Raw genomic sequence first — 115739 nt, 5'->3', positions numbered from 1 at the left:
TGTGTATTCTCAGTATAAATACAGTTGTTCTGAATGCTTGTGACATCATCATGGTGTTGGTATGCTTTTCTTCAGGTTGGACAGGGAAGCTGTTCAGAGTTTATGTGAAGATAAAATGCACCTAAATACAGGGCAAACAAAGAAAACCTGTTTGAAACTACAGAAGCTTTGAGACAGGGCAGAAGGCATCTAGCTGTAACTGAAGTCGAAGATGATTCAAGCCAATATTGACTCAACTACTCCAGCTTCCCCCCACAGTCCAAAAACATGACTGTCAGGTTACTTGGTTTCTCTAAATTCTGCTTAGGTGTGAGTGTGTGTGTGTGTGTGTGGTTGTTTGTCCTGTCTGTCCCTGTGTTGCCCTGCAACAGACTGGTGACCTGTCCAGGGTGTATCCTGCCTCTCGCCCAAAATGTCTCGCTGGAGATAGGCACCAGCACCCCTCCCAACACCACCAGGGACAAGGGTGTAAGAAAATGGATGGACAAATGGAAAACCAGCTATGATTTTCCTTTCACTTCACTATTTTGATCTACTTTGTGTATATTCATCTCATCCAATTCATTACACCTTGTAGGATGAATACCCATCCTGAGGTCTAACTTGTGGTCACATGACTATGTTTCAGAGTTATTATTTTTTCAGAACTACAGAGAAAACAAGAGCCTACAAGCTGAAGAACATTTTACTAAACTATAAGAGGATGTTTTGTATATTTGGTCTCTAGAGACTAATTTATCCACCTTCCTGGAGCTGTTTAGGAGCCACATTAAGTAACTGTCTGGGTTCAGGGGATTTGAAGATGTGCCCAGTCCTCTCCTTTTCTTTGTTCTTAGAGTGCTGATCAGCCTTATTGATTTGGTAAGGCAGCCATTTGGCCTTAGCTTGTTGTCTTAACAATGAGATTCACCCACAACCTCCACATGTAAATGAAGTCGTTTGATTCTGGAGACCGTCAAACAGGAGGGATTGTGTTGTGGCACTGAGGAAAGTTTTGGGTTGTCATTGGACCTTCTGCGTGTGACTCCAGCAATCTTTTGAATACAATCATGCATCAAGCTAATAAATCTTTAGGCTTTTTTGCAGAAAATATGTTAAAACAAGATTAATTTTTTTGGAAAAAAAAATCAAAATATAAAAACAAAAACCGACTTGAACACTTACTTTCTTTTTAATTTAATCTTTTTTTTCATTTCTTATGTGTGATGTTGGTGTTTTTTCCTCTGATGAACAGTTCTCTCATAGATCCATCTACAACATTTATATCTGTAAAGGTCAGTACTTTTACTTGGTCATCTCAAATCGATAACTTTATTCTTAGCAACCTTTTAAAAATGGTTGCTAAAGACTTTTTGAAAGTAGTTTTATTGCTGAAAAATGACACTTTCTTGAATTTAGTTCACAGACAGATGTTCTGACATTTTCTTTTGTCACACAGTAATGCTTTAAATCTGAACCTATTATTTCCATCGGCCATCTTGCTTATGTAATCTTTAGCATTCTGGACAAAGGCAGCTATCCATGGTCACTACGGCCTCTAGTTGCTGTTTTTACTTCTAATATGTTTTTCTTTTTTTACAAGCTATGCTGCTAGGATGACCGTTGTTTGACGACCTCTCCTGGGGAAGGTGACAATGGTCTTAAATGTTTGGAACTTTCAATCACTTTTTGTAACCTTTCCAAACCTGATGATTACCAACATATTTTTACTGAGGTCCTCTGAAAGCTTTACGGCAGCCACAGTAAACTTCCACAAAGCATTATGAAGGTCAGACATTTATAAGTCCCCGTTCTTTAATGTGACCGTCCAGAGTGTATTATCACATTCACCTGGAAACCTTTTACTTTAGTTTCACCTTCAAATGATCCACCAATCCCAACTTTTGCCTTTTTATACTATGCGCAATATAGCTAATAATTTTTCCCCATAAAAAAAAAAACACCAAATGCACTGCTGTTTTTCCCTGTTGTTTTTAATGACTTGTAAAAGCATTTACATCCACTCAGCTTTTCCACAGTTGTTTTAGTGAAAGGCTTGTTATGGATTTCTTTCAACAATGTAAAGAAATCTGCCACAAACTCAAAAGACTTACAGTCCTTTGAACATATTCTTTAAGTGTCTGCTTCTCAAATAAAGTTATGTTTAGGTGGACTTCCTTGTATTAGTAAAAATGTTATGCTACTATATATGTTTTAACAAGCAAATGGAAATGTGTCATCATGTAACTTCTGCACATGAAATCTGATCATGTTTACAGAGAATGGGTGGGTTCTCCATGTTTCTTTAAGCTAAAAGACAGATTTATAGTTCTCTTTCTGTGCCAAAGCTTTTCCTCCTTTTGCTGTTGGTGTTATTCATGAAGGTTACTCTGACGGCTAAACACTTTCTAATGCAGACAGATGAAAGTCTTTAAGTCACAGGTGATTGAACATATTGATTCAGAGGGATGGATAGTCTGTGAAGTTTGCAAATTGGATTCCTGAGGTAAATGTTTGTGTGGGAAGTCTCTGTTATGCCTCGGGACTCGATGTAAGAAGTAAAACTGATCTTGTATTTTTTCCTCTCTTCCATCTTTGTCCAATTGAATTCACTTTTAATGGCAATAACCTTGTAGCTTCATGGATAACCCCAGGGTCATCTCACATTCAGTGAATTTGCAGGCTTTGGGAGGGAGAGAGGTTAAATTACACAATTAGTGGATATAAGACAGTATTTTCATTAAATGTGCTTTACAGGTGTTGAGCCCACTTTTAAAATCCATTGAACCATTCATAAAACTGCAAAATCACTCCAAGTAGGGCTTGTTTTTTAACACAAAAAGGAATTACGAAAAGCCTGTGTTCTAATTTGGAGATTTTTCTAAGACAGGTGCAGTAGCTCACTCAGGTCTTCATAATGAGCAAACCAACTGACTTACAGTACTGACAATGCCTGAAAGCTATGGGAGTTTCTGTTTTATGCTCAACTTGGAGTTTGGGAAACAATGAAAAAAAAAATCTGCAATAAAAAAGAGGAGATATTTAGATTAAGCATTAGAGGAAAAAACAGTGATTGATTACTTTTCCAGGAGACTTCATGCTTGTTAACAATTGTGACAAAACAATGTAATATTTAGCTAGATATAATACTTAGAGTTTTGTTCTTGGCCAAGCTCAAATTATTCTTACCAAATTTGCTTTTACAATAAAGCTTTATTAAAACAGTTATGTTATTTGTGGTAAATTGGCAAGATCAGTTCCAATTGAACAATCCCAACAGTGTGTTTTGGGTATTATTTAAGCCTTCACATCTTTCCTGCTACATATGGTGGCAACAAAATGGACATACATCCTTGTTCAGACCTGTTTCTAACACCATGCAGTTGTTTTAGACCTTTTAATTCTGTGTGTATTAGGAAGGCACGTTTTAGCAAGTACCTATTTCCTTGGGCATTACTCAGCTTACCTTTAAAAAGGCTTGTTCCCATGGTCCCAATAGCTAATGTGCTTTGTCGTGTCCTGTAAAACAAGATTTCATGGGTTCCTGATAAAAGATTCTACATACCATGTAAAAAATGTAAAAAAAAAGATAAAGAAAAGGCACAATAAAAACTACTTTGGCTATATTTATAGGTAAAAATAAAACAAACAAGAAAAACGTATTTTAATTGATTTTTTCTAATCTATTACAAGCTATTCTTTTTAGCCTTCCTGTCATTATATGGTAGGATGGGTAGATAAAATATATTGTGACATTATATATTTTAATGGCATATAAATAGCGTTATTTTTCTTCTTTTTGTTTTTTTTATACAAAAGAAACACATTTCAAAAAAATCCTTTCAGCATTTTAAACTAATATTTTATCGTTTTCCTTTTTGCTTATTCGTTTGGATATAAAACATTTATGGTCAAGGCAACACTTCACATTTTGTTATATCGACTTTCTATCAGCTTCGGCTTTCATGAAAACCCTAAATAAAAAAAATAAAATATAACTCTAAGCATACAGCGTGTTTTTGCTCTTTGCAACTTATCATTTCGTGTGAGCGAAGCAAAAGAATAAACAGACAAGAAAGATAATAAACTGTGGCTGACCACTCTCTGACTGCCATGCTTCCGGGGTTCAATGAACCAATCAAACGTCGGCCCTTCATCCTGCGCATGCTCATTTATGACAGCGGTGGTTCCCCGAACACAACAGGAAGGAACAGCGCAGGATCAAGGAGCAAAGAAGGAGGGACTTTGAAGTGTTTGGACACGCATTTCACTTAACAGCAGACGCAGTAAGTTCATTAAAGTGTTTAATATCCGCTTATATCGTAGTGACATAATAGTTTTGATAAGGTTTTTAGTCCGTTGAACTTCTCATGGACGGCTATGTGGTTGTAAATGCTAACAGTCTCTCGGCAAATTCAACAGTGTAAGCAAATGATTTTTACAGTACGAATCATGTGATCGGTCGCTTGCTATCCAGTCCTAATCACTTTGATTTGAGTTTACACTGGAAATTGTTTTTTTACACATACTCTGGGAGACTATTTTACAATAAATAACCGATAGCTGTAGTCGAACCTTTTTGCCATGAGTGCATGACAGGACAATGTAATGTCTTTAGTTTACCATCAGAGTTTTTCTGCTGACGGAACAAAAGCCAGATCTCCACCACGAGTTTCCTTTAGTTTTCTAATCTTTTGCTTTCACTTCCTCAGTTTGGAGAGAAAAGACATCTCGGCATGGCTGCTGCTCCTGCTGCTCCTCCTCCCTCATCCAAACTCAGCCTGAGGGAGGACCTGACCTGCGCCATTTGCTGCGACCTGTTCCAGGAGCCTGTCATGCTATCCTGCATGCACCACTTTTGCAAGGCGTGCATCTCAAGGTACTGGAGGGGAACACTGGGTCCTGTAACCTGCCCACAATGCCGCAAAGAGTTCAGGTCCAAGCAATTTCAGACCAACTACCTGGTGGCAGCGATGGTGGACAAGGTTCGGTCCTCCTCTTCAGACACCTACATCAGGAATCTGGAGGTGACTTCATCGCTTTTGCTTTCTCCTGCCCTTGTGTGTTTTATCATCTGGCTGCCTCACGTTTATTTTTAGATTGGTGTGTGTTATATCTTATGCAGATAATAAAATGTCCCAAACTAAACCTAGCAATGATCAGACATTTCCATTTGAGTTGTAAAAGTTTAATATAACTGTGTTCCATTTTTCAGTCCACATCTGTGTCTTAATGACATGTTGTGCTTGACTCGATCAGGCCAAAGTCCACTTCCACTCCCTTTAATATCACTTGGTATGGCAGTGATATTAAATAAGGATCATTGTGTAAAACCACACCAAAAACACTACCACTGATGATTTACAAATGTCTCGCCTGGCTTACAGTGACCTTGCAAATAGATTTAACTGCCTGGGTTGAAAAATTTACATTTTTCTTTTCTTCATTTTTATGCAGTATGTTGATTCATGTTGAAATCCCAGTAAAATATATTAAAGTCTATGACTATAACCTGAAAACATGTAAAAAGTTAATTTACAATTGTTTAAACCAAAATCCCTGATTTTTGTTTTCAAACTGCAGCTGTGCGATATTTGTTTATGTTTTTATGTGCACAGCTGGTGCACTCTTATCATCTTGGGAGCTGATAGCAACATTGATTTCTCTTCCAAATCCACAGCACTTGGACTTTGTAGTAGTGTGTACCACTGTTGCATTGGGTTAAGATAAAATACAAGCATATAGCTTCCTCTAAAATGCATAGTCATGCAGCACCAGCAGAAAATATAGCTTTAAAGAAGTTTAATAGGTAGCAATGAGGGTTCTGATTACTCTGGCTTTCCTATCCCACTACATTGTACCGATTTACATTTTATAAATTGGCTTCTCCAGACATTATTTGCATATTGCTTTGCAGAAAAAGCTGAGTGTGGCGTTACAGAGCCATAACTCAAGGAAGGAGGATCTCCTCTGCACCATTCGCAAAGACAAAGACAAGATGGATACCATAAAGGTAGGCTCGACCAAACAGAACCTAATATTTCATTATGCACATTCAGTTGTGTTTTCAGCTGCGTTCATAGTCTCTTGTTGTGTTCCTCGAATGTCTAAGCACAATTCTGCTTCCCACATTTAACGGAATATCAGTTGCGAATAAGATTCAAGTGTTGATAAGCAGATGGGAGCTTGCTGTGTGCTCTGAGTAGATGAAAAGAAAACCATCAGTGCAAACTTCCTGTGGCTGTTTGAGGCATTTCTTAGAATTTCAACCCCTTTTAAACTGCTTTACAACATTTGAACACCTCTTCATCTAAAATATGTTGGAGTGCAACTGCTGGACTGATGTTAAAACCTTGATGCTTTCTTATAAATCATTCTGCAGCAGTCTAACAAGGTCGGACCTCATCAAACACACTTAGTTCAGTGGCACCCAGCTAATTCAGACAGTTGTTCAGACAGCTCATCTGATAAATTACCACGTGTGCTGGTCAAATCTTCATCCATGATTCTGCTGCAAGATCTAGTTGCTGCATTGAGTCTTGTGAATTTGGCATTCCTCTTTGCTCGTAGATTAAGGTTTGTTATAATGTGTAAAATAGGTTTAAATATTGCTTCACTACTTTTTTGCTTGTACCTCTTCAGATGCAAGCAAAGAAAGTGTTCATTCCCCATTAAGCTTAGACACAGATCTCAATGTATTTTATTGGATAAATATGTGGTAGAGCAGCATGAAGTGGTTTTGTTCCACTTCATAACCGTGAAGTGGAACAAAAAGGATATGTGGTTTTCTGATGAGCATAATGTGCATTTGTGTTTAGCTCCCTGTAATGCAAACCCTCCAAATAAAATTCAGCGCAACAAATGGCCTCCAGAAGTCAATAAATTAGTAATTATAATCCACATTAAGGCTGCATGTTTAAAATGCTATGGGGCAAAAAACACCAAACACATGAACGGTGCTTTAGCAGCAACAAGTTAGCTAATCAGAACTTTAACTGCAAGAAGGACGGAGCTAAGTACGTATAGTTCTACCTCTAAACTTGTTTGGTGCTTTAAAAGACTTGGTTTAGAATGGCCTAGTCAAAGTCCCACAATAATTCCAATTGAAAAATGTTTTACATGACTTGGAAAACAAATGTTCATTGAAGTTCTCCAGCCAATCGGACTAAGCCTGACTTATTTTACAAAGAAGAAAAGGAAAAAACATTATCTAGATGTATAAACGTCATTCCCCTAAAGTCGTGCAGCAGAAACTGCAGTGGAAGGAGATTCATTCTGCATTTGCACGGTTCTACAAAGCATTGACCTCGTGGAATTGAATAGAAATCCTTCCACACTTTTCTTTTTAAAGCAGTTATAAAGCCATAGATCACTTTCCTTCAACTTGTCAATCATTTGTGCTTTGTATTGGTCTTTTAATGTGGAATTTAAAATTAAATACTGTAAGGGCACTGGATTTTGACGTATCCATGTCACTTGGCAATGTCAATGTTCCTGACGTACCAGTACTTTCTCACTTCTCCAGAGGGTTGGAGCAGATCTGCAGGGGTGTGTCAAAAGTGAGTTCAGAGCTCTGCATCAGATCCTGCAGGAGGAGGAGAATCATATGTTGGATCAGCTGAAGAGAGAGGAAGCAGAGGAACTGGAGAAGGTCCAACGTCACCTGGAGGCCGCAGAGCTGGCTATTAGGGAGCTGGAAAATAACGTAAAGCTGCTGCAGGAGTCGAACATCACACTGACTGAGGTGGAGCTTTCTCAGTCCAAGTCTATTAATTTTGTAAAGTTTTTCTTTTTTTATATCTAACCATAATTTAAAATATTATGGTGGAATAAAAACTTGAGCTTCATCTAATTTATAACTTTTCTGCCAGTGTGTAACATGCAGTTAATGAGATTTCTTTGGTTTCCTTCCTGACAGTTTCCACAGTTGAGGTAAGCATTTACTGCTGTAGAGCGACACAGTAATTGCTCCAGGCCTTTTAACACCAGTCATGTACATATTAGCATTTGACATCTAATTAATGTTATTTGATCCTAGACACCCTAATAAAATGTGTTTAATCCACAGGCCCTGTGTGGAGGTGAACGTGGCGCCCGATTTTGATATCAGTGCCTTCAGCAGCAAATACTTAGCTCCGTTACAATACATCACATGGAGAAGGATGTTCAAGGCCCTGAAACCAGGTAACTTTCCATCTGATGTGCATCATTAAACACAGACTGTTACTGCAACTTTCAGAGGCACTTTAGAGAAATGACAGTGCAGAAATATTCATGCCTTGTCAACCTTTTCCCATGGTCACATCATGACCATAATTATGTTGTAGAAAGAAATGGCAGATGGGGTTTTTAATGTTTTGAATAACTAAAGGTCAGAAATGTTTGGGGTTCATGTGTCTTTAGACCCATTTACTTTGTTATTACTGAATAAAATCCATTTAAACCAACTCTGTAGATTCCAGCTTTGCTTAAATGAATTAATCTTACATTGCTTTCACACCAGCATCGACTAAAGATGTAACAAATGTTGGAATTTTGGTCCCCAGTCGAACAGAGTCGGACTACCATTCAGACTGTCACCATTAAACACTGCAGAGTGCATCTCAGGCTTTGATTGTAGTATTTTTCTTTCCTCACAATGATGTATGTTGTTGTTTTGGTCTATCACATAAAATCTCCTCATAAATACACTGAATATTGTAGCTGTAATGTGACAAAAACTGAAAAACACAAAGAGGTGTGAATTCATGTCAAATTGTTATTGCACAAACAATATTTGTGCAAACTCCTGATAAATCTTTTCAACCCAAAGGTCCTGCTGCCTTAACGTTTGACGTAGAGACGGCACATCCCAGCATCCACGTATCCCGGGACAAAACCGAGGCTGTCGAGTGCGATGTCATGACACCGCACACGAGCAACAGCAAGCGCTTCGTCCAGTGCGTCAACATCCTGGCTGCGCAGGCCTTCCAGTCAGGGCGACATTACTGGGAAGTTGAAGTGGGCTCCAGCCAAAAATGGGACCTGGGCGTTGCCTCTGAGACCGTGGACAAACACGCCCGGATCAAACTCAGCCCCGAGAACGGCTACTGGACCCTACGGCTGCGGAACGGGAGCGAATACTGGGCCGGGACGCAGCCATGGACGAGGCTGCAGCTCGGGTCGCCTCCGCAGAGGATCGGGGTGTACTTGGACTGCGACGAGAGGAAGGTGGCCTTCTACAACGCCGACGATATGAACCTGCTGTGGTTGTTCAGCAAGGGGCCGAGAGGAAAAGTGTTCCCCTTCTTCAGCCCATGCATCAGTGAAAACGGACAGAAACCTCACGCTATGAAGCTCCTCCACGGGGCTCTGTACGACTAACTGAAGTCGGTCGATACTGCTCAGCATTAAAAACCTGGTCTGTTATTCACCAAAACTTTAAAAGGCACCCCTGCCATTACTTCACTTTTGGATCATTTCTAAGCTGTAATTGTTGCATTATATAGAAGATATAGCATTTTCTCATAAAAAATGATCAGGGTTGTTGTCTTTAGTGTCCTGAGGAAGAGGTTTTCTTTTCTTTTTGTTTTTAATCAGCATGAATGATCTGTGCACTTTCCTTTGAGATGTTATATTTGATTAAATGGCTTCCTCATGTTTTATGCATGAGTTTGAAATAAGTCGGTGCAGTCTGTAAGCTTTCCAGTTTCACAGAATTGAACTGTAAACATTAATTTGTAGTGATTGTATGTACCTAGATTCAAACACAAATGCATGCATTGTGTTTCATTGTATACATGGATGTAAGATGTAAACCTGCTGATATGGACAATAAACCAAGTCAAAATTTCTTTTTAAGCTGACTGTCTTTGATTCTTTTCAGCAGCTGCAACTTTGCACGGATTCGTCACCTCTGAAGGGTTAAAGTCCTCACTACTTGAACCTATGAAGGATGTTATAAGGCATCATCAAAGCAGGCTGCACAATTGCATACTCCGCGGTTGATGGCAGTCCAAAACCATTTAAACCCCGAGACAGTGGAAGCTTGTTGACTCTGCTGCACCTGGACTGGAATTTGTGAACGTGTGAGCCATCTCTGACACTAGAGCAGCAACAACAGGCGGGCTTTTGGTTATCTCCACAAACACACTAGAGCACCGACGTCCTGTTTCCTCCCGTCAGGTGAAAGGTCAGGCAAACAGAGTGACAGTGTGGTTGTTTCTGAGGTTCTGTTTTTTGACAGCCCTCAAGGGCACGAGAAGCAGGATGCTGCTGCCTGCTCCTCTGAACGGAGGAGTGGCACAATGAACCACACCAAACGGGGATTTGTGCTTTTCCTGTGAACTGTTTTGTTAATTGGCAAAAGCGCAAACAAAATTTGAACTTTTATTCTGTGGATCCTGTGAGGCTGAGATGTTGTGCATGTATGCTTCTTTTGAACAAAACTAGCACTCCAGTGTTCCTTAGAGTCTTCTACCAGAATTACTGATCAAATGCAGATTTGTAAATGTGCATTTCAAGTTAGACTTAGTTACAATACAGTATTAAAAATGAAATGACATCATTTGAAAGCAGTTGGGTGATCTGCCTGTACTCGTTTAAAAACTCAAAAACGAGACTTGAGTTCTTATATTCACTAGGTTTGTTGGGGTGGGTTATTTTCCAACTTTTTATGATATGAGCAAAACATTTTACATCCTGTTTAGCTTTACCTGTCACTGACATGCATATTTGCTGTATATTAATCAGATTGCCACTGTTATTAATAAATAGTACAAAACATTGTCACTTCAGCAACTCTGACTACTTGGGAAAAAAAGGATTTTCAAGAAAAACTACAGACCAAAGGATGCCTGGAGTTTACATAGAGACAATGGAAATGCTGCATCAAGGACAACCAAGGCTCTTTTAATATTGTTCATTCCTTACAAAAATAATGTACCCACTGTAAACAAGACAAACCTTTTGTTCCTCTAAAAAAGTAAAAAAAATGTAATGATTGGTTATTCTGTGGAATTAATTTGCTGTTTCTTGTACTGCATGGATTTTTAGTTCAGAATTAAAGTAATCAGTAATCATCTGTATAGTTAAGGCCAAAGTATAACTGAGACTTTTAGCACTCCTCTGACAAACTAAAAATGTGACCCATTGTTGATTTTTTTTAATATTGTCTATTTTAGAGTAATTTATAGCACCTTACAGAAATTAGGAAAAATATGTACTTCCAGTTCAAATATTTAGCCCAATTTCCCTTTATCATCTTTTAATATGTGTGTTTTGCTTATTTATGACCCAGATTTTCACATAAATTAATTAGTGTAAAATTTAGCAGTAGTCTGAAATTAAAATAATGAAAGCCAGCTGTTCAAATGTGACAACAGACAGTAGCTCTACAAAATCTCCCATTAAATAGGAGATTTAATGTTATAGTTTGATGTTAATTTGCTGCCTTTTGTGCTACTATATAGACTTCAGTTAACATTTGTTGAAAGAGTTTAAATATTATATTATGTTGGTAATATTTTGAATTGGGACACTTTGTATGAAAAAGTTTCAGACCTACTTCTCAAGCCATGAGTATGTTTTTAAATCTTGTCAGTAGTTGGGAGGGGATTTAAAACATGCAATGAGGGGTTCAAAACATACATTTCTAAAAGTTTTTTTTTTAAATATTAGGCAACATAAGTCAATTTATGCTATAAATATGTACGATTTACTCTGTATGATTAATTTTATGGCTGCTGATTTTGTGAATGAAAAACTGAGCTCCTGCATTACAAACATGAACGACTATATGGCTGACGTGAAATTTTGGCTGATGTTCTCAAACCAAACCAAAACAAAACATTTACTGAGCGCCGTATACCACTTCAAAGGAGTTCAGCGAAGTGGCGTTTGGCCCAAAGGTATGTGGATGTGAACTTCGCTGAGCTAGAGAGAGCTTTACTTGCTCCACATCCTTCCTATGGTAGTTGCTGTGTGGAGCTGTGGTCTGTTTCCTGACCTGAGGATGGGCCGGATGGAGTGCTGGCACTTCAAGGACGGGGCCTTGAGTTCTTGGATGTCTCTATGGAGCCAGCGAGATTATTTAACTCCAACCTTTTCATCTGACACAGCAGAGACATCCGAGCCATCCTTCATGAGGGGCATTGTTGCCGTTGTCTGGATGTAAGCAGTGTCTTATTAATGAGACCGTTCGAGTCTTCTTACGTCAGCATTATCTGTTTTAAATCCATAATGAGATTTGGCAAGTCCCTGGCCTAAGCTTTGCGCCACTATCAGCACAATTTGGGGTGTTTATTTTCCTCTGAAGCCAACGTCGCTCCAGGGCTGAAGCCAGGGAAAACATTTTAATTACAACCATTCAATCACAACATTGTGTTTTATGAACAGAGGTGGATTGCCTTAAGGGGTCTAGAGGGAAACACATGCCCACAATAACATGCCATGATCCTCTGGCTCTGTTATTCCACACGCTCCATGTTCGTCATAGCTGAGAATGACAACATATTCACATCTCTGAAAATATTTTGTTCTCTTTTGTCTCATTGTCAGCAGCAGTATGATGGATGTACAAGGGCTCCCCTGGCTCTGAGGGCAGAGCTAGCAAAGAATCTGGGGTCAGTGGTGGTTTTATTTTTGTTGTAACAGTCTCCAGTCTTTAAGTGGAGATAGAGCACCTTGTTGATTTGCACCATACCCCTGGCTCTGGATAGTAAAGATGTGTGGGATCGATTACACTGGCCTGAACCTGCATTCTGTTTCTTCTCCACCAGAAGTTGATCGTCCCTCAGAGCTTATGCAAGATCTGGCTGTTAATGAACAAGCTGCACCTGACACTCCATCTCCAAAGTGCACAACCCTACTACCCTTTTTTGTACTCTTGAGTTTACACTGGTTTTCAATTTGCAAAGATCCCTGCCCGTGAAATAAAACAGAGCTGACAGCAGCTAACCACGGGGCCCGTCTGTTGCACTCTCGGTTGAAGATATCCCTTTACACTCTGAAGACTCCCCTGAGGTGATGGATGTATGGGTGGAGTGGGGTTATCGGGATCTGGACGAGCCTGGAAGATCTCCATGCAGTTCATTGGAGACACCTTTATATCTCACTCTCTGAATGAATAACTGCAGGCTCTTAATAAAATAAGACACTCCCAAAACTCAGGAAGAATTTGTGTTCATCTTGTCTGAACATTAAGTAATTGCTAAAATTTGATCTGAACTGATAAGTGATTTTTTTAGAGATGTAATTCACAAAATACCAGGTAACTATGGAAGAACAGCTTCTCATTTTGTACAAGGAAAGCTGTGTTATGCATGTAATTAGTCTTCTCTACAGTGATACACCTAAATAAAACCCAGTGCAGAAACTGTTTAGTATACAGAGTCTACATGTGAGTAGTTTGATGTCTGAATAAAAACATCTGATCTGTGAAGGTCTCAGGTTGGACAGAAAATCAGCATCATTAGGACCAAGGAACTCAAAAGACAGGTCAAAGGGGAAGTTATTTAAAGCAGTTTTTAATAATAAAAAAACATCAAAATGTTTGGGCATCTGGCAAAGCACTGCTCAAATCATGGCTCTAAACTGGAAAAGTATGACATATCTACAAACCAAGACATGTCTACTAAAGTCTCAGGTTAGGCAATGACAGCATTAATCCAAGAAGCCAATGGTAGCTCTGAAAGAGTCTTGAAAGGAGACTTGAAACAATTGTCGTTTTACTCAAACAAATCTGGTCTTTATGGATGGGAGACTGGCAAGGCGAAAGTTATTGCTTGAATAAAAGCCATAAAAAGTCCAAGCACAACAAACATGTGGAAGAAGGCAATTTGGTCAGATGAAACCAAAACTGGACTCTTTAGCTTACAAGCAAAACATTGTGTGTGAAGGAAACCTAGCACTGCACATCACCTTGAACACAACGTCCCAAACTTTGAAAAGTGGTAGTGGCAGCATAATGTAGTGAGGATGATGTTGTCATGAAAGACAAGGAGGCTGGTCGAAGGTAATAGAAAGAAAGATGAAACTAAAGACAAAAACATGCTCTTTAGCAAAATTATGCTTTAATTTAGGTCAAACCTGTATAAAAAAAGAAGTTTATACTATACCTGCCTACGTGCCGAGTAACACTTTAAGTGTTACTTGCCTGACACTTGGAGTGGTGTGTTTTGCTTCCATCTATATTGGGGCATTTGTTGGCACTTCCTGTGGTGACTTTGACTGCAATTCCCACAGCATCAAGATAACCTGCTGAGCTATTCGGGTGCCAGGACTCCTCCACATAACTTAAACCTGAAAATAAAATCTATACCAGCGGTTCTATACAGCTCTCAATGTGCCTTAATGAGACCTTTACTTTCTTCACAGTGCTGCAACCGCTGCAGGTCTTTCACACACAGAGGATGAGACGGATGGGATTTAGCAGGAAGGAAATTTGTCATGGATGTTAGTGTGAACTCCCCTCCGTCCCCTACCCCCAGTCTCTCTTTACACACCTCCTCTCTCCCACACTCCTCCAAATCAGCTTGTTTTATGAACTGAGTGGGTGGGTGCGCTCCAGTCACGAGCAAAGGAAAGGGAAATCATTGTAAATCTCATTCAGTACCTTGTGCATCCTTTTGACAAAAGAGGAAAAGGTTTTTTTCTTTTCTGTTTTTTTTTAAAATAAGTTTTTTCCATGTCCTTTCTTTCCCTCAGCACTTCGGTTTTCCGACACAGAAGCAGTCCGCTTACACGCACTGACTGACCGAGGTTCACCTGAGCGCACCCCGCCTCCCTCCTCTCGCTATTACGGATTTGTAATTTGTCATCCATTAAAATCACTTTCAAACACTTTCTAGCTGCATTAACAGCAAAAAAAGGAGAGAAAATCCTACCAAGCTTGGGACATTCTGGACCGGAGATCTGGAGATGAAGACAGATTTCACGCTTTTCTGCCGGACTTGGATTGGAATAGCATACGCCTCAGGTGAGCAACGCCACCAGAAACACGGAAAGTTTGGAATATTTGAGCTAATAATGTAACTTTTTGGAGCAATACGCAGTAAATCATTATGTTTTGTTTTAATAACCATGGGATGTAAACTTTTCCTTATTTAGTCAGACTGCACTTAAAATAAGGATTTCTTTTTTTGTTTGTTTTTTGGAGGGTGTATTAAATATTAGTCATTAAAATTATGTATTTGATTAAAGGGTACTGTTTTGTAAATTTAATGTTCATGAATTATAAAATTAAATTTGACTATTAAGTAAATCTTTCCGAAACATTCTGAACAGGAAAAGCTAACAGACAACCCTCACGTCATGAATTTGTGCGACGTCTAGAAAAGTACAGCAAGGCTCACATTTATTACTTTTTTTCTTTGTATTTTTTTCTTCTAATTGAGAGTAAGCTGTCAAAATCTGAAATTATGAAGCTTTTGCGTGAGAACAAGAATTCAAGTTTTCACTCAACTTTATCTAGTTTAGCAACAGAGCTAATGCTAAAGTTGAGCTTGCTAGCAAGCTTTAGCTAAACCCGGAGTTTAGCTAAAGTTCTTTTAAAGTTCTGTTCACGGAAACAGTTTACACACCACATTCTTAAAGTAGGTTTAAAAAGTTTAATGCTGTCTCAGTAAAAATAAGTGACAGTGTTCAAAGTCAAATGGAGTTTGTTCACCCTATGGCAGTCCTCGCTAAAAAGCAGGACATTTACAATTTACATGTCACCTTACAACTATTTCATTATTACACCAGCATAAGATTAAAAAAATGTTTCTTTGTAATATGGATGGACAAACCAACTAAGAAAAAAGGATTTGATAATTAGTTACATATGAATTTAACTTAGTAGACAGGTTTTAAAGTGTGGTTGAAATTTATCTGATTTAAAGTGCCTTTTAGCTGTCTAATTTATGGAATTCCTGCTCAGAAATATTTATTATAATCCATCATGTTTGATGGTATATAGATTGTTACAAGGATTTGTCATTAATTAAGCTTGTTTTATCAGTGTAATTTTCAAGCTAGTGCAATTATTTAAATAAAATTATTTGCAATAACAATGAACAATAATCTTTTTCGGGAACCACTAAGACAGGCTTTATAAATTATGTATGGAGTTCCTCTCAGAATGACACTCAATAATCAAATGTCACAAGTCTGCATGAAGATAGACACTAGGGGGAGGTATGCTGTTGTTGTGTTTATTAGAAATGAAGCTGATACTGATGTTACAAAGAAGTCAGAGGGGTATATTATAGCGGGGTTTGTTGTGGGACTTTTAAGAGATTGTGTGTTTCGCAGGGGCCCCGTTTTTAGAGGCACATTTAGTGGGAGGGGAGACCACTGATCTGGACCAGACCCATTTAGGGGAGAGGGAGGTGGGCTGAGGGTTCAGATCTGTTCATATCCTCCAGAAGTAGGAGTTTGATTTGCATTCATGTGGGCATTGTTGTGCTCCAGTGGAAAAGGCATGTAAGGCTGTGTAATGTAAAACACATTCCTTCTCCTTACCCCTTTGACTTGCTTCCCTGCTTTACGTTATGGGTGTCTGCAGTCTTGCTGAATGTCTTTGTTGACTTGTACATTTGTGATTGCTGTTTAGCAGCTGTTCATAACGAACAGGAGAAGGCTCTGTGAGGGGGGGAAGTCAATATATGGCTGTTCAGATCATAACTCCAGCTCCTTTATAATATCTCGGAGCTGCCATGCTGACCGGGATTTATGCAGTCAGAACATGAATAAATGAGCCGAGGCCTTATGTACAGTAGATGCTATGACTCTGATCGTTTTATAATGCAGATTTGTTTTTCAGTATGAGAAACAAAATAAAGATTCATAACATATTCTATTAATAATCACAGCTGACAAGACTATAACTTAGGAATAAAAACATCTAGAAGGAAAGAACATAATGTCTGTCACAGTTACAGTGTGCCACAAAAGTACTACTATTATATTATATATTCCTTGTACCTGCTGAAGAAAAGCATCTCCACAGCATCACACTGCCACCACCATGTTTCACTGTGGGAATGTGCTCACGGTGAGGTGACGTGTTAATTTTTCACCACACATAGAATTTTGCATAAAAGTCAAAAGGTTCAGTTCTGGTCTCTTCTGACTAGAAGACATCATACCACATGTTGACTTTGCGACCTACATAGCACAAATAGGACTTCTTGTGAATTGTGTCTTATTTCTATTCTCTTTGTCACAGTTTCATTATTCCCAGATTTTTGCAGGACATGATAAATAGTTGTCCAGTTTATCATGTTGTCCAGTCAACAATTTCTCCCTCTTGATCTGTGAATCTCTGCAGCCCCTCCAGAGGTACAATGGGCATCTTTGCTGCTTCTCTGATGAATCCCTGATCCCTGATCTTCCCTGCCCATCCTGTCATTTTAGGCAGGCCGCCATGTCTTGATAGTTTAGTTGTTGCGAAATACTCCTTCCATTTTTGGATGAAACAAAGCTCTGAGAGCTGCTTAAAGCATGTTGTTGTTCACTCTTCATGAGCCTGTTTGTTTTTTAATCTTCTCTGAAGGCTTCCCAGAACAGCTGTATTTATACTGAGTTTAAATTACACACAGGTGGGCTCTTTTTACTAATTAGAAGACATATGAAAACAATTATTTGCTCTGGTTTTTACTCAGCGATAATGCAAAGAGGACTGACAGCAGGTACAAAACACACTTTTCAGATTATTAAATCCTTCCAGTTCACAATACTATTGCGCTTTGTGTTGGTTTATCAAATAAAATCCCAATGAATTTCATTGAAGTTTGTGGTTTAATGCAACAAAATGTGGAAGTGTATCCTGGAGGCAAAGCACTCCATGTAACAGAGGAACATTTTTCTAATAAAGCCTCACAGGAAGTCACTGAGGGGAATAAATGGCTCACCAGAGGTTAGAGAAATAGGACATGTTGTTATCTAAATCAGAGGGAAAGACTGAGAGAAAGTATACTGCAGACCTGCCAGATCAGACATCATTATCATGTAAGGTGTAGAGGGGATATCATTTACACAACAGCTACAAAGTTTTGGGCTTCAAGATGCATCTAGAAATATTTTCTACCATCTTCATATCAAACTTAGTCTTTGCTTTAAATTATGTGGGTTTTCGAACTGTTATAGAAATTATGTTTTGATTAAATGATGATGAGATGGAGCAAGCTGTTGCTGGAAATTGGTTCATTAATCTTCTTATAGTTGTTTTACAGCTAAATTGGCCATTTAGAGTTTATGGAGCAGAACACCGCCCCCCCCGCCGCCGCCGCCGCCCTCCCAAAAAAAAAAAACGTACCAAGATGATGAAAATTTCTGACTAAGATGAAGGACCAGATGATGTTTAGCTCAGGCTTTGCTTCCTACTGTTGATTTTTTCTCTTAAAGTAGAGTGTTTTCTGTACGCATACCACTGCTTGATCAGATCATCCCAGAAATCTGACTCTTAACTCTTGGTGTTATTAGAGCTGTCAAGTCATGGAGGTTGAGTTTTTACTGGCCAACATTACCCCCTCCCGATATTCTCAGTGCTGATCTCAGAATTCAACCTCAGGACTCAGAGGAGCCAACTCATGATGTCTGACCTTCAATATTTTCTTCTATCAGCTGGAGAGCAGCTCAGACGAGGCTAGGAATGCTGCTGCTTCACCCTGTGGGAAGGTTTCGGCAGGAAAGCCCAAATAAACAAGGTCTCTGGTGCCTCCATTATCACTGCCAGAGTATTTCGAGGGTCCTTGGGCCTTTGGATGCTTGGTCATCATGTTAAAGCACCAACAACACCAACTATGACTGGAGAAGAGTGATAAGCTCTCTCAGCATTAGGAATTTGCAGGGGAAAGCCAAAAATGTGTCAAAGTAGGTGTTGGACAGTAGATGAAAACCGCCTGTGGTGTTTTTAGCTTCATATTTCTGATTCCTCCTCGATTTCAGTTTAAATTTTTTAAGTCACGTAAATCAGGGCACAGCACAATGAGTAAGTCCAGGTGCTTATGGATGAAAATATGCAATCAGCTGTGTTTCAGCAAATGGAGCAAGCCCCTTTTTACTTATAAATATTAACACCATTAAAAAAGGTTCAGGGAGTTTGAATATTATAAATGGTTGTTTTCAGTGTTAAACATGGCTGAGAAAATTGTGGTAACCAAAAGTATGAAAATGAAGATATTGGGAACCGGGTTTCTCTGAGCAGAACAATCTAAAAGTAAAAGGGAAACAATAACAAAACCATTTAAAGGACATTAACTTGAGACTGATTGGCTTGACAACTCAAGCAAAAATATTATTGTATGTGAGGAGAAGGATTCAAGATGTAATTTTTTTGACATTGAGGGAAAGCAGAAATTTAGAACAAAGTAGATCTGAAAGCCAAAATTCATGACGGAAGAATAGTTACAGAATAAAACATGACAGATCTTTTATACTGAACTCACTATGAATATTAATAAAGAAGTGTTTCTGACATTAATTTTGCTAAAGTGAAACATCTGATACTGGATGAGTTAACAGTTTTGCAGGAGAATCATTTTACTGTTTTCATACATATTACCGACTTTATCGCACATTTTTATTAACATTTTTGTATATTTCTTATTTTATGTCATTTATTTTTGATTCTATCTTTGCTCTTTTCTTTGTATTGTATTTGTACCATTACATCAGGACAATTGCCTAGAGAACTTGTTTACTGGCTGTGGCAGTAAAATTATCATAATGTATAATAATCATAATGTTTTATACATATCTAATTGTATAAAACAATTAGATTTGATTCTCTAAACCAACAATCAACATAAACAACTCCACTGACAGGTGCTTAAAGGATATTTAACTATCGCTTTCTCAAACACTTCTCGACCTAAATAATGATAAAACCAAATGGATTTAGTTTGATGCTTCCAGCACGGTATGCAACGTTTCATCCAGTCTAGGTCTTTTTGGGGGGTAAAACTTGACAAACCAGTCGTTTTGAAAAATAACTTTTTTCAGTTTTGTCTGTTGTCCAAAGTAAAGCCATTCTTTACATGCACCCAGAAAATGCAATCCTTGATTTTGTTATCTCTAGGCCTGATGTCAGTATCAGCCAGTTTACCAACTCCTGTTAGCAGCTCGTACAAAACTCTGCTGCTCACTTATTGACTTAACTCACAAAAACATGAACACATCACTCCTTTTATCTCTGCGGTGGCTCCGGGTTCAGGCTAGGTTAGGATACAGTTTACACTGTTGCTGTTTGTTTTAAAGCACCGGGTGTCCTTGCACCACCCTAAGTTTCTGAAATCTTGAAAACCCACCAGCCCAGAAGAAATTGCTGGTCTGCTGGTCAATATCTGCTGGAGATGTCTGATAGGAGTGGTCTTTTTCTGCAGCTGGCCCAACAGCCCTAAGAGTTATGTGCCATCTCCGACCTGGTTCTGTTCAAAGCCAAACTTAAGACCCATTTATTTATGCTGTTTGACTTTTAGTATTTTTATATTTTCTTTCTTTATTTATTATATGGTTGTATTTTTTAGCTTTTTAATTAGCACTCTGTTTTATTGTATTTTGTATTTCTTGTTTCATTTTGTGAAGCACTTTGGTAAGTTCAAGATGCAATTAGACACAATATAAATTGATATGAGTGAATATGTCAAATTAAGGTCCAACATTTAGCATTGTTATTACCAACAGGGTCTGTATCTTAAATAAATAACTATTTTGTGCTCAGTGGTGGTGCTTTCAAGATCACCACCCTTTGACAAACAGCAATCCTTTTATGAAGTAACTTCATAAAAGTATCAAATTTGGTAGGTAAATTATTATTATTTTTTAATATTAACATGTTATATTTAGCACATTAACAAGGTTTTTTTTTTTTATTAATCACTTACTAGTGCAGAGTAATCCATATTTATCTGCTTATGCAAACAAAACAACCCAAAGAAATAGCCCTTTAGTTTAAGATAACTCTATAAACCAATTTTTGGAGTGCTGCAAGTTCAAAAGGTATGAATACTTTTGAAATGCAATTAATATAAATTATTTTTACTCTCAAATCTCAGAGAGATACCCGTCTTATCTGCTTGCGATACTGATCTGCATATGAATCTTCTCTCAGAATGTGTTTTTCAGTTCCCAGAAAAGCAAAATAATTGGCCAGCTAGTCTCAGTCATTTTAGTTATGTTCTACACAAAATGTGTTTGGTTTCATGCAGTGTAACTGCAGTCGAGCTGTAGATGGTTTTAAGTTGATTATGACCAGTACATTCCGGTGGTTTTTCTATGTATACGGACTGTTTACCTGTATTCAATCAAGCCGCTTTCAACATGATTTGCCATTACAACTTGAATTAGCAACAGACTTCCTGTGCCAGAGAGAAAGCTTCCAGCAGCAGAATAAGCCGAGTTACAGTGTTGCAAACTCGTTAAAGATATGCGTTTGCTCTTAGCAACATGAGAAATGACCTCATGTCGCTTCCTGCTGAATGAATTCACACAAACACATCTCCTGGATACAAAGTGGTTGATGCTGACATTTTGTGTCTTGACTCTAAAACCTGCAGGGGAACTTTTGCACCAAACTTGATAGAGTATTTTGGTGTACAGCAGATAACAGAATTGTTATAAAACTTGAATTTGGGATCCAAAACAAGAGGCTAACTTCTTGCAGTTTCATGATGCAAGGTGTGAAACACAATTCCAAAAAAAATCTGCCCCAAAAACATCACTCTTTTGTTGTAGAAGTTGTCTATTCTCCAATGTGCAGTAAATAAATTACATGGCCAGACTTTTAAGTGTTGATGCATTTTTCACCCCTGCTGCTTGACTTTATACTGCTCCAGGTCTGTCTTCCAATCTGAAGACAAGCCTATTCCCAGGAGCAGGGTTCTGAATCAATGTAGAAAAACTTAGAAAAAAACGTAGAAAAAAAAAAGTTGTAGAAGTTTGTTTCTGTACAATGGTCCAAAGTACTCAGTGCATGAGGAGATCCAGAGCTGGCAGACGAAAGGTGAAATAACAGTCAGACTTCCCAGAAGTGGTCTGTACATTCTGCTTAGCCTTATCATGCGGGTAATTGAAATTCAGAAAGCAATCTAACACGGCAGAGGGAGGGTGACAGAAACAGTTGACGTCTTACACCTGTACTTCTTGTTGTCCATAAAATAATACAAATCAATTGTACAGCTAATAGCTTTGCTGTTCTCTCAGAATCAAACACAGTTCCTTCTCTCTAATTATATCTGTCAGCGTCTGTAACTTATGACGGAGAGAGATTATTTCAAGTTCATTCAGAAACATTTCTGTATTGACAACCTGTGTCCCTCTGTTGCAAACTAAATGTCCTTTATTAGGTCTCAGTTTTGCTTTCTCTTCTTTACCTTCTATAAAGGCACCGCCATTCTCAGAGCAATTACCATGCAGGAAAGGTTTAACTTATTGATTTCTTCCCCTCTTGTGACTCCTGCTCTTTTGGTCCTTTTAAATCCTTCTGGAGTTTCATATTGCAGTGTGCATAAGCATAATGTTTTCAAAGTGTTTTTTATTGCAGGGTTCTTAAAACCTCCCATCAAGGGAAATGATGATGCATTTTATACATAAATCTTTTGTACTCTGGGTCTTAATGAGAAGTACACAAGCTGATTGACTGCATAGACGGCAACTTGAAACTACAAATGTGTTGCGTGAATTGATTTTTCTTTTTTGCATTCTGTTTTTCACCAATATGAGTCAATAATGGGACATTTATCGCAATTAGTGTAGTTAGACTGTTGAGGAACGTTTTACGGAGGACTGATCTCTCTACTCGTGATATGAAACTGAATACAGTCAAGCTGACACTCTAAAGTGACTTTGTTGCTTGGAAACTGGAATCATTTAGAGTATTTATTAATAGACCCAACTTCAAAAACCCTTTAAAATCCAGCTCAGTCTCAGCTGGGTACTTGGTGTATATATTCACTCTCTATGTGTAGCTGGGCTGTTGAGCTTGGTTCAAATGTATGGGAAAAGTTTATTGGCAAAGCCTGAGGAAATTGCCAGCTTTCCTCCCTTTAGGCATTCAGTACTATAATAGCTGACCCTGCACTCCCTAGTTTGCCTTGTTTTCTTCAGCATCTTAAGCTTCCGCAGTGATTTACCTCACCATGAGATCTGGCATGGCAGCAGAGGCTTATTTTATAGCTTCTGAATCGCTGGGAGTTGAGCAACAAACACAATGATTTATCCTCCAAGACAGTAGAGTTAGAAGGGAGGGAGAACCAAGGCTATCTTTCATAGGCTGAGATATAAACAGTATGGTTTATCTTAAAAAAATCACTGAATTAAAAAAACAGAATCTCCTCTCTTTTCCTGTTAATTAGCTTACACAATGGGCTAGCATTAGCTAACTAATGCTGTTCTGCAGCACAGCTTCCTGATTCAGGAATCAAGGAGTAAGTTCAAAAGCTACCCAGCAACAAGGCATGATGTTGAAAACTCTGAAAATTTTGAAGCTGATATGGTTGATATATGCATCTTCAATAGATGCATCTGGAATAACGATGAAGAACTGGAATAACACCTGTGGAGTAGCGGACAGGGAGGCTAGTCTCATCCTTTAAGAAATAGGACCAGACAGCGTTTCCAACAATCAAGTGATCCAACAACTTGAGAGAGTCCCTAGCTGATATGGAGAGCTGTTGTACTTTTAGGAGGAGCATTGTGGCTTTCACCCTGACATAAGGACTATGTCAAAACCCTTGCTGAATTGCCAAGGGAGTAACAGGAGCTTGGTTTTCTGATCCTATTTGTGGCGCTCATGAACGGGATCTTAGGGCTTAGTCGTTGAGAGAGGATGTCTGGTTTGAGAAGCTCAAAGTGTCAGTTTTTGTTTTGGTGGATGATGCGGCTCTGTTGGCATCATGACATTTGGTGTGCACTGGAGTGATTCATTGCCTATTGTAAAGAGACAGTGAAGAGAGTGAGCTGCATCAAGTCTGAGGCCATATTTCTCAACGGAAACAAAGTGGACGGCTTTTTCAGGGTTAGAAGCAGGCATCTTGGTGTCTTGTTTATGAGTGATGGCATATAGACAGACTGGGGATTCGTCTGCTGTAATGTGAGACCTGCTCAAGTCTATCTTGGTAGAAAGAGTTTAGTCAAAAAGCAAAGTTTTGATTTATTAGTCTGTTTATACTGACCAATGGTCAACATATTTTATAATGATTCATGTTTCCTGACCATAGGTGAGGGCTTTGTCTAAAGTAGACTTCCTCTGTTGGGTGGCTGAACTATGCAGTAGAGATAGAGTGAGGAGTTTACACAAATGAGTTTGTATTTCTTAAAGAAAGTCGGAAACCTTTCAATACGGGTTTCGTAGAGATTATTGCTCTTACATTGGATATTTATAGTCCCCAATTTAGGAGCTTCTGATGTAATTCAAGTCAAATGGGTTGTGAGTTTTTGGAAAGCTACAACACTTTCAGATTGTCAAGATGTGCCACAACTTTTTGTGTTGAAGAGGACGAGTTGCCTCCATATACTCTGAGGAATTGAAGTATGAACTTTGGAAGGGGATAGTCAGTCCCCTTCCAAAGTGAAAGCCTGGAAAGGCACTGTTTTTACACATTAGTTGTAAAAAACTATCTCATGTTTAGTTTTTCAAGTGAAATGTCATTACCAGTTCAGACAGGTTGAATTGTTTACCAGAATGTTCAAGGGAAGCAATTTCTCAGTTATGAAAATGATGACAAGCCAAAATGTTCCGGCACAGAGGAAGTGACTGAGCTGTCCTGTGTGCCTGCGAGGAAGATACAGGAAGTTTTGGTCAGGGACAGAGGTTCTAAAACATAGGAAGCTGGCCCAGATGGCTTGTTGCCGCATCCTTAATTTTACACCCCTCCTCTGACAGGATGTTGGAGAAGCCTGTCCCCGTCACTACTGGTGGAGAGGACAGGGACGTGGTGGGTGTCATTCCCCTCTGTTGTAACAATGAAATCAAAGCTGGGCTGCCAGTCAGGCCGTCGCCCGGCTTAGCCTTGGCCTTGTATCTAGATGACAGAGGAAGTGGACTATTTTATTTATTCTTTTTTGAGAAAGCGGGTGTGTTTCAGAGCCTGAGGCAAGATGGCTCCATGTGCAGAGCACTGCATCCCATTTCACTGCAGATGCTCAGAGTTTTTTCAAAAAGTTGCAGCCTTCACCTTTTTCAGATATTGTGTTGCTGAAGTAAACATGTAGGCATGGCTGTGCCCTCCAAATCTGAATTAGTATTATTCAGCCTGTTTTATTTTTAAATTTGATGCAGAGACTTTCATATGTTGAAGATTTATAGCAACAAAACATGCTGTTTTGTCACTATTTTATTTCCTTGTCACATCTACATGCATTTCTGTATGTAGCCTGATATGTTTATTCAAGGTTTCTCTTTTCCTGTCACATGATCTGTCAGAAGCACAAACTACTGATGAGTGATACAAACTCTGATGCCAAATCTTTTTCGCTGAACATGAAAACGGGAAGTGTGGGAGAATCATCACTGTGATAAAGAACACAGGAAATTTGCTCGCTGATTTTCTTTCATACAGGATCTAATGTGCCCCCGTGTTGCATCCACGAAGAAAGGAGCTTTCCGCTTGCCGCCTTACCTTCTGCACTTGCAGCACTCACCCACTTTCAAAATGCTTAGAGAAGCTTTACATTTTGAAATGACTCAAAGGGCTTCATTGGCGCTGACGTTTAATTCTTTCCCCCTTTCTATGTTCCTGATTTATCATATCAGCAGGTGTTCTCCGTAGGTTAGAAAGGCTCCTTTCAAAGCTGTCTGAATGTGAAAGAATGATGAGTGTGAGCCCACATAGGAGAATAATCCGAATGCAAATGCATCAAAATTCAAAAAGGTTTAGATTTCTGATGAAGGTTTTATATTAATCTGGTTCCAACAGATGTTATTTAATTTAAGGGTCCATTCAGACCGGATAGTCTGGTAGACTCGGTTCGATTGGGGATTAAAATTGCAACATTTGTTGCATTTTCAGAACTCCAGTTTACATTCACACTGCACTGTGTCAAACGACTAAAACTAACTGAAAAACCTGTTCCCCCCGTCGCCTGTGGGGGCGCTGCACCAAGAACTACTGAAGGAATCGACGCAAAACCTCTGGAGAAGACCAGCGCAACTTTCTTCGTCACAAAAAGCAAACAAAAACGGAGCAGTGTCATATTTTAGCGGTTGTAGGATTTCTTCATTCACATACATTACTGGTTTGGACATGGCCTGTTAGCCGCTAACGCCGTTACTACTCGGAGAGTCTGTCCACTAAACCAGGCTGTACCAATGCGGGATGAGCAGGAATCACAAAAATTATCGCAGCGCCTTTATTTCTTACCCGATTTCTATAAACATGGTTTAAATTAAAGCTGAGAAAATTGCTAATGTTTGTAAGTATTCTCCCTTGATATAAATCTATAAACAGTTTGGTTTCTACCAAAATGCAAGAGAGGACTAAGCAAATTCCTCCATCCTATTTGATGATTAAATGTTCAAACAAAGGAGGCAATTAGTTCAGTTTTTGTTATGTACTAAAGGTTTAAAAATTACAGCAGCTGCAGAGCGTCACAGCAATGGGACAATAAGCCGATAAAAAGTAGTAGAACAACTTCAGACCATTTATATTCTGCTTTTCCTTGCTTAGTGTTGGCACGCAAACCCGTTGATATGACAGCCGACACAACATCTTTGTTAATCCGCAGAGCAGAGAGTAATATTTTGGCCAGAATGTTCTGCACTGTAGCTAACTTCCTACTTTTGAAACGGTCTCTAGTCAGGTTGCATTCAGACAGGTTTTCTACCGTTTTAGAGTCCACTTCAACTTGACTGAGACCTAGGTTTTTAGGCGGATCAGAGTTCAGTTTTTAAGTCCGTTTTGGAATTCAAATTTGCATTTAGACCTCCCCAAAAACTTTCTAAACAAACGGATTAGAGTCTGATTCAGAAATCTAATCCTGGGTTGGTCTGAATACACCCAAAGTTTATTTGATAGGGACAAACACACTTCGACATAGACAGACTGAACAGAACAGCAGTCCCATGATTGCATCATAGTGCTTTTTAAATTGTACAACTAAACACTTCAAGAAACCTTTTCCTTTTGGATTTCTTGGTAAAGAGTTGAATTCATGTTTATGTGGACTATGGCAAGTATTCCAGCATGAAGCTCTTTTTCTGAAATACTCTGTTTGCTTTATAGCAGATATAACTTGATCCACACCTTCCAAAGAATTTCTGTTTCTTGTGTTCACACAATATTTTCCAAAAAGTCACAAAGTTCATGAAGTCTTTTTTTTTTTCACTAAAGTGAGACAGACCTTTGTGTTCAGTTTGGTCAGCAGACGTTGTCACCCCAGAACTCTTATTTTAGAGATGACTTTCTCAGTTTTGTTCTTATTATTAAATCAATAAAAAAGCTCCTGGCCTGTAGATGGGCCAAGAGCTCTGTATATATTTAGATGTTCTGTTTTTTTGTGTCCTCCTGGAGGAGTTGTCAATGTGCTCTTGGAATAATTTTGGTAGACTCATACCACCTGTGTAAGTTCACTGCTGCGCAATGTTTTCTGTATTTGTGTTTTATGGTGTTTCACTGTGGATCACTGAAGTGCCAAAGCGTCAGTAAGAACTTTGTAACCCTTTTTAGTCAAATAGATGTCTCTGACTTTGCTTCACATTTGTTCTTAAATTTGTTTAGATAATTTTATATTTTTATTATCTTTCATCCTACTTCATGCTTCTTCTGTTTAACTGATTTATTTATCAATAATCAAGCCTGGATGTGAATGGTTAAATTTAATTAAGCTTTCCAAAAAACAACAACAATGTCGTTAACCACAGATAATTTAACATTTAACCACAAGAAGAATACAGTTCTCCCTAAAAATCTGACTGATTTGCAGAGTTTTTCCTCTAACTTTAATTTATTCATAAAATTCATTTGATCTGGAAGATTAAAGTGTGACCAAAATAATTGCTGAACTCAAAGAAACCTGTAAAAAGCAAAAAACATTTTTAGCATCATTGTAAACTAGGAACACATCTACATTATTGTATCTCACAAAATAACGTCTTTTAGTTGTTTTGTGGGTATACCTGTGCTACACATCAGTGTAGATGATTTTAAGTATGAATGCTTGGATGAAATTTGAAAAGTCTAAACATTCGTGGAGCATTCTTATCCATTCCACTTTCATCCTTTTAAGTTTTGAAAATTAAAAAAAAACAGCTGGAATTTAAGGACTCTGTTGAACATCTTATCAAATAGTTCTGAGTAGGAAAAGTTTGGACCAAACATTTACATGTCAGTAGATAAACTCCTTGAAACTCTGCAAGCCCCGTGACGTGGTGCACGCTTTGCAGCAGCTGTGGATGCACCAGTGGGAACGAGGAATTGAAACGTGGATTTAGGGATTCCTGCTGCTATTTAGTAGCCACGGAGAACGTAGATTGGACAGTCTTCCTTTTCATGACTTTTGAGGAATTTATGTATTTGAGGAGACAGCACGAAGCAGGCAGGAGAGGGGAAGACAGAGACGGATAAAATGTCATCCAGCAAAGATTGGGTTTTACAAGGGATACTGGTATTCACCCAGGAATGTTAATCATTCTGTGGTTGTTATTTGAACCAGGAGGATGATAGGAAACCGACACCATCCTGCATCTGCACAGCTGATATATGACATGTTTACACTTTACATAATCATTCTTGCAAAACACTTGGATATGACTTTGCTTTTCATACTTCTTGGTATTCTGACTTATTGAGCAGAAATCATGGAGCAGACTGAATATGTTCCTCTGGAGAACATTTTATACCGGTCGTGCATTTTTTCTCCCTTCCCTGTCAGCCAGGTAAGGGAGGGTTGACACATCAAAGTGCCGCCTGACACACATGCTGAGCGAACAGGCACAATTGTCCTTATAATACAGGCTTCTGGCTCACAGCTCACATTTGGCCCTTCCATCAGCACAGAGGCATGCAGCCCAGCAAAGTGTGTCTAATTCAACCATCTCTGCGCGATCCCGGCCATGTCCTCTGCATGTTTGAGAACACCAAGCAAACTCTTTGCACCGTCTTGTCCTTATCTTTGCAACAATTTTTTTGCTATCAAAGAGCATTTCATTTCCTCTTTCCTTACTAATGCTTCAGGCTAATGTTTTTTATTTCTTCATGTTTGCTTGGCACAGCCAGCTGGACGTAGCGCACGGTCCACACATTCCTCCCCACAGTGAAAGAAGCTTTTCACAACGACAAAGAGAAATCACTTTTCCTGAGAACTGTGTCAGTTTTTTGTTAGATAACAAAGATGTGTTCCGTGACCTGTCGCTCTGATGTGAGAAAGGTTGTCATTGAAGAAGTTTTTGATAATTGTTGATGTCAGAATTTAATCATCTGTGACCCTCCCTGCTGTTCAGTGTCACATTGTGGGAGAGAAGCTTTAATGAAGTCATTGGAGTCATTTAGAGCTCTTAAAAATGCTAATAAATGACATTTTGATACCAGTTACTGTTAATGCAGCATTTCTTCCTCTCAAACCTTAAAAATCAAACTTCTGTAAATAATAATAAAAAAAGACATGGGAGAAATCAGTGTGGAAGTGCATTGTGTTATCTTTGCTGGTTAAAGTGTGCTGATTGTAGTTGGGGGCTAATCTCTCAAAGCTGGGGCTTATCTCTGCACCAACAGCTGGAATGCATGGGAAATGAGGAAAACCAAGCTCAAATGTGTTTTTGGCTCACAGCCATGTATTACATTTGTAAGGTGGTTGCCAGCAATTCAATCATTTGGGAACCAGAGATATATCAGAAGACTTCATAATTTACATTTAACCATACTACAACCACAAACTGCAAAGTTGATTGGGATTTCATGTGAGATAACAAAAAGAGACAGATACATTGCCTTTTTAAAAAAATAAAAACCTGAAAAGCATGGAGCACACATGCAAACATCCCCCTCTTATACAGGAAGAAAAATCAGGTCAGTTTCACTAGAAATTTTCATACTCTTGTCTGGCCAAAACAGACCCAGACGTTTTTAGCAATGGCCAAACATTTTCATTTATGATGTGGAACAGAAACGTGTTTAGCAACCAGCTGCACAGTGTCCATCTGTGTCTCATTACATTTATAACCAGTGGAAACAGGAGCTATTGTACTACAAAGTAAAAGTTTCAGGGCACTCTCATCAAATTAAAAAGTAAAGCTTCAGGTTCAGTTTATGGAAATTGATAGGGGTGCTTGTAATAATAGTGCCTAAGATTAAAAACCATTCCATATTTTTTTTCAGGAAATTCAGCCCTTTATTCATCTTTTTATATGTTAAATATACAATTTAATGTGTATGAAACTTTATATTTTAGATTTCACTTCTGTAATTTATCTTAAAGCTCCTTAAATGTTATTACCAAGGATAATTAGTAATGATAAAAGGGAACACTGTAATTAGAATGGGGACAAAAATCTGAGATGGATAGAAAATTAAGATTTGCTCACTATAGACTGAACTTTTAAAACCTTTAGTAGAGACTCATTAAATCAAGGAGTCTCAAAGCATAAAAATAACAGACATAAAGTACAACACCTGCTCAACTAAAACTGCTGAAAATGTCACTGAACTTGAAGGTCTTGGATAAAACGGCCCAGCAAACAGAAACTGAACATCTTCAGCCTGTTAGATAAAAGTAACTTTTTCCAAGCTCTGACATGGCTGTGCAGGGAGCCATGATTGAAACACCTTTTCTCTTTGTTCTGGTTTTTAGGCTGATGCTATAAAAAAATGTTCTCCCTCAAAATCCTTCAATTTGCTGTGTATAAATGTAATGTCTTTTAGGGGTCAGGCCAGTTTTGCCTCTTCTTTGAACTACTTAGTTCAGAGTGTCTGGCTGAAACTAATTTTCAGAAACAAAACCTCCACAATACCTTGGGCCTGTGAACCTTTCTGAGGTCTTTAGTATAAGTTAACGCAGAGATAGCAGTCCTAACCATCCGCCCTGCCGGAGAAATGTGTTTATTATCCTAATAAGACATGCTATCAGCAGTGAAACTCTGGACATGGATGTGTTTGGTTTTCTTTGGCATTCCTTTCACATTTCTGTATGTTAAACTGTATATTTTAATGAGTCTGACAGAATGCCAACAATTACTAATGGTATCGTCATTATTTTTGTTTTCTCAGACCATTTACAGAGCTGACAGATGGGCAGGCAGCAGTGTCTGGTGTTTCACAGTTTGGAAATATAATGTGTACATAGTGCGGCACTCAGACATCTGTCCCTCAAGCAGCAAAGGGAGAATGTTCTCCGAGCTCTTTAGTAACCATGCTGAAGAGCCGCCTATAAGAAGAAGAAGAATGTTCTTCTCTTCTTTCATCAATCTCAAGTGTCCAAACAATAAAAAGGTGGCTGGACTTTTTCACACCACTCAAGAAGCTATGACTTTATGCAGCTTTCTTCCAGCATTTAAGAGTGGAGGCACTTAATATGGCAAGTAATACAAGCGACACAAAGCCTTGACAAGTGCAGTGGCACATATCATCCTCAAACTAACCCTGGTAGCAGGCCACTTCAGAGGTGCTAAGAGTTCAGAACCGCACATACAAGGAGGTTACCAGTTTGAATGATCCGTGGAAATTTTTCTTCACTTTCTTCCACTCTGTAAAGCCCCCTGTGATAGCCACAGATACTCAACGTCGCAGCACTTCCAGGGGCCAAAGCCAAGACCTCTCGCTTGTCTATTCCCACTTCCAATTCTCTCTAAATGCACCTCCAGCATCTTGACTGTTGATCTCTCAGGGCTCACTACTCACCGTTGACATTTGAAAAGATTTACAATTCGCATCCTGTCTGTCAGAGCGTGATCTCTCAACAGATTGTGAGGGAGACATCCATCACCGGGAGCCAGCTACAATAGGTATTTGGCTTGCAGTTCGTCGCTCACTCTGCACACGCCAAAGGCAGAAATAATGTCGCTGCACATAATTAGGTCCGTCCTTGGGTTATAAACCTGATTTCATGATGTGCAAATTATATTATTAGATGTAATTACAATAATTCAAAAGTCATCTGAGAGTGTTTGTTGCAAAACCGAATAAAATGTCACAGCACATTATGCTGGATCTGGGCAGATGGGGGTGCTTTAGTGTTTTTGGAATCATCATCATCATCACCTTTAGAGAGGATTTGAAGGAAATGGTTCTTGCTGCCAACAGTCATGATTGATAATGTGGAGTTTGACAAAAATGTTATCTAACAAACTTTACAGCGTGATGTTAGTTTTATATTTTGTTGGTTTTTATGGTATACGGAAGTTCAAAGATCAACCTTAAGCTTTAAAGGCTTTAATTGAGAAATATTTCAAATATGTGTAAAGTTTCAATAGGTTATTGATGGAATTAAGATCTGTGTGTTTTAGACCATGAATCCCAAATTTCAATGGTTTGATGCTCTAGTCCCTTGGCTCTTAAAGGATGTTTTGATCTCATTCTTCATCTGAGGGACTCAACCAGCGACCTGGTCTAAAGACACTTCACTATCAGCTTGTGAAAAAATGAAAACATCTGCAGAGGGGAGAAAGGGTGTTGTGAGAAAAAATAACTACATCTCACTTTTCAGCAGATCAATCCTTATACTTCATGCAAAACAACATCTTGTCTTCTCCTGAGTAAAGTTCCTTCTTTGCTGCATTTCCTGACAGTACACCACTGTTCAAAAGTCTCAGTCTCACTGAGCTCTGCACTGGTGGTATCTCTGCAAAAAAACAATCCTCTTAACGAGAGCACTTTATGCTTGCTGGACCTTTTTTTGGCACTCTGGAGCTTTCTTCAAACCAGAAAGCTCTGGAGTCTTTCTATAAAGTTTTTGATGATTTGATAAGCATTTTGGGCCAACATAGGTAATCTAATGCAAATGCAGTTTCCTTGATGGTAACTGTGGGTAAACAAATAATTATAAGATTTTCTCCCTTTTTAAATGTTATTTTATGTGCATCAGAGTGATAACATCCCTGTCCTCCATCACACTTGCCCCTGAGCTAACCATTACAACAATGTAACTATGCTAACAGGTCACCACAGTGGAATTTGGGCTACTGTGATTCTTTCAATTTCCCTTAGTTTTGAAGTCTATTGCATGTCTTCTGATCAGTCTTCATAGGAATAAACCCCTTGATGCCAATTCCCTCCTCAAAAAGATTTTGTGAACTACTTACTGTGTGTTTGCATCAGTTTAATATTTAGTACATGTTTAATAGTTAGTACATTTAGTATATGTTTAGTAATGGATCTTCAACTTTTGAAGATCCATTCTGACCTCTTTTCTGACAATGCAGGCTTTGGTTCTACAGGAACTACATGCACAGGTTAGATGCGTGTTCCATCTATAAAAGCTTTTATCACTAAAACAGTGTGTTTGCCTTGACTTTAAAATTGCAGATTGTTTATACACAGCACACCTTCACTTTCAGCTTCTCAGTCCCTGATGCTGAGTCTGGATACACATACTGCAGCAAATTCCGGCTAAGCAGATTTGTCTCCGTCTAGTCTAGCAAATTGGCAGACTTGCAATGTAAAGCTTTACATTTTTATTACGTTGTAGTTTGGAATTTTCATTAAATAATGAATTGATTCTTCATTAAGGAAAAACATCTCAGGTTCAGGCAAACATTTGCTTTCATATGCGTTTTTACAAATATGAACTCAGGCTGAAAGCAGCAGTTTTCCTTCTGCAACAGATTTCTTCTTAAATTCGCCATAATCACAATGTTGCATCTCAAACCAGTAAACTGCAGTCACCTCCGGAGAGCTTTCAGCTGAGTTCAATGGCCTATTTCAAACACTAATGATCTCTTGTTTAGATCTGACTATTCTTTGATTGTGGAAAATTATCGGCACAAGAGTCAGAGCAATCCTCCAAATCCTCTGAGTTAGGAGGGAGAACTGGCTTTAAGGAGGTATATAACTCAGAATAAAATCAGCAGGTTACCTACAGGAAACCACACAATGAGTTAGCAAAGTTGAAAATCTCCAAGAAGCTTAAAGGCCCTGCAAAGTTATATAATTAGTCTCTACTTGAAGCAGGACTAAAGATTTATTTTGTGTGCTCTTTTATAATATTTGTTTTTTATCAGCCTTTTTGGCCCACTGCGTCTCTCTGTGGGCAACCAAACTAATTTATCCTCCAACTGTGCTTCTGAAGTTCTTTTTATTGATCAGATCATTGAAAGTCACACAAACACAGACTGAGATATTCACTTTGATGTTTGTTGTACCTTGTACGAAAAGAAAGAAAGCTGTGCGATCTTTAGAAGTGAAGGTGCAGGAGGTCTAGAGCTCACTGGTTTGCTGAAGGACATTTGTTTTTCTGAAAATAGTGACAAAAAATGTTTTGATCCTTTGTGCTTTTGAGATGACTCTGTGTAGGTTGACAGCTTTCCGAGGTGTGAAGGAAGAGGGAATAGAGCTGTGTTGAGTTGGATGTGGGTGGAGATGGGACTGAGGGTGGCTGCAGGTTCACATCAGATGTGAGACAATGTGTTGGGGAAACTAATTCTTATTTAAACCCAAGTTAAGAATGTCTGACGCTGCGAGGGAAGGAATGTCCTGCTGGGCACCAAGCAGGGAGCACTCCATGCACTGGCAGCATTTCTTACTTTTACTTTCAAAATGTTTATTTTAGTGAGCAATATGTTTTACCTTATTGTCTGTTTTTGGTGTGCATAAACACTCAGACTGTGAAATAGCTTTTACTTCAGTTGAAAATATACTTCCTGACGTTTTTACTCTTAAAACTCAACTCCAAATATATGTATTTGTTATGAAAAGCGAATCAAGGATGATCATGACCACAAAGACATAAATAAATATAAGCTGAAAGGATTCCAGTTTGCTTTCTGAACAAGAAAATAACTATTTTATTTTCTCGTATCCCAATCTAAGGATATTGTTATTGATTAACATGTACAAGTTAATCAATTACCTATCAAAGCATCAGACAGGAAAATTAAACTCATTAAAGAGTGCTGTGAAAAAGTACTTGATCACTCCTGTTTTGGCTTTTTTGTCATGCTTAAATGTTTCAGGTTGTTACAGCAAATTTTAGTATAACAGATGTGGGATTTTCTGTCAGTTTTTAATGGAAAGAAAAAAATCTAAACCAACCTTCCACAAAATGTGATTTTAGACAGTTTCTTTCTTACTGTTGAATCATGAACATCAACCTTAATGAGGTAAGTGAGGCCTGCAGAGCTTTAGATTCAATTATTTTTAGCTTGATTTGTTTCTTCAGATATTCTGAAACATTTAAGTGTGACTGAAAGCTAAAAGAGTAGAAATTTGTGATTGGAGGAAAATGCTTTCTCATTGCACTGCAATTAAGAAGACACACCAAAACTAAAACAATTGTCACCTTAGTTCTCTACATAATAAAGACTATATAGTCCAGATAAAAATGCGTTATTTAGAATAGTTTGACAGTGGCCAAGGATATTGTTATTGTAGTTTAGTCACTGATTTAGCTTGGAATAATTCATCTCTATTTTTAAATGGTGTTGAGAATCGACAGCCAATGCTTTTACATTCTATTTCATTCACAAGTGAGACACATTTCTCAAAGTGTATGCCTAAATTTGTATTGTTGCTGTAGACTTTGTACTCCATTCGGCGGTGACCTCTCCAAGCCGAGGGGTATTTTTGCGATTTTGTTGACTTGGAAGGACCTCAGGCTGATCAGTCTTCTTCCAGTGGGATCAGTCGTCACTGTAAACATGTTAGGGAAAATATTTGCACAAGAATAACTTTGCTCCATTGTGCTCCCCGACCAGCAGGATGTGTTGGAGGATTTGGGTTTGTGTACAAGATAAGCAGCTATCCAGGTTTTGATTGGCAGTGTGTGATTGCAGAGTGTTGAGAAACCGTCCGTACCCCTTCCTGCTGCCGGTGCCTCGTCCGTCGTCCATGTTGCAGATTTTTCAAGATGAATAACTAAATTGTGCAAAAATGTGCTGATTCTACTATTTGACCTACATGTATAACCTAAGTATTGAGAATTCCTTAGATGTTGGCTTTGAGGTAATGAGGATTCTGCTTCTAGTGTCCTTTTGAAAGTTAAATAAAGCTGGGAAAAGCGCCAATGTGCAGTACATCAGTGTCTGCAACCATTTTCAAATAAACATAGATTCCTTTGTGGGGAGAAATGCCATCATTTACTGTAAAGAAAATCTCCCTCCGCACAACCACAGGACCTCTCAATCTCTGTTATTGCTCTGTGTTTGTTTTCATCTCTAATGATATCCAGGTGGGGCATAAGTCATGGTGACACATTTATACATGATATACTCTAGGTGCAGAGTCTTGCTAAATGCTAATACGACCCTGTAGGGGCTCTGGGATGGTAATGACATTCTTGAAAGCCCACATTAACCAAGCACAAGCCTGAGTAGACGTAACAATAATGAATCAAGGCCAAATAGACTTTTGCGGCTGTTTTAGAGGCTATCCACAGAGCTGAAAGCAGCATTGTTTCATCATGAGTGAGTGGGTCATGATTTCTCTGTCTGAGTGTTATTCAGCATGAGGGACTGAATGACTTGCTGCAAAATCCCTCGCAGCTTGTAAATGTTGAGAACAGCGTGTCTGATTTCAGATTCCCGATGCGTCTCGGAGACTTGGTGGCCCACCAGCAGCAGCAGCTCTCCATCAAAACCCCTCAGTTCAGACTGACCCGTGTAACGTGAATCTAACGCAGCTGCTTTGTTTGTTCCCACAGGTCTGGTGATTGGTTTATCTATGACTCCGCCCACGATTGACAGCTCCAAAGGCGATCGTGTAATTTCTGTCAATGAAACACTTTCTCTTACATGCAGGTACTTTTTGTGAAGGTACACTCAAAACAAATTTTAGAATATAATATGTATAGCTTATAAATCTACATTACTTAGTAGCAATAAAAGTCTAAAAACTCATGAATAATTATGATTTTTTTCAAATCAAGAAGCTGAAAATGATACCATACTGTCTCACATATGGTAAATGAACTGAACTTACATAGTGCTTTTTCCAATAATTTTGACCACTCAAAGCGCTTCACACTACAATCACATTCACACACTGATATGCAGCCTTGTCCACATCAACATGTGGCAGGAGGAAGCTGGTATTGAACCTACAACCTTTTGATCACAGGAAGGCTACTCTACCCACAGAGCCATGCTGAGATAATATTTGGTAAAATGCCCTATAGCAGGGTAATTCTGGCTGCATACTAAACCTGCCTGAAAGAAATTATTGAACTTATTTAAACTGTTTGGTTTCCTGGACAGAAAATTGGCTCTTGAGCATAAACCATACATTTTCTTTTGGATTTAGGCTTGAGCCTTTCCAGAAACTCAGTGCTAGTCTGATTGGTCTATTGCATGTTCTTGCAATAGCCTCACTTAACTCCAAGTATTCATCTTTAAAGTTCCCAAAAGAAAATTTGCATTATGCAAATGACATGTGACACTGCCAGATTAGGGATTTAGTCGTCATTTAATATTGGTATTAATGTAAGTTGAAGTATTTCTACAATTTTTTCTAAAACACAATTTTGAATAACCAAATAAAAAGTAATGACTTTAAAGCTCATTTAGTTACTAAATGTTCCTTGAAAGCATCTTAACTTGGCAGTGATTACTGAAGGTGCTCACTGTTTTTCCAAACCTGCAGTTCTTGTTTTATGAATACGTATATTGTTGTTTTTGTGAAGCTGGTTATATCCTTCTGATGCATGGATTTAAATTCCCTCATGTAAATTTGCTTGTAGCAACAATCATTTATCCTCATAAAATCTCAGATTTGCTTTCTGCAGCCAAGCTGTCACTCCACTAACCATTTTATTCGAATGAAGAAAAGAAATTGCTGTCTTTGGAAAGCTGGTGATACTTTTGGACCTTTCCCAAAGCATGCCTTAAATACTTGTTTATATGTAAACCTCTAATGGCACTACCACTGAGAGTCCTCTAAGGCAGGGTATAGATTTCAATTTTGACCATTTATACTCTGCGGTGTGCAGTTTTCTTGTATTTAGATAGATGGGCGTTATTCGCACAGATCTAGAAAATTACCCTCAGGGTATTTTCACAGAGCTCCATCATTTTCAATGTTTCATCCAGTCATCACATTTTGGCCCTACCCATAGATTTTGGCCATTTGCGTTTGATGTGGGCAGGTGATGAAAGCAGAGCTATCAGTTTTCAGGGAGCCATTATGATCCCATGCAGCCCGGCTCACAATGCCTGCAGGTTAAGATAACAAAATCTATGTGACAGAGAGCAAAGTGAACAGTGGTGTGCAGATGTATGTGAGGATTTCTTTTGGAAAAACAAACAACATGCACTTCACTCACTGGATACTAACTGTGACTATTACAAAAGTTTAATTCTAATCAGTTTGCTCTCATATTAAAACAATGATAATTTGCCCTGTTTGAAAATAGTTATATCCAAAAAGTTATGTTTTGGATGCTCTTTTTCTCAGGGGACAGCGCACTCTGGCCTGGACTTGGCCGGACGAAACGCTGATTGGACAGGAGCTCACAGATCGCCAGCAACAGTTTCAGACCACCAGGTCACTCGGTCAGAGGACGATCTTCATCAGCGAATGTCCCGGGCAGAATGGGCAGCAGTACTGCAAGAGGCTGGTCCTGCATAGCGCGCAGGGCAAAGACACGGGCTACTATCGCTGCCATTACAAAGACATTAATGCCATCATTGATGGCACCACTGCTGTCAGGATTTACACTTTTGTCAGAGGTGAGCCACACTAACCCAGCACAGGTACACAACCTGTGCCTGTGTGTACCTGTGCTGAGGTACACACAGGCACAGAAAGAAAGTTTAAAAACTTCAGAAAGTTTTTAAATGCCTCTCCACAAGGGGTGTAACGAGTCCTGACATGAGGTCTTGCAATATCAAAATGTCCAAATATTTCTCATGAAAGTGAAATCTAGCGGTATCTAGTGGTAATTTAAGTATGACAGGAAGTAATCAAAGAGTCAGAGAGTAAACGTGGTGCTGGCTGTTAACTGGCTGTATTATTAAAGGAATTCCCAACACCTTTACATCTCTTTGTCAGTCAGGATTGTATAACTGGTAGAAAAATTGTTGACAGATACAAAATACATTTTCTGTAAAAAAATAATAATAATAATAATAAAAAAAAAAAATATATATATATATATGTCTTGGTTTCACTGTATCTAGATATATATCTAGGCTATATATCTTTGCACAGTTTGTTATGGTTTGGTTGTAACTTTTTACAATCCAGTATTTCTTCTCTTAAATTCATCTTCCTAAAACCAATCCGTGAATTTATAGCAATGGGTATACAACACACATGCTCCAAGCTTTCTCTGTGGTTAAACCACTGTATATAAACCTAATGCTGATTCCTACTAGATGGTAATAAAAATAAGAATGTGATTTTTGGGTTCAGTGTGTAATACTCATGTTTCTCTCTCATGTAATTCAAAGGTAATTTTATGAGCAAAATGCAAGATAATTATGACAATTACATCTTCTGTTTTGACATCTTATTTCAAGTAATTTTTCTTTTCTATTCAGAAACAATAATCCTTTTTTTTTTAAAGGATGTAATTTTCCCTCCATGATTGAGCAAAACGTCCAACTATTTGCTCCTGTTATCTTTGGGTGGTCCATAGGAAAACTGGGGCTTCATTGAAGCATAATCTCTGTTTGAATATTACTTATATATTACAGTATCAAAGCCCCTTCTGTATTATTAAAACTGGAAGTTGTTGAGTTAGGCTCTGTAACATCCTGGATGCTGGCAGTATTAAAGTTTAGGAAATTAGAGATTTGAAGCCTTTGATAAAAACAATAATAATCCGTCTATTCAGGTTTTTTCCCCCCACAATGAATCAACGTGTCTTATGAATTTCAAAGTAATCAAACCGATAACTGCTCCACATTTTTCTGCCAACAGCTTTTTATTTTTTTTCTGCTGCTTTCACATCGTATCACACAGATGATTCACAGCCAAGATTTTAGACTAGAAGTCCCGCTTTTGGGGCTTATCTCTTTATTTTGCTTTGCTCTGCGTGCTGTGGCAGAGATGTGCGAGGTCCATCAGAAAAACAAAAAAAAAACAACAGATGATTGTTATGTAGGGATGCCCCGCTGTCCAGACCGCTCATGTGAAGCGCCTGTTTATCCCCACCGACAAGGTGCCAAAACAGCTGCCACAGATCTAACGAGCATGCTGATCAGAAACAGATGTAATGGCAGCAATAAATTAAACCCAGCGGGTGATGGGATGAGAGGCAGCACACATGGATTCAATTACACTGGCAGATGTCCACCATACAAGCTGTCTGCACTGTCTACTGTCCACCAAACTCTCACACAATAGCAAACTCAGAAGGAAGCTGATTCCTACCTAACGCAATCATTTTTATGCTTTATAACATTAAACTAACGTTAGAAATTATTTACACTAATCTATGATATTTAATAAGTAAGCTGGTAAATCCTATTGTTCAGATTGTCATAGATAAACTAAATTCAAACGTTTGTTTTGATTTGACATGTTTGAGTTGATTCAACAGTTCTACAGACACCCACAGATGATCTATCGGATTTCACCAAGGTGACATTCTTGGTCAGACCAAAGTTTTAAATGATTCTCCTTTTGAAACTTGTATGTGATTTCAGCTGTGTGCCTTCAAACATTTATGTGCTGAAATATTCATCATCTGCCAAGCTCTAGGTCTGGGAGTGATTTTGTTTAGTGGGTGCTTTTGTATTATATGCAGGCAATTATGGTGTCATCAATAAAATGTAATCTCCCAGTGTGCTTTAACTCATGCGGCTTGTGGAGATGATGGAGTCAGCTTTGACTTGGCCCTCCAAAGCAAGTGCCAAACAAGAGTTTGTTCATAAACAGTGTCTTGTTAGAATTCTCAAACTCCCTGGACATTTTTTTCTCACAAACTTTGATGCATTTTATTGGGATTTGATGTGATAGAGCAAAACATCAGAAAACTATTCCATCCATTTGTAGTCCAGTCACCAGTCCATCACAGAGATCTGTATTCACCACTCTTTAATGTAATGCAACTTTACCTAATGAGTAAGCAGAGTTCACCGGTGTGCGATTCATTTATTAAGAATTTTTGGTGCATATCATATATTGGAAATGTGAAGAGCAAGACGTGGAATGACAAGCAGCTAAGATCCTGAGGTCAGAAGTTGAAACCCAAAGCTGCACCAAGGACCTAATGGCCTCTGTTCATGGGGCTGGTACTCCACTAATATGCCACACTTCCCCAACTGGGGTATAAGAAGATAATCTGTGAGGATGAATGAAAGATGCTCTCCATTCAGTTTGACTGAGCTGATCCACCAGCCAAAAGGTGGTTCATTCAGGTGTTAACACTTAGGAGTTAAATGAAAATCCTCACCACACTTTCCAGATTATTTGTAAAAATTTCACCCACCATGTATAATTTGACTTTCTAATGTGTTTAGAATCCCGATTTTTAAAAAAAATAATACAAGTACATTTCTGTGTATATAACAAGAATCTTATCTTAGTTGCTCCCTTCTGTTAGAGAAAACATACAATGTTAATACATGCCTTCAGGCTTAGGGCCTACAGTATTACTGAGAGCCAGTGATATTGGCTCTCAGTAATACTCTGAGAGCCAATACTTTGATGCTTTAATTTTATCATTTTAAAGTATTTTATACATAAAAACAAGGAATAATCTCACCTAATTTGGACACTGTCAAACAGCCCTGAGTTGTACTGTTTATCTTCAATTTGATGTCTCCAAATATTTAAGTGATCACCGATCAAAGTCATTCAGGTTCTTTTTTTTTTTCGGACCACATTTCTTCCTCTAAAGATGATGGTTCCCACTGCCCAGCTTTAAATAATGCGTTGGGCAGCTCTCAACACAATTTTAGTAGTTTCTGCAACCTCCTTAGATGTTTTCATTGCTTTATATCAATGATTTGAGCCTTAAACAGACTAACATCCTTTCCATGACCACAGAATGTGTCTCTTCTCATGGTTGTTTAATAGGTTAGAGCCACTCATTGCATCAGACAAGGTTAAAAAACTTGTTGCCAAATGGAAGAAAGTTGTCCATGCAGCAAGTATCCAACAGGAAGCTCATACATTTTTCCTCAGTTAAATTCTGGTGACAACATTTTTTGCCTAGGCAGTGTATAAAGTGCTTCTATTGAGAAATAGGTCATTGTAAGGCCCTGATTAATTTTAGGATCACTTGTAGCATACATCCTGATTACATCACCAACTGTGCTGATTGGAGTCTAATTCTGGCTGTTCACTTATCGTCAAGCAGCTTTCGTCTGCTACTGAGAAATCTCACATTTTTCCACTTACTCTGGTAATTTTTTTCCAGCCATTACACAGATGTGAAAAGATTATTCGAAGAGATTAAAAAAATTAGCCTCTTCTGGTGTTTCCACTGTTCTCAGATCGTTTCATAAAAGAGGGTGAACAAGGAAACCACAGGTGTGCTCAGAAATCACTGGCTCTCCAACTCATTTGTTCCCAATTTTTCAGGGTTCGATGTCACAGAAGAAGACACTTGATGTGCTGACTTCGGTAATCCAAAGAATTACTCAGAGGATGTGCAAAATCTGATGCCCAATTTTGTAAAGCTCTGACCTGCACATACAGATGATCATTCCAACCTTTGTTTAAAAGCAACAAATAATATTTTTGAACTACCACAATGGCATAGCATTTACAGCATAATGCAGTGATGATGTCTTATATCTAGTCCAAATCAATCAGATTCCCTCAGGGATATCTGCAAAACTAAACCCTTCTTTTATTTACCAAACAGATTGCAAAACATTACTCTTAACAGCTGAAAAAGTAGATGTGCAGCATATAACCAAATTTTCTTTCATCAAGATCCTTTCAAATTAAATAACAGCTGTGTCTCACTTCCTATTTGTGATGAAAAAGCTCTGATTTGCTTTTGCGACAGGTTGTTAAATGACATACTCATTTATTATACTAAAAAGGTTGAAATGGCATCATTATGTGTGAAAGATTTCTCCAACATCTCAAAACAAAGACAACCTGATTACAAAGTTTATGTTTTAAATTGACTAAATTTGTGAAGCACATGCATACTGACCTTTCAAAGCACTTTGAACTTTAAGCATCTTGTATTTATCAAGATGCACCAATTCATAAAGCAGTACATCAGTAGGCAATTTAGTGTTAGGTTCCTTTCCCAGGGTCACATCATTACATCAACATATGTACGGCAGAAAGCTGAAATTGAACCCAAAGTTTATAGATTATAAGAGAATCACTGTAACGTTACAGCCATTATGATATTTTTGCACTGCCTGTATTTTAGAATTAATGTTAAAATCTCAAGCCTATTTTTTTAAACCCCCATGTATTCTGTTTCTGCTTGTACCTCTGACTTCTTAGAGCTTCATGTCATTTCAAGTAATTTTTGATTATGTGGTTGGATTTATTTATTTATTTATTTTTTGTTATTTTTGGCCAATCTCTCAGCAGTATGAGATTTTGTGTGATGTGAACTGGTGATACGAGGCCTGAGATGTCCTCAAACACTTTCAGCTACATTGAGTGAGGCGGTAAAAAAAAGAGCAAAATGGCAGAGCGATTTTCCTGCAATAGACAGCTTGGGGTGAAACTGTAGCAGGAGGATTAAACCCTTCGGCTGCCTGTCTCTCAGCTGGCTTATAATAGTGGTTTTTAATGCTACGTGCTGGATGGAGACAGACTGAACCTCTGGTAATCATAATGACCTCCATATTCTGCCCGTCCACAGGGTGGGACATTATCAGGCCCGGGGAGATCTGAGTGTTAGTTCGCAAAGTTACCCCAGTAATAGCTGCCATTACCCCTGCTGGTGTCAAGATTACCTTTCAGCAGCTCCATGTTTCTGTTTTCCACCAGACCCTGTGCAGCCCTTCCTCATCAGAGGCGGATCCAGCAGCGAACTGGAGACCATTTACGTCACTCGCTCCGCCACGCACGTCATAGTGCCATGTCTGGTCACAATTCCTGATCTGAACGTCATCCTTAAGTCGGTATGCTTCCACCTTTTGTGTCACCCATTAAACCTGTCAAGTGTTTAGAACATCAGAAATGTCAAGTCTCTTTTTTTGTATGTTTTCATTCACAGTATTCTGGAGCTCTGGAAACCAGGGGTATGAAGTGGGACAACAAGCAAGGCTGGTCCATTCCCAGATACGTCATTGACAGCGCGCCACTGATCATTGTAACATGCATAGCCACACTGGAAGGCCAAGAGTACTCTTCTGACAACTACTTCATTCATACTACTGGTAAAAATACACTACAATTACGCATGGGATAATATGAAATTGTCCTAATGGCAATGTAGTATAAAACATTACCATGGTTTCACTGTATCATCGAATATTTGTAATTTTATCTATATCACAAATATTTGATAAAGCAAAATAGTTTATTCTGTTCAGATAATTTAGATGAAGCATTAAATAAAAATGTAGAAGAAACACCTGCTACATTTTTAGTGGTAATTATATGTTTTTCTTCTGAATCAAATCCCTATTTTCCATTGATTGGTCAGGCTATTTGCTCCAGCCGAACGTGCAATCAGCTGCTAAGCACAGTATTAGTTTTAAAACCTTAAAACATACATTACATTCAACTCAATAAATCAATTTTAAAATAACTTTCTTTTCTGTAGCATTGTCTCTCTTGAAAACAGAAAGTGATTGATTGCCATTTACGGATAATCACTTATCTGAAAACAACGAGGAGAAAAAAATAGTTGCTTCAAAGCTACAACCTTTTAAAAAATGAGTATGAATTAAGACTGGTAACCTATCCATATGTGACTACTATATACATATATATACGTATATACAATGACTCATGTTCATTCTTAATTTTAAACTGAGATTTCACTGTCTGTTTTTGCTGAAAGGGAAATTAGATGAGAAATCAGAGGTGGTGCTAAACTTACTGCTTAGTTGCAGAATAACTGTGTGTGGCAATGAGTCACTCAATTATGTCATAATTCAGAAAATGTCAAGACTTTTATTGAATCATGCCATTTCCTCAAAAGCTACTCCCTTCTCTAAGTGGGACATAAGCCATTACGCCAGCAGAATGTGACAGGAAAAAAAAAGAAGAGAAGTCATGATCACATTTTAGACATCTGACTTGATGAACTTTTTGCTGAAGTTCCCTCTCAATGTGAGTGAACTTTGAGGACCTTGGCCTGAGGCACTTTTCTCTGCAGTGGGAGATCATTCACCTCTTTCTTCAGAGGAGAGGAAAGTCATACCCCGCTGCTGCCAGCCAAACATAATAGCTGCATCAGTCAGAGGAGAAACCAAGTCTTCACTTTGAGCACTAATGGGGTGTTTCAAACAATCAAGCAATCACAGTGTATTGCACAGACATCAGCGTCATTTCCACCCACTGCCAAAAGAGATGGGTTCTATATCAGCTTTCCTGGCCAGTGTCCAAAGCTTTCTCAGTTTCCCCCCACTAGACTTTACTATATTCTACTTTGATTTCTCCCAGAAGCAGCTTGTCACATGAATGGAAATAGTGCAAAGTTGTAACAGGCCGTCCTTTTATAGTAACATGACTTCTTTGGTCCAGAAGAAAGTCATTTCCTCCAGGCCTGTGAGGAGGACAGAAAAAAGCTGCTGACGATGTCACAGTGACCTCTCCTGCTGCCTCACTCCCAATTTTTTCTTTTTTTTCCCCTTTTTCCCGGACAGGAAGTAAGATTTACGAAGTCAAGCTGTTTCCTGAGGAACCGGTAGAGTTGATGGTGGGGGAGGCTCTCACCCTGAACTGCACGGCGACAGTGGAGTTCGACACCGGGGTGGACATCCAGTGGTCTTATCCCGGTAAACAGGTACCCAGCAGATGCTACGGTCAGAAGTTGAATATTTTTAGCTGGTGCCTAATAATACCCACAATGTATTTCTTCTCGACAGACAAACAGCTGGGTGGAGACCAAGCCCCAGCGAGAAGCTCTGTCTCACGCCACAGAGGCGGTTCAGGTCCTGACCATCCACTATGTCAACGTCACAGACACGGGACCATACGTCTGCAATGTTACTAGCATGGAAAGAACAGAAATTCTCCAGACTCAAGTCATTGTTCATGGTGAGCAATGCAGAACACAATTCTACACCAATTTGGTTTATTTTAAAGGCTTCAAAATTCCAAGAAGTTTGGTAATCGTAAAAAATACCTAAAATTAAAACTTGACAAGCATGCTAGCAACTCAGCGAAAGAGTTTAGGACTGTAGAAAGCTGCCTTACCTACCAATGCAAAATGTTGCCTAAACTATAATACTCTGCCTTTCTTTGCAATGATGTGTGAAAATATGTGAAATTAAGCTTTGGCACTGACTTTAGCATGCGAAATTTGATCTCTAGTTCCGTGAAGGTGCCATATACTGTATGTTTTTGTACATACCCAAAAAATTACTTAATTGTTACTGAAATGCTTTACCAATGATCCAATCATTTTGCTACACTATACAGATGCTCCATGTGCATTGATTCACTCACCTTGCCATGCTGAGTGCTTGAGGTGACAGCAGCACAACCTGACATGTCTTGAGATTAAGTTGGTTAATAATTATCTGTTTACATAAAACTTTGAACATTCATCCCAAGGTGGCCATGGGATACATAAATATAAATGTTACAGTAAGTATTACTTGCATCTTCTATGCAAAGTAGCAAATTGTACATTTCTACAGGCTTTTTTAGAATACACATAAAATATACAAAGAGAATGCATCTTAAGCAACACACATACCCCAGAGACATGGCAGGTCTCAATTATTGCAAGAATAAACTTCAGTTCATCACATTTGAATCCATGTGAAAGATTTTTTTTAGATAAAGCATTATATGCTGTAAGAATATGATCTGTAAAATTACATACTTGGCCTGCACGAAATGAGCGGAGCATGCAATTCCAATGTTATTTTTGAATGGCATCAGTAGCAATTAGTCCATATTATTCTCATTCATCAACTTTCCACATGTGTATATCTTACAGCTGGCCTCTGGAGCAGCATACAGCATGGTGTTTAGTTTTGATATGCCACTTGGAGTATAATAAGCTACCATATGTTACGGTCCCAGTCAGTGCAGTATTGAAAGTGTGGATATTGGTAACACAACAATAATTTTGATTAAATATACTGTGGATCCCTCTTCCTTTCATTGTCTGAGCTTTCTACACATCTGCGGATCACTGTTTTGCTTTTCCGTCAATCTCATCCTGTTACTTGGCACTGGATAAAAAACAGAGAATCATAAATAATAAAGCAAATATCAATTCTTAAGTTTAGTCTTTTATTTAAATGCATGTTTCTTTTTTATGTTATTGAGTTGAAGCTTCATGCTTAACTCTTCATTTCATTTCATCATAGTATATCACATATTAAAAGTAAATATTTTACAATAAACAGCAAATCTAAATGTGTTGCAACATTTCACAATTTCTTGTCCACATTACAAACTTGTAATGAAAGATGAGTTCAGGTGAAAAAAAGACGTGTTGGTGTAGAAAAGTGTGAAACCACAGCATGATGTGAGAAGACATCAATAAAAACATTTGAAAAACCGGTCCACCGAGGTGAATGCCAGCCATTCACACATAAAGTTTTTAAGGCCAGAAGTGCTTTATGTAAAAACTGAATGTCCTCAATTCCAGAAGGACCATTTATCAACCTGGACTATACAGATGGGCCTGTGGTGGAGGTAACTGCTGGCCAGAAGTCCTTCAAATTACAACTAAACGTCTCTGCCTTTCCCACACCTGAAACGCAATGGTAAGATAAGCCACTTTGGTGTGTTCACAGTAAAGCAATGGGACATTTTCAGAAGCATAATTAGCCCTGACATGGCTGCAATTTAGAGATTAACTGAGGGTGCAGAGCACCTGAGGAGCAGTGTGTTTTGTGCTGAGGCAGGTGTGTGCGTGTGTGTGTGTGTGTGTGGCTTTTCCAGGTACAAAGATGGCATGCTGATAAACCAACGGGCGGAGTTCAAGAAGAAAAGGATAAGAATGCACTCTAACCACGCTTTGGAGATTAAAGATGTTTGTCAGGAGGATTCTGGTCTGTACACTGTGGTGCTGAAGAACAGTGTCGCTTTGCTAGAGAAGAGGCTAAACATCACTGTTGTTGTCAATGGTATGTACCTGGTATTTCACTTTCTTCAAAAGGATTTGTAGCAGAGGCCGGTCTTCCTGGGATTAAACTTGGATTTCAGTTTGGTTTGAAGTTTATTAGATACTGCAAGGTCACAGAATGACGAAGAGACTGAAAACGTTACAAAAATAGAAGTTAGGAATTTATAAGATCAAAATCATTGAACATCAATTCATCCCAATAAAATATTAATAAAAAACCCCCAAAAATACTGTTTAATGACTTTAATGTGTTTTACCAAAAATATCTTTCAACTTCAGAATGTCATATAATTTGTATTTTGTCATTTCCTAAAACTCTCATCAGCTTAGAACCAATAAGAAAACATTTTTCAGCTTTAAATGTTTAAAGGGACAGTACATAATTTCCAAAGTCAGATTTTGTGGAGACATTTATCAACACCTTTCTAGAAAAACCTGCTTTAGAAAATGTGAAACTATAAATATTTTTGTTTTACAGTTTTGAGCTCTTTGTCTGTCACACTTTAACATGCCACTTTAATGATGCTTCAGATGGCATGTTTTGTTTTATTATTAGATAAACTATTCAAAGTAATCTTACTATAAATAAGCATCAAATGCAAAAGTGATGGTGGTGTGCATAGACAAATCTAGTCCATCAAAATTCAGACAGTCTGTATTTATACAATTGATTCCTGATATTTATGACCACCGACTAAAATTACAACACGTTTTTCCTTAATGTCTGACTGTTACATTTTTTTGGTTTACATTAAGTTATTTTGTATTTTTATACACTCCTTTTATTTGTTATAGTCCTATAAGAAAGAAATTATTCTAAAAATCAGTCAAAACTGAAATCAATAGGAACAACCTCAAAGAAAACTGAAAATTGGTACCAGACAGGAAAAGCCTTGGAGAAATTCAGGCTGACGTTTTCTTGTTTCCTTCCACTGTGATTTTTCCCTGTTGCTGGCCTGTTGGGTTTATAGATCTGCTCTCCTGTTCTTCAGTTCCCCCAGAGATTTATGAGAAAAAAGCAGCTGCTCCTTCCAGTCCTTATCGCATTGGCAGCAGCCAGACGCTGAAATGTACTGCCTACGGACTCCCTGCACCCAACATCAGCTGGCAGTGGAGAGCCTGGGGGCCCTGTGTCGTCAACAACACTGAAAAATGGCTGTAAGAAACACTTTTGTCCTCATTAGATCAATACACATCACAGATATACTGTATATACACTCTTTAAGCAGTTTGAGAGAAGGGGACGTTGGAATTGTATAAAATAAAATTTTATGGGGCACAGATGCAGATAAACCATGCATGTTAGAATAGCACATGAATTACTCTGGTGTGCTTTAGTTTGTCATGGTGATATATAAAACACATGCATTCTTAGAGAAAAAAAACATAAACACACAAAGACTTATCACTAAGCATTGCTCCGGGGTTTGTTTTCTTCCTACCTCTATCTCCACTGAAGGGCACAGCGCGATATAATGGATTTTCCAGACAGACCATATTTACTTTGGTTCCTATTTCTGTAAGCCTCCGTGTTATGCCTACTTCCATTTGACAGTACTTCAGATAGCTATACACCTCCACCATCTTCCCCTCAAGGCTTAATGTCCGAAGCTTTCGCAGCTCTAACCTTTCTATGCGGGTCTGAGCAAACGAGCGATGATGGCAGTACAGATACAGACATATGGAAACATACAAGAGTAATATGTTTTGTTAAAATTAGGCTCAAAATGCCCAGTTCATGTTCTTTGTCATGCATGGTGCATTTAATGCAACATTTCATGGACAGTGACTGATGTATTTACATTTTGACCTTTTGCAGTGCATCCGAATTTTCTTTTAAGTTCTAATGTAAAAGAGAAAAACTGTCTTGTGTCTCTACAGCTGTTGACTACCACACTACGAACACTATGATGATTTTGAAATTAGCGGCTTCTTCTTTATGTACGAACATAAATCAAAAAGTTTAGACTTTTTAATTAATGTTTTGGATACATTAATAGTTTGACCTTTAGTTTCTGAGTAAGACAGAAGATCTTCATCTCTGCGAATGATGAAATTCAAGCTGTACATTATGCAGATGAATTGCTAAGCTTAGCATCAATATTGGATTTGCCCAGTAGGAATTGATTTGCAACCACAAGCTATGAATAAAAGGTGCCAAGCTATTTCCATGTCATTAAATGTTGCTATTTCAGCTTATTCTACTGCTAAGATATTGAACTTTCCGGCATAAAAAAATCAATCAATCAATTAATCTTTTCTATTGACACTGCTAGTTATTGCATAAAAAAGCATAAAAAGGGTTAACTGTCATTATACAAATATTTCACATCTAATTAAAAATAAATTCATTTTTCTACGATAAGATTTTATTTCATGATTGGTCCGATGGCATTTGCTGTAGGAAGCATTATTATTATTATTATTATTTGGATTTAATGGTACACTAGATTTGTTTTGGAAGTGAAAGCTCTGATCTGGCATTAATGCCACATTTGCCAAAATTGCAGGTCAGAAAACCATTGAGATTTTCAAATTGTTTTCAGAACAATACACCTGTTACCATTTCATGCCTTTAAACACAAACATGTTCACACATGGAAGCTGTACAGTGCTAAGTGTGACTTTAGTTTAACAGGCAGAAACTGTTAGAAACGCATCACAGCATTTTACTGCTGTACAAAGCAGCAATAGTGGTTACTGAACTCTGGGCTGGTCAGTGACCTCTGACCTTTGCACTCACAATTCCGACTTCAGGGATCTTGTTGTAATTCCATCTGGAAAGTAGAAAAATCCAACTTTAAACTAGAAGGTGCACCCCACAGGTGTCTGTGTAATGATAAAATGTAGGGGTAAATAATTTAACATCTTCAATTAAAGACAATACTGTAAGTATTTATAAAAATAATTTTAGTTTGATGTAACCACTGTGTTTTAGATGTATTTTTTTTTTTCCATTTTTTTCTCCGAAGAGTTTTTGGGGCGCTAGTGGCTCGGATTTTTTGTACAGTAGGCAGACAGGAAGGAGGGTGAGGAAGACATGCGGTAAGGGTCGTCAGGACCGGGAGTCGAACCCGCGACGTCCGCGTTGAGGACTAAGGCCTCCAAACGTGGGGCGTGCTAACCCCCTGCGCCACCACAGCACGCCCCTTAGATGTATTTGTTATCAGGAGATGGTGAAACTTGTAAAAAGAGAGGATAGAGATTTATCAATAATCACAATGTACACAGCAACCTTTGGAGTTTATTGTCTCAGTCAGAAGTATTTTTTTTTTAAGGAACATGATCATGATTAAGGGTTAGGGTTACATCGCTCACGCTCATCTATGTTATATCAACGTGTGCCTAATCATGAGCACAAATGACTTCTTTGGTGTAAACTTGGTAGGTTATTTTGCATTCTCACTCTTCATATCTGGTCAGCGGGATGGATGTTGACTGCATGTTATATTACTATTATTGCGAAATTTAACACAGTACCTTATGCCTTGAAGTACCTTGAACTGAGTACTGTTCCAGGTACTTCAAGGTACTTTTATACATCCATTGGGGTCTGTATGTAGAAAAGTATGATGGTCTAATTACAGTACGGGATGCTGAGGGTGCCAATATATTGACGATAAGGGCAGTTAATATTATAACTTCCTAATGATAGTACTGATTTCTTAAGTCATTAGAAATGTTTAGGTAGCCTGTGAATTTTTGATGATTATTTATGCAGTAAAGTGAAACTTAATCCCATTACCTTCTTCTAATACATTAACGTTGTCTTTGGGCAAGAAAGCTAAAATATTCCATTTCATGTTTCATTAGCTCTGCTACGACGTTCACACTGTGGATCGCCGCGATACAAATGGTTTTTTCCATTAGTTGCTAGGAGACCTGTGATAATTGACTTGTAGGATAATTTCAAAGTCCAACTTGGGCAAGAAGGGGACAAAAAGTCCTTATTTTAAAGCCCAGGATGTAGATTGATGTTTCTGAATTCTTGCCAACTGGTTACTTTCTGCTGCACATAGGAGGAGATGTCATGAGGTGTGTCTGTGCTTCCCTCCAGAGTGCAGCGAGACAGGAAGAGCGGGAGCGACAGGACCGCAGACTGTCAGAACTGGCAGGACATTTACTCAGAAAACACCATGAATGAAATTGAACCTGTTGACACATCTGTTGAAGTGGTGGATAATCAAGAGAAGGTTCATCACAACTTTTTATATTTGCTTTTTATTGAAATTCCTTAGGAATATAAGACTACTATGTTTCTATACTTAAGAAAAATACATTGCATGTTGAGATTTGATTTGGTTTAAATCCAATCGTTAAATAAGACTAATCCTTTTGCTATTTTACAAAAGTGTCCAGATTTCTGAGCTCCAAAACAGAACAGCTTACCAGTCAAGAGCCATTTCCACTGTAGAAATATTTAGAACAGGCTTCCTTTGCAGACTTCCTTTAGGAGTTGGTTATAAACACATCCAGACTCGTGTGTGAATCGCACACACACACGCCTGCACATTAAAGGAAATGGCCACAATAATGCATGCTCATGCTCACACATATAAACATCCTATTTCTTTCAATCATACCAGTTTAGGTTTGCCAGTTTTTTGGCCAGTCAGTGATAAACCTGATCTAAATACAGATCACATCACATCACAGCATCACATCACTTCCTTTTTAAATTTGCACTCTTCCTCAGCATAAATCCAACTCTTAACTCAGTTTTTCCTCTCCTAATAGATTGTGAGCAGGCTTCAGATACGCAACGCCAGCGTTTCCGTCATCTATAAGTGCTCTGCTGAAAACAAAGTGGGCAAAGATGAGTTCCCTATCTACTTTTATGTGACCAGTGAGTATGCTGGGTTTGGTGTCTCTCACACACAACCACACAATCAGTTGGTTTGATGAAAACCCAAACTATTATTATTATTTTATTACCCTTTCATAACCGTATAACCTGCTTTAAACCAATTTTCTCCAATCCATTTTCCAAATTCTGTATTTTCCTTCTTTGAATCTTTTAGATTCACAAATTATGCAGTACCTTGTGGTGGGGAAAAGATGTTTTTCATTGCAAAATATTAAAAGTTAAAAAAGAATGAGCACTTTTGGAGGGCTCTGTGTACGTTATAACCTGTAATACTTTAATGCCAAAAAAATCGTCTTAATAAAACTTCCCAGAACAAGGTGAGCCTCCAGGTAATCCACTGTGAGCACCCCAAATTACATTCCACTGCACCATTTTATTGCGATACTTCAAACAAAGACCATTTCATTTGTGGCTATGGGCCACTGGAAAACCTTTTGTAAGCCCTTTTTATATATTGTTGCAATTCAGATGGCTTGGCTTTAAAAGCAATTATTTCCATAAATGCATATTGCATACCTCTCACTGCCCCCTATGTCTCTACCTTGAAGCCATTCCTGAAGGTTTTAGCGTGGATGTTCGTCCTTCTGAGAATCCCCTGGAGCAGGACAAAGTGTCTCTGTCCTGCAGCGCCGACAACTACACCTACGATCAGCTGCAGTGGTTTCGCCTTAACCCCCAGGCTCTGCAGGACCAGCAGGGCAAGCCCCAGGGGCTGGACTGTGGCAGCGTGCACCACTACGCTGAGCCCCTGCTGGCTGAGCCATCCTTCCAGCCGCACTCCAACAGCTGGGTCCTGGACTTCACCATGGAGTCCGTACGGCTGCAGGACGAGGGACACTACGTGTGCAAAGCTCAGGGAAGACGCAGCGAGGAGAAACAGTGCCTGTTTCGATACATCTCTGTCAAAGGTGAGCAAGAAAAGCAACAAACACAGAGATGCGCACAACACAGGAATGATTCAGCCTAACTGGAGCTATTTCAAGTTCAGCTCCCAGCATTGGGGATACTCAAGGGTCATAGCAGTGAGAAGCTGGTATGTAAATGCTAGAGGCACGCAATTACACCTACTCACTAATGCCCACGCACCTAGGTACCCACATCCACACTTGACACAGGGAGCACCTGGTGTTTTCATGGAACAAATATGTGCTGACAGAAAACACAGTAGAAAAACTGAAGGCTAGCTACTCCTCTATTTATGCAATTATAAGGAGATTAACAGAACTTGTCATTGTGCATTCTTGTTTGGTTTTCTCTGCCCTGTATGTTTTGCACACTTATCTAACGTGCCTCAGAAGCTTGACCCTGACCGGAACTGACAGTAAAGCAAATAATTTTAGCCCGTTTCTGCCCAAATTTCAGGTTGGGCTCGCCTTGGGCTCGGACCATAAATCTAAACTCTAGTTGCCGTCGTGTATCTCTGTTTACCTTCACAGCCCTGGAGGCTCCTCGGTACAAGCGCAGCCTCAGCAACCAGACGGTGAACGTAACCGAGTCTCTGCGGATGGAGTGCGACGTGGAAGGCAGACCACTGCCCCGTCTGTCCTGGTTCAAAGACAACCAACCCCTCCACCAAATGTCAGGTGAGCAAATATACCCACACAGGTGATCCAGCAGAGCCACAGCTCACCTGGCAAGTCATACCCAAACAGGAAAACAAGAAGACGCTCTGGCCAGATGAGATTAAACTTTCTCTACATTCAAAATACTGTGTGGTGGAAAGGTAAACAATCAAACCATCTCTATGACAACACAAGGTGGTTGCAGGAAACTTAATCAATGTTAATGGGGAAAAAGGATGGAGTTAAATACAGGGTAAGGAAAAGAGTTGAAGCAACAACCCTAAACAATGAACCAGAGGTACAACTGAAGAATTTGTATCCAAAGGTTTTGTTTTTGATAAAATGGTTCAATTAAAGTATTGACCCTGGGAGAACTGAGTTAGCATTCAAGCAACACATTTCACATTTTTATTAAAAAAAAAAAAAAACTTGGAAAAATGTTCTTCCAGTTGAAGTGTATGCAGTTCTTCATTTTGATTTCTCACACAGCATCCCAATAAGATGCATTTACATTTGCAGTAGTAATATGTCAAAACAGCCACACTGCATGTAAGAATACAATTTCAAGAAACAGAATTAGACGGAATTTTAATTTCATATTTACTTTCATTCTAAGAATCTCTCATAAAAGGGTGAAGATGAGTGGGTCAGCACAGGTTTGAGTGACAGCTAATTTTCTGAGTTTGCTCTGACAGGCTCCTAAGATGTGTAGGTTGATGGAATAATAAATGAGAGCTTCTGCTTGGAAGTCCAGACCTCTGTCAAGAATCTTTATAAATCAAGAAAAATCTTGTGAGGGGTGAAAGAGTTGCAGCGAAGCAGTTTTCCACAGAATGTGCAAGCAAGGGCCACGAACCATTCTCCATTTCCCCCACAGGGATCCAGCTGCATGACTCGAACCGTACGCTGAGTATCCAGCGGGTCACAGAGGAGGATGCTGGACTTTACACCTGCACCGCCTGCAACCAGCGAGGCTGCGTCCACTCCTCAGCCGCCGTGAGGGTCATCGGTGAGACAGCTACACACATACAGAAACGCACTCACACACAGATAACTCTCGGGTGCACTCAGGCCTGAAATCACCGCTGCGCCTGACCTCCTGCCTCACACACGGAGCGTGCCTGGTTTTCCAACTCTCAGACCTTTCACTGCTGAAGTTTTGTGCTTACTCCGATGTACGGCTCTCCACAAGCAAATTAAAGTCATTGACTTCTGGGACATTTTGTATGCAGAGTGAGTAATCTAATGGGATTGCTGGAAATGCCTCCAACACAAATACCTGAAAGGAGTCTGCTCAGCACACTGATTTCAGCACAAGATTTAATGTCGGAGAGACGGGGCAGATGCTTTGTACTACAGCACCCCCTGTAGGTGGCACAGAGGAAGGACTGAGGCAGGATGGTGAGGATGGGGGGAGGTAATTTCTTATTATAAATTAATTTTTTCCTCCTTTTGAAAAGGTTCAAGCGACAAGGCCAATGTGGAGATAGTTATCCTGATCGGGACAGGAGTCATCGCTGTGTTCTTCTGGGCTTTGCTCATCCTCATCTTCTGTAACGTGAAACGGGTCAGACGCCGCCATTTTTCAACCTCTATGTTTGTGTCTACAACCTGCCTTCTTATCATTAATATCAGCTGCTGACAACCTTGAACATGATAACATTCCTTCTGCTGTTATTTTTACTCATTTTGTGATTAATCTAGAGATCTCCGACTCTCCTTTTATCTGTTATTCAGATATTCTTCTTTTTTGTTGTGTCTTTTTATTTTTTGTCCTTTTTTTAATTGTTGCTGTTCATAAACTGTTTTTCATGAGACACGATTCAAGAAGAAAATGCCTGGGTAAAAAAGTAGCCTCAAATTAGTTTTATCAGTTTTATGGGGCACTGGGTTTTATTGTTTCTGGATTAAACAAATGTCCTGGCCTTTAGCAAGTGCCATCAGGCAGGGGCTGTAATGTGATTTACAAACAGTTTAAAGTCCATCATTCAAACAGTAAAGATTATTCACAAAGAACCTCCGTCTTACATTATACAAATTTAGTATTTTAAATGCCCATGGCTGTACTATTAGAAAGTATGGCTTACATATTTATTCTGTTTTTTGCCCTCTTTTGTCCAGTTTTTTGTCTAATTTCAATAGCAGACAAAAATAACCTGAGTAAATAAAAAGAAAAGGTTTAAACTTATAATTTATCACCCTAAGGTAAAAAAGCTACTCAAGCAAAAAAAAAAAGCTTTATTGAAAGAAAATCTATTTCTTCTAATAGAGTTCCAAAACCAAACCTGATTAAAATGCCAAGCTGGAACATTGGGAGAGTATCTGCAGCACTGGAAATTTGGATGGTGGATGAGTTGATGTGGGAGCATGCATCACGAGGAATGACCGGCATGCTTACTGGCATACTGGTTTTTGATGGATGAGGAAGTGGGCTGAGCCCATGGATTTCATCAATTCTGTTGACCATGTCTTGTCTTCCCATTCGGAGCACTTTGTGAAATGTTTGGACTTGGTCAGTCTGTTTGCAGTGGATGTTCAGTTCTCTTGCACTTTTGGACTGATATAACCAGAAGTGGACTGGAGTTTGTTTGGAGCACGTATTAGACTCATAGTTTCTCAGAGTTCGGCCCAAAGTGGCTCTCAAATTCACCGCTAGTTTTGGTTAATTTTTACATGTTTCTTTTTTTTTTTTTTATTTAGTCATATTTTGTTAATATGTAAAGGCAATGAGGAGTCTCTTGTTTCAATTAGTTTCATGTCAGATGTATTAATTGTAGAATATGGTAAATACTAGATCATTGTTATTTTGTCACAAAATCCAATAATTGAAAAAGGGTTTAGCTTTTAGACCTTGAAATATTTTTGGCAAGATGTAAACTATTCTAGTTCTCACCAGCAGATAATCTGCTCTAAATTAAGCTGCTGTTCAAACTGTTACATTCGTAAATCACAAATGATTGAATCATCAGCTGACATTTTCTTGTCATCTCAAAAAAGGCTAGAAAAGAATGAAATTATGTAAACGAAATAGCACTGCGCTGGTTATACAAACAGGTATTCCCTCTTTGAGTCGGTGGACTTAAACCATAATTACATAAATCATCAACATAATCACTCAGTGATGCTCTATAAACAGTCACAGTGACTAACAGCTTGACGTCATGTATGAGCTTTTTATGAGCAACAGCCCACATTGTCTCTCTGAGGTTTTCTTGTATAACAAAAAACAATGTTTTCTTTCATGTTATAACATTAAGCTTAGGAAAAGTTTTTACGTTTCCTCTGCATTACACTTTACCACTGTACTGGACTCATACCTGCTGTAAGATATTGCACGCATTGTTACAAATATTTCCAGGTATTGTCATGAAGATTTTTAAGTAATTTTAAACACTGAAACAATCTTGTTTTTGAAACCACAGCGTTCTGGCTGTTAGTTGACACTTTCTGTCTTTTTTTTTGCTCTGCTAAATGTTGGTCTACTTGACGCCGTCAAACAAACAGACAAAAAAAAAAACCTAAATGCAAAGTGACATCTTTTAGCTTGTATTCTTCCTGTCTAATGTTTATCCTGACCTCTTACCTCCTTGCCTTACAAGAATAGTGTCCCTCTGTGAACTGCAGGTTAACCCAGCAGACATAAAGACAGGCTATCTGTCGATCATAATGGACCCTGGGGAGGTGCCGCTGGAGTCGGAGTACCTGCCCTACGACTCGTCACAGTGGGAGATCTCCAGAGACAGACTCCGACTGGGTGAGCAGCTTGGGAATAGTCGGACAGAGGGATGGACAGATGGTCAACAAGGCATGTGGGAGGGAAGGGTGTGTGTGATGACGTATGCAGGGATGGTTGAGCGTTAATAGATGGGAGAAGCTGAATTATCTTTCCATTTCCAGAATCCATAACAGCATGCATTTAAATCACAGCCAGCTGTGCTGAGAGCTGCCAAGTGGAGTGCTAATGTTCAAAATGCGCTCATTTCCACAAGAGCTTTTTAAAAACGCCCCAAGGAGAAGCATCTGTTTCACAACAGAATCTTATGGCAACACGTTGTACCTTTTTTTTAACACCCCGAATGCTGCAATCGGTATCATAATTTCTCCCCGTTTGTTCTGCAAAATGCCCTGCCACAACTATTTGCATAACTAGCATCATTTTCTCTATGCTTCAATGACGCAGGAAAAGTTTTGGGCCACGGTGCCTTTGGAAAAGTGATGGAGGCATCGATCTACGGCATCAGCAAGAGCAACAGCTTAAACACGGTGGCCGTCAAGATGCTAAAAGGTGAAACTCTGGGTTTAGTATGTACATGTTTTTTTTGTGAATCAGGCACTGTAGTAAGTCGCTGATACACAAATAATGGAAGCACATTTAAGCTGTTGAACCTAAGTACAATTGTGAGTCAATTAGGTTTGGTGAAACTGTTAGACCCCTGGGCCTTTTTCAAATTCAATAAAGTTTGTCTTTTGTGGAAAGCCTTTGGTTACAACTCAGATTTATTGTTGTGGTTCACTAGATAAACCCTCGCCTAATCCATTTTTGTCTTCACCTACAGCTGCAAGGACTCAGGGGTTTCAGACAAAAACAGGAAACATGGCTTGAGAGAGGAGCCACTCTGTGTGAATTATGGCTGATTACTCATAAACTTTACTTGTCCCCAGAAAAATTGGCTGGTTTGAACCGTGCCTGTTTCGCAGCTTTTACAGGGATCCCAGGAGAAGCATTAGAAAGACGTGTGAAGCCGTAAACAGCTTCAAAAGGAGGTTCAGAGCTGAGTGTTAATCAGCCGCACCTGCAGAAAATCTCTGCAAGCTTGTTAAAATAATTGTTCAGGCTTCCACTGTGAGCACGGGAAACATCAGGGGAAGGTGTAAATGGAGGTGCAGCACAAAGAGAAAAAGCACAGCCATCTGAAACAAGTAATTGTGCGCGTGTTGCAGATGGAGCCACGGCCAGTGAGCACAAGGCTTTGATGTCGGAGCTAAAGATCCTGATTCACATCGGTAACCATCTGAACGTGGTTAACCTGTTAGGAGCCTGCACCAAACCCAGTGGTGAGTCCTGAGATCACCCGATTTATTTTTATTTTTGTATAAAAACCTCATCCCATCAGTAATTTTAAGTGCCTTGCAAAGGTATTTGCATTTTATCATACTACAGCCACAGGCTGCTGCATATTTTACTGGGATTCATGAGATGGGCTGAAAAAAAAAGTGGTTCACAACTTGACTATAAAGTTACAAATTAAAAACCTGAAACTGAATTTGTTTACAACCAAACATATATGTCGTAATATGGTGTAAGTGAATTGATTTCGCTGCCTTAAATTCAGGAACATCTTTTTGATATTTTTAGCATTCATTCCAGTTTTATACAGTTAAGGGAGAGTAATAAACAATTCAAATTTTTACAAATTTCTGACATAACAAGCAATGTAGCTACTCTTCTTTCCAATAACAATCAGAAGATTTCATGGAGTCCGTCGGTTCCTGGATCTGTTGATGATCAATTATTTTGTGCGGCAGCAACCAGATTCTCCCAGACACTGTTCAGAGAGGTGGACCGTGTTTCTTCATCGTACAGTCTAAGAAGAGTCCACAAGTCCTCAACATGGTTTAGTTCGGGGTTTTTTAAATTTACCATTTCCTCTTTAAGTAAGATCTTAAATCTTTACTGCACCACAGTGTTGGCCTGTGGACTTTCTCGAAAGGTGCAGACTTGTTCCTGCGCCTCTGTTTAGAGAAAGTGTCTTTTAAAACCTGCCAGTGGGTTTGGGGTTTGATTTTTAAATTAATCTTCATTGATTTAGATTTTTTTTTTTCCTGTCACGCCTAATAATTATACACACTGCGATCTACAGTAAGTTGTTGGTCTACTGAGGTATCCATTTACATAAATGTACATCTCTCGTATGCTGCAATCCACTAAACATTCTGGCGAATAAAATTTGCATCAAATTTATACATAGCCAAAACGCTCACTCGTCTCATTATTATGCACATAGAAGTTGTAGATCAAATTCCTTTCTGAGTCAATTCTATATGTAATGTTTCAAACTTCTCCATCAACAGGTCCATTGATGGTGATAGTGGAGTACTGCAAATATGGGAATCTTTCCAACTTCCTACGAGCCAAGAGGGAGTTCTTCCTTCCCTACAGGGTATCGGAGCTCAGCAGCCACTGAAGCATTCTCAGCATTTCTAGAATCGTTTCTGCTCTGATTGTGGCTCAACCGCTTTTCATGCTATATTTACTCCGTGTAATATTTCCATCTATGTTTAGTTTTCCCTTATGTAATTTTTTTTTCTTTAACAGTTTCAATCTGCTCCAACATACGTAACTCTTTTAGAATTGATTTTCTTTTTATTTTTGGAGATGAATCAACAATCTGTGTCCTATTTAGGACCGCTCACCAAAAACCCAGAGCCAGATGAGGCGGATGATCGAAGCCGGTCAGACGGATCAAAGAGCTCGGCGGACTCCTCCGGCTTCCTCCTCGCCGCTCAGCAGTCCTCGGGTTACATCATCCAAGGCATCCAATCAGAACCAGGCGGTGGAGAAAAGTGAGTCAGCTTCACATCGTCAGAGTTATGAATTACACCACTCATAGTTTCCAAATAAAGGCAGCTCGATCTTTTCTTTCCTCCTCTGTGTTCTCGCTTTAGCTGAGGACCTGTGGAAAACCCCGCTGACCATAGAGGACTTGATATGCTACAGCTTCCAGGTGGCTCGTGGGATGGAGTTCCTGGCCTCCAGAAAGGTTAATGTCACCGTTACGTTGTGAAAAAGGAGCAAATGAGGCTGTGTGGAGGAGATGGATCAGGTTGAAACCTGGATCTTTCATGTAGAGCCATCTGTGGCTCATCCAGTTCTCTTATTCAAAGACAGAATTTATCATTCTGCTTATTTCTTCTGCTCAATAACCAATTGTGTGGTTTTGATTTAACTTCTAAAATGAACTTCAAATAAAGATTGTATATCAAAGAATATTCACATACAGGTACTAAAATCAAAGATGGCAGTCATGGTTCCAATAAAAAAGTACATATGAAATGGAGCTTAGCTTGTATACCTTATGATAAATAATACACTAATTTATTAACCAATGACTGAGAGATCACATACTGAAAAATATATATTTTTTTCTTTTCCCATTAAATGCATCAGAATTCAAAGTGTCCTCCACTTTTGTTCCCAAGACAAATTCTTTACAAAACCTCAGGAGTTTAGTGAGGAATATAAAACAATAATCCTAATTAAAACTAATTTGCACAAATTAGATCATGTATGTTATAGCCCAAATAGGAAGCTGAATAAACAAGAACAGGGAAAAATCGCCATCTATTTACAAGTTATAGCTCAAAGTGTCAACTTATTCCATATAATTATCTAACAAATGCAGTTGCTAGTTAAATTATAGATTTTGCATGTGAAACCTTTGAAGAAATATTAAATAAATTTAGGGTATCATTAGAGTGCCAGTTATTGATTCAATTTATTTGTATAGCACCCACAAACATCAAGAAACGGATCAGCCGCAGAAATTGAAAATCGAATCATAAAATCTTATACAGAGTCAGCAAGCATCATGGAATCTAACTCGATCCAACTTTACCAATGCAGGAAAGTTCAGGTTATCATCTGTAAAATGTTTTCTAAGAAAATCCAACCAATAAATTTTAAGTACTAATTTGAGATTCAGTTTCCACAAATTCAGTCGCTTAATCGCATAGTTACAGGATCTTTTTCTTTTTGTTAGCTTTTTTCTAAACGTTTAGAATTTTTCTAAGTTTGAAGTTGAGATTAAACGATGCATCTACAATTAATCAATAACACAATATTATTATTTCTACTATAATTAGTAATTATAGCAAATAATTACTAACAGCAAATTAAATTGAAAACATGGGGTGACATTTAAGAGCTAATTTTAAATCAAATAATTGTCACAATAATAATCACAGGGTTTGAATTAAATTGGGATGTAATTTATATAATTATATAGCTGGAGCCAAACACTGCACACTCTCTCACATCCACATTTTTAACAAACAAAGCAAGAACATTTCTCTTTGCCTGCTTCAGATAAAAAATTTAAAAGAAAATTCCTACACTTCTGTGGAGAAACAAGGTAGGAGACAATGCACTGAAACGTTTCCATGCACAGACACCTGTCTGCAGAATACTGATGACCGTGTGTGTGTGTGTGTGTGTGTGTCTGCAGTGCATCCACAGAGATCTGGCGGCCCGGAACATTCTCCTGTCAGAGAACAACGTGGTGAAGATCTGCGACTTCGGCTTGGCCAGAGACATTTACAAAGACCCAGATTACGTCAGGAAAGGCAACGTATGTCTGTCTCCCTCAGTCCCACCAAGCACCGTTATCTCCTGCAGCTGGACAAGAAAATACTTTGTGTTATTGTATTAAACCACCCACATGATGATTACATTTGAGTGTTTTTGCTCCTGTCACGCTTTATCTGCTTCGGCGGCCTCTCAGGCTCGCCTGCCTCTGAAGTGGATGGCCCCAGAGAGCATCTTCGACAAAGTGTACACCAGCCAGAGTGACGTGTGGTCTTTTGGAGTCCTCCTCTGGGAAATCTTTTCACTCGGTAATCTCAGAATCGGACCACACTTGAGGACCGTCGTTTGTTATTCATTCATATCAAAAAAGCGCAAACTCTTGCAGAAGTGGGCTTGTTCCCCAACCCCGGTCTCTTGACATGTTGATTAATGCGCCGGTCTCCCCTTTGTGTGCACGCAGGTGCTTCTCCGTATCCGGGGGTGCAGATTGATGAAGACTTTTGCAAACGGTTGAAAGATGGCGTCAGAATGAGAGCACCGGAGACGGCCTCTCCTGAAATGTAAATATTTCTTCCTCGTATAAAGGAGAAATGGGCTTTCTTTGCCTGTCAAGTAGGATTTATGACTTGAAATCCCTCTAATTTATCAAGCCAATTTCTGCAGCCAAGTGTCATTCAGCTGACGGGCACGCTGAGGAAATCAATCAGGATTTAATTTGTGTTGCCAAGTTAGAAGGTGATGTGCTGTTGTTGTGACTGTACTGCCCTCTACTGGCAGATACGGCATCATGCTGGCCTGCTGGCAGGGCGAGCCCAAAGAGAGGCCGACGTTCCCTGCTCTGGTTCAGATCCTGGGAGACCTGCTGCAGGACAACAGTCTACCTGTAAGTTCTCCTGGATCTGCAGCAACAACCAGAACCTTTATCCGCGGTTATTACGAAACACAGTGTAGCTCTGGGTTGAAGTTCCTCTCCTTCCCCTCAGGATGGGAAGGATTACATCCCCCTGAACCACTCGCAGAACTCAGAAGATGACGGTTTCTCACAGACTTCATCTCGTCCTGCGTCAGAGGAGGAACTGAGAATGGCCTGCAACGCTCTGCCCACAAGGTACCGATACATCCTGCACACACAACAAGCTGGGTCACGCAATGAAAGACCAAATGACGGCACATTTCAGTTTTCTTGCAGCTTCATAGATCATCCACCTTACTCAACGGTGGGGAAGAGCAACCTTTCTAAATGTTGCCTGTATTTAACACCAAACCATCTAAAGTGTTAGCCTCTCCAGATGAAAACACACAATTCCAGTTATATTATCAGTGGAAAATGGCAGATTCCAAACATTTTTATCTGATTCGACAAAAAAAAATCCAAGTTTATTCTGATAGGCCTCCTGAACAACCTGTTGGCAGGTAGATTAATCAGGTCAGTATCATATTTCTCTTTTGTGTTTTATTTTCATGTGGACATTTTTTATTGGAAAGCATGTGTTTTTTTTTTTTGTTTTTTTTACTGCAAAGGCTGCTATATGCATACAATTCACTTACTTTACTCATACCAGTCAGTCACTCAATGCAATCAAGTGTCTCCTTATAACAAAACTTTTTCCCTAATAACTGAGCATGCAATGTTTTATAATTAGGTTTGAACTGAAGCACATGTAGCTGGCTTTGACTTTGTCTGCATGTCTGGATTGATTTATATTCTCCTGTAAATAAAATAGATGTTTGTCTTATAAAGTCCCTTGAGACAACATTTTTCTGAGAATTAGTTGTATAACTAATATAGAGGGAATTAAATTAAATGTGCTCTATACAAAAAAATTCTTTTGGGTTTTATTTAGGCTTTTTTTTCTGTTTCTGGTCATTATTTTGCTGTCAAGACACAAAAAACCTAAATCGATGGCAATGGTCATGTGGTTTTTTTTTTGGCTCAAATGATGTAACAAAAGTGAAAGAGAAAATCAGATTTTCTCAGGTGAAAGCCATTTTGTACGGTGATATATCAAAGCAGCCAACATTTGGCAGAAATCTGATAACCTATTTTTGCTAAATAAATGAAATTATGAAGAGTTGGAAGAAGTAGATATGCGTACCAACTTCCAACTCGTACTGGACTCACCACTTTGTTTTAAAGAAATCTTGAATCTTCAAATATGTTACAGCAGAACTACATTATATCTTTTACTTAATGAACACCATTACTGTCTAAAAATAACATCGATCATAAAGATTCCACAAAATGTTCCCTAATATTGCACATTCATTGTCATTTTAATTAATATTTAAAAAATATGAAGACAAATAAGCAACAGGGCTGACTTGGATTGGCGTCGATAACTTGACGTGAGATTCTGAGAAGAAAAAGTTGGAAGGTGTGGAAACCTGAATAAATATAACGTTGGTTTGATCCTTGACTGGTACGATGAAAAATAAAAACTAAATGTGTAAAAATAAACTGTAGAAAATGTTCTGTATTATCTTATTAGGATAATTAAATGTTTAAATTCATCTGTTTAATCCCGGAACCTTCTGTTAGGGATCAAGTACAAGCTGTTTTTGGCTTGTTTGAGCTGCATACATTGCGGTTTTAACCTGAGAAGCTTTTCTTCACTTCCTGTCCAGGTATTATAACTGTGTTCCCTTTGCCGGCTGTGTGTTTGTGGGGCCCTCTAAAACGTGCCAGCCCAGAGTCGAGACATTTGAAGATATGCCCCTGGAGATGAATTCACAGAAACCTCCCCAGGTAAGCTCTTTGATTCCCTTCTTACTGACTGAAACCAACTGATGACTTTGTTTTATTTCTGAATGATTTTGGTCTTTGGGGATTTTTCTCCTCGGATAATTACCGGCAAGGCGCTGCTTTCCAAACTTCTACCTAATTTACATGTTGCCCTCCTCCAGGACAACCAGACCGACAGCGGGATGGTTCTGGCCTCTGAGGAATTTGAGAGAATCGAGCACAGCCACCGGGGAGCCGTGTTGAAGAGGTTTGTCACTCAAAAGCTACGCTCGGCGTCACCGAAAGCGGAAAGTGACACACAAGGCGGGTTTTGAGCACGGATGTTTAGCGGCAGCGTTTCACATTTTGCCGTGATGCGCGCTCATTGCTCACCCAAATGACACCATTTCAGAGCAATGAGCAAACGGATGATGCTCCACATGCTTCAGTCTACATGAGAAAACATTCTTCCTTGGCAGGAAGAGGTGGAGGAGTCGCTCGCTGTTTCATGTGCAGCGAAACCAGCTCTGCAGAGAAAATATGCATGAGCAGGCTCTCAATCTACATGTGGAAGCAAACAGTATGACTCATTTAGACCTTGGGGCCCCATTTTTAGTCATGTTTTGAGAAGCGCTTTTCAGAAAATATTTGAGAAATGACATCAGCTGCGAGTAGAAATGAAGACAAATACCGGACCCAGCAACTTTGCAGAGTGTAAAAGGGGATCTTAAAGACAGTTCCTAGCTGTCAGAGCTAAAACAGGTTACTGTAAGTTGCACAGATGATGTATTCAGTCTTAACGAAACTCAAAAAGCCGCAATCACACCTAAGTCTATCAAGTTTTCTGGCAGCTCTTTAAAGCTTTCCTAAATTTAAATGATCAAGCAATATTTAAAGTAATACTATTTAATTTGAAGTCTGTAGGTATGGATCTGTGAGCAATAAAGAAGTGCATGAAGTAGACTTTGAAAAACCATGAAACACTTTGAGTTCTGGGTGTACAGTTCTTTGCAAAGTTTTCATACTTTTTGAAATTTTCAGTCTCAAACTTTAACGTATTGGGATGTTATGATGGACCAGCACAAAGTATTGTGTGGATGACGGTTGTATAATTTAAAAACTGTATTTCAGTTTTTGTTTTTTTACAAACAAACTAAAACATGTGGCTTCTATTCATATTCTGCCTCCCAGACTCATTTTAGCACACAAGTATGCTTGGGGGCGTCTGCAACCTGCAGCTCCACACCCACATGTGGGTCTTTGGCCACTGTGGCTCTTGCAAAACCAAAAAGGAAATGATTATGACTATGGATGCAATAAGAAATGTTTTTTTTTTTTTTTGGAGTTTCTGCAAGTTCTTGTGCAAAATCTTAATATTTTCAGCAAGTTTCTAAAAGCAACTAGTTTATATGCTACCTATTTTTTTTTTGGTTAATGTTAATATGGATAGAAAGTGCTCACCTCATTCTACAAAGTGTTTTTTTCTTTTCTAAAACACATTTCCAAATACATTTTAGTAGCAGAAGAGGCTTTTTGAAAGAAAAAGGTTGCCGACCCCTGACCTAAATCATCCTGCAGTAGCTTTAATCTCATTGTTATGCTAGAAAATAAAACGCCACCACAGTCATCAGACTTTTGTCGCCTCTAAAACATTTTGTTCCAAGACTGGTCTGAATTTATCTCCCCACAGCATCTTTATAGTACCCGTGTGACCTTTTTACCAAATATGTTGCAGTAGTGCTCTTTCTCAAAGCAAATTTTGGTTACTCCAATACTAATCTAACTGGAGGCTGCGTTGCTCAGTTATAAAAAGAGGTGGGTAAAGTCTGAGCTGACTTTTGTTGCCGTCTCCCCAGTCGGATGAGCAGCACCAGCAGCACGGAGCCGCTGACGGCCTCCCATTGTTCGCTGGGTCAGAACGGCGGCAGCTCCGGACTCCGTCCCAACTTCTTCAGCCAGCTGACAGGACAGACCTTCTACAACAACGAGTACGGTCACCTGTCTGAGGAGGGGTTCTGTGACTTCTACTCGTCTCCAGGGACCGCTTCCATGGCCTCATCAAACGTCTAATATTACACCACAGAAGAAGACCTTTGCGCAGATAACATCTTGCTAGTATCGACATGAGTGAAGACCTGAGCAGAACCGGCTTTTCATTCTTTCTCAACAAATGGACTTATAGATATGTGCCTGAAGTTCCTCTAACCAGCCACTGGGTGGCAATATTATGACAAAAATGATAAATCATTTTCTATACATACATTTATATTTTTATGTTTTATATGTAGTTTTCCTCTCCTTTTTTTTACATGGTATGACTCACTTAGTCAGAAATAAAGACAATTTATCCCTTCTTGTCTCATTAATGTGACATTTAAAGTTGGATCAGCTCGTTGTGTTTGGTGCAAGGTTTTTTTTTTTCTTAAGCATATTCATAGTGTGGGCCTCATGCAGTGCATGAAACATATAGTTATGCTCTTTGTGTCATTTGACGGAGGTGGCCACATTTGGATCGACGCCACCAGTAAGAGGCGAAGTGACGAAGGTAAACAGAGGGATGTAGAGCGACTGAAGGAGTGAGTCACACTGAGCACCTCTTATCAGAGGTGGACGTAAGCGTGATGATGGCTGTGAGAGCTTAAAGCCGCCTCACAGCGTCTCATCACCCAGCGACGGCCTTCAGGGTGTCGGCTCGGCCTGCCAGCTGAGGGAAAATGAGCGCCGTCTGCGTGCAAAGTCCACCTCGGTCATTTTTACACTCTTATGGAAGAAAATATACTAAAAGGTTCCGCCGTCTTGAGTAATTGTTAAACTCTCTGTAAAATCCAGCCAGTACTTTTTTTTTTTTTTTACCTTTACAGCAATCTTCTCAGTGTGTACAGGAGGTGTAGCTCAGTAAGTTAAAAGTACCATCCAAACGTTAATTCATCTCAGTGATTCAAATAAAAAGGATGATTTTGTACTGAATCATAACATGGTAGTTTCGATTACAGCAAAAGAAAAACTTTTTAAAATTTAGAATGTTACATAAGAGCAGTAAAATAGGTTGGCCTTCTGTATCAACGTGGTAGCAGAAAGGTTGCTTTAATAGAGGCCTTCAGCCTGTTCACATTGCTGGTTCTGGTGTCTCCATTAAACTTTAGATGTTTCTCCTTTTCCCAGGTAATGTGCTACTGAATTCACCTCTGGTTCAGGAAAAACAATTCAAGCTCCTCTGCCTTCTCCTGTAGTCTGTCATCTACAGAGATACACACCTCTGTCAGAAACAACTAATCAGAACCAGGAGGAGGGTTGTAGCAATGTCAACCACCTCATGCATGCGTTGCTCACACCCTCCCTCTTGCTCTCTGCTACACTGCAGCTGGTTCACCACAATGGAGCTTGCTATGAATGCTAGCTGTAGTTAGCGTGGCCTCTGATGACTGTGGATAAGCAGTTTTCCTGTAGCAGTAAGTTGTTCCTCCACCATTAGCACATTTAGCAGCCCGAACAAGAGCATGACTGACAGCGGAGAGATCCTCGTTTTGGTTCAGATTAGTTGTAGATCAGGAGCAGTGTATTTTTACAGACAGCAATAGTAGCAATGGGAGGAGGTGGATGAGTTACATCTTTTCACATTTCATGAGTTTGAATAAATATGTAAAAAAAAAATTGTGAGAGTTATACTGCTGCTTTAGCAAGATTTGTTAGCTGTTTTAGAACAGTTAGCTTCTTTAGCAAAGACTTTGTATTCTATCCTCATGAACAGTGACTGAGCTGGACCATTTTAAATGGTCCAGCTCAAATAGTCCAATTATTTTTATCTGAACATTGATTTTCAGATCAAAAAAAATTCTGAAATTCGATGTTCACTTCTTGTGTCAATTCACTTATTGAATCTACACAAGATTTACTTCTTGAACTGAATAACTTTTTAATTATCTAATGTGTTGAGTTGCGCCTGTTCGTTCAGGCTTTTCGGGTATGATTCATTGCTAAGAAGATAAATGAAAGTGAAACAGAATCTAGAGTTAAACCCTTTGGTCCCTTTACTTGGGCAAACAAACACCTTGACAGAGTCACTTGAGATGAAAAGGAAAAAAAAATGGCTGTGAAAGTAGAAGAGCAGGCTCTGCTGGTCTTATCGTGGCGCTAGATCAGAGATTAGTAACAATTATACAACAGAAGGAAATACAAAAAAACAGACACTTTTAACAATGACTCTGTTAATGCATGACTTACAATCATTTAAATCATCCAGAAACTACAAACTACTGTTGTTTAGCATGACTGCTGATGAAATAATTGGTATAAAACAACCCCCCCCAAAAAAGTAGTGTAAGAAAGAAATCTGTCTACAGAGATACAGAAACAATAACACTAAAATATTTAACAGCAGATGGTTAACCATAAGGCACAAACTGAAAATGTCTGAGACACAAAAATACATTTTTGATAAAGCAAAATAACACTTCCTTCAATTATTCATTGATTTTTGTAGTGATCGGTTTAAAATGGAAATAAAAGTAAGTATTGAGTGATTCAATGTATGGCGAGGAGGGTGTTGGCACCAAGTTTTCAAACTAATGTCAGAGCAAATATGAGCCATTTTAACACCATTTAAAAAAAAACACAAAAACAAAACAAAAGGTGAGTTTCTGGCACATCTTTCCCCAACATCAATCCCAATGGTAACAAGAGATTCCCTCTTCTCTCCTGACACCGATGACGGTGTAAGAAGACATGTGATAGTCAGAAAGCACACGTCAGCAGCAGAGTAGATGGAGAGGATCTTCAGTAACGGAGACAGTCGGGTAGCCTGGTAGTTACATCGTCCGGTTGGAGACTCCTGCTCATTGGTTGGTCTCTGGGCTGTTTTCAACCAGAAGCGGATTTAGCTAACAGGCTAGCAACTTTGCGCTCATAAATAAAATACGAACTGGGGTTGGAGGCGAGAGGCCGTCCTCATGACATCTTTCCGATCTGGATCTTCTTCCACGCCTCGGAGGCAGTGAATATACACGAGTCGATGATCCCGGCAACAGTGAACGTCCCTCCGATTATGGCACAAATCTGTAGAAAACATCGCTCTGTCAAGATCGATATGAGTTTTGAAGGCTTTTTTTTTTTTTCCTGCATAATTTGGCCCAGAGTCAGCTGGTCCTGATCACATTCGGTCAAATTACATTCACACCAAAGAATGAGTGGGGATCTGGCAAAATCCCCAAGGCTCACAATCTTTAGCCATGAGTCATGATAACACTGAGCACACTCATATCTTAAACCTGCCCAGTGAGAAACAGAAACAACACAAAAGGCAAATAAAGATGCAGGTCATCGCATCAAACCGATGAGTAAGAAATCAACCAGCAGGAAATGAGTCTGATGAGTTAAATGTGGGGAGGGACAGACAAAGCAGAGGAAGAACAGACGCAGTCAGTTCGTCAAACTGGTCGCATTAAACGGACAGAGCAGCAAGAGACAATCACCAATGGAGCGACTCAAACATTAAATTTTATCTCCTCTAAAGTGTTCTGTTCAGGCTAAAATAGGCCTTTAGAAACTTGATCCAAGAGGAAATAAAATACCAAACAACATAGGTTAAAGGTCATAATTCCAAAACAAATAGCTCAAATACAGAAAACTGCAGCACTGAGCGTAGATAGAGACCTGGTAAGAAAAACTTGTGTATTTCCATTTTACTTGTAGTTAAACCCAGGAATGAGTAGAGGGTGTACTCTCTTTTTTAGCTTCACTATATGCAACAATAGGGTTATTACAACAGTTCCATGCTGGTTCTAGTTGTTGGATTAAGGAAAGTTTACAATTTTCTACAGATATCTCCTCTGACGTTCATTTTAGTGACTATAGTGGATTGAAGTTTTGGGAATCCCCAGTGAGAAACTTTCGGCAAAACACCAAGAGTTACACTTGTCATGTTTTACTGGTCTTTAGTGAGATAGCTGCAGAAAAAACTTTTAGTTTATGGTCTTCCAAAAGCGTGCCTCGTATTCCTGTAAGATGAGGATTTTTAAACAATTTAACAATTTTATGCCTCATTCCCACTGAGTGTTACGGCACGGCTAGTTGCAGGTCGTTACACTGTTATACCTTTTTCCGTTGTAAAAGTTTAAAAAAAAAAGAAAAATGTCTTGTGCCTGCTTTGGACAGGCACAAGACATGCTAGGGGATCCAATTGTCCCAGAAATAGTAGGATTCACTGGGCAGGCGTGGTAAAACCCAAATACCTAACTTTGTGAGTCAAACTGGTGGTGGAAATGTTGTCAGGAACACAGCAGACCATAAATCGCCCACCAAACCGCAGCAACCCGTGCCATATTGCTCAGTGGAGACAAGGCATTGGTTTACGTCTTAACTGATTGGAAGCAAACACTTTGGAGTCAATGATTCTTCAAAAACAGACACATTCTGAAAAATGTTTAGCATTAGCATAAACAAAAGAAATCACCTGATAGATATCCAGACAAATTAAAACGTTTGAACATTCTTTTTCTTTGGAAGCTTCTCTGCTTTGCTGGGTTATTGGTACCAATGAATACCAAGCTACATAGATTTAAAACCAATAAAATTATCCATCATTCTGTTCCTACTGAACAAAATCTTTCACTGAGACCAAAGAAGGTGAAAGTGACCCGAGTTTAGAATAATGCAGCGCTGCCCCTCCTCAACCTGTTGCTTCTTGCAAGGTTTGAGACACATATATTCCCAGCTCACTAAATCTGTGCATAATTTATTTACTTTTTCAAATTAACTTCCTATATACTGACATGTTAAAACACAGCTGTAGAAACTGTTTGGTGGTTGTAGATGCAAACGGTTACATTAAACGACACCAGAGAAAGAAAGTATTGATCACTGTTTCAAATCTGAAATACAAATAAATACACATCAGGTCAAGGTCTTCAACCGTTTAAAATACGGGTAGAAAAATGAAAAAAAAAAACGTTCTGCGTAAAGCCCAGCAGACGTAGGCAAATTCACTGACCGTTGTGATGAAGCGATAAAAAGGCTGCCTCCTCTCCGTGTACTTGACCGTGATTGGACTCAGGTCATATCTGAACCAGATCGCAGGGATTATTCTGCCTGTGTGGCTGTAAGCAACATACTCCTGTGGGAAAAAAAATAATCGTGCAATTAGATCAGAAATTGTTTTTAATTAAAAAAAAAATATATATATATATAGTGCGTCAGTGTAGAACTTTTAATGAGTCGGGATTGAGTCATTACATCAGAACCTGGACAAATCCAACTCATAGGAGGTAAACTAGAGGAGGCCGCAATGTGTTCAGAGTTACTGATGACAGAGTGTTAACGAGCTTAGATAAAAGCTAATCTGTTAACTCGCCCACTCATTAAATCTGATCATATCAGTGCGTTTGGCAAAACAAATGTCTGTCTATGTTGACATTTCTGCTTCTGTTGGTTGTTTATTTACGCTTGAAGATGAGGTAAGGGAATATTTTCCTAAGGCCCTCATTTCCCTGTTTCACAGTTGACCGACACTGTTGTTACTCTACACTCTGAAGCCAGTTTTCAGTCAACACAGTTCTAGGAAGCATGTTTATGGGTTTGTTGACATGTTAGGGAGAGTTTCCATTCACTACAAGTTAACCTTTTTTTCCAGGTGAGTTTAAGGCAGCAATACATCCTCAAATGAGGTGAGGGGTAGGATGAGTGAATCATGCTGTGGGGATCCTTTGCGTTAGCAAACGGTAGTGTATTTTAATATGACTTTTATGCAGCACATTAAGTGTAAAGTGGACCGATACATATTCAGTTTTTCTGAAGATGATCTTTACTCAGTTCTTACCACTCCGGTACACCAAAATAAAATCTGAATACCTAAAAACAGTCGACCCGTGTCTGATTTAATCGAGTACAACTGAAGCTGTTCTCTGAAGGCCTAAAACAAATGATTCAAAGTGAATTTATTGGAAACAAAAGCATAGATACAAAACCTTGTTTGCTACGGTGTACTGGTAGGAAAACCTCTGTCTGCCTGACAAGTCTTCATACACAGTCGGCACAATCTTCAGTATGTAGTCGTGCGACGCCAGCGCTGCAACAGAAAAACGTTTCGTCAGCAGAAAAAAAATAAAACATCCTTTTTTTTTTAGAGAGAGTTTAAATGCTGATGTACTTGGAAGGAACATGAGAGGGTTTCCATGTTCTACATTTTGTGTTTGCTGCATGATTCAAGTTTTCTACTGTTAGGTACTTATTTCATTGCCTCAATGGATGAAACATGATTAATTTCACACAGCAGCTGTAATGAGCACACAGGCTGCTGCAGTACATACGGTTAGATGACAGCCGGTTTGCCCCTCCTAAAGCATTAAAGGCTCCTTGGACTTTTTGCACCTAAGGAGAAGAGAGACTGTTTTTAGTCCTGATTCTGTTAATCTCCTTCAACTTGTTGAGCTTCTTCATGTGTGTGTGTGTGTGTGTGTGTGCGTGTGTGTGTGTCCTAACTTGTAGCTTTTCTCCAAAGGCCAGCTTGTGGATGGTGTGAGTCATGTCAGGGCTTTGAGGCTGTGCTGTCGCACCGTGTGTCGACACATGGAAGTTCCCTGGTACCTGAACACACACACACACACACACACACCCCCACACACACACACACACACACACACACAGGCCTGGTAAACTGACGTGTGTTCCTACACATGCGCCATTTCTTTAACTGATGATCATGTCTAAATGCATGCAGACTCTATAGGAAACTGAATGTTCTTTGTCACTTCGCTTTTTTCCCCCCATATAGTTCCAACTATTTTTAGCTGGGGAGCATTAATCATGCAACTGTTGGGTTAATAATTTTAAAGGTAGTGGAAAGACTGACGCAAGGCGATGTGGCGAGGTGGAGCAAACTGGGCTGCACAGGTCTCAGACTACACTCTACACATGGATGTAACTAAATCCCAGGGATCATTTCTCAATTTAGACCGAGGAAGGAAGGAAGAAGGGGGGTAGGAATTCAGTGTTTCACTCAACTCCAACAAAGATATACAAACAAATAAACCAAGACATTTCTATCCTCCTATTTTTTCCTTCTTTTCTCCATCATAGATTATGTTTCCGAATTTGGACATGATCCTTGGCCCTCGTGGGTTTTTCTTGTATATTCTTTCCTAGAGAAAAAATATACCCGGAGGTTTTTCTTCCGAGTGGGAAGAAAAATCTAAACAGCATTATTACAGACAAGACAAAGAAATTGCACCATTGGTCAATGAATGCTACTGAGGTACAAATGCTAAAACAAAAAGGTAGCTCTGGTGACAGTTTTGTATTACTCTGGCAGCCAGTTGCGCGCTTTTCGACAGTGAAGTGCTAAACGGTGCTGTTTATGTGAACTTAAAATGTTAATTCATCCACCCATTGTCTTCTGCTTATCTGAGATTGGGTCTCAGGCCAACAGGTCCAGGAAGGAAACCCAAACATCCTAGAGCTCAGCGACTCCTCCTATCTTATTTTGGGGAAATTAAAGGGTTCTCAGCCCATTCGCTCAGTTTCTAGTATGTGGGATCTCATGACCACTGGTGAGGATCAGCGACCAATAAATAACAGCTTTTCCTTTTTGGCTCTGATCTTTTCTGGTGACCTGTTATGCGTGTTCGAACAGGTTACGATAGGTCTATGGGCTATCACATTTTTTTCACAAAATTATTCTTATAAAGTGAGATTTCGGTTCAGTTTTGTCTATCTTCCAATTCTTTTTATTTTAAATCCAAAGAAGCTGCTGCTGCTGGCCACGCCTCCCAACTCACCGTTTCCACTCGCACGTGAAAATGGCCACAAACAGAGTGCAATTATATAACTGTACATCTTTGAAAAGCAGAAGTGGAGCCTCTTGCACAACCACCAAGGATGAAGCAAGTGGTTTCTGAATGGTAAGTCAACAACAACAAAAAAAAACATGTATTTTCCATTGTACGTATAGCACAGACAGCAGTAAAACCAGCTGACCAAAATGCTGCAGTTGCTAGGTAACGGTTCAGTCTCCATCGATTGTGACTCAGCATTTGGGAGGCTTTTGAAACGGCTCATTTCCACGTTTTTCAGACACAAAAAAAAACTTCACTTATTGCCAAAAGGCGGCTGGTTGGTTTTTTTAAGCACTACCGCTTTTAGAAGCGGTTGAACCCCGAATAGAAGTTTAAAAATGTGGAAAAAGTCAATTTTGCAAAACACGTCCACTTTAACACAACAATCCGGAGCATTGCCTACATTACAAAAGACACCTCAGGCTCTATCACACCATCACTAACAAACAAAACACCAATATACTTCAACTCTTCTGCTTACGGCAGAGAACAACCCATAACCCAAAGGGTGCAGTCCACCACGTTTTGTTGAGAGCAACACCCTTTGACTCACAGAAGCAGATTCATACTCAGTTATAAACCATCCCAGCACACACGCAATATGCAAAAATCAAAGATGAGACTCCCAAAGCTCCCAGACCATCCCGCCTCATCTTCATCGCTACCCCTCAAAATCCTATCCATGAACACTGCAAACAGGATTTGCTTTCCATACGTGCTGGGGTATATTTCTGTCTTGTCGTGACTTGGCCCTGGCTCCTACTGGAAACAACACTGGTCAAAGACTTGTTCCAGATTCTTGTTCGGTTCCTGAAAAGATTCCTGCAACAAAACTGCATCTTAAGAGTATAATTGTGTTCAGATCATGCACCAGGCTGCTCTCCACAGTGTGATGAAGCATTACTTTGTTGACGGTGAACTCGCCCTCGAAGCGGCAGCCCTCTCCCTGGTTCAGAGGAATCTTCATGGAGTTGTCTATGTGGCCCACCTCATGGCGCCCCATTTCATCCTGGATGTCCAAACCCACCACTGACAAAAATAAATAAATAAAAATCACAAACAACAGACATCAGGAGGCAATTAAAGTGTCATTAGGAATATAGTTACTTCAGTTTAAACTTGTGAATTTGTTCATTTTGCATTCGATTTTCTTGTTTCGGAAGAGATGAAAAATACATGCGAAAAATAATAAACTTTGTTTGCTTTGTGATGACAATCAGTCACACTTGTTTTTGGTTAAGGTGAAGACTAAAACAACAAATCATCCTTTTATCCATGTGCTTACACACTCAGTTGTAAAAAACACTTTGATGTTGTCAACAACTTTATACTTTGGACCCAAAGTGGAAACAGAACATGTCATTTATTTTTTGGAGGAGGTTTGGGGGGGTCTACCCTGGAGCCGAGACTGCTTCAACTGATCCTAGAACAGACTTTATCTGAAGCTATCATGATCAACAGGGAGTAAAAAGGGGAAAAAAAACGCAGGTATCACTGCAGACAGTGACCCACAAAGTCAATACGAAAGTCCAAACATCATCGCACACACTCTGCTTTCTGTGATTTTCCATCCAGACTTTCAGTCCCCCTCCCCTCATACTCCCCTCACTCCGGCTCCTGTGTGTTGGCACACTGGCACTGGCCAAATTTTCGAGTCTTCCCGACGGCCAGCAGTGAAGCCGGAGAGATGTGCTTAATCTGGGCTCCATACGCCGCCTGTCTGACCTTTGACATTCAAGACAAGTTACCCCTGCACTCTCCCCTTCCCCACCACCACCACCACCCTTCAACTTCACTCTGTTTATTCAGATCTCAAAATATAAGCGAGGGACAAATATAAGCGAGGGAGAAGTTGAGGTTCTCCTTTTAAGACCTTCAGGACTGGAAGGAGGCTGATTCAAAGTGGATCAGTCTTTAAATAGGGAACACAATTAATTTTTCCATGAAGTCACAAACGAAGACGAAGCAGCCCGGAAAGGTCAGTGTCGACCGAAGATGTTTAGCCAAGAAAGATATTTTCTTTAAATAAAAAAAAAAAAAAGTGTTCCATGACGAAATGGGTTCTCCGTCGTAGTAAATTAGCAACGGATGACAACCTGTTTGGAGGCCTGGAAAGTGAGCTGATAAAGTATTAACTCTCAGCGAGCCAAGCTCAACAAAGCTCTGCAGCTCTCTTCACAGCATGGTGAAAGGACAACTTAACACGGTCGAGCTGGTGTTTAAGCCGGACTCTGGCTTTAGGAAAACTGTTTTAAATTCTAAAATACACAAACTCAACACACAAGCAATCGCGGAGAACGTTAATTAGAAACAGCGGGCTTTGTTTGGGCATGTGGGGAGCAAGACCATCTAAAGTTATGGCTGACAGCTGTGGCTCCGTAATCCAGAGCCTCGATAACAGAAACCAGGATTCAAGCACTTATTAGCGCTGCCATTTTTGGGAAAAATCTTGAACTGTTTGGGAGTTTTCTGCCCTGCCTGAGCCTCGCTGATATGTCAGCGTTCGGTGATGGGCATAGTTTCTGAGGGGAGTCACGATGAGCGAATATGAAGTGACTCCTCTTTATCCTGGCACACTTCAGCCTGCTGCCTGCCCACTTCTCTGACATCAGAGAGCAGCAGGCTGAGCCGGCTGAGGCAACTTTAAGTCAAACGCAGATCAAAGCGGAGCAGCAGCAACAGATTTTAAACTGAAACCAGCCTCCGATCAAACGAGGCCATCACAACACATCAATTGGGCAGCTAAAAATATATACAGCACCGGTTAGAGGCCTACATACGCTCACCGAATACATGGATGCCTTCGTTTCAGATGCAACACAACTTCAAAGAATTTTCATAAACAAGAATTTGGTTCACAAGTTTGATTTTATTGTGGATTTTCAAATCTACACAGGTCTCAATACTACATATCAGGGCTGAACTTCTTATGCCAGATCCGATTTAAATAGATTTTTTTTTTCTTGCTTTATTTTCCCAAAGATAAATTATAATATTCCAGGAAATATTTTCAAAAAGTGGATGTTTTCTCAATCATCCCTTCTGTGAGTTGTATAACAGAGTATTAGGGTCTGGCCCTAAAATGATTTTGCTTAATTATGAGAACATAATGATAATATTAGCAGAAATAAAGATGCAATTTTACCAGGACGTTTTAAAATAATGAGAAAAAATTGTTTCAATGACAAAAAAGGTTGGATAATTAATTACTTTATTTTTCATGTTGGAGTTCTCAAAAATTATTACTTCACTCTCCTAATATTATGACTTTATTCTTTATTCTCGTATTGTTTTGACTACAATCTTATAACTTTAACTTTATCTTCATGAAAAAGACTTAATCCTGATATTTCATCACAGGAAATATCGCATGGAAAGCAGGCTTTTCTGAGCCATTAACAAGCCTCTATCTCAGGCCAGGCTGCATATTCAACATTTGCTTCGATAGAAATTATATCCTCATAATTTATATCGTTTGCTTTCTTGACATAAGCCCGACTTGAAAGCATAGGTTGCAAATTTCAATAGGTTTTCAGGTCAGTTCACTTCAAAAAGCGAAACATTACCCTAAGCACTCCAAAGCTTGTTTTTATGTTTGGGATCATTGACCAGGGTCCAAGTTTTGATCTCTGCTTCATTAAAGTAAAGTTAAAGGATTTGGAGCTGGTAGTCTTTCAATATTCAATATTCCACCCACTTACTGCACTGGATCTCTAGCAGTGAAACAGACAGACAGCATGATGCCACAACTATCATCATTTTACGGCTAATAAATTGTTTGGTTTTGAAGGTGTGCCGATATAGCTCCATCTTTAGAGGAGATTATGTTTACATCTGTGTCTGTGTGTTTAATATTCGCCGTCAGAGACAGAAAGCATCAGCTCAAATGCATCAGAAACTAAGACATCCATGCCTCTGGTGAGTATAGATAGCTTTTATGCCAACACAATATTGTACTCATTGTTCCATAAAATGAAAAAAAGACACAAATAAAACGTTTTTAACAATGTGAGAGAAAAAGCATACCAGCAAAGAGGATAATGCAGAGAAATAGAGAGGTGTGAATTTGTAAATACTCACAATCACAGTGTAAGTTTGGCAAACTGATGTTTAAACTCACATCTATCTTCCCACCACTGTCTTTATCAGGGTCATCCACATACAATTCATTTACACTACAAGGGAGGGAGGAAAAAAAGAAAAAGTTAGATACACAACAGTGAAAATAGGTTGATTTTCATTTAAAAATTGATTTTCACAATGATTTCAGCACACATCTCCTGCTGGAGCACCACATAATTAATCTATGTCTAATTTCCTTTCGTGACGCCTTCTCAATGTCAGCTCATCATTGCACATTGCTGACGCATGCGAGCCAATTTCCTGTGAGGGATATTGTCTCTGTGCCCTGGCCGCAGCACCGGTCGGTCAAAGGACAGAATAACGACAGCCCTTGGCATTCATTATTAACTCCCTGCGTGAGTCTCGAACACAGGATGTTACGTACATTTCAGTGGCTATAAATCCCGTCAGCTCGGACAGGAAGAGGAAGAGTATGAAGACGCAGCAGAGGATGGATACTGTGGGAAAAGAGACAAGGAAACACTTCTTAACACGTCGCTTTATTCAGGTTAATCTCAAGTTACACCAGCTTGTGGAGGAATGATGCAAACCCCAATGAGCCAGAGTAATAAGGTTGTTTTTAGAAATGGCTGACCTCAGCTATTGACATAAATGAATTCACAGCAGTCATAATTTTTTTTTTCCCCCTTAAACAGCGGATTTACTGCCAGTTTTAGAGCTGCCATTACGCATGTTTTTAAAGACCATCCTACACTCATTACCCGTTGAATACCAGCACACCAGGCAGCCATTACAGCATCCTCTTTCTCAGAGAGGTGAGCTCACGCTATTCTTCATTGAGAGCTACAAAGCAGCTCATTTTCCATAAACAAACGTAACCCAAATGTGGCTCCTCCAAAGACCTAAATAAGGGATCTCAACCCTAAATCAACAGCTTGCACACTGAGTTAATAAAAAAAATGTAAAGGGGAAAAGCAGCAACTTCATGTGTCAAACTAATGAGCCTAATAAAAACGGTTGTCATGTGTTTCCTGAGATGAATATGGAAGTAATGGATCTGTGTCGGCGCAGCTGTGGTCCATCCTGTCTGGCGAGATTCTCAGTCAGCAGGTGAGGCGCGTTTACGTGGCAACTGTTTCCAAGGATTCCACAAGCACATGACCCTGCGGTTAGCAGGGCGTTGCAGCCAAACCCGTCACCGTCGAAAGAGGCTTTACATAAGGTAATGTTTAACCAACAAACACAAGGGAGTGTCACCATGACACATAGGTTACCAATTCAAGTTCATCAAAACACTTGAAGTAATTCTTGTCCTGGCTTCAAAGCAAGTCTCCTGCATGTTTCTGGGATTGTTGAAGGCTACAGTAATGAGTTACTACTGAGGTTTAGCAGTGGAAACACTGAAAAGTCGAAAGATTTACAAAAACCTACCATGGCTGGCTTTTGTTCAAAGGTCAGATTGCACATATTTTCCGAGCTTCGACAGTAAGTCAGATAAATAACCAGGCACTTCTCTAAACACATGCCCCTGTATGAGACATAGACTGAACCATAACACTGATCAAATAGCTTGTACTGTATCACAATATTTACATAAAAATGCTTCACATGATTAAACTACTTGTGGGCTTGTTCAGATAGAGACACGATTCAGCACTTTCAAAGCTGATCTAACACAAATATCAAGCTGTAGTTTTCTGGGGAAATTCTGTCATTAACATCCTTTATTTCTCTAACCACAGCCACCTCTTTTTTTCCCTCATCTTCATATTTTCAGAATATGGCCTGAATTGATATCTTCATCTTTCTGACGTAACTCTGATGCCTCTCATATAATACGCCAGTGGTTACTATGCTTTCTCTAAGCTCCATATGGGTGGACAAAACTCATTCTGTCGTTTTCTCTGGTTTACAAGCACTGTTATTGTATTTTTCATGACAAGAAATATTTCCAAATAGCCATTTTTTTCCTTGTAAGCAAAGTAAGGGTGTACCAGTCTTCTTTAAGCCAGCTGTCAAAGGGTTTCCAGCAACAGGTGGACAAGGGGCAATACAGCATTACATTATCACCAAAACAACAGGAGAAAATAGTAGTCGTTCCAGGACTTTATCTGGTGTCTCACTGTAAGGACTTAAACTGAAATAATACGGTAACAGAAGATTTTAGCAGTTTTGAAACATGAACTTTTAAAAAAAACTTTGCTATCCATCAGTACTGGTAGCCAACATATGTTTGATCTCATTTATTCTCAAACCACTGGGTTAGACTAGCTTATTTGTTCCTTACAGCATGGACAAGCTGAGGCAGAACAAACAATGCACGGAAAAACAAAAAGCCGCAGTAAACACTTGTGACAATACTTCCAAAAATAAAACTACTCAGACAAACACAGATCCATTGTTGTAACGTAGCTATACCTTAAAACATAAACCTAACAAAACGCGAGCCTCAGTTTTAGACAAACAGAGGCTCCAAATATTTGGCCTTAGCTTAAAAGTCAAAGTATGTGCTGCCTTGTCTTGAATGAAACAATAACAGCTCTCTAACATTTGAATGAGTCCATGGCCCACACCCTCAGACAGTGGATGGAGACAGGAAGGGAGTCCACAGTCTGCAGGAAGGACTTCCATGAACTTCCTCTCTCTGGTGGAAATTGATGCATAACCAGTTAATTTCTTCTCTCTTACATTATTTGCTACAACCAGTCTCAGTTTACAAAGATAGCTTTGTGGTAGTTTATCCACGGTCATATTTTTTTATTGGGGGATGATACATTGTTCAGACTCCTGCTCTCATCAGCTGACCAGCAAAACAAGAAAAGGAGAGAGGCGCCAAAAATGTGTCATCGGCTCTATTGTAACCCTACAGAACGGTGAATAATCAACGTAATCCATGATGGCATGATGAGTTATTGATGACAAGGAGGGAAAAAAAACATGACCCAACAAGAAAAAGCACTTAATCTTCCACTGATTACTTCTCATGTGCTTGAGGCAATGAAAGTCCACAATCATTATCATTCCCAGCATACTTAGTTGTCCTAAAACATGCATTATTCCACATTTACGCAGTTCACAGGGTGGGTTAACCTCTGCGCTGAACAGACAAGTACCAGCTGGCAGGCGCCACCATTAAACTGTTCCTCAAAAGCTCGGCAGTGTGCCTTGTTTCCACTGAGCTTTTATTGTTTCAAGTCCAAAGGTGTCCCGAATACTTCCTGTAAAGTGCAGCTAGTATTATAGCCTCCTGAGACCCAGCAATACATTTTTGTCCTCTGTGGAGGACATAGGTTTTTTTGTTCATAACTCTGAAACCATACATGCCACTGTGTTAAATCCTGGTGGTCCTTAGAGAGGACATCCTGGGCCTCAAAATGTGTTCATATTTGCCACAAGAGAGTCCCAATGTCCTCTCCAAAGGACATACTGTAATAAATAAATAACATGTTTTGAAACTTTTTCAATTGTAGTGATGTCTTTTCACTCCAAAGAGTCATGTAGTGAAAAAGAAAAAAAATTCAAAAACTTTTTTTTTTCTGGGTCTCAGGAGGATAGAGCTACTATCAAATAAAGTCTCTTTCTGAAAGCAGGAACTGAAGCTAAAAAAATTGAGAAACTACATTAAAACTTTAAATATACAGAGGTTGTATTTAGAGCTGGAGCACTAACAATATTTTAATAATGTGATGATGCTACAGTGCAATGCAGTCCTCTGGGCTTTTGTCTGCGTGTGTGTGCGTGTGTGTGGGTGCATGTGTTTGTTTGTAATACCTTGTGGGAACCATTTTCATGACACATACTACATTGTGGGGACTCACTGCTCCACAAGCTCCACAATGCTGTTTTTGGGTCAGAGGTTAGCTTTAGGACCAAGGTGTGAATTGAGTTTTGGATAGGGTTAGGGTTAGGCATGTAATTGTTAGGGTTGGGATTAGGGTAAGGTTGAGGCTGTAGAAATGACTAGAAGTCAATAAAAAGCCCCCACAAAGACAGCCACGCAAACATGTGTTTAGGTGTGTGAGTTTCAGAGCTTTTGGTAAACTGGTGTTAATTAGAAAGTGAGGAAGCTACCATGTACCTCCACAGAAGATCATCCACTTCATGGCAGCATTTGGTTTTTAGTTGGGAATAATCTTGTTGTTAAAACATAACTTAATTTCTGTGTCAACCTGTATTGCCTTTGATATTTCTCATACATTAAACTAAGTAAACCAGTTGGGGGTTTAGAACATTGTTGCTGTTGGTCATGTACTGTGAAAAAAAATTTAACAAAATAAATAAAACCTTTGAAAGGTCTTCACCAAGTCTGATAACGGAAAACAATTCTCAAGATCATTTGTATAAAGGTGTGGCTCTTGTTATCGAAATAATACAAAGATGATCAAACGAGTTTATTGGTGATGTGTGTTATGAAAGTTATTGAAAAGGAATGCTGAAATTTAAACGCGTCTGTTTCTTCCTATAGAACCCTATTTACCCTAAAAACACCAGAGACACTCAAGAACAGCAGCAAAAAGTTTGTCTAAAAAGCTGTGAGTAAAGTCATTTGGGTTTGAATCTATAGATTTGTGTAAATAATAATTTTTTCTTTCTTTCTTTCCATTTTAAGTAAATTAAGGCAAAGCTGCATCTACAATTCTATTTTTCTTTTCTCAACATTTTATTAAGAACACACAATAAGTGTTCAATTGAAAAATGTCCCCCCTAATGTTGCTCACAGAACATTTTAAGTTTGACCACACCAAAGTACTCTGTATTACAGGAGACCAAGTGTTTGTCTTGGGCTATATGTGAATGTGAAAATGAAACAAGATAGTGATGAATTCGTATCAAAATAGTATGTCTACTCTAAGCAAGACGGGATTCACCACAGGGGAGTTTGTTATATGACTGTAATCACTCATATTTGACTAACAACTTTCCTGATAAGGATATTAACTGGACACCCTAATTGACTATACATAGAAAAATATATACTGTATATAATATAAAATATATACACTACCGTGTTTTTGTCACACATAAATTTTAAAACTCGCCTTACTTACGCAAGACTATTGGCTAATATCACATGAAAAACACAATTCAGAGTCATTTCATTGCAAAACACAAGAAATTCTGGTCAGACATTTCAAACATCTAAATTGTAGAGGATAGTAATAAGAGTTGTTTTGCTTTCTTATGTGTAACAATTTAAACACATAAGAGTGATAGTTATGTTTAACAGGAAGATTACTCCCTAGTCCACCAAATGACTCATTCAGCCGCCATGTGATATTCCCATAGCGTCATCAGTCGCCTGAACGCGACACACTACAGAAAGGAGCGTCAGTCCAGCCGATACAGTCTTATCTGTTGAATTAACTGAGTTGAGCAGCAAAACAAAGAGGTCAAAGTTTTGACCTCTTAAAAACCTGTGATCCACTGAGTTCACTCCAAGTGATCACAGACATCACATTAAACCACTCTGTGCAAATGCACACGATATCTTGCAAAAGCAATATTACAGTTTGAACCCTCACACACTTTACAGACATAAACTTCATGGAGTTTTATTGTGATTTTATCTGACTGGCCAACACAACTGTTACTTTATTGTGAAGATATTTTTTTTTATGTATTCAATTTCTGAAAAGTTTGGTAGTCATTTTTTTATTTGGACATTTACTCTGAAACAACAATGAACTTGAATGTAATTTTTTTTTTACTTTTTAAATGAACTTGAAAAAATTGATCTATCAATGTTGATTTTTCGCGTTTTTATGATGTAAAGCACTTTGAACTGGCTTGTTGCTAAAATGTGCTAGAGAAATAAAATTTGACTTGCTGTTTGATGAAGATCTGAGAGGTGTGTGAGAGAACATAAGTGAACAAACAACATGATGAAGACCGAGGAACACAACAGACAATCGCTAGAGGTTAATTTAAAACAGGGTTTGGTAATAAAATAATATCCCCAAGAGCTATTGGTCATGCGCTCCACATTGCTGGTATTTATAAAATAGTGATAAGAAGAAAGACATATAGTGGATACAACAAACATATGGAAGAAAGAGCACAGTTTGAGGAGAGATTATTTTAACCTTTTGGCACCATGCAAAATTGTGAGTGTCAGAAAACACCATAAGAATAATAAAACATGGTGTTGCTTTGGGGATGCTGGTCAAAACTGATGTGAAGAATAGACAATTACAGGACTATTCTGAACAAAAAGATATATATGGTTCATACGCTCTATGCAATCTAACTGAGCTTGAGCTATTTTTCAAAGAATAGGCATATTTTAAATTTAAACTGTTTAGAACAATGCTGTCCTAAAAAGTATAAGCTCAGCGTCTAAGTACAAATGCATGCCACCTTTTTTTAGATTTTTATGTCAAAAAAAGTTCATGACTTTGCATTTAAGTCACAATTATGCACTTTGTGTTGGACTCATGTAAAATCCCAATAGAAAACAATAGATGTGACAAAAAAAAAACCAAAGGATGTGAATACTTTCATACCAGGGAGGTTCAGTACAAATGTGGGCAGATGGTTTCATATAAAAATCAACATATTCTACATAAAAAATAAGCACTTTAGATATACTTGCACGGAGGCCTACTCACTGAAAGCTCCTGTGTAGGTTGGCTGGGTGAGATCTTTTGGCACTTTCCTGTAGATATCAAATCTAGAAGAAAAAAATAAGGAAACAAAACAGGGAAAGGGGAGTGAGAAAAAAATAACTTTGCCAAAGTAAACAGTACGTGCTGAGAAAAGCAGCACTTTCTGTACCCATCTTGGAGTGCGATATTACAGAGGAGAGGTGGAATGTTAGCTCTGGACCACCGCCATGACACGTAATGGACTCCGACCGCCTGCTAAGACTGGAAAAACGTCAACCTTTTAAATGGGCCTCCTCTGTAAGGGTGACCTTATATTATGATCTGTGCCACAGAGAGCCAAGCACAAACATGTAAGAAAGTATTTGGTAAATTAGACAATAGGGTTTTATCTTCCATACTGACAGTCAGCTTTAGGTTTATTGTGCATCTTTTCATTAAAATTCAAAGCACAATATTTTGGTTAGAATCATTTCCACCTGATCCTCTTGTAACATTACTGCTTCCCATTTGGAGGATTAAAAACAAAAATAAACGTTTGCAACTCAAGCCAGAAACTATTCCCATCCAGGAGTTTCAGCACATGTCCTTTTTGGGCAGTGAAACACGTTCAGACTCGAACTCCATCCCCGGCTGCATACACCCCACTCACGTACCCACCCTCCCTTCTCACGCTCCCTCCTTCCTCTTCTCCCTCTAAAACAGACACATCTGTCCACATTTCTTCCACTGTCAGCAGCCAGAGAAGTGATCCCAGCTGATGCAATGCAGGGCGGAGAGGAAGTGTGAGAGGGAGGGCTTCCTGTCCACCAAGGACTTGGCTGTTGCTCTTATTTTGCCTGTGCTTTCACTTCTTTTTCGATTTTTTTTCCCCCAAACCACAAGATATGAAATCATAGTTCTGACACCTTATTCTGCCCACTTGCGTGCCAGTAAGCAACTGAACAGGATACAGGGGGCAGACAGAGTAGACAGGAGGTTGCAGGGAGCTCAGCGGCTCATCGTTATCCAAACTAAAACAACTTTGTGAATGTCGAGCCGTAAAGTGCCGAGGAAATTCTCTTTCATTTCATGAGTTCCTGAGACAACTGGAAGGTGGAAAGTAACAGTATTACAGCCAGAGGGATATAAATTTGAATTTAGTTGATTTTTACTGAGGTCCATAGTTGCACACCTTCCTCTGGCTTTGTTCTCAGGTGGAAAAAAATTAACCCACGGTTCCACTTTAGCAAACTACTTCACATGAAAACATCACAACAACAACAACAACATACAACAAGACAATGGTTGTACGTGTTGAGTCAAACCTTTAGAGTCAAAAGATAAACCAACAGTCGCTTTAGTTGTTAGAATATCATGGACCTTCTTAGAATAGTTGAGTTTTAGCAACATCGTAACATCCTGTCCTGCTGCTGCAACTTCAGTTGCAACAATCATGAATGAGTCATGTCAGTATCGAGACTAAAAAGTTGGGAAATCCTACTAGTTTCAAAGTCAAATGAGCAAAGGGATATGACTTTCTCCGAATAATGGGGGTAGATGTTAATACAAGTTTCTGGATTTTCCGAACCTCAACAAAATCTTGTCGTTTTACTGCTCAGTGCCGATTCCTAATTACATTATGATGAAAGGGTGAGAAGAAAAAATGGTTAGCTTTTTTCTTCTTCTCTCATTTTGTCTCAGTCGGGCAGCTGTTTAGATGACCTGTTATGACGATTTCTCAGAATGTTGTAGGGTTTCAAATTTATATCACTTATTTAAACAATATTTGCATATTGTTTGGCGAATATTGCATTCCCTCAAATAATTTGTAAATATGCATTTGAGAGATCACTGAAGCAGATCAGATAAGTCTGCATTTCTGTTGGAAGGTTTTACTTCATTTCTGACTTGGCATCAATCAAAATTACAATTTTCCGAGCCATGAAAAATTAAATGGGCTCTTTTTAATGAGATGCCAGAGAAAGTGCCATAACTTAAGTTATTTACCAATCATACGTAGCAAACAGTAACAAAACACCAGCCCTCCCACACATGAAAAGAGAGCTCCTACACTGTTGCTCTGCAACTGAAATTGGCGAGCAAAGTGCAATCCTAGCAACTTTTGTACACTTTTGTTTAAAACTTTTGCCTCATCACGTTGATACTCGAGGTTTTGAGAAATGTCTTTTTTGTTTTTAAACATGGCTGCAAGTAGGACAGTTTAAGGGTCTGACCCTGAGCAACAACAGCGCCGCAACAAACCAGACAAATGACTGCTGCCGAGTTGCCGCTGCAAACGTAAAGGCCGTCTTCTTTCGCTGTAACAGCATCTGCATGCAGACATGGGTATCTTTAGCAAGCATCTTCCCAGAGCTAAATTAAAACCGGAGCGAGGAAACAAAATCACACTCATCCGGTCACTGGACACCTGGGTTAGAGTCTCGACACTCCATGTGATCTGTAAATAGCCTCGGACCGATGCGCCGTGGACGCGCCGAATATATTTACAAACAAGATACACTTAAAAGGTAACAGCTTTTAGCAGGTACAGCATCATGCATCTAAAATTAAACAAAAACAAAGTTTCAAAATGTTAAAGAAAGTAACTAAGTTACTTGTCTGAGGGATAAAAATAAAAACAGAACCACATAATTTTCTATTATTCAGTAGTCTACATGAGCTTTACCATTACTATACAAAAGAATGTAAACGTCACATCAATATTGTTGTAAAATATGCCATTTCACCGTTGCTATGCAAAATTTCGAAATGGAAAATGTCTACATGCAAATATTGCCAACACAGAGGTCAGACTACACAGCTGTTTATCTCTGAAAGAGGGAACTGTGGTGAGTTCACATGCGACATTCAACGTGCAAACCTTGAAAATCCACTGTTGAAGGCCAGGAAGCTGCATATGTTCTCCAAAAGATAAAGAGAGTTTTCATAGCGTGCTAATATATCTGTTGAATAAAGGACAGATTTGGACTTGAGGCTAAGAGACGAGTGCGACCAAGTCAGAAACCCATCATTTTATTATTTATTTAAATCAGCCTTTTAACTTTGGTGCTCAGGTGTATTATATAAACCGTTTCAAGAAGAATTCGGTCACATCTGTTCAGTTCTGTTGCTGAACTAAGGGTGTTTAGACTATACATGGGTTGGTATGAAAGTGGCAGCAGAGTTTTAACAAGTTACAGTTTTGCTGAAGCACAAACTTTTCCACTATGCAGTTTTTTAAATTAAAACTCTTTTAATAAAAGGCCACATAACACAGTGGTGCCCAAAGTGGGTCCTGGAGGGCCGGCATCCTGCATGTTTTAGTTCTCTCCCTGGTTTAACGCACCTGGATCCAATGATGGCTCGTTGGAAGGCCTAAGAAGAACATTGACCTGCTGAAAAGGATGTTACTACCAGCAGGGAGAGAACTAAAACGTGCAACATGCAGGCTCTCCAGGACAGACTTTGGGCACCCCTGACATACCATATTGTCCAAGTGTTTTCCTGTTGTTTGAAGAGTTAAATTACTTTTTGACTTTTTTTTTATTACTATTATTTTGAATTCGGTGATAAGAATCAAAGCCGTCATGCCTTGAGAATTTCCCAGCTTCCCGTAGCGCGTTCACACTTGTTTCAGTTCACACGTGTGTGTTTTAATTTTCACATGGTTAATGTGAGCAAACCTTCACTGATAATACGTCAGCCACAAGGTAACATGAATCCGCTTTGTATTCAGCAACACGTCGGTGTGGAACTGTCTCAGCTGGTCAACCACATCAAGAGGATAAACTAAAAATCCAACTAATGTTATTCACTGGGAAATATGTTAAATCTAAAGTTATGTTTGCATTTTGCATTTTTGCCATTGTTCCAGATTTTCTATCCTGCATCTCTACGTTCGACATGTATTGAGCCCGTTTTTGGTCATGGGAGCAGTTGGACAGTTAGGTGCCTTACAAAAAGACACTTAAACATTGAACAAGGTTCCTCTAAAATGTTACACTAACATCAATAATCAGTAATTTATTAGATCAGACCTTTCCCATCACACACTGCAATAAAAGTGACTGCTTCACAGACTTCTGCCATTACCAGTTAACCACAGACTTTATTTATCTAAACTCATTCTTCTTCTCCATTCTAATTAAAACTACCTGTAGACTCAAGTACGTTTACAGTAAGCTTCAGCTCCACACTGCCAGTACGTCTAAACCATGATGTTAAAGCTGCGGTGACAGATCCTCAGTGGTTTACATGTGGGTGAAAACTTTGGCTTCATACTAACCTTTGTATTTTCCTGAATTACAGTCAACAGCGTTTCCTTTGTGACATGTCACGGCTGAATCCTCTGTGAGGAGACTGACATGTTTTGTCATTGGTAAGGACACGGCGTACCAGCATCACTCGGTTAAAGTGCAAAAAAGAAAGCACGAGGCCGCTTTTCAAGGAAAGGTCTTACTAAATAAACCTCATCTTGAGAATGAGTCACTCTTAGTCACTAGTTCATCCTCTCCTTTAGTTACACATAATGGACACTTAAGGTTGTCACATAGTATGATGGCCTCATTGCACGGTGTGACTTCAGCTCTCTGTGTGCCGAAGGTATACGTCAAAGGATGAGACAGCTGTCACAGTCAATATAAGAGGATTATTTAAACTTAAAGAACAAGGAAAAAAACACTTAGTATTCTCACTGAAGCTCTAAAGGCACAGTGATCTAATCATCACTCTGACAAACACATAACAACATCATCAGCTGAGCTCAAGCCAAACATCCCTTCTGTCAACAGATGACACAAGTTAACAGTCTATTAAACTTTAAAGGAAAAGCCCTTAGATAAACAGGTTGAGTCCCTCCATTATTTGGGATTTAAACATCCCAACTAGGCATGAGCTGCTAGGACGTGTTACTGTGAGATCATTTTAAAAATAAATGCTCAACTAAAAATATTCGTTTTATATTATATTTAAAAGAAACAGAAATGTATAAAACAGACTATATATAATTTAATTGCAAAACATTTCTACTGCTGCAAAAAGAGCATATTAATTATTATAGCTAATAATAGCGTTAAATAAACACAATATGTTACGAAAAGGTTTAGAATTAGCAGCGACTAAATATAATGGTAGTTCTCTAGAAAGTCTTCTGGTCATAGAAAAATTATGATTTTATTTTGTCCTGTTTTTGTTTTTTTTTAACAGATTAACACCTGGGGGAAAAAAGCTTATAATCTAATAAACCTATTCAAATTTAAGAAATGTACAATGTACGTATATTTTATGCTGTGACTGTTAACTGCAAATCCAAACATAAATTGTAGGAATATTTTAAGTTAGACAATGCAGTTTCTTTAGTGCTACCCGAGATGTTTTTAAATGGGTTTCAAAGTAGAACAAATAAAATCTAGTCACAAGGTTTCCACCAGAAAACTTGCAAAGCCCGGTGGTGGGATGCTAGCGCAGTCATTCATCTAGCGGCCCGTCGTGCTTTTGAGTTAAAAAATGTTCAAAGTTGACAGGAAATTTGAATATATCACTTGATAATTGTGTGTTATTGAAAGATTGGAATATTAACACCTGAATACCAACTATAAAGTCTTAAAAAATGCTAACATTTTAAAAAGACTTAAATAAATAAGCTATGCCTAACTTGGTGGGGGCCACAAGTAAAGCCTGTGTGTTGAACGTGTCCGCTGACACTATACACTAATTCAACACCAACTTCCCTTAATTAGTCTCAACATAATAGTATTTCTTGTGATCAAGCTTCAAGCGCCTTGATGATGATTATGAGCTCTTGACACTTTGTGCATCTCAACAATCCTGTAATGATAAAATTAAACTAGAGGACAGCTGCTTCCTGGTAGCCTTATTTTCAGTTTTTGTAAACACTGATGAATGTAACTTGCATCTCTTCTCGGATTCATATTTTTGACATTCTTGACTACTTGAAAAAATATATTAGTCGTGCCTTATACCTAATTACTTTGAATATTTTTATGTGTACCTTTATTCCGACACAGATATCAGTTTGTTTATGGTTATCTCTCTATTAAAGGTCAAAGATTGCCTTTAACTTTTAAGTTCTTAAACTTCATCGAGTTTGGCTTAGAAAACCACATATAAAACATATAGCATTGTTTAAAGGATAAGCAGAGATGTAGATTTTATTTTGTAGCTTGGGATACCAGTGGTCAGTCAGGGACAAATCTCGAATAGCATCAGTCAGATGTCCCATTGTGTGGTTAAACAGACCACAATATGGACTTTTGGGAATAAAAGTTACCCGCCTGCATGGTGTAAAATACAGTAATGAAACATACATACTCTCTCACACTGATGACTAACACCGCATTAGTATGGAGCAAGTAACACCTCGAAACAGTTTGTCTATTAGTCAATCAAGACATTTCCAGTTGTTGTAATACAAGTTCTTGGTCTAAATTCCACTCAGACTGAACACAATATCACATGAACTCCTCCCACATCAGCCTAATGCGTTCCTTTTCTGAAGCGATGTCCAGTAAATTAATTCATCACTACGAAACTGTGATGTGGCTGAAAATGAGAAAAAGGTCATCAATTCTATAAACTGTAGACGATTACCAATTTTCCGAATAGTCATAGAGCTAAAATGAGCTAGACTGTCAACATATACACTTAATTTACACATTTGTACTAAAGCTGTACCAGTGTGAAAATATACAAAGGTTTTAAAAGTTACAGTTTCAATTGTTTTTATTTATTTTCATTTTAGAGTTCATTTAATGAGTTACCAGAGCAACAATGATTTCTGACTCCCTAAAAACATTTACGGTCACCAAAACACGCTTGTCATAGCCTGGAAACTAAAGGAGCACCTCCTATTACTCTTATTTAAAAAACAAATTATAGTTTTGAGAAAATTTGTAAGCTGCAAGATGTGTACTTATCTCCCAACTACAACAACCTGACTATGGCCTGACTAACCAATTACCCATTTGTTTAACATATATGTGGCTCAAAAAGGAACACTTTACACAATAATTGTGCTTTTGGATGAATACTACTGAATGGGTGTTTATATATACCATTATATCATAAATATACGGTAATGGGGTGTAAATAAATTGTGATAATGAGTCTTTGATAAAGGTAAAGGTATCTTTTACTGAGTTTGTGAAGGGTGGCAAAAAGCAAATATCCTATGTTGTGTTTTAAACAGGGTGTTGCATTGACAGCTTCCACAGAGTCCACTTTACAATGGGTGTGACTATTAGCTGTTTCCCAAGTATCACAAGATTAGCTGGATGCAGAGGTAATTTGTAAGTGATGGTTCTCATTGGTGTTATGGGGCAAGTATGACAGAGACATGTCACAACTTTGTTGTTTACTTCGTGTTTACAATTACCCAAGGCAATTGAAACCGGTTTCATATCTTTCAGCTGGATGAAGAAATCTGCACATGCGCAGGCAACAATCAACAGAAAACGTCTTGCAGCATACCTGAGCATCACTCCGTGGAGTCGAGGATAAAATATAGGGTCACAATTATTTTCCTAGCAAACGCAAAAAGGACAACTGAAACGGCCTTTTCTGTATGTGCGGTGCTGCATTCAACAGTTAATTCATTTTCAAGGATCCTCAGATGGCAAAGTAACATCAACACAGTCCTCTCAAAACTAAACCCGCGCAAGCAAAAGCTCCCTACTCACCTCCTAACATCGAAAGGCATGATGCTTGGGCGTTTGAAGGGGAAATTAGTGAACAATTATTTAAAAAACAAGCAGATTTTTACAGCTTTCTTCAGCGAAACCGGCTGTTCATCTGAACCGGTGTAACGTCAGCTTAGGACGCTTTGCAAAACCTGATTGGCTGAGAGCTACTTCCGGTTTGCTCTGATTCTGCTTCCTCCGCGCGTGCGTCATCAACGTGTGATCGTTGCTATGGTTGCTTCGACGCAAACTTCACAAAACGCTGACAAAGTTAATACAGCTCTATTTCAAAGAAGGTTTTCGGCAGATCCTGTCGATTTTAGCGTTTGGAACAGGTATATTTTAAGTGAAAACGACTTTAGCGTCTTCTCAATTAATATTTTAAAGAAATAAACTAAATAAATTTCATTCAAAATAATATATAGGTTATTTTTCAACCAGCGAAACACGGTTACAGCACTTTCGAAATTTGTGGGGATTGGAGGTGGATAGTGACAAACCTCAAACAGGCGACGTTTTGTACTTTAAATGTCTAGTATTCTATAAATGAAATAAAGTAATTTAAAGAAAACCTTGGCATCTCTAAATAAAAATAAAAAGATTATACTGAAACTTAAGCAAAAGGAAAACCTAACGTCAGGATGCCCACCGAACACTGTGGAGCAAACAGTGTTTGCAGGGAAAATGTCAATAGTACCCAAAGGCACAGTGGGAAATGACCATATATCTTTAATAAAGGAAACAAATAAAAACTTTTTTCAACTAACAACACATGCTAGAAAATAAGTCTTTAAGCTTTGTGAAAACATTTAACCGTTCTTAAACTAAAGGAGAATTTCTGTACAACTTGTAACTGAATTATTATTGTTGTTGTTGAGTAATGACTTGTTAGCCCACAATGTGCTGCCCAGTATGGTAAAGCTGGTTATTTCAGTTCCTCTTAACGCAAGCTGTTTTGGGTTTCAGCAGGAAATCACTTGTTGTGGCTGGATGTAATGTTTTTTTTTCCTCACAGTTTCTATGGCATTCCACTAAAACTTGCACCCTTTCAGTACTGAGTTTTGTGATTGCAGTAAATTTTCCTCATTGGTCTTAGCAAAGACATTTAAACCCACTGTTTACACACAGGTGTAGAAACTGTAATTAACTCTAAAGTAGACCATTTGATGACAGGATTCTTAGTTTCTTCCCTCTGACTGCCAAATTTCAAATTTCTTTAATGTGTTGCTGCAACATTTGCAAGAATTAGCCAGTCAAAATGTGAGGCATCAAACTAATATTGTAAAATTAGACAAGAGATGCAAATCCTCTTAAATCACTCACAAAGAAAAGGGACAGGGGATTCAAGGCCGTAACATAATGTGAATGAGGGACAATTCCAAATACCAATAGTGAAATCCAATTAATATTAATTTTATATATCAGACCTTCTAGGATCCCCTGTAAATGTTTGAAATTTAACACAGACCATGGATCCAGAATTGTAATATTTGTTTATTGAAAATGAAAATATTAAATTTGATTTAACATTTTCAGCTAGAAAATGGATAAATAGATAAATTAAAGGGTTTTAAATTGTTTAACATTTAAGATTGAAAGAAAATGGCAAATTTAGTTTGTAGAAGTGCAAATAATAATCTTGATATTTTGATTGTTTTGTTACCATAGCTACAATCTGCTGATATGTGTCAAATCTTTGTGTTTAACCACGGTTTGTTTACAAATATATCTCAGCAATAACCAACTATCAGTGATTTATCTAAAGCTTGGTACCATTTCTAAGATTCCACCAATCTATATTGAAATGCTGTTATTTGTAATGTTGTAAACAGGAAGAGGGCCCCCTAAAGTATATTCTGTTTAAGGCGCCATACAATCTTGAGCAAGCTCTAACATCTTTCACACACCATTGCAACACAATCAGTACAACTGAAATTCATAGGTTATTTTCTAACCTAAATCTATTTTCACACTAACCTAAACAAATAAACATTTACTGTCACCTTGACTTGTTTTCTGAATATCTTGGCTGGAACTCATCTGACCACCTGGGGTACAAATGGAGCATTTGAATTTCATGCCCAGATGGCTAATTAATTCTAAAATATCCTGTATATATAAAACAAGATAGCAAGATCATTACAAAAGCCCGATACTCCATCGTCACATGCTAGACACTGAATTCCACACCCTTGATGCCAATATACATCTAATATTCAAATGCTTAGCACATACTTCAAAAACATGACAAGACCTGGTGCTTTACAATTTAAGTTTCTCAAGTTGTGATGTGAATAACATGTTTTTATTATGCCAGTATCTGTGATAAGATAGTAAAAAACATGACAACCATTTAAATATTGGGACTCACAAGGCTTGTTTGTGAGCAATTAGTATCTATTGCAGGAGCATTAGAAGTATTTGTAATGTGGAAGGGAAGAAAACCTGTTCATATCAACTTCTGCTTCCTGTTTACTTTATTCCAGCAAAAACATTTTACACATCTGTAGTTCAATCATCAATTTCTGCAAATGAACCACTTGTACTAGCACAATTGAACCAGAAAATTCTACCACTTCATGACACAAGCTAGACATTGTGAGATGTTAATGGGAATGTTGTTACCTGTCCAGTTTTCACTAACCTGCACTAGTGCTTTACTTTGTTTCTTATTCTTGTACCAGGCAGAGTGGTGAGTTGTTGTAATCCTGAACATTTTTAGCAGTACGCGTATTCCAATACCAACCAAGTGGAAAGGATTCTTTCATGAAGCAATAGAAACAGTGGAGACGGAAGTAATATTTTATTGTAAATGTAATATTTTATTGTAAATGTGTTTGGATCAAAACGAATGTTTTTCAAATGTTTTTTGGATCATTGTACGACAGCAAGTGACGCATCCCCTTCACACATATGCATTTTGACGCCCATGATCAGCTGTGATAAATATCTTTTTTTCATTTCCTCAAGTTGCGATCTGCATAATACATTTTGTACGCAAGTATAGATGGCAAGATATGAAACACCCAAAGTTTGTTTTGAACAGTTATGAGTATCAATTGTAAATAAAGATAAAAAATAATTAAATGCATTCCGTAAACCTGGTCTGTATGACAGTTTTGGTGGCTCCCTGTTTGTTTTGGGGATATACTGTAAGCAACTGCTTAGTTTGCTTTTGGGCCAGTTTTACCCAAATCCGGGTTCACAGTGTAGCAGAAACAAACACAATCAAAGCTACTAAGAAACTAAGGCTAGAGTTTTAGTAATATTGTATTGTGAACAATGTATATTTCGGTTTCTGGGTTTGGTGACCAATGTTGCTGTCCAGGAAATGACAAGCACTGTTTGAAAATTGCATATGTCATAGCAAAAAAATCCATAAACTCAGCAGAAAGTGTTATTTTTTGCCACAACAAGGAAACAAATAATATATGTGTCCCAAATTTACAAGACTGTTATTAAAACTTAGCAGGCAGTACATGCCCTGTACTTCCCAGAGATGTCCCAACTGTTGCCCGTAGCTACAATGACAGTAAACAGGCAGGGGATGACAGCAAGTGACAGCTAGGCTGGACCACAGGATATGCCTCTCCGTCATCCGCTTTTTCACTTCCCTTTCTGGTCTCTGGTTGGTTACAAGCCACAGCTAAGAGAACCAAAAGCACAGTGACAACACAGGTTCAGTTTTCAGAGCTTAGTTTCAGTATTCATACACACAATAAAAGCTTATGCACTGTTTTGCATGCCAACATTTACAAAAATAAAAGAATAAGATCAAGACAGGGCCGATAATCTGACAGATGTGTATGGTTCAGTAAACTTATTGTCAGTAAACTTGTCTGTAATAACTCTCTTAGCTGTACTCTTCCTGATTCTGGGGGTTTTTGCGTTGGCCGTTAGAACAAAATGTTTGGGTACAAACTGTTTTCAGTAGATCTCGGGCCCTCCTCCCTGTATAGTGTGTAACATTCTTGCTTTGTAGCATGTGCCTCACAGTTGACTCATCTCACGAGAGTGTGAGGTTTAACCTGCCAGAGAGTTTTTACACTTGGCTGTGGTTGGTTGACTTTCTGTTCAGTGGGCCTAAGCTCCCCCTCTTTCTGCGTACCATAACAAATCTATTTTTTCTTTTGCTTGAAAAAACAGAGGGCCAAACCAGCACACATGTGTGTATTCCACACTTTCATGTTGGAGTAAAGTATGAATGACATTATGGCCTGCTTGGTAAATTTAGCTTCAGCTAAAAGACATAGAATTTCGAAGTTGGAAACAACTGTACTATTTAGGTGTTTGCTCGGCAGCATAATCTCTCTTTCCTTTTTCTTTTGCAAACTTTTGTTTGAAGACACGAAGGCAACACACCCGCCTAGTCAACAGGTCAACATCCTGCTTCTGCATTTTAAGATATGAGTGTTGCCTCGTCTGAGTCAGCAAACCACACCAGCAAATGAAAAGGGTTTCCCACATTGGTTGAAATCATGTTTTTTTTTTTCGTTCACAATATGTTTTCTCTCATCTCTCTGGGAAAACAAAGAAACACCCCATATGCCCATACAAAACAAAACTAAGAGGTCAAGACATCTCCATCTGTCATCGGCTTCCTGGTATACCAGTGTTTTGTTTCTCAGCACCTGGAAATTTACTGGACTTCAGATTTCTATACCGTGATTAACTTTTATGGTTAGCCTTCGTTCTCGCCGCATTGAACACTATGTACCACAGACTAATAAAAACAAAGAATAAACTTTTATGGCACCCATGCCAGATATTTACTTATTATCTTGTTATTTGTCAACTCTCTACTGAAGAGGCAAAATAGGACTCCAATTAAATACTAAACATCATGGAAAGTTTGGCAAATTCTTTATTTGCTGACAGATCATCAATTTAAATGAACACATAAATTGAGACAGATATTGTAAATGAGAATATGTTGTAAACAAATAATAATCTAGATTATCAATGCACTGAAACAAACATGAGTGTTCATTTTCTGTTTTACATGGTTTAAATGTAATTAATTATAAATATTGGTGCCTCTATAATATAATATAATATAACTGATATTGTAGTTCAGATTTGTGTTTAATCATTAATTTAGAAAAACAAATTACATCATAATCAGACCTACATATGGAGTATGTAACTGGTTTTGCTATACTGTCAACATCTAATATACACATGGGAACTTAATTGTATCAAAATAATAAATAAATAAATCTTTTTTTTTTAAAGAAACAATATTCTTAAACACATAAAAACCAGGAGTAGTTGAAAATAAGAAAAAAATTATCCACAATCTAATTGTAAAAATAATAAGAAATTAGCCAAAGTTTAATGCAAATTTTATGTAGAAACATTAACTAAAAATAACACACTCTAAGTCTTAAATGATTTACATTTAAACCCTAATCAGTTTATTTGGCAGTTCTTTGCATACTGCCATACAACAGATTGAGACATAATTCCTCTGGGATTAGAGTGAAATACTAGTCACTAGACAGACGATTGAAAAGAGATCAATAAAAACATGAACATGTGAGATACATAATCTCCACAGTGGTTAAGATTCACCACTGTAAACCACTGTCAAGGTGGGGAAAAAAAACAAAAAACAAAAGCAACGACCACAAATTAAGCGAAAATGACACCATGTACATAATTCAATTGGAATCCAATGTTTCTTAATTATATTGCTATTCATTTAATACACGTGTCATTTGTCACAGAGAAGATACACAAAAATAAAAATAAAAACAAACGAGACATAGAGAGAGAGAGAGAGAGAGAGAGAGAGAGAGAGAGAGAGAGAGAGAGAGAGAGAGAGAGAGAGAGAGAGAAATCTTCGCGTGCCCGCGTACGTGCAGAACGTTCATGTAGAATTCTCCCGCAGGTGCGCGCGAGCTCCAGTTCTTGTGCCCTCCTCCTCCATGTTGGCTCGATCGTGATGACGTCAGCGTGGTTGGCGGGACGCCCGGAGAGGCGGCGCTCTGACGTCAGTGGCCTCTCATTCATGGACTCGGCGCATCTATATAAACAGCTTCGCACGGCTCTGAGGCAGAAGTCAGACTCTGAGACGTTAAATATTTAAACTCGGTCAATAAGGAACTAAACTACCCGGAACTACACAAGGAAGAATCGGAACACCAAAGTCAACTTTAAAACATTTTTTTTTCTCCTTTCTTTCTTTCGAGCTTCACCGTCATTTTTTTTATTTTTTACTTTTTACATAGAAACTAACCGGAACAAAGGACTCACTCCAAAGAACAAAATATTATTTCTGTAACTCTGAGCTTGAATATTGCTGCCGTTGAACCTGTATGTATTTGGATTTGACACTCATAACCCGCTGTACTACTATGGTGATAATGGAAGTTCCCACCATCAACTGCGCGACCCTCCGTTCTCTAGTGGAGGGCGACGTCCCGGGGTGCCTGGTGCTGGACTGCCGCTCCTTTCTCTCCTTCAACGCCTCTCACATCTCCGGCTCCACCAATGTGCGTTTTAGCACCATAGTCCGGAGGAGGGCGAGGGGCGGGCTGGGGCTGGAGCACATCGTGCCCAACGAGGACACCAGGAACCGGCTCCTGTCCGGGGAGTACCAGTCCGTGGTGCTGCTGGACGAACGGAGCACAGACCTGGGCCAGGCTAAGAAGGACGGGACGCTGATGCTGGCTGTCAATGCGCTCTGCCGCAGCCCCTGTGGAATCAGCGTGTTTATTCTCCAAGGTAAGAAGATGCTGCGGGTTAGGAACACAATCAGGCGCTTTAGTGTTAGGAAGTGCAGCTGTCACCATACCAGCTGCTCTTGTTGTAAACAGAGCTCGGAAATAGCCTGCATGAACAGTTGTCACTCATAAATAAAAGCATGTGCCTTTGTGTTAAGCTTCAGATTTTAATGATGGGTTTTTTTTCCAGGTGGATTTGACAGTTTTTCCTCTGAGTATCCAGAGATGTGCACCAAAGCTTCCCCTCCTCAAGGGCTCAGCTTATCACTGAGTGCCAGAAATCCAGAGAGTGCAGACCCAAACTGCAGTCCCTGCAACACACCTCTATATGATCAGGTTTGCACTTTTTTAAGAAAATCTTTTTTTAAAGAAAATCTCATTCCCCTTCCTCCTACTTCCCGTTTTACTGTTATGGAGGTGACTTACGGTTTGCTTATTTCTCTGTTCTAATTCAGGGTGGTCCTGTGGAGATTCTGCCGTTCCTGTATCTTGGCAGTGCTTACCACGCTTCTAGAAAAGACATGCTGGACATGCTCGGGATCACTGCCCTGATCAACGTCTCCTCCAACTGTCCCAACCACTTCGAGGACTCCTTTCTGTACAAAAGCATCCCGGTGGAGGACAACCACAAAGCCGACATCAGCTCCTGGTTCAACGAGGCGATAGAGTTTATTGGTGAGTGCAGGTTTTGCTAACTAGTTCCTCAGTAGTTAGCACAACAAACACCCAGCCTGCCCCATCCTCTGTTCTCCCCCTTTTCTTTACCCTTGATTCGCTTGATTTGAAATCGTCAAAAGTTCCCTCCAAAACCCAACCAGCTGGCTCCCTACTCCAGCACAATGGCGGTTACATCATTGCCACCCCTGAGGCGTAGAAAGAGGGATGTCCTTTTTTTTTTATATATAATGACTTGCAAAGCAGCAGCCCCAAACTAGTTTTGCAGTTTCGGGCTGGCTGTGCTTGAATAGATTCCCCCCTTCAGAGCACTTTTTGTTCTGACTGAACAAAGGGCAATTTCTCTTCACTCACTGTCAGCCTTCCTGCCACTTCAATACCCCCAGCAGGGGTCTGTTCCCCTCTTTTGTCCATTCATTACGCCTCCTTTGGGAGTAACCCCCACTGGTTCACACCCTGCAAAGCTATTAACTGTGTTCCTCTTTGCTAATGAGCGCATTTAAAAAGAAACTGAAAGTGCTGCAAAGGCGTTTTTGTCCTCGTTTCCTGTTAATAATGTAGTCTTGTCCATTTGTGTGTAATCACCTTTGGCTGTTTTGCGGTGATTCTAATTTTCTTCTCTCTTTTTTTTTTTTCTCTTCAACCAGATTCGGTGAGAAACAACGGGGGTCGCGTGTTCGTGCATTGTCAGGCCGGCATCTCCCGCTCTGCCACCATCTGCCTCGCCTACCTCATGCGCACCAACCGTGTGAAGCTGGACGAGGCCTTTGAGTTCGTCAAGCAGCGCCGCAGCATCATCTCCCCCAACTTCAGCTTCATGGGTCAGCTCCTCCAGTTCGAGTCCCAGGTCCTGGCCTCCTCTACTTGCTCCTCGGAGGCAGGAAGCCCGGCAATCAGCAAAAGCAGTACCGTGTTCAACTTCCCCGTCTCCATCCCGGTTCACGCTTCGTCCGGTCAGCTCGCCTTCCGCCACAGTCCCATCACGACCTCCCCCAGCTGCTGACAGAGGTCCCATCAAAAAAACAGACTTTGTTTGGACTCAAAATACCAAGTGACTCCGCATGGAGCACTTCACATTAAGTGGCTCTGATCCATTTGTCCGCTTATGGTGATGCTGGTGTCACCAGACGGAATGGGTGCTGTAGCTTTGGGCCAGTTAACTTGACTCTGCTGGCCAATCCTTTATAGCTTGACCTCATCATTTCAGAGCGAGCTTTAACGACTACCATCAGGCAGTATTCACGCTTCACGTCCTTAATGTGAAAACCATCCCCAGTTGGGAGACGCTAAAGAAGAAGAAGTTCTGAGTATTCTTTCTTTAAAAGACTGATTTCTTATTTTGATGAAGGCAACTGCTTTTGATAATCACAATCATTTTAAACAAAACTGAGAGGGCTATCAGTTATCTCAGGAACGCTTTTTTAAACCTCTCGAATCTTTTCACTTGTTAAAGAGGCAATGCAAACCCATTGCACTGTAAAGCATATGATTAGAAATGAATGTAACTCATTTTATTAGTAGGTGTGTCATAGAATCTACCTGTTTGGTTTTGGAACAGGTTTATAATTAGATTACAAAACTTTTTCCTTTTGTGTTTTTCTTCTTCTTTTTTTTTGTATGTTGCCTTCCTCGATATCACTGACGATCACGACGTGTTGGGTAAACCGACTTTGAAATACCTCATGTTTTTGTACTGTGTACTGCAGCGATGCGACGGAACCCCAAAAACTACTAAAACTGGGGGGACCAATTGGTCTGTTTGACCGTGTTCTGACATATTTATTAAATAAATTAATATATTTCTTTATAACAGCTATTTTTACAAATGTTTGTCAAAGAGTTTTTTATATATGTTCAATAAATCTCATTGAGTTTTTGTACTCAGTTGAAGATGTTCTCTCGTGTCTCTTTTATTACAGATTACATACTGCATAGATGTTTTTCTTAAGATCTCCATTTAAAAAATATCTTAAATTTATTGTGAAACAAAACTTGTCTTGTCGATTGAACCTCACATAACTTTCATGCCTCATCATTTAACAGTAAAACTACAGATACAAAGAAAGCTAAAAAATAAGCAAAGACTTCACGTTGTCTTCCCCATTTTTACGAGCAGCTAAGATAATTCTCTTTTGTGTCACATCAAAACTCCAGGAAGCCATGGATTACTATTCAGAAGTTTATCACTTAAATGGGATGTTAACCTGAGTTTATTACTTGAATGGGATGTTATTTTGTCCTTTTCATTTTAAGGGACGGCTAAAAGAGATGGACCTGTATGTCACGTTACATTTAAAGCTTAAGGAAACAGGACACTAGTGACTGCCAAATAAAGGTTTTTTGCCCTTTGTGTTAAAACCACATTTGTACCCAAAGGAAATAAAAACTACAAAGATACAAATCCCAAAAAAGCTTTAAAAATGTTTTAGTTGTGGAACGCCTAATAATTTTTTCTCAAGTCTGATTTTTCATTCTTATTTACTAAAATGAAAGGTTAGATTTATTTTTTTCACTTCGTAATTATATTATAATATAACATTGCTACTTCAAATTCAACCTCCTTATTTCATATGGTGTTTGTTGACAGCATTACAAAAATAAGGCTCCAACTAACAACAATTTATGTAGAGGTTTATTTATACGTAAAACCTGTTGCACAACAAAGAGTTTTCTTCAATGCCTACAAAGACAGAGAGGAGGCCAAAACTTCCTTTTTGTACCTCTGCTCCCTGTTGATGCGATGGAATCCCATCAAATATCTGCATGAGGATTTCACCAAAATAAGAGGCATGATGTCATGGTGTCAGCCATTGTTTGGGCCACACTCCGTCTCTGTGAACCCATCTGAGTCCGGGGCAACAGCAGGAGGCTCAAAAAATCAGCTAAGCAACCCCCTCGACGCTCCCCTCGCCTCCCTGCCTCTGTCCTTCTGCGGGCCACAATGGAGGCAGCTGCAAGGCGTTTGGGAAAAGTGTGACAACCAAAGAGCATTCAGGGCTCAGTCAAGCACCGGCTTGTGTCCTCTGCTTCCACACGTTACGGAGGAGGTTGGGGCTCAGTGAATGTGAAAGGGAGAGCAGTGTGCTTGGGTTACAAATTAGCTAAAATGATTTGGCTGTGACCTGCCGTGTGGTATGACATTTAAAATAAATGAATTTCACACTCCTCAGAAACGATACGACTTTTAAGCGAAACAACTCTTTGCTGAGAGTCTAATTTGAGGGAGAAAAAAAAAATCAATTTCAACATGAATACATAATCAGATTACCAGAAACATTTGTTGTCGACTGTAACGAGATGCTCCCTGACAAAGGACTTTTTCAGCTCCCCAGACAATCTGTAGCTTTGGTGACATATGTGTCCCCCTCCACCCCTTGATTCTCCGTCCTCCAGCCCCCCTTCCACTCCTCCTGCTGCCTTTGTGTCTTTAGATTTCCTGCTTTAAGAAGTTGGCAGAAGTTTGTGTGAAAGTCATTAGGGATGCTTTATGATCTGATGTTAGCGTTTCTCGTGTATGTGACAGACTCTGTTGTCAGCGAGACAATTTCAAAGAGCGTAACAACCAATCCTTTCTATGTTTGTTTCTACCAGGTTGTTTGTTTGGTTGTTGTCCCATCTGTATCTGTCTCACAGAACAGGAACAGCAGGTTCCTGTTCAATGAGGATTCAGCTGAAATAATCCTTCGTGCACAATAGTTACCTTATCTGTCCGACACGACATACACGACTGAAAGAGAAACCCAACCACACATTTAATGTGCAGCAATGACTGCAAAAATTCACATAGAGCGCATTCAGAAATTATTCACAGCGCTTCACTTTTTCCTCATAGTCATGTGAAAACCTTATTCCAAATTGTAAGAAATTAAGCTCTTCCGTCAACATTCTACACACAAATACCCTGTAATGACAATACGGATTGTTTTGGGGGGGTGAATTTATTAAAAATAGTAAAAAAGAAATCCCATTTGTGTTAAGTAGTCGCAGCCTTTCAGCCATATCATTCAAAATTGACATGTTTCCACTGCTTGTCCTTCAGATGTTTCTACAGACTAAATGGAGTCTACCTGTGGTGTGAATTCAGTCAATTAGACTTGACTTGGGAAGGTTTCCTATTTTTAATAATTTTACAAAACATTCAAAAGCTTTTTTCCCCCTCAACGTTGTTGTAATGGCACAAAGTTCATTGGTAGAATCCTGTGGGAAGAGAATAATTAAAAACAATTTGGAATAAGATTGTAACTTAACAAAATGTGGAAAAAGTGAAGCGGCGTGAATATTTTCCCTATGCACAGCAACTGAATGTCTTACTGCTCCTGCAAACAGAGATGCTAATGCTGCATGTTGGGAAAATGTTGTAGTTGCAGTATCTTGCTAATTATGTATTAGAATTAAACTTTTCATATATTGTTACATTACAGTCACACACTTTATTTGGATTTTTTGTAATAGACTAACATGAGTGAAAGGAAAGACATGTTAACAAAATATGACAAATAAATACCTGAAAAATGTGCATTCAACCACTTGAATCGATAGTTTGTAGAATGCATTAAGTTACAGTGGTTGCACCAGTTTTGCACATCAAGAGACTCAAATTTGTGGTCATCCTTGTTCACAAAACATCCAACTCTTCACCGGATAGACTCTGAAGTTAGATCTGGACTTTTGTTTGGTTATAAGCTTTTATTTAAAACAGTGGTGTACAAACGTTTTTGTCAAGTCAAGTCAAGTCAAAAGCCCTCAAGCCAAAAAATATAGTAAAAGAATCACCAAAAATGTACAGATTATGAACTGTACATTCAATATTTTAATAAAAAAATAAATAAAATAGTCAGATTCTTTTGTAGTTGTACCAGATTGCCTGTTTGCATTTTTTAAAAAAAGAAAGAAATCTATTTTTTTGGGCTCAACTGAAAAAAAAAGTTATAGAAAGAAATGTCTGTTCTATGCAATAATACAAGCATTAGGTCACTCTTTCCAAAAAAGGTTACTAACATTAATAAAATAAGTCAAAGCAGGTTTGGCTGCACCAACATGGATGTGGGCATCTTCAATAAGAAATTTCAAAAGAATAGAAAAAACATGCTTATTAAAAGGCTAATTTCTTGACATATGTAACATTTTCTATTGTAAAAAGATTTTAATTTCAGTTCCCAAATTAAAAATTCTCCACCTGCATCAACCACCTGCGCTGCAGGACCAAATTGCTTTTAATTGCAGTTGGAGCCACACAAAATCAGCCTGTGCTGCACTTTGGGAAGCCCCAATCTAAACCATTGCATTCTAAAACAGACACTTTAAAATGAGATTAGGATAAAGTGTGTTCATGGACCACAATGGTTCAGTCAAAGCCTAGACCTAGGTCCCTGTTAATTATCTGTGGCATGACTCACTTCTCATTATATCTGATTCAGTTTGAGCTAATTTGCAGAAGAAAACGTAGAGAAGACACACCCGGTTGTATTTGAAGCAAAATGTGGTTGTTCAAAATGTTGACTCCAGTAGAGCTGCAGGCAAATGAATGTCAGGTTGTTCACATCTTTATTTATAGAAAAATGTGAAGATAATGTACCAATTTCTACAAATAAAGCTATAATGTGACAAAATGTGTAAAAGCTGAAGTTGTGTAGCTACATTTGGAAGCAACTGCATATTAGCAGCCAAAAGATATTATTATCATAAGCCTTATGGTGGGGTGGATCTAACTTTTGCCATGCTGACCACAACATACACCCACACCTTAGAGTAAACAACCAAAGCAGCATGTAGAGGCAAGATAATAATGCAGCTCAAGCAAATCAGCTCTGGTTCTCAAACGACTGTGACACTGTGGTTTCTGCACCTAAAAGTCACCTCATGCCGAAGAGCGTCATTTACAGTCAGTGTTTATTTCCTTGTTGTGTTTGGTTAATCGGCCATCTTTAGTCTTCCTGCTATTTTCATCTGTCAACACATCTCAGTCAGATGAAAAAAAAATATGGCTATTTTCCAATTTTCTTTTCTTGTGGGCGTGGGAACAGAAACTGTGTGAGAATAGTAATGCTCAGAATAAAAAAAGAGCCATTTGGCATTTTATGACAAAAATGTTTGTGTTTAAATTAAAATGAATACCAAGTGATTTCAAAAATATTTGCATATAAAAATCTGAAGAGATTTTTAGGCAGAAGTAGACCCACCTTTCCCAGTCTCCACTCTTTCTTAAAAGTTGTATTTGTGGAGGGCATGATTAACAGCTGTCCTTTTGACAGATCATCCTACATGAGCTGAACTCTGCAGCTCCTCTAAACTTACAAATGGCCTTTTGGCTACTTCTCTGATTAATGCTCTCCATGTCCGTCCGGTGAGTTTAGGTGTCTCGGAAGGGTTGATGTGTCATAAGTTTTCCCGTTTTGGATGATATATTGAGATGTTCAAAGCTTGTAGCTTCATAACCCAACTCTGCTGTAAACTTCTAACGTATTTTGCTACCATGTATCATATTGCTTCTACTCCACAGTCATTTGCTACGTTGTATAAGTTGGTTGCATAAAATCCCCCCAAAATACAGTGCACTTATATTTCTACTGTAATAAAAAGTGAAAAAAAAGAGAAAAGGTGTTGACAATTTTGTCTCGGCATGCACATGACTTTCTAAACATGCGTATTGAGATCTTTTTGGTTGCAATACTAGAATAACATTCTGTCTTTTTCAGTGTGATTTTACTGAGAGACACTGGGTAATTACACCTCTGCTCTACATTATTACCCTCAAACTGGATTAAGCTTAACACACATCCTGAGTGGGAAGATTTAATCCCCGGATTGATGTCATACAGGAGTACGCACGGGGAGTAAATCTGTAAGAGGATTGTGCCAGTGACGGGGGAAGGCCTCTGTGACATCCAGAGCCAAAGAAGCCTCTAAAACTCTGCGATGGCCTGTTATCATCTTCAGATCAACACCTGAGGCCTGTTGCCCCACATTTCCAAACCATCCTTTGGAACTGCTTCAAAACCACAAGCTGTCAATTAAAACTTTGGCAGAAGAGAACTACAGACGTTGTGACTTCAATAAAGAGCTGCTTGGATTGATAATATTCTGGGCCCTGCTTCAAGAAGTTGGACAAGCTGCAGTTGCGTGACAGGAGCAGCAATAAGGGCAGATCTATGGGGACGATAACCAAAGATTAGTTTCAGGAATGTTGAGAGATTACATGTGGCAGCAGTGAAGTGACCCGTTCCTTTCTAGCTGGGCTCACCTTCCTTTAACACTCTGGCCAGGAATGTGAGACAATGGTGCCAGAAAAAATACGTCCGCTCTAAGGGTGAGCACGGTTCCTATCAGATCAGCCATTGTTTGTGATGGTGAGGCCTGATAAGTCGCATTTGTCATGCCTCGTTGTAAAAAGGTATTTTAGCCGTGCACAAAAAAACAAAAAAAACAAAACACTATTTGAACCTTTGTTAAACTTAACTGCAACAAATCTTCAAATTCTGTGATCAAGTAAAGATAACAAATTCGGCTTTTTGAGGAAAATAATTTTTTTTTAAAGCTTTCCAGGCCAACCTGGCTCTACGTGAAAGTTTAAAGGCAAAAACCACTGGCGGCAGCAGAAAACACAAAGGCCCGTCTCAAAACTGCCAAAAGTAAGCCATCGGGATGATCCTGAAGGTTTTGGCAGGTGCGCGTCCTGTTGCACTAGCGTAAAGCAAACACAACTTTACAGAAAAATATAATATTCACACAGAAAAGTATGGTGGTGGTAGTTTGATGGTCTTTGCTACTCTAAGAGGAGATGCCACAACTCATTGAACCATCATATCTGCTATCCACCAAAAGTTCAGAAAGAGGGTATCTCGACATCAGCTATAGGAACTTAAGCTCCAGCACACTTGGCGTTGAGCAGCAGAATGATCCAAGTACATTGGCAATCCATCCATGAATGGCACAAAAGAAGGGTTCGCAGTGACCCAGTAAATGTTCAAGATTAAATGTGACTGAGATGCTACTGTTCCTGGCCATCAAAGGTAGCTACATTAAAACAATCCTGCAGACAAGTGGACTATAACTCCCCAACAGTGGAATAAATGACTCACTGCATTTAATCAGGCTGCTTTGGGTAGCTTGTTTTTGTTCTGTAATTAATTAAACCATCCATCTAAAACTGCTTTTGTATTTACTAAGTTCATTTTGTTCCGAGGTTAGTATTTTCTCTCTGATCTGAAATATTTAAATGTGACAAGATAAGAAAAAAAAAAACCAAAGGAAGGATATACAAATAATGACATCACTGTAAATCTAAAAAGGAATCGTAATAATAGGAATCTCAAACACATTTCAATCGTAAAAACTCATACTTTTAAGCAACAGCTGGGAGGACAATAAAAAAACAACAACATCTGAACCCTTTTAGAGCTTCCTTCACTCCTCACAGTCTGAACAGAGCCTGTAATTTTCCACTCGCTGCAGCCGCGCTGTTGTGTTCACAAGCAGAGGTCAGATCCTGTATGGAGTATTCTAAGAATGTGTGGCATCCTGTCTTCTTATAGCAACTGAACTTTGACTACATGATGTCATCCCAGTGGGGTAAACATATGTGGAGACATAAATAACAAAGCTGTCGACAGATGTATTTGATTCCTTCAACAACTCAGATGCATATGAGTTTTTCTCTGGCTCACAGACAACTTTTCATGAGCGCCAAGACCGGTTATACCAACTTACTCACTGGGCTTGACCTAGATACTGAAAAGAAAGAAAGAATAAAGAAAGAGAGGAAGAAAGAAAGAAAGGAAGAAAGTACGAAAGGAAGAAAGTAACTAAACCACTGCCCTACTTCATACAAAGACATTCTATAGATGACTAAAATTCAGAGTGATTAATGACAGGAATAAAAATAGGGAAGACTGCTATGTCTTGTGTTCGGGTGAATATGGAGGCACTACAGCATAAATCATGCCTCAGAAAAGCCTTGAGGAAAAGCACGGGACCTCCATCTCTGAAACGCTAACAAAGAAGGGTTCAGCTGCGGAAATCCTCATGACTTAAATAAGATGATGCTTACAGCTAATGGAAACCCAAAATGGAGTTTAACACACACACAAACGTCTTTTTTTTTTTACGAGACCAGGAATATGTTTGTATTTTGTATTATGTAAAATTCTTATTTTGTGAAGATATAAAACGTAGACTGTCATTAGCCGTACGCCATAGTTATTCAAAGTATGTGCATACTTGCTCTGTCCTACTTTTGAATTTCTGAATTCAACTTTTAACTTATATTCTTCTTTGTTGTGTCTGACAGACATCTGATTCCCAGTAAGTAGATGACTTAACGTTGAACGTCACAGGGCATACAAAAAGAGTTTACTGTTGCACATTTCTGAGACATAGTTGCACATAGTTTGTCTCCTAAAAAGGTGATCGGAGTTACAAGCCAAAAAGCAGAAAACAGTTTAAAAGGAAACATGTGTCATGTTCATGACAGCGTTTAATCTAGTTTTATAATCTGCCGTCTATCTTTTTCAAAAATGTTCAGGTTATACTCGTGTGGTCGGCAGTTTTCTCCAGTTTTCTCAGTACGCGTGGTGTTTGCGTGTTTTAAAAATGACCAACGCAACTATTATGAAGTCTGATGTGGTGATGCCAGTTTTCACTTCATTTTCGCTGTTATTCACTGGATGAGCCAGTCGTGAATCACTGAAGATCACATGTTCAGTATAACGTGAATCATCAAGGCCGTCCATTAATCAGGGTGTATCATCCTGAAGCAATTTAGTGATAAAATGATTAAAATATTAGCAGAGATCTTCGAATCCCTTTTTAGGATGTGTTTAGTATTTTACAGTGCACTGTGTGGTCTTCATCTTCCATGCATCTGTTCTCAATTAATTTATTAAAATCTGACAACAAAATAAAAGTAAATCTTTTGGTAAATCTTACTCAAACAATGTGCCTCTCAATAGAGATGTTAAACCTTTTTCTAGTACGTTCCAGAGGGGCCCCTTTCTTCCCAATTTCTCTCTGCCTGAGAGGATTTACAGCATTTAAGTCAGTTCACCTTCTTTTTCCCCCCCCCCAAGTACATTATATGTGAGCGCCATCTCCTGGAGAGCACTCTATATGTTGTGTGGTCTACATTAAGAAGAAAGAAAGCCTAAAAATAATGCTAAAAACCCTTTTGCTTGCTTAAAAAAAATGTCGACACAAGTGAAAATGCGTAAGCTGCATTTATTTATTTGATTCTTGGCTTCAAGCGATCTCAAACAAAGACTTGATCCAAGTTTCAAAGCCAGATTAGGACACCAAAGAGATTTTGAAACGATCGGCGCGCGGCTGCCAAAAACAAATCAACAGACACCAATCACAAACAGACATGAATTGAAGCAGGAGATTTACAAATTAGCCTATATTTAATGGTACAAGTCATTTTTTCTATGTTAATTTTATTTTACATTTAGGCCAGTGCTTCTCAATTCCGGTCCTCAGGCCCCCCTGCCCTGCATGTTTTAGGTGTTTCCCTGCTGCCACACACCTGGATTGAATCTATGAGTGATTAACAGGCTTCTGCAGTACTTGATGGCTGCAGAACAGGTAATGCAATCATTTGGATCAGCTGTTCTGAAATAGGGGTACAGCTAAAACATGCAGAGCAGGGGGGCCTGAGGACTGGAATTGAGAAGCACTGATTTAGGCTAATATTCAATAATGAAAACCCAGCAATTTCAGCTAAAACAAACTGCTGAAGTAAGCTCAAACATTGCCCTTTTTGTTAATAAGTAACAGCGCTGGCAGAGGACCTCCAGTGAACATGCTGCTTCAGGGAAATGTCATCACTTGATTCAATCCATATTTACTAAAGACAATGATTAGCTTGCCTAGCTTACAATAAGGCCAAATCTCTCTTCAAAGACTGTTTGTGATGTGAGATGCATAAAATTATATTTACTTGGGAACTGATATCAACAGTCTTGAGGAGAAATAAGGGCATTTCATTTAATATTCACTTCTTTGCTAAGAATATTCACATACTGATGTCAAATCTTGCTTTATTTACGTCCGAAAAGCAAAGTTGTTTACAGTAAGTTTAACATTTTTAAAGGGTTTCTGTTTTGCATGCGTCGTCGTTGCATCGTGTCTTAGATCACGTCACATAATCTTAATCTCAGATTAAGATCTGGGATTTTACTTGAACCAGAACATTTTTTCATTCTTAATTCTCAGCCAGTCCTACTGCTATGTTTTGGGTTGTTGTCGTGTTGAAGGGTCCGGTTCTGATTCAGCTTTATCCAGGTTCTGCTGCAGAAAAGCATCCCTAATGATACTTCTGTCTCTCTGTCTGTCCGTCTGTCTGTCCCATGCAGGTAATTTTCCTCTCCAAACATCACAGTTTCTAAATCCCACTCAATTCTCAAGGACAGGGTTGTTATTATTCACGCCCACTAATGTTTCTTCTCAGAAGCTGTATTGTGGGCCTGTTACCCAGGTCAGCAGACTGTGGCCATGTGAAAGCTTAACGGTCCTCTGTGTTTATCAACTACACAAAAACACACACACACACACACGCGCACACACCCACACACACACACACACACGTGTCAACGTCTGTCCCCTCTCAGGTGGGATTTCATTGGACAAACGGCAAATAGCCATGGACACGTGCCTCTGTTTACACACCTTCAAATTTCAGGCGGGATTAGTTTTAGAAACAAAAAGAAAACCAAACAGTGTTTTAGAAGACCAGGCGTCAGAAGACAGAAAACGCTGACAGAAAACGCTGACACTAGGAGCAAAACATTTGTCCAGAGGACACACGATGGGAAGCTGTGAGTCTTCGAGTTATAAGTTTCCAGCTGGCTCCTACAAACTCCCTTTTTGCAACAAACAAAAGAAACCTGCTGGCATCGCAGATGGTAATGTGCATTATTTACCTTTCTTCCTCTGTTTTAAAAATAGCAATGTCATTTCACTGCAAGCATTTAAATAGTCAAATTTACAAGCTGAAATCAAATTATGTAATTAAATAAATGAAATTTAATTTAATCTTTATTGATGCACTATATAAGAATATGAATTGACTTAAGAAATTCAACTCATATTGAAGTAAAATTTTTAATTTTAAATTGATAAACTTTTGTCAATTTTGTTGGGATGTTTTTTGATCGACATCTGCAGACTGAGATCGCTGCTGTTTCTTCTCTGTAAGATAACCTAAGCTCAGGAATACCACTGAACGCAATGTTGTCACATATTGAACTTCACTCTGTGCTTTACTGAGGCATTGTAATACATAAAGATGCTTTCATTTTACAAGGGGTATCATGTATTTTCTTTTTTTTTTTAGATTTGTATGTTGTAATGTTTTTCCCTCATCTAAAACATGCTGCTTTGATTCTTCCGTTCATGTTTGAGAAATCCTTTAATCTCCATGGCAACCATTCGGGGATGCCTACACCGTTGTTCTCACTAACCGCCTTTTTCTTCAAAGCTCCTCCTTGGAACTGCAGTTTCCAATCCAAGCTCACAGAGCAACCCTCCCCCACAACTTCCCCAATCAGCTCCTCCAGGCTAGTGGCAGCAACACTTAGCACGAGTCTGCTGAGCTCATCATACATCATACAGTCTACAACAATGTTTGTAAATGGGATCATGGGAAGGACTTGTTGTGATGACACTCTGAAGGTGGAGTAACAGCTTCTTAAAGAGACAGAGGCTAATTTCAAGGTGTCAAATTATGAAGTCAAATTTCTTTTAAAGCATGTTTGGTATATACAGCATTTTATAGCGACTTATGTTCCTTAATTGTGCTATAAAATGGCACTATGTGCCTCATGCTGCATATTTAGCCAGTTCACTGTAGATCTGCTTGTATGTTTTGTGTCCTGAATCTCTACATTTCAGTGCTATTGTTTTCAACCTAAAACTGCTAAAATCCACTTCCCAGTTTGAATATTTAATCTTGATAGTGTCAGAGCTGAGCTACCTCATCTATTCTTTCTTTAGCTTTGTTATTTTGGCCTTAAGGCAGAGAGGAAATGCCTGTCGCTCACTGCTGAACTCCCACTCCCAGCAGTTGTGTTGCTGGGAGTGGGTTGCAGAGGCCATGTCAAAACTTTCCCAGACCCCTGTAGACTGATGAGAAAAAGACCAAATGCGTATGAGAAGAGCCAAGGAAGTCACTGGTCAAGAAACAAAATAATCCACTAGAATATAAAACAAGCAAGAGCCGTATTTTTTCAAGACTTTGGGAGTTTCCTTTATTATCTGTTTCTCCCCCTTTCCTGTGTTTTTTGGTCTCTACTGTTGTTGGTGCCCTTTGTAATTTACAGTTACAATATAAGAACTTTTTTTGTGGTTTTAAGAAAAAGCCTTAATTGTGGAATTCTTTTGTATCAGTGCTTTGTGATTTTTCACTGACTTATGACAACAAAATAATATAATATCTTAGAATAAATTCATGCTTATCTTCTGTATTTTTTAAGCTCAAAGTAAACTCTGTGATCTGTTTAAGTTTTTCTGAAATAACACAGCTAAACATTGCATTGAATCATTCTGGGACTGACAGATGACTCAAATACATTTTTATGGTGTTCCATAGATGTCCCATAGATGGCGCCCCCGAAACACAATATAAGATATGGCCACAAGAGGGCTCCTTACTTCAGGAGCTGACTGGGCAAGCACAGTAAATAAATGAGTTCACTGGGTATTGTTGCCAAGATGAGCAGCTTCTTATACCATTTCTTCTTCTGCATGAGGTCATGAAGCATCGTCTTAATTTAAACACCCATTGTCCAAATGTAAACCTTCAGATGTGCAGAATGCAGCATTATGAGGATGTGTTTTACTTTGAGGCATCACCTCTCACGTGATTGTGTCCTCTTTGCTCGTCCAACATTTGAGGGCTGGTCGGTGTATTAAAAGTTCTCAGAGGAGATGGTCATCCACCGTATGTTTGGCTTTGTGTTAGCAAAGTTTGGCCCTTGTGTTTGAGCTGTGAGGTCACACACAGGATGGGGCGAGGGAAGTGCTGCTTGCAGAAATTCATCTGGAGTCTTCTGATTACAGTTCAGATGATTTTATATGTGTAACCTATTATGAAAAGGAAAATGCTATGCGTGTCCGAGAATAATTTGTCTCTCTGAGTTAAAGAAAGGAACTCGAATATTTACCTCCATCAAATTTATTTATGACAATTTCAGGGTCTAAAGACTTATTTTAGAGAGGGTGTAAATAAGACACATGAATATAGATCAAAATTAATATAATCCTAAAAGTGCGGATAACTAGAGAGACAGATTAAATATTTCATGACCCATATTCATAACACCGCCATTCAGGTGCTGGTAAATTTGTCCAGATGAAAAAAAAAATCTACCTGTACTGACCAAACATAAGTTTGTGTTTAAATATCTCTATTCTTGCACAGTATTCGCCTTAGTATCTGAATCATTTCACAGGGTGAAATAAGACATGCCATGACTGTAAAATTGTGCTGTAA

The 115739-nt window shown here is 38.9% G+C and overlaps 4 protein-coding genes across 5 annotated transcripts; 3 read left to right on the top strand and 1 right to left on the bottom strand.

Annotated features, from left to right (window-relative positions):
* The first annotated feature begins 4170 nt into the window (after positions 1 to 4170).
* On the top strand, positions 4171 to 9819 carry LOC102222835 (zinc-binding protein A33-like). Its single transcript, XM_005795513.3, has 7 exons — positions 4171 to 4265; positions 4692 to 5006; positions 5897 to 5992; positions 7505 to 7723; positions 7898 to 7911; positions 8048 to 8163; positions 8792 to 9819. The coding sequence occupies exons 2-7, from the start codon at positions 4716 to 4718 to the stop codon at positions 9340 to 9342; spliced, it is 1287 nt and encodes a 428-aa protein (XP_005795570.1). The 5' UTR covers positions 4171 to 4265; positions 4692 to 4715; the 3' UTR covers positions 9343 to 9819.
* A 4691-nt stretch (positions 9820 to 14510) lies between these two features.
* flt4 (fms related tyrosine kinase 4) lies at positions 14511 to 68016 on the top strand. The gene is made up of 30 exons (XM_014470138.2): positions 14511 to 14935; positions 36724 to 36820; positions 38472 to 38746; positions 43938 to 44071; positions 44167 to 44329; positions 45767 to 45906; positions 45989 to 46160; positions 47731 to 47848; positions 48027 to 48211; positions 49203 to 49368; positions 52268 to 52403; positions 52948 to 53056; positions 53626 to 53985; positions 54514 to 54660; positions 55517 to 55648; positions 56100 to 56206; positions 58264 to 58393; positions 58820 to 58924; positions 59581 to 59694; positions 60712 to 60800; positions 61044 to 61203; positions 61306 to 61400; positions 62865 to 62987; positions 63141 to 63252; positions 63405 to 63504; positions 63722 to 63827; positions 63928 to 64052; positions 65570 to 65690; positions 65849 to 65934; positions 67523 to 68016. Exons 1-30 carry the CDS (start codon positions 14878 to 14880, stop codon positions 67734 to 67736), a joined length of 4179 nt encoding a protein of 1392 aa, XP_014325624.1. The 5' UTR covers positions 14511 to 14877; the 3' UTR covers positions 67737 to 68016.
* Positions 68017 to 69671: 1655 nt separating this feature from the next.
* Positions 69672 to 94001, bottom strand: ergic1 (endoplasmic reticulum-golgi intermediate compartment 1). 2 transcript variants are annotated; one of them, XM_023328859.1, is made up of 11 exons: positions 93855 to 94001; positions 86182 to 86243; positions 79998 to 80070; positions 79571 to 79665; positions 76395 to 76519; positions 74139 to 74243; positions 73967 to 74027; positions 73625 to 73725; positions 72652 to 72774; positions 70586 to 70718; positions 69672 to 70517 (listed from the first exon to the last, which is right to left on the bottom strand). In XM_023328859.1, the coding sequence occupies exons 1-10, from the start codon at positions 93872 to 93874 to the stop codon at positions 70611 to 70613; spliced, it is 873 nt and encodes a 290-aa protein (XP_023184627.1). In that variant the 5' UTR covers positions 93875 to 94001; the 3' UTR covers positions 69672 to 70517; positions 70586 to 70610. The 2 variants fall into 2 exon arrangements, with proteins under 2 accessions (XP_023184627.1, XP_023184626.1); XM_023328858.1 differs by having other exon boundaries at positions 69672 to 70718.
* Positions 94002 to 99901: 5900 nt separating this feature from the next.
* dusp1 (dual specificity phosphatase 1) lies at positions 99902 to 103147 on the top strand. Its single transcript, XM_005795384.3, has 4 exons — positions 99902 to 100583; positions 100773 to 100918; positions 101038 to 101257; positions 101905 to 103147. The coding sequence occupies exons 1-4, from the start codon at positions 100175 to 100177 to the stop codon at positions 102258 to 102260; spliced, it is 1131 nt and encodes a 376-aa protein (XP_005795441.2). The 5' UTR covers positions 99902 to 100174; the 3' UTR covers positions 102261 to 103147.
* Positions 103148 to 115739: the final 12592 nt, after the last annotated feature.

This window comes from Xiphophorus maculatus, chromosome 23 (assembly GCF_002775205.1).
Source record: "Xiphophorus maculatus strain JP 163 A chromosome 23, X_maculatus-5.0-male, whole genome shotgun sequence".
Taxonomy (NCBI): domain Eukaryota; kingdom Metazoa; phylum Chordata; class Actinopteri; order Cyprinodontiformes; family Poeciliidae; genus Xiphophorus; species Xiphophorus maculatus.
Note: the sequence above shows the minus strand (reverse complement) of the source record. Positions and strands in the feature narration are given on the sequence as shown.

Excerpts from the sequence above, each read along its gene's own strand:
- LOC102222835 (XM_005795513.3), top strand. The coding sequence starts at position 4,716 with ATGGCTGCTGCTCCTGCTGCTCCTCCTCCCTCATCCAAACTCAGCCTG. Across the intron at positions 5,993-7,504 it reads ACAAGATGGATACCATAAAG|AGGGTTGGAGCAGATCTGCA; the intron begins GTAGGCTCGACC and ends TCACTTCTCCAG. Across the intron at positions 8,164-8,791 it reads GTTCAAGGCCCTGAAACCAG|GTCCTGCTGCCTTAACGTTT; the intron begins GTAACTTTCCAT and ends TTCAACCCAAAG.
- flt4 (XM_014470138.2), top strand. The coding sequence starts at position 14,878 with ATGAAGACAGATTTCACGCTTTTCTGCCGGACTTGGATTGGAATAGCA. Across the intron at positions 48,212-49,202 it reads CATCACTGTTGTTGTCAATG|TTCCCCCAGAGATTTATGAG; the intron begins GTATGTACCTGG and ends CCTGTTCTTCAG. Across the intron at positions 63,828-63,927 it reads TGCAGGACAACAGTCTACCT|GATGGGAAGGATTACATCCC; the intron begins GTAAGTTCTCCT and ends CCTTCCCCTCAG.
- ergic1 (XM_023328858.1), bottom strand. The coding sequence starts at position 93,874 with ATGCCTTTCGATGTTAGGAG. Across the intron at positions 80,071-86,181 it reads AACCTACACAGGAGCTTTCA|TATCCATCCTCTGCTGCGTC; the intron begins GTGAGTAGGCCT and ends CTTTTCCCACAG. Across the intron at positions 70,719-72,651 it reads TTTATCGCTTCATCACAACG|ATTTGTGCCATAATCGGAGG; the intron begins GTCAGTGAATTT and ends TGTTTTCTACAG.
- dusp1 (XM_005795384.3), top strand. The coding sequence starts at position 100,175 with ATGTATTTGGATTTGACACTCATAACCCGCTGTACTACTATGGTGATA. Across the intron at positions 100,584-100,772 it reads CAGCGTGTTTATTCTCCAAG|GTGGATTTGACAGTTTTTCC; the intron begins GTAAGAAGATGC and ends TTTTTTTTCCAG. Across the intron at positions 101,258-101,904 it reads CGAGGCGATAGAGTTTATTG|ATTCGGTGAGAAACAACGGG; the intron begins GTGAGTGCAGGT and ends CTCTTCAACCAG.